At 42.1% G+C, this 142,481-nt stretch overlaps 2 protein-coding genes across 7 annotated transcripts; one reads left to right on the plus strand and one right to left on the minus strand.

Moving 5' to 3' along the window:
• The first annotated feature begins 2,666 nt into the window (after nt 1–2,666).
• pcgf6 (polycomb group ring finger 6) lies at nt 2,667–91,594 on the plus strand. 6 transcript variants are annotated; one of them, XR_009645867.1, is made up of 10 exons: nt 2,667–2,850; nt 16,516–16,615; nt 17,392–17,488; nt 17,953–18,008; nt 18,951–19,010; nt 21,833–21,965; nt 40,708–40,735; nt 46,689–46,787; nt 62,442–62,524; nt 90,809–91,594. XR_009645867.1 is itself a non-coding variant. In XM_060842152.1 (10 exons), exons 1-10 carry the CDS (start codon nt 2,674–2,676, stop codon nt 90,854–90,856), a joined length of 885 nt encoding a protein of 294 aa, XP_060698135.1. In that variant the 5' UTR covers nt 2,667–2,673; the 3' UTR covers nt 90,857–91,594. The 6 variants fall into 6 exon arrangements, 5 of the variants coding, with proteins under 5 accessions (XP_060698135.1, XP_060698137.1, XP_060698140.1 ...); XM_060842152.1 differs by having other exon boundaries at nt 62,438–62,524; XM_060842154.1 differs by having other exon boundaries at nt 16,519–16,615; nt 62,438–62,524.
• Nucleotides 91,595–116,173: 24,579 nt separating this feature from the next.
• Nucleotides 116,174–123,552, minus strand: inaa (internexin neuronal intermediate filament protein, alpha a). Its single transcript, XM_060842151.1, has 3 exons — nt 122,529–123,552; nt 119,310–119,434; nt 116,174–117,238 (listed from the first exon to the last, which is right to left on the minus strand). Exons 1-3 carry the CDS (start codon nt 123,549–123,551, stop codon nt 116,932–116,934), a joined length of 1,455 nt encoding a protein of 484 aa, XP_060698134.1. The 5' UTR covers nt 123,552; the 3' UTR covers nt 116,174–116,931.
• Nucleotides 123,553–142,481: the final 18,929 nt, after the last annotated feature.

The following is a 142,481-nucleotide window of genomic DNA, read 5'->3' on the forward strand; positions in this document are numbered from 1 at the left end:
TTGGACTGGGGCGTACAAAGTTAAAAATCACACACCACCAGGTTATAGTCCTACAGGTTTAATTGGAAGCACACTAGCTTTTGGAGCGTTGCTCCTTCATCAGGTGATTGTGGAGGGCACAATTGTAAGGCACAGAATTTACAGTAAAGGTTTACAGGGTGATGTAACTGAAATTATACATTGAAAAATACCTTGATTGTCTTGAGTCTTTCATCTGTTCAAATACCATGATCGTTTCACTCCTTTCGTGTGTAAATCACAAAACTTGTTTTTAGAAGTTGCATTTTCAGGTTAACTGTAACAATTGGTGTTAGCTAGACAATATGTTGAAGGTGTTATCCCCCTGTGTTCTCTGTCTGTGCCATGATGTCTAGATTGATTCTAATCTTAAAGTCAGATAAGAGTTTTACATGAATTCATGCAGTTTTTGAGCAAAGTACAATGTAACACTGCAAGTACAAATTCACTCCACAAACGTATATGTGTATGTGTGCATGTGGGTCTTTGTGTCTGTGTGTGTGTCTGTCTGGGATGGAGGTTGAGTGTAAGACAGTGTATGTGTGTGTGTGTGTGTGTGTGTGTGTGTGTGAGAGAGTGTAGAGTGTCTTAAGTCTGTGAGTGGCTGCATGTGAGAGTCTGGGAGTGTGACTGTCTGGGGTGGGGGATTGTGAGTGTCTGTGAGAGAGAGTGTATACGTGTGTGTGAGTGTAGAGTGATCTAAGTCTCTGAGAGGATGCGTGTGGGTGTGTGTGTGTCTGGAAGGATGTATGTGAGTGTCTGTGTATACGTGTGTCCATGTGAATGTGTGTATAGGAGTGCCTGTGTGTGTGTGTGTGTGTGTGTATATAGTGCAATGGCGGTCACCTGTAGTGTGACATGAACCCAAGGTCCCGGTTGAGGCCCTCCCTATGGGTATGGAACTTAGCCATCAGCCTCTGCTCAGCCACTTTTCGCTGCTGCCTGTCCTGAAGTTCGTCTTGGAGGATGGTCACCCGAAGGTCCGAGGTCGAATGTCCTGGACCGTTGAAGTGTTCCCCAACTGGAAGGGAACACTCCTGTCTGTTGATTGTTGTGCGGTGCCCATTCATCCGTTGTCGTAGTCTATGCTCGGTTTCCCCAATGTATCATGCCTCAGGGCATCCTTGCCTGCAACGTATAAGATGGACAACGTTGGCTAAGTCACATGAGTACTTGCCACGTACATGGTGGGAGGTGACCCCACGTGTAATGGTGGTATCCATGTCCACACCCTGACACGTCTTGCAGCACCTACCATGACAGGGTTGTATGGAGTTGTCCTGAAAGCCGGGCAGCTTGCTATGAATGATTATCTGTTTGAGGTTTGGTGGTTGTTTAAAGGCAAGCAGTGGAGCTGTGGGAAAGGTCTTGGCGAGGTGCTCATCCTCATTGATGATGCGTTGCAGATCACGAAGAAAATGGTGTAGTTTTTCTGCTCCTGGGAAGTCCTGAACAATGAAGGGTACCCTGTCGGTTGCAGCACGTGTCTGTCGCCTGAGGAGGTCATTACGGTTTCTTCCTCTGGCACGTCGGAACTGGCGGTCAGTGAATTGAGCATCGTACCATTGCACTACACACACATATATATACATAGACACGCACTCACACACACCCTTACACACACTCACACATGCAACCTTTCAAGAGACTTAGACCACTCTACACTCACGCACACGTTTACACTCTCTCTCTCAGACACTCACAACACCCTCACCCCAGACAGAGACACTCCCACACTCTCACATGCAGCCACTCAAAGACTTAAGACACTCTACACTCACATACACACTCTCTCACATTCCAGACAGACACTCACACACAGACACAAAGACCCACATGCATACATATACATATACGTTTTTGGGGTGAATTTGTACTTGCAGCATTTGTACTTTCCTCAAAAACTGCATAAATTCATGTAAAACTCCGTTATCTCACTTTTTAGATTAGAATCCATCTAAACATCCATGGCACAGACAGAGAACACAGGGGGATAACACCTCGAACATATTGTCTAGCTAACACCAATTGTTACAGTTAACCTGAAAATGCAACTTAAAAAAAAGTTTTGTGATTTACACATGAAAGAACTATCAAACAGATGAAAGACTCAACAGACAATCAAGGTATTTTTCAATGTATAATTTCAGGTACATCACCCTGTAAACTTTTACTATAAATTCTGTACTTACAATTGTATACTCCACAATCACCTGATGAAGGAGCGACTGTGCATCCAATTAAACCTGTTGGACTATGACCTGGTGTGTGATTTTTAACTTCGTCCAAATGAAATCACTTTGTACATGTTATATTTCCCCTTCAGTCATCTCTTCTTTAAGGAAAATTAACCCAAGCTATCTTGTCTCTCTGCAGAACATAAATGTTTGGGGTTATTTTGGGGAGCAATGTGTAAGGTAGCAGCAGGATGCACATCTGAACGTAATGACTATACTCATGTACAAACGTGCCAGCAGGTGGTGCTGTCGTCCTCAGGGATGCCGGGAATTGTAGTCTCTGGTCAGCAACACACACACGGACAGTACTATTCTACGTCGTAGGGTTTGCTGGGAGCTGTAGTCTGTCCGGCGCGATAGGACTACAACTCCAAGCAGGCAAGTGATTTGCGCAAGCGCACTTGCGGAGATCCTGCCCATGGTTGCCTATGCGGAGAAGGTAGCGCGCGGAGCGATGTCGAGATCTGATGAGGAGGAGAGGGATTTCCGGGGATTCTCTCGATTTGACAGTCCAAGTAGCTCAGCCGGAAACAGTGAGCTCGAGTCCTGGCAGGAGGAGGATGAACCATCTGAGGGAGAAGTGGCACAAGATGAGGTAAAGTGAGCTCAAAAGCGGATGTGAGAGGGAGCGTGGTCGGCTATGTCCCGGGAACCGAAGGAGCTGCCCGTGGACAGAATCAACAGGCGATTGAGCTCCGCTCAGCGTCTAGCGTTTCCCGCACTTTCCCACTATGGCTCTGTTTTGGTAAGAGCGCAGGGGCTGGCGGGACGCAGGAGGAGTTAGGGCAGTGCGCACGCGCAGGCCGCTCACGCATCCCTACACGAGTCCCCGCAAGCAGCAGGTGGGTGGGGCCATGGTGAAGGGGGTGGGGCATAGGGAGAGCAGTCTTTGCATTGGCCTTTGAAAGCTTGTGATTTCAAATGCGACTACAACCAGGTGTCATGTGACTTCTGACTTATACTACCTCAACTAAGGAGCGAAGTTTCTCTTTATCTACCCCGTCTGCACCCTAGAGAACTCTATACTTAAATTAAATCTCTGTCAGCTTTCTCTGCTTTATGGGAAATAACTCCAAGGAGAAAGTGAGGACTGTAGATCCTGGAGATCAGCCTGTCAACTCTCATCACAGCTCACTCAGCCCAGGCAGCAGTCCTGGTGATTCTCCTCTGTGCTTTGTCTAATGCAAACACATCCTTCTTATATTGTATTATCCATAACTGCAGACAGTGACCCTAAGGTTTTACACAGTTCCATAATAACCTCCTATTTCTTGTATTTAGTGTCCTAACTAATAAAAGCAAGTACCCAGATGCCTTTTAAATCATCTTGTCTACATGTCATTTTGACTGCAAGGATAATGGACACAAGGTCTGCCTGATCCTCTGTAGTTCTGATTAGAGTGGTGCTGGAAAAGCACAGCAGGTCAGGCAGCATCCGAAAAGCAGGAAAATCGATATATCGGGCAAAAGCCCTTCATCAGGAATGAGTCTGGGAGCCTTGAGGGTGGAGAGATAAATGGGTGGAGCGGATGGGGGGAAGAAAGGCTCCCAGCCTCATTCCTGATGAAGGGCTTTTGCCCGAAACATCAGTTTTCCTGCTCCTTGGATGCTGTCTGACCTGCTGTGCTTTTCCAGCACTACTTTAATCTTGATTCTAATCTCCAGGACCCACTTTTGCCGAATTGATTTTAACCTTACTGTGCATCCTCTTCCAAGGATGCCTACCTTGGAGAAGTTCTCCTCTTTCTACAAGGATCTCAGTGAATGTCTCTCTCACTGTAACCCCCAGGTCATCTCCTCTGCCCTGAAGCTCTTCAGCAGCACAGTTCTCATGACCTGTCTATCTTCCTTCCTACCTATCTGTTCCACCCTCCTCTCTGATCTATCACCTTTACTCCACCTCCATCCACCTATTGCACTCTCAGCTACCATCCCCCAGGCTCACCTCCTCCCATTTATCTCTCCACCCCGAAGGTCCCCAGCCCCATTCCTGATGAAGGGCAAAACGTTGATTTTCCTGCTCCTTGGATGCTACCTGACCTGCTGTGCTTTTCCAGCACCACTCCAATCTTAACTCTAATCTCCAGCATCTGAGGTACCCACTTTTGCCTTCCTAGCGTTCTGCCATTCAATATTACTAGTCCAGTCAAAATGAATCACCTGATACTTTTTAGGATTAAATTCAATTTGCCAAAAAAAAGTCTTTTTTGTTTTTATATTTCTGGTTTCAAGTCCTATGACTCTGTTTAGAATGGAAATTATGTGATTTTAATATATTCAAGGTTTGCATAAAGATTTATAGCTTGGGTGCCGGTTGTTGTAGTGTGGGTATGTTAGCCAAGCTGGGATGTTGATTTGCAGACATTTTCATCACTTGTCTAGGTGACATCTTCAGCACTTTGGAACATCCTGTGAAACACTCCTGTACTGTGTCTTCTAGAATTTACTTGGTTCCGTTTCTGCTGCTTCCGGTTGCCCGTCCCAGTTGTTTGTTGTAGTGCCCGGTATATTGGGTCAAGACCTATGTGTTTGTTGATGGAGTCTGTGGGTGAGTGCCATGCTTCTAGAAACTCTCTGGCTGACCACAGTTTGGCTTGTCCTATGATCATTGTGTTTTAGATTAGATTACTTACAGTGTGGAAACAGGCCCTTCGGCCCAACAAGTCCACACCGACCTGCCGAAGCGCAACCCACCCATACCCCTACATTTCCCCTAACCTAACACTATGGGCAATTTAGCATGGCCAATTCACCTGACCCGCACATCTTTGGACTGTGGGAGGAAACCGGAGCACCCGGAGGAAACCCACGCAGACACGGAGAGAACGTGCAAACTCCACACAGTCAGTCGCCTGAGTCGGGAATTGAACCCGGGTCTCAGGCGCTGTGAGGCAGCAGTGCTAACCACTGTGCCACCGTGCCGCCCACCACGTTGATTTTCCTGCTCCTTGGATGCTACCTGACCTGCTGTGTTGTCCCAGTTGAATGTGTGGTCCTTACCACCTGTGTGTGGCTACTTGGACAGTTGGTCATAGTGTTTAGTGACTAGTTGGTGTTCATGGTTGCGGATTGCATGTTTGAACTATGTAGTGTTGCATGCTTTGCATGGAATCTTGTAAATTACACTTATTGTCTGAGTGTAGCTGTCAGTTTATGGGCTCTCATGAACCCAAGTGGTCGGAGAAGTCTGACTGTCAGTTCCGAGATGTAAGGTAGCATGACTAGTGAGTTAGGTCATGGCATGTCTTCATCGCATTGTTTTTCAGTTAGGCATCTATGGATGAAGTTGCAGGGATATCCATTCGTAATGAATACTCTGTAGAGGTGTTCTTCTTCTTACGTTCATAGATCAGGAGTGCTGCAGTGTTTTGTAGCCTCTTTAAACAGGGTACTAATCCAGCTTCTCTTGTGTGTTTGGGCGGTTGCTGTTGTAGTTCAGGACCTGGTCAGTCCTGTATACTTTTGTGGTGCATTCACCATTCAGTGTTCTTTCTACCATCACATCCAGGAATAGAAATTGATTGTTGATTTCTTCCTCTCTTGTAAACCTGATACCCGTGAGCATGATGCTGATAATCTGGTGTGTGTGTTCACGATTTCTTTTCTCTTAATGATAATTAAAGTGTTGTCTAGACTTTGTGTTGGATTTGTGGGAGGGCTGTTTGTTCCAGTCTTTGGCATCACTGCTTCTGCTATGAACCCAGAAATGGGTGAGCCCATAGGTGTCCCATTGATCTGTTCATATATTTGATTGTTGAATGTGAGTGTGTTGACAAGCGCAGGTCTAGTAGTTTGAGTATGCAGTCCTTGTTCACAGGTTCCCCCTCATGTTGTCTGTTTTGTTTGTCCAGGAGGTGTCTTGCTGTCTGAAGTTCTATCAATTGAAGTGAACATGCCGTTACATCAAATGAGACTATTCCTTCGTCCTTGTCTGTGTTTATGTTCTTGATATTGTCTAGGAATTCCCATGATGATTGAATGGAGTGTTTGGATCCGCTGATGAGATGTTTTAGTTTTTGTTGAAAATCTTTTGCCTGTTACTGTAATGCTAAATATATGAACAGATCAATGGAACAGATGGGCTTACCCATCTGTGGGCTCATAGCAGAAGCAGTGATGCAAAGACTGAAACAAACAGCCCTTTCACAAATCCAACCCAAACTCAGGATCTGATACATGGATGACACTTTTGTTATCATTAAGAGAACAGAAATCATGAACACACACTGGATTATCAACACCATGCTCACGGGGATTAGGTTTACGAGACAGGAGGAAAGCAACAATCAATTTCCATTCCTAGATGTGATGGTAGAAAGAACACAGAATGGTGAATGCACCACAAAAGTGTACAGGAAAGCCACACATACTGACCAAGTCCTGAATCACAACAGCAACCGCTCAACACACCCAAGAGAAACTGTATTAGGACCCTGTTCAAAGATACTACAACACACTGCAGCACTCCCCACCTACAAAGGGAAGAAGATGAGTATTCACCAAGAAAGGATATCCCCGCAACTTCATCCGCAGATGCCGAACAGGCAAGCAATGCAACATGGACATGCCACAATCAATTCAGTAGCCACACTACCTTGCATAAAAAATGTCTCGGAAATTACACCCTGATTTCTCCGACCATTGGGATTCATGGCAGCCCATAAACCGACAACCATGCTCAGACAACAACTCACTAGAACAAAAGACCCTATACCCATCATGTGCAAGGCTAAGGTAATTTACAAGATTCCATGCAAAGACTGCATGCAACATTATATAGGATGAACAGGCAGAGAATTAGCAATCCACATCCACGAACACCAAGTAGCCACTAAATGCAATGACCAGCTGTCCCTAGTAGCCATACACACAGATGGTGAGGACCGTAAATTCGACTGGAACAACACAACAATCATAGGACAAGCCAAACAGAGGGCAGCCATGGAATTTCTAGAAGCATGGCACTCATCCATAGACTCCATCAACAAACACAGAGATCTAGGCCCAATATACCGGTCACTACCACGAACTACCAGAAAATGGCAACCAGAAACAGCAGGATTGGAACCAAATAAATTCCAGATGACACAGTACAGCAGCACTTCACAGGTGGCTCCAAAGCACTGAAGATGTCACCCAGCCAGGAGACGAAATGTCTGCAAATCAACTTCCTGGCTCAGCAAACGTACCCACAACCACAACATTTTAATATACTGATTACATCCTCCCTCCTAAAACAGTTCCTCAGCATCAATGACCACATGTTTCCAATCTGCTTGGATTGACTTTCTCACTCATGGTGAGATGCTGCTGTTGTGCCTTTGCTGATCACACCATAACAGTTTATATATGAATTCCTATTAACAATAATAATAGAAGTTATCAATGTGACTTGCTTTTTGGACACAAGACTTTAATAGGTGATAGTCACACTCTAAATATAATCATAGCTATTTCTAAAATTTAGTGCTCTGGAGAGTAATGAAGAGTCACTATCGCCAGGAAAGTACCATGAGTCTTAGAAAGAAGTACATTTACAGAGGTTACGCTCCTTGGAACTGATGATGTGGTTTTCACTCAGATTATAGTGTTAAAAGTTTAGATGAAGAGGAATTTGTTAAGTGCGTACAAGACAATTTTCTGATTCAGTATGTGGATGTCCCTACTAGAGAAGGTGCAAAACTTGATCTACTCTTGGGAAATAAGGCAGGGCAGGTGTCAGTGGGGGATCACTTTGGGGCCAGCAACCATAATTCTATTCGTTTTAAAATCGTGATGGAAAAGGATAGACCAGATCTAAAAGATGAAGTTCTAAATTGGAGAAAGACCAATTTTGATGCTATTAAACAAGAGCTTTCGAAAGCTGATTGGGGGCAGATGTTCACAAGTAAAGGGATGGCTGGAAAATGGGAAGCCTTCAGAAATGAGATAACAAGAATCCAGAGAAAGTATATTCCTGTCAGGGTGAAAGGAAAGGCTGTAGGTATAGGAATGCTGGATGACTAAAGAAATTGAGGGTTTGGTTAAGAAAAAGAAAGAAACATATATAAGGTATAGACAGGATGGATCGAATGAATCCTTATAAGAGTATAAAGGAAGTAGGAGTATACTTAAGAGGGAAATCAGGAAGGCAAAAGGGGACATGAGATAGCTTTGGCAAATACAATTAAGGAGAATCCATAGGGTTTTTACAAATACATTAAGGACAAAAGGGTAACTAGGGAGAGAATACGGCCTCTCAAAGATCAGCAAGGAGGCCTTTGTGTGGAGCCGCAGAAAATGGGGGAGATACTAAATGAGTATTTTGCAACAGTATTTACTGCGGAAAAGGATATGGAAGATATAGGGAGATAGATGGTGACAACTTGCAAAATGTCCAGATTACAGAGGAGGAAGTGCTGGATGTCTTGAAATGGGTAAAGGTGGATAAATCCCCAGGACCTAATCACGTGTACCCGAGAACTCTGTGGGAAGCTAGAGAACTGATTGCTGGGCCTCTTGCTGAGATATTTGTATCATCGATAGTCACAGGTGAGGTGCCGGAAGACTGGAGGTTGGCAAACATATTGCCATTGTATAAGAAGGGTGGTAAGGACAAGCCAGGGAACTATAGACCAGTGAGCCTGACCTCGGTGGTGGGCAAGTTGTTGGAGGGAATCCTGAGGGACAGGATGTATGTGTATTTGGAAAGGCAAGGACTGATTAGGATAGTCAACATGGCTTTGTGCGTGGGAAATCATGTCTCACAAACTTGATTGAGTGTTTTGAAGAAATAACAAAGAAGATTGATGAGGGTAGAGCAGTAGATGTGATCAATATGGACTTCAGTAAAGCGTTCGACAAGGTTCCCCATGGGAGACTGATTAGCAAGGTTAGATCTCATGGAATACAGGGAGAACGAGCCATTTGGATACAGAACTGGCTCAAAGGTAGAAGACAAAGGGTGGTGTGGAGGGTTGTTTTTCAGTCTGGAGGCCTGTGACCAGTGAAGTGCTGGGTCCTCTACTTTTTGTCATTTACACAAATGATTTGGATGCGAGCATAAGAGGCACAGTTAATAAGTTTGCAGATGACACCAAAATTGGAGGTGTAGTGGACAGCGAAGAGGGATACCTCAGATTACAACAGGATCTTGACCAGATGGGCCATTGGGCAGATGGAGTTTAATTCAGATAAATGCGAGGTGCTGCATTTTGGGAAAGCAACTCTTAGCAGGACTTATACACTTAATGGTAAGGTCCGAGGGAGTGTTGCTGAACAAAGAGACCTTGGAGTGCAGGTTCATAGCTCCTTGAAAGTGGAGTCGCAGGTAGATAGTATAGTGAAGAAGGCGTTTGATATGCTTTCCTTTATTGATAAGCGTATTGAGTACAGGAGTTGGGAGGTTATGTTACAGCTGTACAGGACATTGGTTAGGCTACTGTTGGAATATTGCGTACACTTCTGGTCTCCTTCCTATCGGAAAGGTGTTGTGAAACTTGAAAGGGTTCAGAAAAGATTTCCAAGGATGTTGTCAGGGTTGGAGGATTAGAGCTAGAGGGAGAGGCTGAACAGGCTGGGGCTGTTTTCCCTGGAGCGTTGGGGGCTGAGGGGTGACCTTATAGAGGTTTAGAAAATTATGAGGGAGATGGATAGGGTAAATAAGAAAAGTCTTTTTCCCTGGGTTGGGGGAGTCCAGAACTAGACGTTTAGGGTGAGAGGGGAAAGATATAAAAGAGACCTAAGGGCCAACTTTTTCACACAGAGGGTGTGCGTGTATGGAATGAGCTGCCAGAGGACGTGGTGGAGGCTGGTTCAATTGCAACATTTAAGAGGAATTTGGATGGGTATCTGAATAGGAAGGGTTTGGAGGAATATGGGCTAAGTGCTGACAGGTGGGACTAGATTGGGTTGGGATATCTGGTCAGCATGGACATGTTGAATCAAAGGGTCTGTTTCCATGCTGTACATCTTTATGACGCTATTGTGTTATGAAGTTGAAGAAAGGCATGTACTGTAGAGAGAGTGAATGCTGTTTTGTATAGAGAGCTTACGAGCACCATTCATATAACTAGCTAGCAGTCTCAGAGTATACTGGAAAATTTTAAACATAACATTTGGCTTTGAAATGGATACCTGAGTTTTGGTTGTTGTTTTGACAACAATTCAAATTTAGCTAATCAGTTTAAATTATACCCCAGGATATTAAAACCCAATTGAGTTTGAATGTATTGTTTTTGCCAATCTTGAACCCATGAGATGATCCGATGTTTGGGGTATAAAGAAGCAGGCATTTTGAAGGTTAGACAGAGACCAGCTGCCATCAACAGAGTAACTGCCAGCAAAACACTCTCTAACAAAAGTACCTTTTTCATATGTATCATATTCACGGTCAAAATAAAGAAGACAACCCAGGGAGATCTTCAGCCGAAAGAAGATGGACACTGACGACGACAACAGCCGCTGTGTGGTTGTGCAATTAAGTTGATGTAATTTTAATATGGGTTTTTATTGCAACAGTGTATCGGTTTTTTTTGGAGGCAGATAACTAGCTGTTATGAGAAAGGGGAGCTTAGAGTTGTGAATAGTTAGAGTCATAGTCATAGAGATGTACAGCATGGAAACAGATCCTTTGGTCCAACCCATCCATGCCAACCAGATATCCCAACCCAATCTAGTCTCACCGGCCAGCACCCGGCCCATATCCCTCCAAACCCTTCCTATTCATTTAACTATCCATATGCCTTTAAATGTTGCAATTGTACCAGCCTCCACCACTTCCTCTGGCAGCTCATTCCATACATGTTCCAACCACTGTGTGAAAAAGTTGGCCCTTAGGTCTCTTTTATATTTTTCCCCTCTCACCCTAAACCTATGCCCTCTAGTTCTGGACTCCCTCAACCCAGAGAAAAGACTTTGTCTATTTATCCTATCCATGCTCTTCATACTTTTGTAAACCTCTATAAGGTCACCCCTCGGCCTCCAACACTCCAGGGAAAACAGTCCGAGCCTGTCCCTATAGCTCGAATCATCCAACCCTGGCAACATCCTTGTAAATCCTTTCTGAGCCCTCTCAAGTATCACAACATCTTTCCGATAGGAAGGAGACCAGAATTTCATGCAATATTCCAACAGTGGCCTAACCAATGTCCTGTACAGCTGCAACATGACCTCCCAACTCCTGTACTCAATACTCTGACCAATAAAGGAAAACATACCAAACGCTGTTCTTCACTATCCTATCTACCTGCGACTCCACTTTCAAGGAGCCATGAATCTGCATTCCAAGTTCTCTTTGTTCAATGGAAAAAATTCTGGTCATGAGAGCTGCTTCTTTTTTGAGGTGTTGGGGGTGATTTCCTCGAATTCCAGGAGCAGCAATTACTGTTTTATATGCTGTTGCATTGTTTTGGAACTTTGGAAAAAAAAAGTCAAAACAACAGCAATTTTAAAAGGAAGGAGAACAGACAAAGGAAGCACATGGTGAGGCAGTGCAGGGGAAAGAGAAAGAAACAGACACCACTGGAACCTGCACAGTTACTGCCTTTGCTGTTTGAATTCATGTGTCGCTGGACATGGGAGTGTGTCCATGTGACATAGGAAAATTAACAAACAGTGAAATTCACAACTGATTTTGGAGGAACTGTTTGGACGAAGTTATAGGACAGGAACAGATAAGTGAATTGTTTTAAGTGTGGCCTACAGAAAGTCTGCAGTAGTGAGTAGAATGGGTTCTTTCTTGATTATATGTTTTTTGAAATATGTTTCTAGATTAAACTTAAAATATAAGCCATAATTATTAATTTAACCTGGGGCAGTGTTTTGTGGAGGAATAAGACGGTGTTATTTTCTGGGTCTGTAGATTGTGAAGGAGCAAAAATGGCCTTTAGTACAGTGATATGCGCTTCTTGTCAGATGTGGGAGTTTAAGGAGAGTTTACGGGTTACTGCTGAGTATATCTGCAATAAATGCTATTGGTTGTGAATCCTATCAGATCGAATGGATCGGTTGGAGAGTCAGAGGCAATGAGGAATTTGCAACAGCAACGGTATGTGATGGATGGCAGTTATAGGAAGGGGGAAAGTCTCAGATACAGTCACATGGATGGGTAAACTCCAAGAAAGATAAGAGAGGTAGGCAGCTGTTGCAGGAGTCTTCTGTGGCTACCCCATTTCAAACAAGTATGCTGTTTTGGAAAATGATTGATTCACAGGTGAGCATAGCACAGACAGCCAAGTTTCTGGTATTGAGACTGGCTCTAATGCAATGAGGGGTATGTCACGTTCCAAGAGATCAATTGTGTTAGGGTATTCTCTACTTCGAGGTACAGACAGACGTTTCTGTGGCTAGCAGCAAAAAAACAGAATGGTGTGTTGCTTCCCTGGTGCCAGGATCAAGGATGTCTCAGAGAGGGTACAGAATGTTCTCACGGGAGAGAGGGGCCAGCAAGAGGTCATTGTCCACATTGGAACCAATGACATAGGAAGGCAAAAGGTTGAGATTCTGAAAGGAGATTACAGAGAGTTAGGCAGGAATTTAAAAAGGAGGTCCTCGAGAGTAGTAATATCTGGATTACTCACAGTGCTACGAGCTAGTCAGGGCAGGAATAGGAGGATAGAGCAGATGAATGCATGGCTGAGGAGCTGGTGTATGGGAGAAGGATTCACATTTTTGGATCATTGGAATCTCTCTTCTGGGGAAGAAGTGACCTGTACAAGAAGGACAGATTGCACCTAAATTGGAAGGGGACTAATACACTAGCAGCGAGATTTGCTAGAGCTGCTGGGGAGGATTTAAACTAGTAAGGTGGGGGGGCGGGGGAGGGAGGGGGGTGGTTGGTAGTTGGTAGGACCCAGGGAGATAGTAAGGAAAAAGATCAATCTGAGACTGGTACATTTGAGAACCAAAGTGAGTTAAACAGTCAGGGCAGGCAGGGACAAGGTAGGACTAATAAGTTAAACTGCATTTATTTCTGCAAGGGAACTAACAGGGAAGGCAGATGAACTCAGGGCATGGTTCGGAACATGGGACTAGGATATCATAGCAATTACAGAAACATGGATCAGGGATGGGCAGGACTGGCAGCTTAATGTTTCAGGATACAAATGCTATAGAAAGGATAGATATGGAGGCAAGAGAGGAGGGGGAGTGGCGTTTTTGATAAGGGATAGCATTACAGCTGTACTGAGGGAGGTGTTGTTTAATGTTCACTTTTAGAGTTAAAGAATAAATTGATATTATTTTCTTTAAATAGTGAAGTGTGGGAGTTCTCTGTTGCTCATATTTTAACAGATTACAAGGAGAGGTAAGCTTTTCTAGGTGTTTGGTTTAATTAGCAGAAGATTTTATTGCTATGTCATAATAATTGCATCAATGTAGTTTTCTGCCATTCACATTTAGAATTCCAAAGTGACTGCACTGCATGTTTAATAATGGCAGGAAGATAAAGAAAAGTGAACATTCTTGAAATAAATCTTTATATAATTGGATGCTTCATCTAAGTACAGAGAAACCTCAATTATCCGAATAAGATGGGCAGGCACTATTTCATTCAGATAATTGATTATTGGAGATTTATGTGAAGTCTGCTCCCTGTTCAGACTAGACAAAAGCTCAATGTGTGCGAGAACCCTCCCAGGGCAGCCGGACTGTACACCAACAATAAACAAGCGCGCGTGCGCGCACACACACACACACACACACACACACATACACACACACACACACAAAAGGACTGTAGGGAAAGAGTGTGGACAGAGAGGGGAGCGTGGAGATCAGTCATTTAGAGACAGTGCCTGGACTGTCCAAGAGTGTTCTTGGCAGCATTTCAGTGAGCCGAATTCATTTTTAATCATTGTACCTGTAAATAAAAGACATGATCAGGATTGAAACAGCTCTTTGATGTAATGTTTCTATTGGGACCTTGAGATCCCCTTCAGATAATTGAGACTCAGATAATCGTGGTTCCTCTGTATTACTAAATGACATATTTTGGAGAATCTGATGCAGCTACGCATCTGTGATAACATCAGCAAGATTTCCTAGCAACTTGAACAGCTGGAAGTGAGAGCAGGTTTACTAGAAAAATTCAGGTGGTCTGCCTAAATAAGGGGTAGATGTCTCAGTTCATGTTGCAATTTCAGTGTTCTCAAGGCTTCTAGTGCTGAGAATAGGTGCAGTCATATAGCACTCTTAATGTAATAAACTGCCTAACAGTGGAATACTGAGGTATCTGATTTGCATTTTAAACGTGGAGACCAAAAATAATATTTTCAAATTTCCTGTTGGCACAAAACCAAGTGGGAATGTGAGTTTTAAGGAGGATACAAAGAAGCTTTGAGGGGATTTAAGCAAGCTCAGAAAATGGTTAAGAACATGGCCATGAAATATAATGTGGAAGATGTAAATATATAATAGATTAGATTACACTGTATGTAATAGGAGCAGAATTAGGCCATTTGGCTGAGCAAGTCTGCTCTGCCATTTGATCATAACTAATATGTTTCTGAACTCTATTTTCCTGTCTTCTCCTTACAACCCTTGAGCACCTCAAGAACCTATCTATCTCCATCTTAACTATGCTCAAAGACTTAGCCTCCACAACCTTTTGCAGCAATGAGTTCCACAATGTCACCGTCCTCTGACTGAAGAAATTCCTCCTCATCTCAGTTCTAAAGGGTTGCCCTTTCACTCTGAGGCTGCTGTGCCCCCAGGTACTAATCTGTCATCCTAGTGGAAACATCTTCCTCACATCCACTATGTCAAGTCCTCTCAGTATCCTGTAAGTTTCAATTATATTCCCCTTCATCCTTCTAAATTCTATTGTTTGCAGACCCAGAGTCCTCAACCTCTCCTCATGGGACAAGACTTTCATTCCTAGTGTCGTTCTTGTAAACCTCCTCTGGACACCGTCCAATACCAGCACATCTTTCCTTAGATCCAGGAACTAAAACTGCTCACAATATTCCAAATGCAGACTGACCAGAGCATTATACAGCCTCAGCAGTACATCTGTGCTGTTGTTTTCCAGCCCTCTTGAAATGAATGAGGAGAAAGTGAGGTCTACAGATGCTGGAGATCAGAGCTGAAAATGTGTTGCTGGAAAAGCGCAGCAGGTCAGGCAGCATCCAAGGAACAGGAAATTCGACGTTTCGGGCATAAGCCATTCCTGAAGAAGGGCTTATGCCTGAAACGTCGATTCTCCTGCTCCTTGGATGCTGCCTGACCTGCTGCGCTTTTCCAGCAACACATTTTCAGCTCTTGAAATGAATGCCAACATTGCATTTGCCTTCCTAACCACCTACTGAACTGGTGCATTAACTTTAAGAGAATCCTCAACCAGGTCTCCTAAGTCCCTTTGTGCTTCAGATTTCCAATACCTTTCCCCATTGAGAAAATAATCTATGCCCATTTTCTTCCTACCAAAATGTATAACCTCATACTTTGCCAAAATTCACACGATGCCAGGTTATAGTCCAACGGGTTTATTTGAATACACTAGCTTTTGGGGCACTGCTGCTTCATCAGATGCTAGTGAGAAAGACCTTAGACACAGAATTTATAAGGAAAGGACCAAAGATGCATAAAAAGTTCCTTCTCACATTTCTTCTGCATCTCTTGCCCAAAATCATAAATCTGTAGTCACTAGTCATTCTATGATCAGCTATGAGAAGAGATTTTAGTATTTATTTTGTGCCTATCGTATCCATATGCATCTATCAAAATTTCCTTCATCTTCTTCCAAGGAGATTATCTCCAACCTTTCTAACTTAACCTTTTAACTAAACCACCTGGAATCATCCTTCCTGAAGTGTCACGCCCAGAACTGGACACAAGCTGGGTCCTGAGGAGAACTCTAACAAGATTCAGCATGACACAAGGCAAAGGTAGATAGATTTTCAGCCTCTCAAGGACTCCATGGGTATGGACATTTATATACATTTTAAAAATTAACAAGTTTATGTAAAGCAGCTTACACTACAATAAATGACTACCTCATGTAGCCTTACTGTGTCACCTCTCGTTTTCTGTTTACTTTTCTTCTGATTAAACTGGTGAGCTTGGTAAGAATTAAAGTGATGCATTTCTAGATTTTAAAGACAGCGCTGGGGGTAGAAGATCAATCATAAACTTCTTGAATGGTGGAGTGGGCATGACAGGCTGAATAGACTACTGCTGTTCCTATTTCCTATGTCAAGTAACAGATGTTCTGGGCAGATGAATTATAATGACAGATCCCTTTACCAGTGAAACGTACTGAAAGGACCTGATCTCTTTCCAGCAGAGTATTTGTCTAGCTGATGTGAATCCATATATTTTGTGTCCTGTCTGTGGAGGCTACTTTATTGATGCAACCACCATCACAGAATGTCTGCACACATGTAAGTATAATTGCATGAGACAAATGTCACTTAACAATCACTGATTGGTTTACCTGTTTTTGTGCTTCCAATAATGTGCAACATAAAACTGCTTTGTTGGATAGTATCATTGTTCAAATACATATTAAAACACTTTCCTAGAGTGATTATATTGTGCAGTTACTATAGGTAGTGCAGCAATGAATTACCAAAACACTGCAAGATCACAGATAGGAACAGGAAGAGGCCTTTTAGTCTCACAAGCCTATTCTGTTATTCAGTTCAATCATAATTGATCTGTACCTCAATTCATTTCCTCACTGTTACTCCACATACCTTGACCTTTACCCAACAACAATCTATCTCAAACAAGCAAACAACAAAAAAAACAAAGATCTTCAGATGCTGGAAATCATAAACAAAAGCAGAAATTGCTGGGAAAACTGGAGAGAAAGCAAAGTTAATGTTTCAGGTTCAGCCAACTTTCTTCAGAAACAATTGGTCTCCATTTAAATGGTCCAACTGATCCTCAGAATCCACACCTTTTGGAGGAGGGAGATCCAAATTTCTTCGGAATGATTCATCTCTGTAATGATTCCCCTTCTATGGTAATAGTTTCTGTTATCTCGCCTGTAGAATTCAGGGTTACTGACAAGAACAGTTTTCACAATTTAGAAACTGCAATGGAAGTGCTCAATGTTTCTGACAGTATCTGTCACTGACTTGATTGTTTGACTATCAGAATCTTTTCAGTGCATCCTGTTTCATTGTGAAATTTCTTCCTTCTGTTTCTGCAGTCTGTAAGAGCTGTATTGTGAAACATTTTGAGCACAGCAACCGCTGTCCGAAATGCAACATTGTTGTCCATCAGACACAACCGTTGTATAACATAAGGTGAGCAGGGGAGAGGCAGGGAGCAGGAAAAGGAATGTAAACTTAACCAATGTAATCCAAACTAATCATGTAACCCTTTCAGCCTCAGTATTGATTGAGTGATTTTACCTATATAATGACCAGTCTGATTTTCGTTATGCTGTGATTGAGGCTGTTGATATGTAAAGCATTCATTCCTCTCCTTTCTATTCCAGCTGCTTTAAATAAAGGCCAACATTTTATTTTGTTTTCAAATAAATTTTTATAACTATGTACCAGCTTTTAGCAATTCAGCACTTGATCATTCAAAGCCTTTAAAGATTCTCATAGCTCCTAGATTCTCGCCAATAAGAAAGTAATGCAATTTAACTTTGAAATTTAGAGTGAACTCACACATTCTAGCATTAAACAAACTGTTACAGTTTTATCCACTTAATCCTTTTTGATTAATGTGTGATTCTTTTTATTTTCTTTAATTTCTTCAGACTGGACAGAAAACTACAAGATATCGTTTATAAGCTCGTGCCCAACTTAGAAAGCAGTAAGTGATGGTAATCACACTAAATAAGTTTTCAAGCACATTAGCATGTTATTCCCTGAAAGTCAGCAGATTGAATGTTACCAGCCACTTTACTGAGTTCATAGGGATGCAACAGTTTCCCAGTTCAGCAAGTTTGCTGCATATTCAAAACGGAAATATCCTGACTCAACAGTAAAGATGCTTGCTAATATCTAGTGAGGTTCACAGGTGCCTGACCAGAACAAAGAAACAGGAAAACTCTACATTGCTCCCACACAATGTCACATCAGGCTTGGATGTAATTATCACTGGGTTTTAATCCTCACTACGCCCATCTAGATGAAATGGAGAAAAAAGGCAATAATGATATAAGAAATAGGGGCAGACGGAGGCCATCTGGCTCCTCTAAACCACACCACCTTTTAATAAATCTGATTGTGATCTTATTTCTCATTCCTGCTTGTCTAACCCCAATAACTTTGCAGTCCCTTGCAGATAAAAAAAAAATGTCGAATGTATTCAGTGAGTGTGACTCCACAGTTTGCTGGGGGGAAAAAAAGAGTTCCAAATTTCAACTCTGTGAGAGAAAAATTTCTCTTCACATCAGTCTTAAATGGGAGATCCCTTATTTTTAAACTGTGCCGCCTTAACTGTGTATTCCATTACGAGGGGAAACATACTCTTGGCATCCACCCTGTCAGGCTGCCTCAGAATCTTATATATTTCAGTAGGATGATGATCTGTCATTCTTCTAAATTTAGTTATATGTTCCTGTTGGTGTGATAAACATTGTGAGTTAACCCTCTATTTTCTAGTCAGAGCTTTTAACCTATAATCTTCACTCTTATAATTTGAATCGGGTTGCTCACCTTACCAGTCACTGGAAGGGTTTAGTTATTTAAAAGTTAAATTCTCTCATTCCTATATTTTGTTGCTGAGTAATGTGAACTTCTTTGTACTCAGGTGAAAATAAGCGACTTCATGATTTCTACCGAGAAAGAGGACTTGCGGTTCCCAGGCCAGGTGAGTTCTCAAGATTATGAGTCAGGTGCTAAGTTCTTATTCTATGGCTACTGGAGTGGAACTTTTGTACTGTGTTCTGTGTGTGGCATCTGCTGAATCAGGGTCATTGTTGAGTGAAATGACAACTCCAGAACTGAACCACTAAATATGGAGTGCGACCTGTTTGCTGATGGATACATATCTCATGTTGAAGTGATTCATTATTTCAGAGCCCGGGTAACTTTCACCTAATCCTATTTCTCTGTCTTTCATCTGCATAGGCACTGAGTACATCAAAAAGAAACCTGAAGCTTTCACTGTCTGTGTTTTATGAGCGTTGCAGGCCATGAATATGCAAGGCAAGAGAGTTGCACCTGACAATATAGTAAATCTCCTACAACTGCGTTTGTGCCTCCTGACCTATAATCCAAACTGAGAACTCTCATCTGACTTTGCTTTGCACTGAAATTTGTTCTTGTTATTTTCATAGGCCTTAATTAACCACATTAGGAGGCATTGGCCTCATGGTATTATCGCTGGATTGTTAATCTAGAGACCCAGATAATGTTCTGAGGACCCATGTTTGAATTCTGCCCTGGCCGATTGTGGAATTTGAATTCAATATAAAAAATTAGGAAATCTAGAATTAAGAGACTAATGATGACCTGGAATCCCCTGTCAATTGCCAGAAAATTCCATCTGGATCACTGATGTCCTTTAGGGAAGAAAACTGCCATCCTAACCTGGTCTGACCTGCATGTGACTCCAGATCATAACAATGTGGTTGACTGTTAACTGTCCTCTGGGCAATTATGGATGGGCAATAAATGCTGCCTAGCCAGCGACGCCCTCATCCTGTGAATGAATATAAAAGAAAATAGCTGTTGCTGTGAGCAGGAACAGTCTTTCTCTTGATTCCTGAAATGTTAACTAATTTGTCTTTTTGTGAATAATAATTCTCCAAAGGATAACAACCCACAATGGAATTATCACAGGATGGAATATGTGCAGTTTTCAGAGGCCACTTGGACTGATTGAAAATTAAGAGTTGTGTTATCACAGGGAATGCTATGAACAGGGTTTCATTCCTCCAGAACAGGTGCAACTGCACATGTGCAGATGGACCTCGATGGCCACTTTTGCATTGGCAATAAACACTTTATTTTTGACTTTCAAATTTCTCAGCTGTTTGGGCTGGGGTTGGTACTATGAAGGGTGTAGCCCCTGCACCCTGCTGTGTAATAGAGTTTCTAGAGCCCTCAAAGACTGAGCTCCTTTGGGACTCCAATTTGTTGTCTTTTCTAAATGGTGATAGTGATGAAATCTATTCAGAAATTAGTGGTTGCATCTGATTTTCATTAGTAACTGATATTTGTAAATCTCCTGTGCTTCAAACAATGTCTTAAGTAACAGTTCATACATCAACCCCATGCAGAAATATAATGTATTGCTTTTGTGATCATCGGTAAGATTTGGTGTTCAGCATAAATTTGAACACAACAGTGTGTGTTTGCTTGGCAGTGGGGTACAGCTCTGTGCTGTGTCACCATGTTGACACTAATTAGTAAACAGACAAACTCAATTGATTTATGGGTGTTGATGCTATGAAAATGCCAGAATAACCATTGTGTGGTGAAAGGGTGAACCTGACCTCTCTGAATTTGAATGTTTACTGCAACAGGGAGGAAGATTTCCATGCTTGAATTAAAAAAAAGACAACCTTAAATTCTAGTTTATATTTCTTCTCCCAAGTCTGTATTTGATTTCACATGTTCCTCCTTCAGCCAGATGCTTGGAAGAATACTGTATAATTTAAATGAAGTAATGAAATCTCACCCAGTAATACATGGCTTTTGTTCCTCTCCTAAATTCTGTAACTGATGCTTTGGCCACATTTGGAGTAGGGAGTGTGGACAGGGGACCAGTATTGACCGAGTCACGTCTTCTCCATAACTTAGGACATTTTGCTCATGGTTGCCAACAAATACAAGTTTCTTTAATCACACTGACAATATTTCATTGGAGGATAAGCATCCACTTGATGTCCCCATTTAATTCCGTTAATTTCAGTGTGACTGTGTCTTGCTGGATCGAGAATGCCTTTATCTAATTTCATTCTTATCTAACCAAACCTAACCAGAAGTTCTCTTGCATCAGCCTGTTTTCTTGCTTCTGCATTGGTACATTATTGTTCCCCAAAGATCTATCTTGGCCTCGACCTTAATGGTGCTCCACTGCAACATCATTGAAAAACAAATATGTATGTTGAAGAGTCTCAGTTCCATCCTTACACCATCTATTTCAACGTTTTTGTCTCATCTGCTGTCAACATGTGATCCTTGCCTTTGTTACCGCGAGACTTGACTTTTCCTATGTTCTCATGCTGATCTCTGCACCAGATCCTGTTCATTCATCACATTTTTGCTCACTGACATATGTTGGCCCCAGCCCAGCAGTGCCTCAATTTTATCATTCCCATCCAGGTTTTCAAATCTCTCCATTTTCTCACTCCTCCCTATCTCTGTAATTTCTTCCAGCTCCACAACTCTCTGGGATATCTGCGCTTCTCTAATTCTGGTCTTTTGAACAGTTTTAATTGTTCTGTCATTGACAGCCATCAGCTGCCTTGGCCCTAACCTCTTGATTTCCTCCTCTAAACCTAGTGATTATTTAGACATACCTCTTTGACGAAGCCTTTGGTCATCTGCTTAAATATGTCCTTTTGCAGTTCAGTATTAAATTGTGTTTGAAAATCCTTCCTTTGGCTATACTTAAGGCAGGTTGTTTCTGCATATGCGCTACCTTTAACCATTGATGGTTTCTGTCATTCTGTGGCTGTACAGTTGTCCAGGTGCCCAGCAATGGTAAAGTGAGCCGTATCCAATCGTTGGATAAGAAGCTGGCATTACCCATGGTTCCCCTGGACAGTCCATCATCGCCTCAAATCGAGATCTCATTGGTGCTCGAATTTATCGGGTAAGTAACATTAACTTGACTTACAGACAGTAACCAGAGCTTCAAGTGACTCACATGTGAAAATCCTTGTGACATTTTAAACCAAATATATAATTCAGGTCATTCAGTTCAGTGGCTAACATGTGGATACTAAGAGACAGCTGTACTGTCAGAGGATTAACACTGTTGATGGATGCAGTACTGATGGCATACTGTGCTGTTAGAGTGACTGTGTTTCAGTTGACGTGCTAATTTTGGTCTTGTCTAACCTCTCAGGTGAACATAAGCGAGCTGTGATACTAGATATATTTGAAGGACAGGATTATGCAGTATGTTGGCCAAAATTGAGCTCTCTTTCAGTAGCAACAATATGAATGTCCCTGACATTATCACATGTTGTTTTGGGACATTTTTGCATACAAATTAACTGGCACATTTCCACCAATGACTACATTTTGAAAATATCTCATTGACTGTGAAGTACTTTGGAATATCCTGAAAACTTGAAAAGTTTTAGAAGTTTCTTTTGTGGGATGTGGGTATTGATAGCATAACATCTCTGTTCTTGAACTGAGTGCTTGTTAGGCCATTTTGGTGAGTATTTAAGAGTCAGCCACAGTGTTTAGGTCTGGAGTCACATAATGGCAGACTGGGTTAAGGGATTTCTTTCACGAAAGGACGTAAGTGAACCAAATGGTTTTTTTATGGCAGTTGAAGACAGTCTCCTAGTCACCATTGTTGATACATGCTGTGAATCTTTTATTATGGAGTCTAGTTTCAGCATTTGCATGTGGAACCGATCATCATTTGAACTCAGGGGTGATTCAGCTTCTCTCATGTGATGGACTGTTCGCAGTTCATTACACACGCACACATGTGTAGCTGGTGAATCTTATGGCAAGGGTGGGCAAAAAGTCCTCCCAGGTTTTGATATCGTCTGAGGTCAAAAATCTTCACACCATAACCAAAGGGCACCCAGCCAACCATAGAGTCATGCAGCCTGGAAACAGACCCTTCAGTCCAAGTAGGCCATCCTGACCATGTTCCCAAATTAAACTTGGAGAAAGTGAGGACAGCAGATGCTGGAGATCAGAGTCGAGAGTGTGGCGCTGGAAAAGCCTGACCTGCTGTGCTTTTCCAGCACCACACTCTCGACTCCCAAATTAAACTTGCCTGCATATGGCCCAACTCTCTCCAAACATTTCCTATTCATGTATTTATCCAAATGTGCTTTAAATGTTGCAACGGAACCTGCATTCACCACTTCCTCTGGCAGTTCATTCCACGCACAAACTACTCTATGTGTGAAAAAAGTTGCCCCTCATGACCTTTTTAAAACTTGCTCCTCTCACTTTAAAAATAATATTGAACTTCCCCACTCTAATGCTGGTCGCATTATGTATGTCCATAATGATTTTTTAAATGTCTATAAGGTCACACCTCAAACTCCTACTCTGCTGAAAAGAAAGTCCCAGCCTTTCCTGCCAATCTTTTTAACTCAAACCCTCCATTCCCGGCAACATCCTGGCAAATCTCTTTCGAACTCTCCCAAGTTTAATAATATCCTTCCAATAGTAGGGCAACCAGAACTGCATAAATACTCCAGAAGAGGCCTCACCAACATCTTGTACAACCTTCCTCCAGGGCAGGGGCATCACTGATTTCTTTAATTATACATTCTATATTCGAAATTCAGTCCACCCTTTCCCTGTAAGTCTGTCTCTCTTCTCAGGTCAGCTGCCTTCCTTGATCTGAACTCTAGGCCTGTGCACCTTCTACCCCTGCCTTCCTCCATCAGTCATCCTCCATGTGCCATGCAGTTTAGACTACTGACACCTGAAATCATTCATAAAATGGCATTGACTGTATTCTGTAAAGAGGGTGATGGTTCCTGATGAAGGGCTTATGCTCGAAACGTCGAATTCTCTATTCCTGAGATGCTGCCTGGCCTGCTGTGCTTTGACCAGCAACACATTTGCAGCTGTGATCTCCAGCATCTGCAGACCTCATTTTTTACTCGATGGTGACATCATGTTAACCTCACTCAATTAGTAATTCAGAGGTTCAGGTTAATACTTTGTAGACAGGTTAAAATACGACTGTGGCAATTGGAGAAACTTGAATTCATTTAACTACATCAGTATTGGTGTCTGTGACAACTATCTTTGATTGTCATAAAGGACCCATCTGGGTCAATAAAGTCTTTTCGGAAGGAAATCTGCTATCCTTACCTGGTGAGACCTCGACATCCACAACAATGTTGTTGACTGTCAGTTGCCTTTTGAAATGGCCCAGCAAGCCAATTAGTTTAAGGGCTGGTAGGAATGGGCAAAAATTCTGGCTTTGCCAGTGATACCTACATCCCATGAAAGAATAAAAGAAAGCAGTGGCTACTCATTCCCAAGTACAATAAGTCAACTGCGGTGTGCCTTTTCAATGCAGTTGAATGTCAGAAGGTACATTTTGCTCACTTGCATTCAACTTATGAGGGCAACTTTTCTGATATTTAGTTACCCCATCAGTGAATTTTACAGGGGATTTCAGGGGTAATTTCACCTGCTCCTGCCTTGTGCTTTACAGTATTGTATGATGCTGTGAAGTAAAACTCTCAGTACAACCTTCTTTAGCATCTCCAGTAATTAATACCTAGAAACCAGGTAGGGCATTCAAAACAGTAGATAAATGAAACCCATAATATTCCTGTTTGAATTGTAGTAACAGACAACATTCTAGTTAGATTTAATTTCAAATTGATATTAGGGAGAGTTTATTTTATCCTGGGGCAAGGAACATTGAGAAGGGCTAGTAATCTAGGTTGTTCAGAATGCAGTTTGATGCTACATTGTGATAATGCAACAATCTGGAAGGGTTATGTGTACTAGGTCAAAATGGTCTTTCCTCCAACCTGGCACTGTCTAACATCTGATTTTAGACTTCCTATACTTCCTTTAAAATTATATATTAATGTCAGAATTTTATATTACATTGAGAAATTAGACAGCAATATTGTAGATATTTTCAAATGAACATGTGAGATATTATTATACACCTCTGAGCCCAGGCCTCCTGGGTTCAAAGGTAGGGACACTACTACACCATAAGAGTCCTTTAACAGCAAGATTGTACATTCTAAATTCTTATTTGGCCCAAAGCTTGTCCTTTGAATGATTTTGAGAGAAGTATTGGGATTGGTTCAAGAGGGAGTGGAGTCTAATCAGGACTCATGTTACCAGACTCCCTGATGCCTCAGCTTGCTCTTCTCAGGATAATTAGTGTTCCTGATGAACCATATTGAGTGGCACTATTCATGTTACATTGTTGCATGTGGATCTCCTGCTCCAAGACAAATAAATATCAGAAATTAGAAGCACGTTAAATGTTCCATAAAATCATAAGTGTCTTTTTTTATTCATTATAGCTCAAGATCATAGTTCTTTCATCTGGATGTGCTAACTTATCATGTCTTGATTATTTTGATTTTTTTTTCATGCCTTGTTCAGATTTTGGGGTGCTGTTATACTTGGTGCCCACTGGGTGGCTGCAGAGACCACAGGCTTTGAGAGTTAGATATTTTTCTGGAAAACAGAAATGTGTTTGAATCCTAAAGGTGATGTTAATTACAGGATCATTATATGATTTTTTTTGCATGGTTGGCCTTTTCATTGCAGGTTTGTATCAGGATCCTGGTGCAAGTCTTGTCTGAATGTCCTGACCTTATGCTAGTCACTACAGATGTTAGTTACACAATGTGTAGCCACAATACTGACTAAACTCTAGAATGATGCAAAATTATGAGCTACTATCTATGTTGGAGTAATTGCTCCATTGTCACCATCAAGTTCTCATATCAGGTGATTTGAGACTGTATTATTGTGTGCAAGAATTGTAGCCAGGATTGAGGGTGAGAATTTAGTTATACCTGGATGTAGAGGGGGGAGATGTTAGGGGCAGGTGGTGAGGGTTTAGTTGTTTTACTTCGGCAGTGAAGACGTGAGAGTTGTTTTGTCTTGAACTCAATTTAACCAGCACTAACTATAGGTTTTGAGTGTTTGTCTATTGATAATTGCCTTGCTACAATACTTTCAGATTTGACAAAAAAGAATCACCTTTAATCATGTTGAATATTTCCATCCTTGATATAGACATGTCTGTACTGTTCGCTGGCCAGCTCTTAAGTGCCTGAGGTGCACATGCTGCATGTTGTTCCATTGCACTGCCTGTACAGATCAATCAGTTTGCTCAGTGGTTCATGAACTGAATGTAGCAGCCAACTCCAAGGATGTTCTACAGCAAGCCATCTGAGGCCAAGATTAATAGAATGTTAGATTCAGACTCCAATCAGACTACATAGGGTAAGAGGAGAAGAAAGGAGAGCATGAAAGCTACTTATTCTCTGGATGTACACGTTGCTAGCAAGCTCAACATTTATTGTCTGTCCCTAATTGACGTGCGGCAGTCCGTCTGATGTTCGTAAATTGATGGCGCTATTAGGGAGATGGTTCCAGGAGTTGGTACAGTGGTGGAGAGATACATGATTTAGGAGCAGGAGTAGGCCGTTCAGCCCTTTGGACCCGCTCCACCATTCCACAAGATTGTGGTTAGTCTGGTTGTGGTCTCAACTTCACTTTTTTTTTAAATTAACTTGTGGGATGTGCTTGCTGCTGGCTGGCCAGCATTTATTGCTCATCTAGTTGCCCTTGAGAAGGAAGTGGTGAGCTAACTTCTTGAACCGTTGCCATCCATGTGCTGTAGGTAGACCCCAATGCAGGAGTTTGACCAAGCGACACTGTTGGAGGCCAGAACAGACAACCTACACCAAAATATAGTAAGGAGATAGTTTATACCCTAACTTTTATATCTATTTAAAGGCAAGTGTGAGATACTGTGTTCCAGATGTGATTGGATTGATCCACCACTAGGCTTGAAGCAAAACAAAATTTTTATTCTTACAGCACAATTAAAATATAGAAAAAAGAAGAATTGACATAACCTTAATTCTAAGGAAATACTTAACAAGATAATATATGATATAACTACTAATTATCATCTATTCCAACATAGGAAGCATCCCACAAACACACCCTTAGCAAGGCAATTTAGCAAGTTATTTTTATTCTCACCTGTGCGAGCCTAAACCGTTTCTGGAAACTTGTTGGTGATTAGCAGGTAACTTTTGAGAAATTGTTATTGGAGCAGAGAGCATCAGAAGCTTTATCTTAATAGTAAAAGGATTTAACATTGTAAGTTTTTTTTAGATTAGATTAGTTTCCCTACAGTATGGAAACAGACCCTTCAGCCTAACAAGTCCACACTGACTCTCCGAAGAGTAACCCACCTAGACCCATTCCCCTACCCTATATTTATCCCTAACTAACACACCTAACACTATGGGTAATTTAGCATGGCTAGTTCACCTGACTGCACATTTTGGATTGTGGGAGGAATCTGGAGCACTTAGAGGAAACACATACAGACAAGGGGAGAATGTGCAAACTCCACACAGACAGTCACTTGAGTTGAGAATCGAACCCGGGTCCTTGGCGCTGTGAGGCAGCAGTGCTAGCCACTGAGTCACCATGGGGGTAAGTCATGGCAGGAGAGCTCCAAATCATAGTCTGCTCGATCTGAAAAGCTGAGCACATTTCCAGTGCCTCGGACCTTCACGTGTGCAAGAAATACCTCCAGCTGTAACTTCTGGAAGCCCGAATTTCAGAATTGGAGAGCATCTGAGGATACTGTGGAACACTTGCGAGGCGGAGAATGTCATGGATAGCATGTATAGAGAGGTGGTCACATTGCAGACTCAGGCTCCACAGGCAGGAATGGAATGGGTGACCACCAAGCAGAGCAGGGGGGGCTATGCAACGGTGCAAGAAACTTACGTGGTTATTCCCCTGCAAAACAGAGATACCATTTTGGATACTGTTGAGGGTAATTGCCTCTGAGGGGATAACTGTAGCAGCCAAATTCATGGCACCATTATTGGTTCTGTTGTAGAGGGAGGGAGAAATAGGCATAGAAATGCTGTAGTGGGATTCAGTGGTCAGGGGAATAGATAGGCGTTTCTGTGCCAGCAAACGAGAGTCCAGGATGATGTGTTACCTTCCTGGTGAGAGGATCATGGATATCCACATATACAGTGTATTCAAAAAGAATGACTACCCAATGAGCACAAGCAGACAAAACGCGTCCAGAAACCCTAGCCACTCTCCCCTACATCATAGACATCTCAGAAATGACTGCCAGACTACTCAGACTCCTTGGCATCATGGTGGCCCACAAACCCACCAACGCACTAAAACAGCAGCTAATGAACTTGAAAGAACCTATACAGACAACAGGCAAAACTAATGTAATTTACAAAATACCGTGCAAGGACTGTAACAAACAGTACATTGGACAAATAGGCAGAAAACTAGCCACCAGGATACATGAACATCAACTAGCCACAAAACGACATGATCCTCTCTCACTAGTATCCTGACATACAGATAAGGATGGACACCACTTCAACTGGGACAACGCATCCATCCTAGGACAGAGACAGGCACAAGAATTGCTAGGCACATGCATTCCAACTGGAGCTCTATCAACAAACACATTGAAGTGGACCCCATTTACCACCCCCTGAGAAAAAGAGCAGGAAATGACGTCACTGCCGGAAATGACATCACAACAGGAAATGGCATCACCAGCCCTAGGAAACCCAAACATATAAATAGAAATCAGGAAGTACCAGCAGTGCTTCGTCTGGAGGCTCATTGAAGATGTTACCTAGTGTGGTGATGAAACGTCTGAAAATGAACCTTCCAGCTCAGCGAGCAAGCCTACATCTATTAGGTCTCTTTTATATCTTTCCCCTCTCACCCTAAATCTATGCCCTCTAGTTCTGGACCCCCCACCTCAGAAAAAAGACCTTGTATCCTATCCTATCCTATTTATCCTATCCACGCCCCTCATGATTTTCTAAACCTCTATAGGTCTCTCCTCAGCCTCTGATGCTCCAGGGAAAATAGCCCCAGCCTATTCTATCTTTCCCAGCTCAAATCCTCCGACCCTGGCAATATCCTTGTGAATTGTTTCTGAGCCCTTTCAAATTCACGACATCCTGCTGATAGGAAGGAAACCAGAAGTGCACACAGTATTCCAAAAGTGGCCCAACCAATGTCCTGTACAGCTGCAACATGACCTCCCAACTCCTATACTCAAGGCTCTGACCAATAAAGGAAAGCATACCAAACACCTTCACTATCCTATCTACCTGCGACTCTAGTTTCAAGGAACTGTGAACCTGCACTCCAAGGTCTCTTTGTTCAGCAACACTCCCCAGGACTTTACCATTAAGTATGTAAGTTCTACTCTGATTTGCTTTTCCAAAGTGCAGCAGCTCACATTTATCTAAATTAGACTCCATCTGCCACTTCTCAGCCCATTGGCCCATCTGCTCAAGGTCCCTTCTTCGTTGTCCACTTCATCTCCAATTTTGGTGTCACCTGCAAACTTACTAACTATACCTCCTACGTTTGCATCCAAACCATTTATATAATTGACAAAAAGCAGTGCCTTGCAGCACACCACTGGTCTCAGGCCTCCAGTCTGAAGAGCAACCCTCAAACACCACCCTTTGCCTTCTACCTTTAAGCCAGTTCTGTTTCCAAATGGCAAACCAGAAACTTGTGAAACGCCTCGCTGAAGTCCATATAGATCACGTCTCCCGCTCTGCCCTCATCAATGCTCTTTGTTACTTCTTCAAAAAACAGTTAGTGAGACATGATTTCCCACACACAAAGTCATGCTGACTATCCCTAATCAGTCCTTGCCTTTCCAAATACATGTACATCCTGTCCCTCAGGGTTCCGTCCAACAACTTGCCCACCACTGATGTCAGGCTTGCTGGTCTATAGTTCCCTGGCTTTTCCATACCACCTTTATTAAATAGTGGCACCATGTTATCCAACCTCCAGTCTTGAGGCACCTCACTTGTGACTACTGGCAATATAAATATCTCAGCAGGGTTCCAGCAATCACTTCCCTAGCTCCCCACAGAGTTCTAGGGTACACCTGATCAGTCTTGGGGATGTATCCACTTTTATAAATTTAAAAACATCCAGCATCACCTCCTGTGTAATGTGGACTTTTTTCAAGCTGTGACCATGTATTTCCCCACATTCTATATCTTCCATGTCCTTTTCCACAGTAAACCTGATGCAAAATATTCATTTAGTATCTGCCCCATTTCCTATGGCTCCACACATGGGTTGCCTTGCTGGTATTTGAGGGGCCCTATTCTCTCTTTAGTTACTCTTTTTTCCTTAATGTATTTATAAAATCCCTTTGGATTCTCCTTAACTGTCAAAGCTATCTCATGTCTCTTTTTTGCCCTCCTGATTACCCTCTTATGTATATTCCTACTACCATTATACTCTTCAAAGGATTCATTTGATCCCTCTTGTCTATACCTGACATATGCTTCCTTCTTTTTCTTAACCAAAACCTCAATTTGTCCAGTCATCCAGCTTTCCCTCCAACTACCAGCCTTTCCTTTTACCCTAACAGGAAAATGCTGTCTCAGGACTCTAGTTGTCTCATTTTTGAAAGCTTCCCATTTTCCAGCCATCCCTTTACCTGTGAAAATCAGCTTTTGAAAGTTCTTGCCTAATAGCGTTAAAATTAGGCTTCCACAAGTATGGAACTTCGTCTTTTAGATCCAGTCTATCCTTTTCTGTCACTATTTTAAATCTAATAGATTTATGGTTGTTGGCTCCAAAGTGCTCCCCCACTGACATCTCAGTCATCTAACCTGCCTTATTTCCCAAGAGTAGGTCAAGTTTTGCACCTTCTCTAGTAGGTACATCCACATGCTGAATCAGAAAATTTTCTTGTACACACTTAACAAATTCCTCTCCATCTAAACCCTCAACACTATGGTAGTCCCAGTCTATGTTTGGAAAATTAAAATCCCCTACCATAACCACCTTGTTATTCTTACAGATAAATGAAATCTCCTTACAAATTGTTTCTCAATTTCCTGTTGAATATTAGGAGTCTATAATACAATCCCAATAAGGTGATCATCCTTTTCTTATTTCTCAGTTCCACCCAGATAACTTCCCTGAATGTATTCCCTGGAATATCCTCCCTAAGTACAGCAGTAATGCTATCCCTTATCAAAAACGCCTCCCCCCCCCACTTCTATCCTTCCTCTTGCATTTGTATCCTCAAACATTAAGCTGCCAGGCCTGTCCATCCCTGAGCCACATTTCTGTGATTGCTATATTATCCCAGTCCCATGTTGCAAACCATGCCCTGAGTTCATTTGCCTTCCCTGTAAGGCCTCTTGCATTGAAGTAAATGCAGTTTAATTTATCAGTCCTACCTTGTTCTCTGTTTTGTTCCTGTCTGCCCTGACTGTTTGACTCACTTATTTTCCCAACTGTACCAGTCTCAGATTGATCTCTGTCTTCACTATCTCCCTGAGTTCCACCATCTCACCTTACTAGTTTAAATCCTCCCGACCACCTCTAGTAAATCTCCCTGCCAAAATATTAGTCCCCTTCCAATTCAGGTGCAATCCATCCTTCTTATACAGTTCACTTCTACCCCAAAAGAGATTCCAATAAACCAAAAATGTGAACCCTTCTTCCCTGCACCAGTTCTTCAGCCATGCATTCATCTGCTTTATCCTCCTATTCCTACCCTCACTAGCTCGTAGCACTGGGAGTAATCAAAATACTACTATTCTGGAGGACCTCCTTTTTAAATTCCTGCCTAACTTTCTATATTCTCCCTTTAGAATCTCATCCTTTTCCCTTCTTGTGTCGTTAGTTCCAATATGTACAATGACCTCCTGCTGGGCCTTCTCCGCTTTGAGAGCATTCTGCACCCTCCCTGAGATATCTTAATCTTGATAAGAGGGAGGCAACACACCATTCTGATTTTTCTGCTGGCTGTAGAAACGTATGCCTGTGCCTCTGACTAGAGAGTCCTCTAACACAATCGATCGCTTGGAACCTGACGTAACCTTCATTACAGGAAGAAAGTAAGGACTGCAGATGCTGGAGGTCAGAGTTGAGAGTGTGGTGTAGGAAAAGCACAGCAGGTCAGGCAGTATCCAAGGAGCAGGAGAATCGATGTTTTGGGCATAAGGCCTTCATCAGGAATGAGGCTTGTGAGCCAAGGGGGTAAAGAGATATGCCATGTCAGACAGCAGTGTAGGTTTCTTTCTGGTTTGAATCACTTCCCATGTGGTCTCTGCCATTGTCTCCCTTCCTCCTTTTTAAAGTGCCATGGTTTTGATTTTTTTACCAAAGTTCCAAAACAATGCAACAGGTTATGAAATAGTAACTACTGTTCCTAGAATTCAAGTAAATCAGCTGCAACACTGAAAATACCGCAAAAAAAGGAGCAGCTTTACAGTCACAAAGTATAAGGATAGACAAGTTATGCTGCAGCTTTATAGAACTTCAGTTAGGCCACACTTGGAATATTGAATACGGTTCTGGTCACCACACTTCCAGAAGGATGTGGATACTTTGGTCAGGGTACAGAAAAGGTTTACCAGGATGTTGCCTGGTATGAGGGATTTTAGCTATGAAGAAAGGTTGGTTAGACTGGGTTTGTTTTCACTGGAACACAGGAGGTTGAGGGACGACTGAATAGAAACTTTTAAGATTGTGAATGTACTGCTCCTGAGACTGGTCGGCAATGGCAATAAAAACTATAGGGGAGTCAGAATTGACGTTCTTGGATGCAAGGTTTTTAGGAAATATAGGGAAGGAAATAAATAGAATGGGGGTAATAGTTTTGATTCAGGAATTTTTACGTACTAGGAAGAGAGAGTATCCTTGAAGGTTTAAAGACAGTTTGGTTTGAGTTAATAAAAAATGAAGGAACCTTTTAAAGCTGAGATAAAATAAACACAGTGGGTATTGCTTATATGGTCTGATATATTCCAGTGGGACGATTGAGAAGTGATAACATAAACCAAATGGGTGGCATGGTGGCTCAGTGGTTAGCACTGCTGCCTCACAGTGCAAGTGACCCAGGTTTGATTCCACTCTCAGGCAACTGTTGGTGACGAATTTTCACGTTCTCACTGTGTCTGCATGGGTTTCCTCTGGGTGCTCCAGTTTCCTTTCACAGTCAGTAGTTTGCACATTCTCCCCATGTCTGCATGGGTTTCCTCTGGGTGCTCCAGTTACCTCCCACAGTCCAAAGATGTGCAAATTAGGTGGAGTGGCAATGCTAAATTGCCCATGGTGTCTAAGAATATGTAGGTTAGGTGGATGAGCCACAGATATGCAAGGTTACAGAGATAGGGTAGGGGGTTGCATCTGGGTGGGATGCTTTTCAGAGGGTCAGTATTGACTCAATGGGCTGAATGACCTGCTTTCACATTGTAGGGATTCTATGATTATCAATTTAACAGTTTCAAAAGGAATGCAAAAAGAGACCTGGAACATTTTGTGTATTACTGTTTGAAGGTTGCAGGACTGCTTAACAAAGCAGTTAATAACCAGACAGGCCTTTTTGTTGAGGAAAAGGGTAAATAATTCAGGAAATTATGCTGAAGCTTTGTGATTCTGAAGTAATTTTGTCCAATTCCTGACACCGCATTTTAGGAAGGATGCGCAGGGTCCCATTGGGGTCACTCAGCTCCAGACCTCATTAAATCTTTTGTTTAATCAATGTACATTCAGTCTATCCACTCTGCACCAGCTCTTTCAAAGAGCAAGCCAGCCAATCCCACTACCCTGTGCTTTCCCATATCTCCATAACCATTTTTACATCTTCATATATTCGTTCAATTTTTGAAAATTTCCAACCAGCCAAACAGTGAACTCCAAACCCTATTTAATTGGTTAAGAAAATGTTCTCATGTTGCCACTGATGCTTTTGCCAATTGCTTTAAATCTATGTTCACCGACCATCAAATAGTCAATGGAAAGTTTCTTTTAACTTAATCCTATCTAAATCCTTCACAACTTTGAACCAGTTTTCAAATCTCCTTTGTATTTTTTGCTCTCTAGAATTACTTGAGCTTTATCAGCCTATTTTTATAGCTGCAATCCCCTTCCAGTAAACATAGAAGATAGGAGTAAGGATACCCATTCGACCCATAAGCCTGCTCCGCCATTCAATAAGGTCATGGCCGATCATTGAGCCCTGTTCCCACCCTCCCCCCATATCCATTGATCCCTTTAGCCACAAGAGTTATATTTACTTCCTACTTGAAAACACATAATGTTTTGGCCTTAACCACTTTCTGTGATATGAGTTCACAGGCCCACAACACTCTGGGTGAAAAAAATTCTCTTCATGTCAGACCTAAAAGGTTTACCCTTTATGCTTGAACTATGATCCTGGTTTTAGATTCCCCCACCATGGGGAACATCTTTCTAACCTGTTACAATGTTGCAGATTTCTATGAAATTCTCTTCTCATTCTTCTAAGCTCCAGTCAATACAATCCTGAATGACTTAATCTCTCATCATACATCAGTTCTGCAATTCCAGGAATCAATTTTGTACACCTTAACTGCACTCCCTCAGGAACTGTGTAGTTGGGACCATGATTGTTCTGGAACATATGATGGTTGTGCTATGTTGGGATATTGTTGGAGCCCAGAAATGTGACTGTAACTAGCATGCCCATTTGTTCCTTAATGTCATGTGGAGTGAAACAGGTTGGCTGAAGACTGTCATCTGTGATAGTAGAGATATCAGAAGTAAAGATATTTTTTCAATGTTTTTGGTGAGGAGGTGAGAAAGAGAGAAAGGAGATTTGTGCTGTTGGTCAATTGGTCAGTATATAGTGTGGTGGTGAGAGAGGGTTTTGTGCTGAAGTTAGTGATCTCTGCAGTTTGTAAGCCTAAAATGATGATTCTGCAGTACAGGTAGAATCACTAAGGAGATGGTGATGTGATGGTAATATCACTGAACTAGTAATCCAGAGGCCCAGGCAAATGTCCTGGGAGACTTGGATTCTATCCACCATGGCAACTGGTGGAATTTAAATTCAATTAAGAAAAAAGATTTGAAAGCTGGTTTCAGTAATGTTGAACATGGGCATCAATTGTCAGTGAATAAGCCAGGCTCACTAACGTCCTTCAGAGAAGGAAATCTAATGTCGTTACCTGGTTTGGCCTACATACAATTCCAGGCCACAAAGCAATAGTTGACTCTTAACTGCTTTCTGAAATAAACTAGCAAGCCACTTGGTTTGAGGACAATTAGGGATGGCAACAGAGAATAAAAATAAATATGATCAGGTGTAGGCCATTTAACTCATCAAGCCTTCTCTGCCACTCTAGGTCATATACTTCATTAATATTTTCCTGCGTTTTCCACATATCCTTTCTTGTCATTAATACCTATAAATCCATCTATCTTCCACTATCCTAAACACACTCAAATCACTGAGCTTCCAAAGCCCTCTGCTGTAGAAAATTCCAAAGATTGAAGAAATTCCTTCTCATCTGAATCCTAAATGGCTTGCTTCTCGTATTGAGACTGTTTTAGACCACACTATCCCCCAGCCAGCTGAAATACCCCTTCTGCATCGACCTTTTCAATCCCTTTAAGAATTTTGAAGGTTTCACTGCAGTTACATCTCATTCTTCTAAATGTCAAAGAATACAGGCCCACTCTCCTCAATCTCTCTTCATAAGACAATCCTGCCATCCCAGGATTCAGCCCTAGTGAATCTCTGTTCCATTCCCTCTAAGGAAAGCATAAGGATAAGGGACCAAAACTGTAAACAGTATTCTATACCTGCTGTCTGACCAAGGCTGTTAGAGCAAGACATCTTTATTTCTGTACTGAAATTATCTTTCATAGAAGACTAGGCCAATCAAACCTCTGAGCCTCCTCTGCCATTCAAAATGATCATGGATCTATGACTCTTTGGCTGATAAAAGCAAATACATCATTTGCCTTCCTAATTGCTTGTGGCCCCTGCATGCTAGCATTCAGGTACAGGGGAACCTAGATCCTTTTGGACAACAACACTTCCCTGTCTCCCTGTCTACCTTTTTTTAGTGTGATGATCTCACACTTTTCTCCATAATATTCTTTCTACAATTTTGTAGCTTACCCATTCAGTCTGTTCAAATCTCCCCAAAAACTCTTTGCATTATTCCTTACATCAGACATTCTCTTATAACTTTCAGTAATCAGAAATTTGGAAATATTACATTTGGTCCCCATGTCCCAAGTAACAACATGGATTTTCTTAAATACAAATAATGTCGTTCTGCAAGTCACAACTTTTCATTGCCTGCAGTTTTTGTCAGGAGATGTGAAGCTCTTCAAGTACAGAATCCTTGCTGACACTGGATGAAGCTGCAGGTTTAATGATTAAAGTTGATTTGTGATTTAAGTGACTCAGTCCTACACAGCCTTCTGGGCGCAGCTGAGTCTAGTCTAATGTGCCACGGTTTGATACTGGTTCCTGTTTTTAAGTATGTTTAACTCAGCCCTCAGGCTGTAACTATTTATATTCTCTTCTGTTGAGAATTTTGAAGCTGTTAGTCTCGTGTTCTTTTTGTATTTGGAATGTCACTAGTTAAGAACAGTATTCCAGATCGTTAGTGAATTTTTTTTCACTCCTAACTTCTTTTTCCCACCACCCATGAAAGTGGTAATTCTTCTGTGGATTCCAGCTCAATGTTATGTCTCCCATCTGTCAGCATATCCTGTTATTCCTTCCTCCCACATATGTTTATCCATGTTCTTGTTAAATGTATCTATATGTTCATCTTAACTACTTCTTAAAGTAGTGATTTTCACCTTCTCACCACCCTCTGATAAATATGTTTCTCCTGAATTTCCTATCAGATTAAATAATGAGAATTTTGCCTTTACGGTTTCTCTAGTTCTTACCTTGCCTGCAAGTAAAGCATCTTTTGTGCACATACTCTTTAAAAACCCTTTTGTAATTAAAAAAAAACACTTCAGGTATCCTTCTGTCTTAAAAGAGCAAAATACTGAGGATGCTGGAAAAATTAAATGTTCAGTACGCCAGATCTCATCTGTGGAGTTCGAAACAGCGTTCATGTTTCAGTTCAGTGACCTTTCACCTGTCAATTCTATCATTTTCCACTGATGATTTCCAGTCGTTTCAGCATTATCTGCCTTCTTCTTCCACTCTAGAATGTCAACAAATTTTGAAATTATACTTTGATTCCAAATCATTTGTGTAAACCATGAACAATAGTAGTCCCAGTGCCAATCCTAAATGAACTACCGGTCTCCTTATTGAAGAAAGGATATAAATGTGTTAGAAGTATGTTAGAAACTAGGGAGAGTTTACTAGACTATTACCTGGAATGAGCAGATTGTCTTGATGAGGAAAGATTGGATAGGCTAGGTTGTATCTGCTGGAGTTTAGAAGAATAAGAGGCAACATGACTGAAACATATCAATTCTGAGGGATCTTGGCAGGATAGATGTGGGAAAGTTATTTCCTCTTCATGGGAGAACTTAGAACTGGGGGGGGTCACCATTTAATTATATGTTGCTTCCCATTTAAGACGAAAATAAGGAGAAATCTTTCTCAAAGAGCATCATGAGTCTCTAGAAGTCTCCCTCAAAAGATGATGAAAGCAGATTCTTTGAATATTTTAATGCAGAGGTAGGTAAATTTTTGATAAGTACGGAGGTAAAAGGTGATCAGGATAATCAAGAATGTGGAGTGATCAAACCAGCTAAGGTCTTATTGAAGCTGAAAATGTGTTGCTGGAAAAGCGCAGCAGGTCAGGCAGCATCCAAACAGCAGGAGAATCGGCGTTTCGGGCATGAGCCCTTCTTCGATTCCTGAAGAAGGGCTCATGCCCGAAATGTCGATTCTCCTGCTCTTTGGATGCTGCCTGACCTGCTGTGCTTTTCCAGCAACACATTTTCAGCTCTGATCTCCAGCATTTGCAGTCCTCATTTTCTCCTCGAAGGTCTTATTGAAGTCTGAAGTAGGCTGAAGGGACTTAGTGGAGAGTGGAGAACTGGAAAAGCACAGCAGGCCAGGAAGCGTCCAAGGAGCAGGAGAATCGACGTTTCAGGCATAAGCCCTTCATCCTGATAAAGGACTTATGCCCGAAACATCGACTCTCCTGCTCCTCAGATGCTGCCTGACCTGCTGTGCTTTTCCAGCACTACACTCTCGACTCTGATCTCCAGCATCTGCAGTCCTCACTGTGGCCTCAAGGGGCTGAGTGGCCTACTTCTGCTTCTAATTTGTAGGTTTGTATGGTGGCACACCACTTTCCACCAGTTGATAAATCTGAGTTTAACTCCTTACTATCTGTTTTGTAACCACCTTGTTACCCATTTTTCTACCTGTCTCTTCATTTCACATGTTATATGACCATTATCCTGATTCTACATTGCAGTAGCCATTTATGTAAATCTTGTTTTCTGAATTGAGAAGCTAATAAAGGAATCTGTTGCTGGGACCAAATGGTAACTTAAATATTGAAAGAATCTTGAAAAAGATTGATTGATAAAACCATAAGGCATCAGAGTGGAAGTAAGGCCATTCAGCCCATCGAGTCCACTCCGCCATTCAATCATGGCTGATGGGCATTTCAACTCCACTTACCAGAATTCTCCCCGTAGCCCTTAATTCCTTGTGACATCAAGAATTTATTAATCTCTGCCATGAAGACATTTAGCGTCCCGGCCTCCACTGCACTCTGCGGCAATGAATTCCACAGGCCCCCACTCTCTGGCTGAAGAAATGTCTCCACATTTCTGTTCTGAATTTACCCCCTCTAATTCTAAGGCTGTGTCCACGGGTCCTAGTCTCCTCGCGTAACAGTAACAATTTCCTAGCGTCCACCCTTTCGAAGCCATGTATTATCTTGTAAGTTTCTATTAGATCTCCTCTTAATCTTCTAAACTCCAATGAATACAATCCCAGGATCCTCAGCCGTTCCTCGTATTTTAGACCTCCCATTCCAGGGATCATCCGTGTGAATCTCTGCTGGACACGCCCCAGTGCCAGTGTGTCCTTCCTGAGGTGTGCGGACCAAAACTGGACACAGTACTCCAAATGGGGCCTAACCAGAGCTTTATAAAGTCTCAGTAGCACAACGGTGCTTTTACATTCCAACCCTCTTGAGATAAATGCCAACATTGCATTCGCTTTCTTAATCACGGACTCATCCTGCATGTTTACCTTTAGAGAATCCTCTACTAGCACTCCCAGATCCCTCTCCAAGAGGGTTGTATTGGGGTGGGGGTGTGTGTGCCAGGGGTGTGGTTGACACCTTTCAATGTGACAAGTACAAAATCATTTCAGAAGCAATACAGTTGGTTCTGCTATAACGCATGTTTCATCACTGCGAATTGGCTTTAATGTGATTGAAGCATTTAGACCATTATTTGTAGAATATGAACTTTCCTTACCTGTATTGCGTATAAGACAATTCCGGCCCCATTAGTTTAAAAGGTGTGGCTATTGCATGATTATCTTATAACGTGATGTCACATGAGAACGGACCTATCATATTATATCAGAACCAACTGTACAAGGAATGGAAAAGTGCTTTAAGCAGTGAGATGGAGTAGTGGAGCAAATTGGTGTGCACATACTCAGACAATAAAGGGACAGCGTAAATACATAGGGATAAAGTGTCAAACTGAATCAATGGTATTATAACTAAAGGAGTGGGCTGTAAATACTCAACAGTTCTATAGAGGAAGAAACTGAGTTAATGGGCAGACTTTTACAGAGGTGGCCTTGAGAGCATAACATCTCTAACCCCTCCATGGAGAGAAAGTCAGCGGCTAGCAAACTGACTCAGAAGACGCCTGCCCTGCAGCCATTGCACTGAGGAGAAAGTACCACCTTTTGGAGCTGCTGACCAATTAGTTGGTGGTAAAGGATGGGAAGGGATTCGCTACTTTAGTGAGGTCAGTGCAAGGGTATGTTACTCAGTCTACTCAGACAAAGGAGAAGAAATTGGTGGACCTCATCTCTGCAGGGTAGGTGAGAAGCTGGTGGTGAGTTTGAGGGGTCTGGCCATGATATGCAAGGATCACCTTTGAAAATAGTATCTTCCCCCAATTCCTACTATCATTCTTTTTAAAAAAGGCAGGCTCATTCCATGCAACCCGCTGTCAATACTAATCAAATTATGGCATGGGCAGGATATTACTGAGGTCAATTAAATTTTTAACAAGCTCTGTTGACACTTAGTTATTTATTCATACATGCTGGGTAGGCTACTGACTTGCCCATGTTGTATGGAGAAGTGAATAGATGAGTGTGATTAGACTGTGTGGCACCATTACTAATCTGATGCGACGGATGGTTTCTTCCTATTTTGTAACATTCAGTGGTTCTGTAACCTCAGCTGCTAAAATAGGCAGCAATACTCTCAGCTTTAATGTCTTAGAGAAGATGCTGAACCTGCGATCAAAAGTATAAATAAGTCGTCATTAATTAATTCAAAAGGAAAATCCATTTGTCCTCCTATAATATCTGAGCCCTAAAAATTACAAAAAAATGGAAAGAAAATGCCACTGTAATTAATTTGTTTACCAGTGATTCCTGCTTTGTCTCATCTGCTCTTTCACCCATTGCAGCTTTAGTGTTGAATGTTCAATTTGGTTTCTCAAAAAAAAAACAGTCTGTAACTAATGAAAAGTCCCACCTGAAACCTGAGGCTGCTGTAAGTTTCTGGAATGTTTAGATTGAGCTGAGGTGAAGATACTGGTCTCATTTCTAGACCAACACAAGTTAATGATGCTGTTCTGTTTTGCAGAGCTGATCTTGGAGTTGGTGACTACAAGGTAAGTGTGTGGTAAACAAAACTACTCATTCAGAACTAAAGGGAAGGAGACGAAAAAAACAGTCAACTATAAGTCAGACCTTAACATCTGTCATTGGGAAAATGTTCAATTCTGTTATAAACAATACAATAATAGAGTATTTAGAAATATATAATACACTCAAACAGAGTCAACCTGGCTTCCTAAAGGGGAAATCATTCCTAACAAATTTACTAGAGTTCTTTCAGGAGATAACAAGAGGAGATAACTCCTCTTGGCCCACTCCAATTTGCCTTTCAGACCAACCAATCCATGTCAGATACCATATCACTTGCCCTTCACTTGTTCCGAGAACATCTTGACACCAATAACAGCTATGTAAGAATCTTACTCATTGACCACAGTTCAGCCTTCAACACTACTATCCCCTCGAATCTGATTACTAAACTTAGTGATCTCAGACTGAGCCCCACTCTCTGCAACTGGATCCTCGGTTTCCTGACCACAGGCCACAATCAGTGAAGATTGGGGACAATATTTCATTCTCACTAACACTCAACACTGAAGCCCCCAAGGGTGCATACTCAGCCCCCTACTGTACTCACTGTATTCTCACAACTGCATCGCCAAATACCAACTAATGCCATTTACACGTTTACTGATGACACCACCATAGTTGGTCGAATCTCAGATGGCTTGATAAAGGGGAACTAGGTGTGATATATTTGCATTTCCAAAAAGCCTTCCTGCATAAAACTGCTCAATAAGATAAGAGCCTATAGTGTTTGGATAGTATATTAGCATGGATGGTAGATGAACTAAATGATGGAAATCAGAGGTGGAATGAAGGGGCAGTTTCAGGATAGCATCCTGTTACTAGTGGAGTGCCACAGGGATCAGTACTGGGACCACAGTTATTTACAATATATATTGATGACTTGGATAACAGAAGTGAATGTACTACTGGATGAGTGAACTCGTTTTTTCTAACATTATCCTTTCTTCTCTTGCAAATCACTTCAAATCTATGCCCTCTAATTCTTGTTTTCTGCATGTTAATTCTGGGTGTTAGAATAAAGTGATACTTATATTATCTTCTAGTTCTTGTTCCTTTGATGAATGGGAACACATTCTCCCTGCCTACACGATTCATCCCAAACATGCTTTTGAAAACCTCTAACAAATCTCCTCTTAGCCTTCTTTTCTCGAAGGAGAACAACTCTGCTGCCTCACAGCGCCAGGGACCCAGGTTTAATTCCTGCCTCGGGCAACTTTCTGTGTGGAGTTTGCACGTTCTTCCTATGTCTGCATGGGTTTCCTCCGGGTGCTCTGGTTTCCTCCCACAGTCCAAAGATGTGCAGATTGGGTGAATTGGCCATGCTAAATTGCCCGTAGTGTTAGGTGCATTCGTCAGGGGTGAATGTAGGAGAATGCATCTGGATGGGTTGCTCTTCAGAGGGTCATTGTGGACTTGTTGGGCCGATGGACCTGTTTCCACTCTGTAGGGAATCTAATCTACTCTAACTTCTTCAATGTATCCTCATAGCTGAAGTTTCTTATACTTAGAACCATTCTTATACATTGCCTCTGCACTCCCTCTAATGCACTCACATCTTTTCTATGGTGTGCCCACAACTGTACAGAAGACAATATAGGTATAACTTCTATTCTAATACCCAGAATTAACATGAAGAAAACAAGGGTAACAGACTGTGTTCAAAGACTGCCACAGAGCAGATCAACTAGCAAATACACTCAAGACAAATTCCATGATTTGTCTTAGCAACTCCACCACTGCACCCCGCCCCCCCCAATCCCCTCAATCCCCAGCCCCGGCTTTAGTGATACGGTAGCTCATGAAATCTCATTAAACGTGTGAACACAAGGGATTACAATTCCTCACTTTGGTGATCTGGTTTTAAACTGCCTCATAGGTGCTCCATCAAGAATTGCCTTAATGATTGCTTACATTCTGGTCAATCACCTTCCTTTCCTGGGACTGTGCTTGCCTGGAATCTGGAAACTGCTCTCCAGTGCATACCTATATGTATAATTCAACTTTTTACCAACAAGTCAATTTATCAATGTGCTCTAATCTTGCCCAGTGACCACAGCAGCTCCTGGTGCTCTTTCCTGAGTTCCTTAGGTGCCTAAGGAGGCTCATGCAGCATGTCTCAATGACTGCTGCCCAGTGACCCTAACTTCAGTGGTCATGAAGTGCTTTGAAAGACTGGTCATGGCAATAACCAACTCCAGCCTCCCCACTCCTCTTGGCCCACTCCAATTTGCCTTTCAGACCAACCAATCCATGTCAGATACCATATCACTTGCCCTTCACTTGTCCCGAGAACATCTTGACACCAATAACAGCTGTGTAAGAATCTTACTCATTGACCACAGTTCAGCCTTCAACACTACTATCCCCTCGAATCTAATTACTAAACTTAGTGATCTCAGACTGAGCCCCATTCTCTGCAACTGGATCCTCAGTTTCCTGACCACAGGCCACAATCAGCGAAGATTGGGGACAATATTTCATCCTCACAAACACTCAATACTGAAGCCCCCAAGGGTGCATACTCAGCCCCCTACTGTACTCACTGTATACTCACAACTGCATCGCCAAATACCAACTAATGCCATTTACAAGTTTACTGATGACACCACCATAGTTGGTCGAATCTCAGATGGCGACGAAACATACTACAGATGGGAGGTAGAAGGCCTGGAGAAATGGTGCACTCTGAACATCTGAGCGCTCACTGCCAGCAAAACTAAGGAACTCAGTATTGACATTCGGGGGATGTTACTCATGCCCCCCTACACATTAACAGCACAGAGGTGGAACAAGTGGAGAGTGTCAAACTCCTGGGAGTGGTCACTCCCAACAAGCTTTCTTGGACTCTTCATGCGAATGCACTGCTTACAAAGGCCCAACAATGTCTCTTCTTCCTCAGGCAGCTGAGGAAATTTGGCATGATGACAAATACCCTTGCCAAGGTATAGCCTTTATAGGTATGCCATTGAGAGCATTCTGTCTGGATGTATCACTACCTGGTATGGCAACTGTACCATTCAAGATTGGAGACAGTTACAGATAGTCACAAAGGCTAACCTCCCATTTATAGAATCCACCTATCTATTATTTACTTATCTATGCTACTTAACTCTGTGATCTGCCTGTATTGCTCGCAAGAAAAGCTTTTCACTGTGCCTCCGTACACATGACAATAAATTCAATTCAATTAATGGCACGAACTGTCCACCTTTTGTTGGGACTTCTTCCTGAATCCCAACAGACAGAACTACCTCGGTTTAATTCCCTACTCGGCAGTACATCTATATAGCAGTGCAACTTAGTATGGAGGAGAAAGTGAGGACTGCAGATGCTAGAGATCAGAATTGAGAGTGGGGTGCTGGAAGAGCACAGCAGGTCAGGCTGTATCCGAGGAGCAGGAGAATCAACGTTTTGGGCCTAAGACCTTCAGGGCTTCCTGATGAAGTGTTTATGCCTGAAATGTCGATTCTCCTGCTCCTGGGATGCTGCCTGACCTGTGCTTTTCAAGCACCCCACTCTCAACTTTATATGTTTCTGTCTCACACCATGTCTGCAATGTTTACCCCAACTGCTGATATACTGTTTGGATGCTCCTCAGTGATCCTTAAACTGTTTTGTGTATTCATGTTGAAAATTTTGCAACAAAGCCCATCCCAGTGTTCTTAAATAGGTTTGATGTACTGAGCAAACAACCATTGAAACACTCAGTTCTCTGAATTTTTTAATTCACAGATTGCTGGAGCTTACACAGATCAAATACAGACAACAAAAAGAGAATTTGTCACATAATGCAATTTGAAGTTCATATCACAGGGAGGGGTTTATGTCATAAAGATTGGGTTTTTGTCATAAGATGAGAGTTTATACCTCGAATTAGGATTTACATTGCAAGGCATAGGATTTATTTTGTGATTTGGTGTTTATATAATAAATCAAATGTGAAAAGGGCATACAGTCTACATACAGCCACATGGTTAAATCTCCATTGTATAATTTTAGAACTGTCAGTATTATTAATTCAACAAAAATGATAGAATGTCAATTTAATCAGCATCACAATGGGGGAACACACTGCTCTTTGCAATCTGTCTGTAAGGTTTGATGTGGTGTCGCACATCTGTACTTGCAGTCATGCCTGAAACAACCATTAGGTTATTAAAATCTGTCCTTGCAGCTCCTCCTTGCTATAATCCAGCTGCTATCCTGTGAATCCCAAGAATTTCTGGGAGAGATAAAATATGCAAGCAGATCATGTGCTGATGACATCGCCCCTAAATCATGGACAAACTGGCGCATGTAGGCTCACTATCTCTCTCCCCCATTCTAGACTGACTCCTTACCCTACTGTAACATCCTCAAAGCTGGTGATTTTGCAATGACATTTTATTTTTATTCTTCTACTGTACTTGAGAGCAGGCGGGGAATAGAAAGATTTGATGTTGAAGTAGGTTCTCACTGTGCTGAAGTCTGTTTGAATTGAGAAATTATGTTCAATAATCATTAAAAAAACTGACCAGAAAAATTCATCAGTAACAAATTGAATCAGCGGCAAATCTGAACCCTGCAGAACTGCCTGCACCAATGTTAAAATGACACAAATATACCGATATGCAAAACAACTATATTATTTTCACTATTTAGTTGTTTGCACTCTGTCTACTATCTAGGAATGAGGCTGAAAATCTGGCTGTGGGATTGAAATAGCTATAAAAAAGTATCAGCAATTTACAGAGATACTTTGGACTGTGAGGTTGGGGTGGATGAAGGAGTTTTCTTTAACTTTTCCTCTCATTATTCACTGATTTCTACCTCCCTCTTCCTTGCTGCTCACTGCTACTCCTATATATAGTGACAAAGACACCAATTCTGCAATACTTCACAGAAGTGCTTTGCTAAAAACTGTTAAATTTTCAAACGTGCCCAAGGCTATGCATTTGTGCATTTATTTCCACTTGTGTTTAATTTTGTAACTTCTTTTTAGATTTATTCTAAAACTGCAGCAGATTAGGGTGTGTACTCTCATGGTTTCATGACTTGATTATTTATTCTTGTACGTGGGATGCATCTGGGGTTCACCAATCATTCTATAATACCAAAAAAAATGAACTTACGAATCCTTCAGCATGCTGACTAGTTATTATCCAGATGCTTTTCCTCAATGTAGGAACAGTGTGAAGGGGAGTGCTGATCACTGAGAATTCTGTCCTCCCCAGCTCCTGACATAAAATGAAAGTATGGGGGAATGAAAGGCCTTGACAACACCACTCAATTCTGATGCTGAAATCCACATCCTGGTTCCTGTGTTAGATTTAACCCTTGAAGTTCATTCCCCATGGACTAATGGAATCTGTTCATTGAGGATATTGAAAGCTGAGTTAGACAAATTTTTATCCAGGAGGGAGTCAAGGCTTTTGGAGAATGGGTGGGGGCAGGGCAGGACAGGACAGTAAAATTTGAGTCCACGATTATATTTTTATGACAGATTGGGCTGGAGGGACAGAAAGGCCTACTTCTCCTATTTCTTATATTCTATAATTCAATGTCTTTGTTATGTTTTGTAAGTATAATCAGATGCAAAATTTAACAATATACTAGGGACATTTAATGGTAACACTATACATGAAGCATGTTGGATTTATGTGTTACACAAATCTAAAAGTAAGGGGTATATTGGGTGACTTTTGACTTAGCACTGTCCAAGACGAAGATATATTAATGTGCCTCAAGTGTACAGCAGGCTCTGCATGAAAGCTACTGCATTTCTAGAGGGGATACATAATCCTGGTGATGAACAGTATGTTAAGTATAAAATGAGGGCTTCTGGCATCTATTTATATACCAACAGAAGGTGGCTATTTTACCTTTTAAATCTGTGCCTCCTTTAACTTCTAAGCTGATTATCTGTTTTTCATTCAGCCACTGCAAAAGAAATACATTCGTGTGTCAGAGGAGGCAACTATTCGACATGTTGAAAAGTTCATTAGAAAGAAGCTGGAATTGGACCCAATCTGTCAGGTAGGTGTTGTGACCAACTTGGGAAAGTGCACTGATCCTCAAGCCCCACTACTCCTAGGTCACCACAAAAGCAAATCCCCAATGTACCTGTCTGATGGAATAAAGTTAACAGAAAACACTGATCCGTTTCTTGTACTTCATAAGAATTATGGTAATAGATACAATTAAAAATCACACAACACCAGGTTACAGTCCAACAGATTTATTTGGAAGCTTTAGCTTTCGGAGCACCGCATCTTCATCAGGTAGTTGTGGAGCAGGACCATAAGACACAGAATTTATAGCAAAAGATTACAGTATCATGCAACTGAAATGATATATTGAATAAACCTAGATTGTTGTTAAGTCTTTAATCTTTAGAATGGGTTGTAGGTTTCGATTCATTAATATGTAAATCCCAGAACTTCTTTTCAGCCACATTCTCAATTTAACTTAAGGTTTATAAAAAAAAGACATCTCAGCTCAGACAATGCATTAAGGTGTGAGTTTAGAGTCTATGTGTATCCCAATCTTGAATCCGACTGGTTCTATATCCAAAGTGGAATTTGCAAAATATTACATGGATTGTCTGCAGAGATTATGCCTTTTTGAGCAAAATAGAATGCATCTGCAAATATGATTCTGCAAATTCAAATTCACCCCACAGACTTATACATGTGTGCTCATGCATGAGAGAGTGAGTGAGTGTGAGTGCACGTGAGAGAGTGTGTGTTTGCGTGTGTGCAATCTTGATAAAGTGTGTTTGTGTGTGACTGTGCTGGAGTATAAGCCTGTGAGAAGGTATGTGCATGAATGTGAGTGTGGGGGGGATATATGTGTGTGTGTGTGTGTGTGTGTATGTGTGTGTACGAGAGCGTGTGTATGAGTGTGTGTATCAGTATGTCAGTAGTCCGACGAGGGAAGAGGCCATATTGGACCTGTTGTTGGGAAATGAGCTAGGCCAGGTGGTAGAAGTTGCAGTGGGGGATTTGTTTCGGAATAGTGACCACAATTCTGTAAGTTTTAGAATACTCATAGACAAAGGTGAGAGTGGTCCTAAGGGAAGAGTACTAAACCGGACCAAGGCTAATTATATCAAAATTCGGCAAGAGCTGGGAAATGTGGATTGGACATAGCTATTTGAAGGGAAGACCACAATTAATATGTGGGAGGCATTCAAAGATAGTGCAGGATAGGCATGTTCCTTTGAAAACAAGGGATAGGAAAGGCAAGATTCGTGAACTGTGGATGGCAGGAGAAATCGTGCGACTAGCCAAGGGAAATGTACATAAAGTCCAGGCAGCTAAGAACAAAACGGACCTTGGGGGAATGTCGGGAGAGTAGGACCAATCTTAAACGAGGAATCAAGCGGGCTAAAAGGAGTCTTGAAATAACTTTAGCGAACAGAATTAAATAGAATCCCAAGGCCTTTTATTCATATATAAATGAATACAATATATGTTAATGATATAGAAGATGGTATCAGCAATAACATTAACAAATTTGCTGATGATACAAAGCTGGGTGGCAGGGTGAAATGTGATGAGGATGTTAGGAGATTACAGGGTGACCTGGACAAGTTAGGTGAGTGGGCAGATGCATGGCAGATGCAGTTTAATGTGGATAAATGTATGGTTATCCACTTTGGTGGCAAGAACAGGAAGGCAGATTACTACCTAAATGGAATTAATTTAGGTAAAGGGGCAGTACAGAGAGATCTGGGTGTTCTTGTACACCAGTCAATGAAGGTAAGCATACAGGTACAGCAGGTAGTGAAGAAGGCTAATATCATGCTGGCCTTCATAACAAGAGGGATTGAGTATAGAAGCAAAGAGGTGCTTCTGCGGCTGTACAGGGCCCTGGTGAGACCACACCTGGAGTACTGTGTGCAGTTCTGGTCTCCAAATTTGAGGAAAGACATTCTGGCTATTGAGGGAGTGCAGCATAGGTTCACGAGGTCAATTCCTGGAATGGAGGGATTACCTTACACTGAAAGACTGAAGCGACTGGGCTTGTATACCCTTGAGTTTAGAAGACTGAGAGGGGATATGATTGAGACGTATAAGATTATGAAAGGATTGGACACTCTGGCAGCAGGAAACATGTTTCCACTGATGGGTGAGTGCCGAACCAGAGGACACAGCTTAAAAATACGGGGTAGACCATTTAGGACAGAGATGAGGAGAAACTTCTTCACCCAGAGAGTGGTGGCTGTGTGGAATGCTCTACCCCAGAGGACAGTGGAGGCCCAGTCTCTGGATTCATTTAAGAAAGAGTTGGATAGAGCTCTCAAAGATAGTGGAATCAAGGGTTATGGAGTTAAGGCAGGGAGCACATACTGATTAGGAATGATCAGCCATGATCATATTGAATGGCGGTGCAGGCTCGAAGGGCTGAATGGCCTACTCCTGCACCTATTGTCTATTGTCTAAAAAGCAAGAGGGTAACTAGAGAAAGGGTTGGTCCACTAAAGGATAAGGATGAAAGGCTGTGTGTCAAACCTGAGAAAATGGGTGAGACTCTTAATGATTACTTTGCATCAGTGTTCACTGAGGAGAGGGACATGATGAATGTCGAGATTAGAGATAGAAGTTTGTTTATTCTAGATCACATTGAAATAAGGAGGGATGAAGTTGTGTTGGGTAGGCTAAAGGATATTAAGGTGGACAAATCCCCAGGACTGGATGGGATCTATCCCGGGTTGCTGAGGGAGGCGAGAGAGGAAATAGCTGAGGCCCTGACAGATATCTTTGTAGCATGCTTAGGTTGAGGTGCCGGAGGACTGGAGGGTTGTTCATGTTGTAGGGATATTCCAGGTAACTACAGAGCAGTGAGCCTGACATCAGTGATGGGAAAGTTGCTGGAGAAGGTACTGAGGGAGAAAATCTATTTATATTTGGAAAACAATGGGCTTATTAGTGATAGGCAACATGGTTTTGTGCAGGGGAGATAGTGCCTTACCAACTTAATGGAGGTCTTTCAGGAAGCAAACAAGTTGTTGGATGAAGGAAGGGCTGTAGATGTAATATACATGGACTTTAGCAAGGTGTTTGATCAGGTTCCCCATGGTAAACTAATGGAGAAAGTGAAGTCACATGGTGTGCAGGGTGTTCTAGCTAGGTGGATAAAGAACTGATTGAGCAACAGGAGTCAGAGAGTAGTAGTTGAAGGGAATTTCTCGAAATGGAGAAAGGTGACCAGTGTTGTTCCACAGGGATCAGTGCTGGGACCACTGATTTTTGTAATATACATAAATGATCTGGAAGAGGGCACTGTTGGTATGATCAGCAAGTTTGCAGATGACATGAAGATTGATGGAATAGCAAAAGCATAGGGGACTGTCAAAGAATACAGGGCAGTATAGATAGACTGGAGAGTTGGGTGGAGAAGCGGCAGATGGAGTTCAGTCCAGACAAATGTGAGGTGATGCATTTGATAAGTTTAATTCTAGAGCAAATTATACAGTAAATGGAAGAGCCATGAAAAAGGTTGATGAGCATAGAGATCTGGGAGTTCTGGTCCACTGTACTCTGAAGTTGCTGCACAGGTGGATAGAGTGATCAAGAAGGCATATGGTATGCTTGCCTTCATCAGACGGGGTATTGAATATAAGAGCTGGCAGGTCATGTTAAAATTGTACACGACATTGGTTCGACCATATTTAGAACACTACGTACAATTTTGGTTGCCACATTATCAAAGGGATGTGGATGCTTTGGAGAGGGTGCAGACAAGGTTTACAAGGCTGCTGCCTGGTATGGAAGGTGCTAGCTATGAAGAGAGGTTGAGTAGGTTAGAATTGTTTTCATTAGAAAAAAAGGAGATTGAGGGGGCACCTGATTGAGGTCTACAAAATCATGAAGGGTATAGGCAAGGTAGATAGAGATAAGCTTTTTCCCAGGGTGAAGGATTCAGTAATGAGAGGTCACGCTTTCAAAGTTAGAAGTGAAAAGTTTTAGGGGGATACACGCTGCAAGTACTTTACACAGAGGGTGGTAGGTGTCTGGAATGCGTTGCCAGCAGAGGTAGTAGAGGCAGGCATAGTAGATTCATTTAAGATGCATCTGTATAGATGTATGAGTAGGTTGGGAGCAGAGGAATACAGATTGGATTAGATTAGATTACTTACAGTGTGGAAACAGGCAGGTTTACACGGTGGATTTGGATCAGCTCAGGTTTGGAGGGCCGAATGGCCTGTTCCTGGATGTAAATTTTCTTTGTTCTTTGATCTTTATATGGCTGAGGAGCTGGTGCAGGGGCGAAGGATTCACATTTTTGGGTCATTGGAATTTCTTCTGGGATAGAAGTGAACTGTATAAGAAGGAGGTGCTGGTGTTGGACTGTGGTGGACAAAGTTAAAAATCACACAACACCAGGTTATAGTCCAGGTTTATTTGGAAGTACGTCTTTCGGAGCACTGCTGCTTCGTCAGGTAGCTAGTGGGGCAGGATCATAGGACACAGAATTTATAGTAAAAGATCAAAGTGTCATACAACTGATGTGATATATTGAACAAACTTAGAAGGCTGTTTAGTCTTTAAGTTGAATGCATTTGCAGATACATTCTATTTTGTTTAGAACCATACAATTTGTAGGCAGTCAGTCCGTGTGACATTTTATGAATTCCTACTTTGGAAATAGAATCAATCTGACTCAAGGTTTGGATGCAGATAGATTCAAACCTCACACCTTTAATGCAGTCTGAGCTGAGATCTGAGATGTCACTTTGTTTTTATAAAGCTTCAAGTTATCACGGGACTGTGACTTGAAAAAAGTTCAGGGATATACATATTAATCACTCGAAAACTGCATTCCCATGCTAAATGATTGAAGACTTAACAGCAATCTAGGTTTATTCAACACATTGCATCAGTTGTAAGACACTTTGATCTTTTACTATAAATTATGTATCTTATGATCCTACCTCACTAGCTACCTGACAAAGGGGCAGTGCTCCAAAGGCTTGTACTTCCAAATAAACCTGTTGGAATGTATTTCTCGTGTCTGTGTGGGTTTCTTCTGGGTGCTCCAGTTGCCTCCCACTGTCCAAAGATGTGCGGGTTAGGTGAATTGGGCATGCTAAATTGCCAATGATATCCAGAGGGTGTGTCGGTTAGGTGATATAACCATGAGAAATGAAGGGTTATGAGGATGGTCAGGGGGTGAGTCTGCGTGGGTGCTGTTTGGAGGGACGGTGTGGACTTGATGGGCTGAATCGCCCTGTTCACCCAGTAGGGATTCTATGATTCTATAATTCTATGTTTTTCGTCCAACTAGAAAGAAGATACTGCTGTGTCTAGGACTGGGGAATGATGTGAGCTGAGGGTCTGTGAAGAGCACCAGGCAAAAGTGATCATACCAAACGGATTAGATTAGTAATGAGTACGAGCAAGGACAATCTAAAGTAGAACTTCTAAACTGGAAATGAGCTAACTTGAATTTGATGAAGAAGGATTTAGGCAAAGACTGATAGGGAAAAAACTTAATGGAACATTGGATGATATGTACATAGAAGATATTTCAGATTTTTTTAGGTACACTCCATCAAGTGCAAAAAAGGTAGGAGAACTAAAACCAAGACTCCTTGTTTCATGATAGAGTTGGGTAATATGATGAAACAAAAAGGGGGGGTTCATGTTACATGTTCATTTGATTTTGTCACTGAGGGGATAGATGCTGTATAATGCCCCAGTGCTGTTGTTCTGTTACTGTATGTTACAGAGAGGAATCAGATGGTGTGTTTAGCCCCAGTGCCATTTTTCTTAGTTATATTAAACCAAAGACAGAGGAGCAGCTCTGGAAAGCAAGTGCATATAAAACCAAGCTATTCCAGTTTGCATTATTTCTTCTGTCACTAAATACAAGACAAGTGGGAGAAGGTCTGAGAGGAAGAGAAGGCTGCCCAGGAGTTTGAATTTATTCAGGGTCCATGAGCTTCAGACAAAGAGACTACTTTTAAAAAGATCAATACAGAGAGTACACACTCCAGGAGATACTTGGCTTTGTTGTGATAGATCAACTAGGAGAAAGTGAGGACTGCAGATGCTGGAGATCAGAGTCAAAAAAGTGTGGCACTGGAAAATCACAGCCAGTCAGGCAGCATCTGAGGAGCAGGAGAGGGATTCCTGATGAAGAGCTTATGCTCGAAACGTCGACTGTGCTGCTCCTCGGATGCTGCTGACCGGCTATGCTTCTCCAGTGCCACACCTTTTGACTTTGTTGTGATAGAGGCAATATTTATTTTAGATGTTTCTCTTTCTCTATTCTCTCACATTTTCTTCCATCTCTTTCAGTTTATTTCAAACATTTTTACATTAACTTTTTTTGATATTTTTCCATTCTCTTTCTCTAATTTCTTTTTTCTCTTCTTTTTAATACATCTCCATCTTTCTCCCATTATCTTTCTCTCTCTTCATGCCCTTTTTCTTTTCTTTTTTCTTTCTTGTTCTGTCTCATTCTCTTTCTTCTCCTTTTCTGTATATTTCTTGGCATTCTTGTCATTTTTTCCTCTGCCATTATTTTTCTGTTTATTTCTCCTTTTTTCTTTCTCTCTCCTTTATCTTCTCTCTCTCTCATTTATTTTAATGTCTATTTCCTCTCTCTCTCCCTCTATTATTTATAGACAAATTCTGTCCAATTCAGGAAGGTAGCCTCCCTCTCCTTGTTTCACATAATTCAGGAGCCACATCTATTCAGTAGCTCTCCACCTAATCTCTAGGTGCCATTTGCAGCCTCTCCAGTAAACATGTACTGGTTTACATAATTAGCTTTCGATCTTCCTCAGTGATTAAGTGCTGCCTCATCTGCAGGCTTCTGCTGCTTTGCAATTATTTACATAAATCACACATCTGAAGGTTACTCAAATGCCCAAGGGACTCCCGCATCTGCCAGTGTGGTGAAGATTTTTAAAAATGATAATTTAAAACATAAAAAGATGCAAATTAACAGCATGTCAGAATGAGTCCTGAAGTATCCAGGTACTGAATGACAGTCCCTGCAGTGAAGGCATGAAGGTAGATCATCCACAAAATGAACTGCAGTAACTCATTAAGATTTCTTCAACAGTATCTTCCAAACCTAAATTTGAAAATTGGCAGAAGGAGCAGGCTTCGTTCAGGTCAATAGAGATACCTGTTCTGCCAATCAGTATCTGTTCTAATTATTTCACATGACCACCTACCCAGATAATATTACACTCCCTTGCTTACAAATATGAAACTGTGCCTCAAAAATAACTGCTCTGACTGCCTTTTAAGGAAGAGAGTTCCAAAGACTCAGGACCCTGAGAAACAAAAGCTCCTTATTTTAGTTTAGGAATGGTTTCCTGATTAGTACCTTTGTGATTTAACTTTATTTGTATTTCATTACTCTGTGAAGTACTGTTTGCTGACCATAATGTTCCAGACAATGGTGAGCACAGAAATGTTGCAGGGAGTTGCTGAATGTCAGATCAATGCATCTCTTTAAATTGCAAGACCCTGTCTCAGTGACCGATCTTTGAAGAGGCCATCTTCGATTGACAGTATTGAATGAGAGAACCCCACTGACAGACTTTGAGACTGTTAGTCTGAGTACACCCACTGCCCTTCATCGGGAGTTGGATGCTAAACAGGGCACAATGGAGTACCTTAAAATAATAAAAACAGAGATGCCACAATAAACCAAGCTCTGTAAAGTTTAACTTCGTTATCTAAACATCTAGAGCAAGCAAATGAAGCAGATAGTGGAAATCTGAACCAAAAACAGAAATTGATGGAGAACCTCAGCAGGTTTGGGAATATCTGTGGTGAGAAAGTAGAGTCAATGCTTTTTCAGAACTGCCTTAAAGCTACCAAAAGCTTCCTTAAAAATAAATTTGTTTTGAAATTAAGCCCAATAATTGAGTGAGGATAGACAGTGCTGGAAAATGGTCTGAAAGTTGTACAAAATAATTCACTATAATAGAATCATAGAGGTGCGCAGCACAGAAACAGTCCATGCTGACCAAGTTTCTGAAACTTAACTACTCCCATTTGCCTGCATTTGGTCCATATCCCTCTAAACCTTTCCTATCCATGTACCTGACCAAATGTCTTTTAAATGTTGTAATGATTTAATTGTGTCCACCTCTACCACTTCCTCTGACAATTCATTCCATATATGCACCACCCTCAGGTCCCTTTTAAATCATGCCCCTGTCACTTTAAACCTCTGCCTTCTGGTTTTGGACTCTTACCCTGAGGAAAAGACCTTCGTTAACCACCTTATCTTTGTCCCTCATAATTTTGTAAATCTCTATAAGATCACCCCTTAGACTCCTACACTCGAGGGAAAAAAGTCCCAGCCTATCCAGCCTTTCCTCATGATTCAAATCTTCCAGTCTCGGTAACATCCTTGTAAATCTTTTTTGGACCTTTCCCAGTTTAATAACATCCTTCCTATGGCATGATGACCATTTGACCCAACCCAAGTAACACTCACAATCCCTGCTGATAACCTGAATAGTTCTGATATTCCATTGAAGTTTCCGGTCCACAAGTTTCTTTGTTGTGTAAAATGACATCAGTGTTAAGTTGCCTTTTCCTTTTTGAACTGTTTCCACATTCCTCTACTATTTAATTTTGAAATGCCCCAGGTATATCTTCCCAATTATTCTTCCAAATGTTACCTAATATGCAACCAGTTTATTTCTTCAAGATTGGAAAGCCCAAGGTTTGCTGCAGCCCAGTCCTTCAAATGAGGATCAGCCTTCTGTTTCCTCTTTGCAGCATTTCCATACTGCTGTAATGATCGTAAAGAGCCAAAATGTCCACAATAAGTACTCACCTTCTCACCATGCGGCTTAGCGAAATGTGTATGTTAACTGACTTCTACAGTGCTGTGTGATGGCTGCTGTAGGTTATCTGTGCACCTTTAGAAAATTCTCCAAACCTGGGATAGAAAGGTGGTCATGGCAGAGCTCTCTCCAAAGCCAAAAATGCTTAACGTAATGATGCTAAATCACTAGGGTCAGGATAGTGTGCCAAGTGCGTCTCCCTTTTTTGTCTGTTGTCTATTAACCCTCCCCTTTAATTATGTGTGCTACTTATTCCCCATTATGATTCATCAATTGATTTGCCAAAGCTTCAAAATGATTGCAGAATCTCATTGTTTATTCAATCAGATTTTCCACCAGAGTATTCTACTGAGAATTGCTGCCAGCTACAAATAGAGCGGCTTCTACTGAACTTTGCAACTTTGTGGCTTTTTGGTGGGATTTTACCAAAAAATTGGAAACACAATGTTGACTGAAGATTGGGAGCAGCAACACAACAACTGTCACTGAAAGTGACCTGACAGATTGTCTTTCAAGCTGACAATTCTGGGTTGCTTTTCTAAAGCCAGTATTTGCACAATATCTTGTCCTCTCCCGGGCCATGTCAATTGTACAGCTCCACCAGGCAGGGACATGTGTTTTATTGTTCTTACATCAGGAGGATAGAGGAAACATCTCAGTGATGTCCTCAAAGCACCCCTCAAGGGGTCAGAAATCTCTGCTTACTGTGGGCCTGTGGCTCACCAAAATGTAGAAGGTCCATTTGAGAAAGCATTTCACATGTTGAGAGAACATTGGGAACATGTGGGGACAAATTGAGGTGTCGATTGGAGTGCATAAGCTTCCAAATATTACATTCACTCAAAACGTGACAGAATCTGCAGATTGTGTATCCATCTCCATTAATGATGACCGACTTGACACTGACATTTTTTACAAACCCACCGACTCCACCACAGCTACCTGGATTACACCTCTTCCCACTCTATCTCTTGCAAAAATGCCATCCTGTATTCCCAATTCCTCCGCCTCCGCTGTATCTGCTCCAAGGAGGACCAGTTCCACCATAGAACACACCAGATGGCCTCCTTCTTTAGAGACCGCAATTTCCCTTCCCACGTGGTTAAAGATGCCCTCCAACGCATCTCGTCCACATCCTGCGCCTCCGCCCTCAGACCACACCCTTCCAACCGTAACAAGGACAGAACGCCCCTGGTGCTCACCTTCCGCCCTACCAACCTTCGCATAAACCAAATCATCCGCCGACATTTCCGCCACCTCCAAAAAGACCCCACCACCACAGATATATTTCCCTCCCCACCCCTTTCCGCCTTCCGCAAAGACCGTTCCCTCCGTGACTACCTGGTCAGGTCCACGCCCCCCTACGACCCACCCTCCCATCCTGGCACTTTCCCCTGCCACCGCAGGAACTGTAAAACCTGTGCCCATACCTCCTCCCTCACCTCTATCCAAGGCTCTAAAGGAGCCTTCCACATCCATCAAAGTTTTACCTGCACATCCACTAATATCATTTATTGTATCCATTGCTCCCGATGTGGTCTCCTCTACATTGGGGAGACTGGGCGCCTCCTAGCAGAGTACTTTAGGGAACATCTCCGAGATACCCGCACCAATCAACCACACCGCCCCGTGGCCCAACATTTCAACTCCCCCTCCCACTCTGCCGAGGACATGGAGGTCCTGGGACTCCTTCACCGCCGCTCCCTCACCACCAGACGCCTGGAGGAAGAATGCCTCATCTTCTGCCTGGAACACTTCAACCCCAGGGCATCAATGTGGACTTCAACAGCTTCCTCATTTCCCCTTCCCCCACCTCATCCTAGTTTCAAACTTCCAGCTCAGCACTGTCACCATGACTTGTCCGGACTGGTCCAACCTGCCTATCTTCTTTTCCACCTATCCACTCCACCCTCTCCTCCCTGACCTATTACCTTCCTCTCCTCCCCCACTCACCCATTGTACTCTATGCTACTCTCTCCCCACCCCACCCCCCTCTAGCTTATCTCTCCATGCTTCCAGCTCACTGCCTTTATTCCTGATGAAGGGCTTTTGCCCGAAACGTCGATTTCACTGCTCGTTGGATGCTGCCTGAACTGCTGTGCTCTTCCAGCACCACTGATCCAGAAAGAAGATTGTGTATAAGACTTATCAGCCATGTCAGAGGTCATGGAATTGAATTGCAAATAAGTCAACCCCATTTGTGAGGGACTGCCCTGGTAGATATGACTGAACATGCAGTTTCAAATTGTGCAGTGAAGTGATGTCCTCGGAAAAAGCAGAATTCAGGGCTGCAATCTGTGAATGCATTTTCCCAGTGGAATTCAGAACCGGGATAGAGTAATCGTGATGTACAGCATGGAAACAAGCACTTCAGTCCAACTATCTATGCTGACCAGATACCCTCACCTAATCTAGTCCCATTTACCAACACTTTGGCCATTTCCCTCTAAACCCCTTCTATTCATATACCTATCTAGATGCCTTTTAAATTTGTAATTGTACCAGCCTCCACCATTTCCTCTGGCAGCTCATTCCATACACCACCACCCTTTGTCCCTTGGGTCCCTTTTAAATCTTTCTCCTCTCACCCAAAACCTATGCCCTCGAGTTCTTACTAACCAGTCTACTATGAGGAACCTTGTCAAAGTCCATGTAATTCACGGTCACCATTCTGACTTCATCAATCCCCTTTTTACTTCTTCAAAAAACTCAATCAAGTTTGTGAGACATGATTTCCCATGCACAAAGCTATATTGTCTATCCCTAATCAATCTTTGCCTTTCCAAATGCATGTAAATCCTGTTCCTCAGGATTCCCTCCAACAACTTGCCCACCACCGATGTCAGGCTCACTGGTCTATACTTCCCTGGCTTTTTCTTACCACCTTTCTTAAATAGTGGCACCATGTTGAGAGTTATAGGTTAGCCAGAAAAGGGCTAAGAAGAGCCAGGATGGGACATGAGAAGTTGTTGGCGGATAGGATCAAGGAAAACCCTAAGGCCTTCTATAGGTACATCAGGAATAAAGTAATGACTAGAGTAAGATTAGGGCCAATCAAAGAAAGTAGTGGAAAGTTGTGTGTGGAATCTGGGGACATGGGGAAGCGCTTAATGAATACTTTTCGTCAGTATTCACATTGGAAAAGGGCAATGTTAGTGAGAATACAGAGATAAAGCCTACAAGATTATTAGATTAGATTAGATTACTTACAGTGTGGAAACAGGCCTTTCGGCCCAACCATTCCACACCGACCCGCCGAAGCGCAACCCACCCATACCCCTACATTTACCCCTTACCTAACACTATGGGCAATTTAGCATGGCCAATTCACCTGACCCGCACATTTTTGGACTGTGGGAGGAAATCGGAGCACCCGGAGGAAACACATGCGGACACGGGGAGAACATGCAAACTCCACGCAGTCAGTCGCCTGAGTCGGGATTGAAGTTGACAAAGAGGAGGTTTTAGCAATTTTGGAAGATCTAAAAATAGATAAGACCTCGGGGCTGAATGGGATTTATCCTCAGATTCTCTGGGAAACTACGGAGGAGATTGCAGAGGCTTTGACTTCATTCTTTATGTCATCGTTGTCTACATGTATAGTGCCAGAAGACTGGAAGATAGCAAATGTTGTTCCCTAGTTTAAGAAGGGGAGTCAAGACAACCCTGGTAATCATAGGCCAGTGAACCTTACTTCGGTTGTGGGTAAGGTGTTGGAAAAGGTTATAAGAGATAGATTTTATAATTATCTGGAAAGGAATAATTTGATTAGGGATAGTCAACATGATTTTGTGAACGGTAGGCCGTGTCTCACTAACATTATTGAGTTCTTCGAGAAGTTGACAAAACAGGTGGGTGAAGGTAAAGCGGATGTGGTGTTTCTGGACTTCAGTCAGGCGTGTGATAAGGTTCCACACAGTAAGCTATTGCACAAGTTAAGGAGTTTCAGGATTGAAGCTGGTTTAATGGTTTGGATGAGAAATTGGCTCGCTGAAAGAAGACAGAGGGTGGTGGTTGATGGGAAATGTTCATCCTGGAACTCACTTACCAGTGGTGTGCCACAAGCATCTGTTTTGGGGCCACTGCTGTTTGTCATTTTTATAAATGATCTGGATGTGGCGTAGAAGAATGGTTAGTACATTTGTAGATGACACTAAGAGTTGTAGGTAGTGCCAAAGGATGTTTTGGTTACAGAGGGACATAGATAAGATGCAGAGCTGGGCTGAGAAGTGGCAAATGGAGTTTAATGCAGCAAAATGTGAGGTAGTTCACTTCGGAAGAAGTAACAGGAATGCAGAGTAGTGGGCTAATGGTAAAATTCTTGGCAGTGTAGATGAATAGAGAGATCTCGGTGTCCAGGTGCACAAATCCCTGAAATTTGCCACCCAGATTGATGGGTTGTTAAGAAAGTATATGGAGTGTTGGTGTTTATTGATAGGTGGATTAAGTTTCGGAGCCACGATGTCATGCTTCAGCTGTACAAGACACTGGTAAGGCCACATTTGGAATGTTGCCTGCAGTCCTGCATTATAGAGAGGATGTGGAAGCATTGGAAAGGGTTCAGAGAAGACTTACTACGATGGAAGGAAGGTGTTACAAGGAAAGGCTGAGGGAACTGAGGTTGTTTTCATTGGAGAGAAGGTGGTTGAGAGGTGACTTAATCGAAACGTATAAGATAATCAGAAGGTTAGATAGAGTGGACAGTAAGAGCTCTTTTCCTCGGATAGTAAAGGCTAAAATGAGGGGCCATAGCTTTAAATTGAGGGGTGATAGATTTAAGACAGATATCGGGGTAGTTTCTTTACTCAATAGTAGGGGCGTGGAACGGCCGTGAACCATTGTAGACTTGCTGACGTTAAGAGCATTTCAATGGGCATTGGACATAAAATTGGATAATAATGGAACGGTTAAGTTTAGATGGGCATCAGATTAATTTCACAGGTCGATGCTGTGGGCTAAAGGGCCTGTACTGCTGTGTAATGTTCTAATTCTATATTCTATGTTAGCCAACCTCCAGTCTTCCAGTATCTCACCTGTGACTATTGATGATACAAATATCTCAGCAAGTGGCCCAGCAATCACTTCACTGGCTTCCCACAGAGTTCTAGGGTACACCTGATCAGATCCTGACGAGTTACCCACTTTTATGCGTTTTAAAATATCCAGTATCTCCTTCTCTGTAATGTGGATATTTTTCAAGATGTTACAATCTATTTCCACACATTCTGTATCTTCCATATTCTTCACAGTAAACACTGATGCAAAATGCTCATTTAGTATCTCCCCCCCATCTCCTGTGGTTCCACACATAGGCTGCCTTGCTGATATTTGAGGGGCAGGATTCTCTCCCTAGTTACCCTTTTGTTCTTAATAAATTTATAAAATCCTTTTGGATTTTCCTTAACCCTGTTTGCCAAAGCTAACTCATGTCACCTTTTCCCCCTCCTGACTTTCCTCTTAAGTATTCTCCTACTGCCTTTATACTCTTCTAAAGATTCACTCGATCTCTCTGTCTATGCCTGACGTATGCTTCGTTCATTTTCTTCGTCAATTTTTCCAACCATCCAGCATTTCCTACATCTACCAGCTTTTCCTTTCACCCAAACAGGAACATACTGTCTCCAGACTCTTGTTATCTCATATTTGAAGGCTTCCCATTTTTCAGCCAATCCTTTACCTGCAAACCCCCAATCAACCTTTGAAAGCTTTTGCCTTATACCGTTAAAATTGACCTTCGTCCAATTTAAACTTTAACTTTTAGATCCAGTCTATCCTTTTCCATCACTATTTTAAAATTAATAGAGTTATGGTCACTGGCCACAAAGTGCTCCCCCACTGACACCTCAGTCACCTGCCCTGCCTTATTTCCCAAGAGTAGGTCAAGTTTTGCCCCTTCTCCAGTAGGTACATCTACATACTGAATCACACACAAGAAAATTTTCTTGGACACACTTAACAAATTCCTCTCCATCTAAACCCTTCACACTATGGCAGTCCCAGTCTACGTTTGGCAAGTTAAAATCTCCTACCATAACCACCCTCTTATTCTTACAGATAACTGAGATCTCCTTACAAATTTGTTTCTCAATTTCCTGCTGACTATTGGGGAGTCTATAATACAATCCCAGTAAGGTTATCATTCCTTTCCTATTTCACAGTTCCACCCAAATAACTTCCCTGGATGTATTCCCAGGAATGTCTTCCCTCAGTGCACAATGTTTTCCCTTACCAAATATTACCCTGAATGAGCCTTTCAAGACATTTGAAGAGGAATACACATGCGATGTTTATAGAGAAGAAAAGATCAGCATCTGATTTGAGTTCCAAAAGCCATTACAAGATCTGGTCACAGTGTATATAGGTAGTAATGGGTAGTCTGCAATTCTGTAGACGAGCTAGTAGAGAACTGCTGATTTTCAGGAGGATCGGAGAGTATCTAGTTCCCAGGGCATTACAGAGAATCAGTTGGGAGGAGAAGGGGGCTGAACAGGAAGAACTTATATTCTGTGGGAAAATTTATATTAACTCTTCTGGGAGTGTTCTTTGCGCAGTGGGTTACACCAATGGGTTTTGGTGCAGGTGAAAAGTCCAATTGTTTTGCTGAACTGATACAAAGGGTCAGTGGGTTGGAGGCACATGGTCACTGATTTTACTCGTGCAGTAATGGTGAGGTGACTTGTTTTGGTGGGCAGCTGCTGATTTGGGATGTTTATTCCTCTCATTTCCTCACTGTTGTTAAACTTTACTTCTGTGTAAAATGCACCATTCCCTTGAATAGAAAGACACTACACCTCTCCAGGTTTACGTTGAGTTAGTAAATGTTTAACCACAAGTCATCTTTTGTGTGATTTGACAGGTAGATATCATCTGCGGAAACAAGATCTTAGAACATCACCAGACCTTGAGGCACATTCGAAGCACTGTAACCCACAGCAGCATACGGGTTAGTGTTTGGCTCCTCTCTTCGCAGAATATCAAATGAAAGTCTGTGCAGTTAGGAGAAAATGTGAAAACGTATCACCAGAAACAAATATGTATAAATCAATCAGAAGGGATTTGGGATTTAACATTATTGGGGCCACAAGAAAAAATTGTATTAGGATTCACTGCAAAAAGAAAACAATGGAGAGGTTTTATTGTATTATAACAGGAAATAGAAAGTGGTTAGTTGTGAGTTAGTTCAATTAGTGTGAATGAGAAGAATATTGTACCCAATAAGGAAAGCAGACCGAGATGGAATTATAGTTGGTAGTGAGTGTACACAGGACCGAGAATTATATAATTGGGTACACGGTGTGTATATGAGATGAGAACTGGCTTGAATTTGAGGTTCAACACAAAACAATAAATATTGTGTACGATTACTTCCTCAGAGTACACACGATGTAACTCAAAGATAATTCCAACTTTGATTTTACTGTAGATAGATGGAAATGTTAGATAAATGGTAATAGTAAATAGTAAGTTTAAGAGAAAAATAATAAGTTTTTTAAGTGAGGGTCAGTGAATTGCAAGAAGAGGTAGAGGAATAAAACCTTATAAAATGCCAGCAATCAATGTGAGATGTCACAAAAAGACAAAACTAAAGGCAGCGTGGTTGAATACACTCAGCATTCAGAACAAAGTAAATGAATTGAAGCACACATTGTAAATATGATCTGATAGCCAATATGGCTGCAGGATGAAAATGACACAAGAACTAGGAGCAGGTGTGGGCAATTCAGCCCCTTGAGCTGCTCTGCTCTGCCATTCAATACAATCATGGGTATCTCACCTTGGCCTCAATGTACCTAAAAGATATTTCCACATTTGACTTTGCTGTACATGAGATGGAAATGTTAAATAGATGGTAATAGTAAACATTAACAGTCCTGCCTGCTGCCAATAACCCTTCAACTCATTACTAATTAAAAATCTGTCTATCTCCTCCTTAAATGTATTCACTATCCCGGCATCCACTGCACTCTGGGATAGTGAATTCCACAGATTCATGACCCTTCAAGGGAAGCTTCCTCATCTTAAATTTTAACTTGTAGTCACAGTGTGAAAGATTTGAGGAAACTGAATTTTTAAAATACATCTAGGGCAGTTTTTTAAGCCAATATGTAGAAGGCCCTACTAGAAAGGGGACAGTCCTGGCCTAGCTTTAGGTAGTGAAGTTGAGCAGTAGAGGAGCAATTTTTCAAACAACGATCATAACTCCATTAGATTCAAGATTATTATGATAAGGGACAGGATGGACCTGAAATCAAAGTTGTCAACTGGGGGAGTTTTGATTTTAGTAAGAGCAGATATGATTTAGCTGGGGTTGGGGGGGAGTTGGGAGCAGATATTTCAGGCAAATCTGTGTCAGAATAGTGGAATGAATTCAAGACCAACATAATAAAGAAAAGGCCTGGGGCCATCAAATGTTGTGAGCATTGGATATCGAGGGACACACAACGTTGGATTAACAGGGCAGGTTCATCGCAGATACCGGGGGCTCAAAACAGTCCTCTGTACAGGAGTATAAAATGTACTAGAAGAAACTTAAAAAGATTAGGAGCTTAAAGAAGATATGAAAGCATCTGGTAGGCAAAATAAAATAATTTTTTTCCAGGTACATTAAAAGTAAAAGGATGACAAGGGAAAGAGTAGGGCCATTAAGGACTACAATAGTGATTTGTGCATGGAGCCAGAGGATGTAGATAGGGTTCCGGATAAATATCTTGGTCAGTTTTCACTACTGAGGGCATTGGTAATACCACAATTCCAAGACTGTGTGTAGTTTTAGTCTCCTTATTTAAGGAAGGATGGAAATGTGTTGGAGGCAATTCAAAGGCGGCCAGCTAGATTGATGACTGGAGTGAGTTTGTTCTTGAGAATATGGCTGTACTTGTTTTCATTGGCATTTAGAAGATTGAGAAGTGAGTCAGTTGAGAAATCTTGACAACGTGGATGTGGAAAAGTTGTTTTCCCTAGTGGGTCAGTCCAAAATTAGAGTTCACTGTCTTAAAATTAGGGATTGCCCTTTTCGAACCTAGATGAGGAGCATTTATTTTCTGTCACAGTTGGGCAACTTTGGAATTTTGCTTTAGAAGGTAGTGCAGGCAAGGTCATTTAATACTTTTAATGAAAGTTAGATTCTAGTTAGGCAAGGGAGTCACAGACAGTAGACTCAATATCGAGTTCAATAACTTCAGGGCTTGAGCTCTCCCATGTCCTTACTCCAATCCTCACACACCAGGCTTTGTCATTATATAGTCTGCTATTACACACCACATGTTGTTAGCCGTTAACAGTTCCCATTAACAACTATTCACCATCCTACCTGATTGTTACCCATTCTTTTATCTGTCCAAAAGTTCTTCTCTCTCTTTGGGCTCTATCTTTGACATATAAACTGTTATTTTCCTAGCTGCAGTCAGTTCTAAGGAAATGTCACTCAACCCGAAACATTAACTCTAATTTCTGTCCACAGATGCTGCCAGATCTGCTGAGATTTTCCAGAAATTTCTGTTTTTATTTCTGATTTTACAGCATCTGCAGTTCTTTTGGGTTTTCTTGTCTTGATCATAGTGTCCAGCACTGGTCAGAATGGGCAGAGGAGCATTGAACTTGGGAGCAGGAGTCAACTTACTTTCTATCTGTTTTGTCCATCCATGCAGCTTTGTATTTCTCGCTCATTCTTTCCCTGAAACTACAAGATCCTGCGTGGGGCTGAGCGGGTGCCTTGTCTCTGGCAGTTGTTTGAGTGCTAGCAGCCTAGGCCAGTTCTTCCTCAGACAACTTTGAGTTGTCACAGTGAAGTGCTCATGAAATTGTGTTCCCACACTCTCTCAGCCTAGCATCAGTATTTGAACTAGTGAGTGAGGTGCAGGAGGCAGCCTTGATAATGTCTCCTCTGAGGACTCCGCACTGTGGTCCTTGAGGTTGAAAAGATAGGGAACTGGATGTTTCACTGCAGCGGTGGTGGACATGCTGCCCAAATCTGCTGTACAAAAGGAGAAAGGACATCACAGTCTCCCAGTCCTTAAGGAGAATCATGTGCCATCTTGCACTTCCCCGGCATGTTCACAATCTGCCCTCGACAGAGTAGAGCAGCTTTGGAATGCCAGTGCTTGATCAGCTGCACTGCAGTCTTTCAAAGATGACGTGGCCATAGGGGGTTCCAGTCCTTTGGCCACAATCCACTGAGTGGTGAGTTCTTCGGGGAATAGCACGTGGTAATTTGGAGCTGGAATCTGATGTGACAGGCAGTTAATGTGGTAAGTTTATTAAGGTACAGCAAGAAAGTTTGCTAGGCCATATGGTAGAAGTCCCACCAAAAAAAACTCAACACTAGTCTCACTTGGCCAAATAAGGTAAGATTCAACCCAAAGTAATAATATCCAAATCATTTGATATTGTGATGTTGATCGAGGCACAAGTATTGACTGGAGCACTGGGGTGAACTTCCTTGTTCTTCAAAATAATGCCAGTAGATTTTAACTCAGCCAAAGAGGGTAGACTGGACATTAATGTTTCATCGACAAGATGTTATGTTTGATAGTGTAAGACTCGTTTAATGCTGTAATGAAACATCAGCCTCGGATTTTAATGCTCAGGCCTCTGGAGTGGAATTTGGATCATAATCTCCTGATTCACAGTTGAGAGTGCTATCCACTAAGCTGACATCCCATTCAATGGTCAATAACTGACTGTAGTCAGGTCACCTTGTATTGTCAGATAATTAATTTACTCATTGTAACTAAAAGGCCCCTTTAGTGCCCTGCTAAAAATGTCTACAGCGCAATTTTATAAGGAAGGCCCAAGCTTGGAGCCACATTGGTATCTATTTCTCATTGGATAGCTATTGCACAACCAACTTTGAGATTTCAACTAGTTGCTGCCAAGGAGAATTTCACTTGCTATAATTTGCTGCTCCTTTCTCCTCAATGGATATTGTAAGTTTGATGGATATACTCTGAGTAGGCAGTGAATGTCATGCTGTAACTAAGTGAATGCTCCTGCTGTGTGACCTGTGACTGATCTCACCAAAGCTCAGCTGCACATGTGCAGTAACCAAGGAAACAGCCTCTAGGGGTATCAGGTTCTAATAAATTTAAAATGTATTTAATGTATTTTCCACTGATTAGTGAGCGGTCAGTGCTTTGCTGTGCCTGCATGATGGGTAGAGGCAATAGTCAGTTTACAGAATTAGCTTTATGTTTATGTGTGGCTGTGACCTCTCGGTTTAAACTGAGAAATCATATATGCTGCTTATTTACACTGGAGCTATATTCTTATCAACATTATTCTTTAGACTATACCATAGAATTGTGTGCAGTTTTGTAAAGTCAGAATTCATCTTGATTGGAATTACAGAATAATAACAAGATTTTAAGGCATAGAAGTATAAGTCAGTCATTCAGTCCATTGAGTCTGTACCACTATTTAATGAGTTTGTGGTTGATCTGATAATCATCAACTTCACTTCTCTGCCTTTTCTGCACAACCCTTGATTCCCTTACTGATTTTTAAAAAATCAATCTCAGCCTTGAATAAACTACTTCATGACCCAGCTTTGATCGCGCTCTGTGGTTAAGAATTCCATAGATTCACTACCCTCTGAGAGAAGAAATTCCTTTTCATCTCTGTCTTAAATGGGCCACTCTTTGCTCTGAGATTATAGAAACTAGACGCTACGAGGAGGAGGAGGCTCTTCCACCCCTCGAGTCTGCTCCTCCATTTAATATAATCATGGCTGATTATTGAGCTCAGTACTCTCATCCCACCCTTACCACCCCCCCCCCCCCCAATATCCCTTGATCCCTTTATCTTTAAGAGCTATATTTACCTCCTTCTTGAATCTAACCATCAGTCCCATTAGAATTTTATAGGTTCTATGAAATCCCCCTTTATTCTTCTAATCTACAGTGAATACAATTCTAACCAACACAATCTGTCCTGTTATGTCAGTCCTGCCATCCTAGGAATCAATTTGTTAAACCTTTGTTGCACCATCTCTGCCTAAAGAACACTCTTCCTCAGATAAGGGGATCAAAACTGCACACAGTATTTCCTGATGTAGCCTCACCAATGCCATGTATAATTGCAGCAAAACATATTTATTCCTTTTCTTGAATCTTCTTAATATTAAGGCCAGCATACTTTTCGACTTCTTTACTGTCTACTGCACCTGTATGCTTACTTTCAGCAACTGGTGCACAAGGACACCAGGTGTCATTGAACGTTCCTCTTTCTCAATGCCCACTGCTCCCAGCCTCGACAATGAGGGGAAACAATCTTTCCACGTCTGCTCGCCAAGTCCACTAAGAACCTCATTCTCTCTGTAATCCAATGAGTACTGGCCCAACCTTTTTAACCTTACCGCATGACGCTCCCTTCCTACCCTGGATCAGCCTGTTGAACCTTCTCTTGACTCCCTCTAAAGCCAATATATTTTTGCTTAGATAACACTCCTGCCATAAGCTATTTTGGACATTGTGCCTGTGCCACTGTTTGAAAGGGCTATCTAATTTATGTATATTGCCCTGTCCTTTCCCTACAGCCCTGTGCATTTTTCCTCTTTTTAGTATTTATAAAATTATATCCAATTCTCATTTGAATGGTAGTGTTAATTCTCCTTCCACTTCCAAGCAGCACAGTCCAAAACAGAAGAAGTTGCTATAGAAAAAGAAAATTCCTTAATGTCACCCTCATTGTGAATATCCTCCTGCCAGGAAGAACAGTTTTCCTTATTTAGTCTATCAAAATAATTAATTATTCCAACTTCTTCAGCCTTTTCAGAGTTTGTAGCCCCTTATCCCTGGTATCATCCATCAATGACTAGATCCTAGAGAAAATCTATCTTCTCTTAAAATTCAATGACTTTACCATTGTTGAATCCCCTACTATCAACAACCTGGGTGTGACCAGAAATTGAACTGGACCAGCTGTATAAATAATGTAGCTAGCTACAAAAACAAGTCAGTGGCTGGGAATTCCGTGACAACTGATACACCTCCTACCTCCCTAAAGCTTGTCCACCAATTATACAAGTCAGGAGTGAGATAGAATACTCTCCACATCCCTGGGAGAGTGCAGGACAAAGCAGCCAGTTTGAGAGGTACCCTATCTATCATTCTAAACATTCTGTTCCTTCACACTGGTGCACAGTGGCAACAGTTTGTACGATCTGTAAGATCCGCTGTGACAACTCGTAAATGTTTCTTTAACAGCACCTTCTAAACATGTGATTTCTACAAAGGCAGGGGCAGCAGATTGCATGGAAACTGTGAGTTCCATTCCAAATCATATATCTTCCTGACATGGAACTACACCACTGTGCCTTCTTTATCGTTGGTTCAGAAACCTGGAACTCCTTATCTATACAGCACTGTGTCTGTTCCTACACCAAGCAAATTGCATCGCTTCAATAATGCTGCTCACAACGACCTTCTCAAGGATAATTAGGGTTGTGCAATTAATGCTAACCCAGCCAATGAAGCCCGTGTCCCTAAAAAATAAAATTTAAAACCCCTTGAAGCATCTTGGATCATTCTGTTGCTTTCAAGGTGTTTTATAAATGCATGTCATTGGTGTTGTTGTAGTTCATACTAAGAGAAGGGTGACACTTAAAGGTAGCAACCTCTCCTTCAGATAATCAAAAGATGTTCCTTTTGCTCCTGTAGTAGCACTGGTGCAATGATTATTTGAATGCGTCTGAAAAATCTGAAAGCTGTGTCAGCATTTCCCTGGAGTGCTAGTGCAATGATAAAATTTGTAAAATACTGCATACTCAGAGACAGGTGGGGTTGGTTGCAGGGGGAGGTGGGAGATAAATGAAGGGGGGAAAAGACCGACTGCTCCCTGGAGGACACTGCTTTTGCAGCATTGCGGTAAGGTCAGAGGGTACTTAACTCATTTCATCACAGAAGAAAGGTGGGAGGAGCCTGTGTTTTGTACAGCTTCTCATCTTATGTGATTAAAGCTCTTTCAGACAATGTTTGAATATATTTATACACAGGATATTATTTAGAAGCTTATTGTTGCAAACATAAAGCCTGAAACCTGTCAGCAATCCCATCCTCACAATAAAATAATTATTGCAGGATATACTGGGGAAAGATCCTGTGTTCTAGATCACTATTATAGGCAAAAAAACTGTTTCACTCCACCATCTCAAAAGAACACTGGCTAATAACAATTCTGACCTTTTTCAAATCTCCATTTTATATCATTCATTAATTGGAGGCCAGACCTTCAGCCATCTGAACCCCAAATTGTGGAATTCTCTCCCGAAAGTGCTCGACTTTTCCCTTCATTTTGTAAGGCCTACCTCTTTAAATAAGCTCCTAATCACCTGTCCTAATATCTCCTTAAATGGTTTAAGTGTTGGACTTTGTCTGATTTATGTGCCTGTGAAGCACCTTGCAGCTTTACTAGAAATGCAGGTTGTTATTATATAGTTGTTAACCTGAATGCCTGTTGAGGAGAGGCATCCAGGAGCATTGAATATAAAAAAAAACAGACAGCGAGAGCTTCATTTTAAAATGGAACGATACTTTCCATTTACAAGTTTGTCACAAGCATTTCTTATTCTGATGTTGAAACATTACCATGATTCATTTAGCCTGTAGTTTTCACCTGTTTCTCACACTTATATTAACATTGTCGGCAAGGGGCTCCTTTAGAATCTCAAGGTAGGATGGCTGTGGGAGAAAAGGAGGAAATAAGAAGGCACATTTACATCATCATCACTTCCCCTCAAAGCTACATATAGTTAAAGTCAATTTTCAAATGTTTGCTGCCTATTAGTAGAGTTTAGACAATGCCACTTACCACTAACTATTCTCTGGTACAGACAGAACATTGTATATGGTCCGGTGAAGATCACCTCCACCCCTGTTTTTTTTCTATCAGGATTCTTCCTACAAGAGACATCATGTGTCTATAACATGCAAGCCATGGCAACATACCAATATGTAAATAATAATCTGCCCTCTGCGGTGGCCAAACTTAGCCGATTTACTTCCATTTACTCCTTTCACTCCCTGGCCAGTGTCAAATTGTTCATGGTTATGATATGTTACTTGATTGCAAGCTAAGCAACTGATCCCTTCTCCATCACAAAGGCCACCTACATTTAGTATTGTAATAAATCATTTCAACTGTACTTCAGCCCTTGGCAGACTCATTTATTTGTGTGATTTCCTGACCAACCTCACTTTATACAAAACTCTGCTCCCCATATCCTATGTGCAACCAAGTTTCATCACTCATTGCACTGAGTTTGTTGACTTAGATAGATATATGCTCCCCAGTGCCTCCAATTTAAATACTCTTCCTCATTTAAACCTTTCATTGCTCTGTCCTTTCTTACCTTTATGATTTTTAACAGCTTTGTAACCCTCATCTCTACATTCCTTCAATTCTGGCTTCTTTTACAACCTCAAATCATTAGCTCAAAATTGGCACCCATGCCTTCAGCCATCTAAGCTCGAAACTTGTTTCCCTAAACTTTTCCGACTCTCTATCTTCCTATTCAGCTTGGAGATTCCCCTCAAAAGCCATCTATCTTTACAAAGTGTTTGGTCATCATTTCTAATACTCTCACCCTTTACTTGGATCCATTGATGTTAATCAAGTCTTTGCTTAAGATAATTATGCCACAATTATATAAATGGATGTTGACTTTCTGTGTGCTGTTCTGTGCCAGTATGCTAACGAAATTGAATTCATGTTCTCGTTTGCCCCTAGATGCTTCTGACAGTCACTTTCTGTCTCACTTACATCTATGAGTCTCTCATGCATGCTTTCATACTAATACATACTCAGCTCCTGTCTTTTCATATGCCCACACACAAGTTTCCGAGAAAGGGAATTTATGTTAGCGAATATTTGGATATAGGATTTTATAACAGCTTTATATATAGTATTCAGATAGTGGAATTACATTGGCTGTACAGAAATGAGAATCGAACCTTCCATAAATTGCACCAGCCCTGGAGACAGAAGAAGATTAGTCTCAACACATGACTGATTTCTTTTATGGCTTGTGGATTTATGTGTAGTTACACAGACAGAGCTATTTTCATCAATATTTAATTTTCCACCTTAGAAAATACTGCAAGTATTTTGCTCAAATGAGTCATGACTGGAGCAGGAAAACTGAGATCTTGTCAGACTCCTTGTCTGACCAAGGGCAGCATCTCCAGACCTCATAACAAACTTTGTCCATTTTACATTGCTGTTACCCCTGTCCCTGGCAACTGTTTCATGTTAAACCAGACTTAAAGAAATGAATTGTCAGCTTGAATAGAAATACATAACCTGATGTTCATTTCAGAGACATGTTTGCAAGGTTATCAAGATTGGGAGCCTGAATATTCGTAAATATTGTATTCTGTAAGGACAAGAAACTAGTGTTGGAATGGCTCTGTTAATGAAGGGTGATATTAGTTCAGAAGAGCAAGATGTAAGATCAGTTGGGGTAAAGATAGCAAATATCAAAAATAAGAAATCAGTTGTGGGAGTAGCTTACAGGCCTCAAAACAGTAGCTACATTCAGTGAGAGTACACTGGTAGAAATGATGCAGAGATCTTCCAGTTTACACTTGGAGAATTGATGAACTCCCAAAGATGAACAGCAGAACCACTTGGAAGTTCCTGCAGGAATTGCTCATAGTTGCCCAGAAGTTTAAGCATCTGATAGGCAAATCCCTGATTTTGTGCTAATGTCTCACAATGATTTACAATAATTTGTTTTTAAAAGTCCAGGACTTGTTCCACAGTACTTGGTTGAAAACAATCCTTTTCCTATTTTAGTCCACAGATCAAAATAAAGTAAAGTAACAAAATATGATCTTTGCAGTATTGGATTCATATCTCAATGAATGTCACTCTGTGTGTAACCTAGACCCCAGTTTAACTCATTGTCTGAGTTAGGACCCTTACACTGGAAAGATTCAGTGTATGTGTTTGAGACCATCGCTACAGTATGTTTACGTGTGACCTATACCTTACTGGGGTACCCTGTCTGTGGTGGAACTGTACCCAACTGAGAATCAGTGTGTATGGACCTGTATCCTAGTGAGAGTCAGTATGTAAAAACTGAAAGAATGGCAGATGCTGTAAATCAGAAACAAAAACAGAAGTTGCTGGAAAAGCTCAGCAGGTCTGGCAAGATATGTGAAGAGAAATCAGAGTTAATGTTTCGTGTCTGGTGACCCTTCCTCAGAACTCAGTCAGTATGTGTACGACCTGTACCCTCAGTGTGAATCAGTGTGTGTGGGACCAATACTCCAGTGAGAGTCAGTGTGTGTGTGAAACCTGTACCCCAGTGACAGTGAGTGCCCAAGATTTCTGTATTCCAGGATAATGTTGATCTTCAGAAACTAACTTTGCTGATAAATGTATTTCCATGGAACAAAAAATGCCAAAAAGCATGTGTTTGGTTTTGAAGTGGCAAGTTCTCAATATGGGCTTGCATTAGGAGAAAATTGATCAGTGATTAAAGTACTCAACTGTCGTGGAGTCCACGGCTGAGTTCAGACGAACCTGACAATCTGAAATAAAAGCCAGCCGCTCATTGAGTGCTTTACTGCCAACTCCTGCTGTTAGCAACATCCAGCTGGATTCAAAACCTTTCTAATCTTGTCACAAAGCCAAGGTGGATGTGGTATTTTACATGGCTATACTTATGCCAGGCGCATGTGGTGTATCTGTATCATTGAAGCTATTGAACTATAAAGGAAATATTGTTGGTTTTTGCAATGGAAGTAAACGCAGCTTAACCTAATATTGGCCATGTTTTTATCTGAGGCAAACATGCACACTTGGTTAGTATGTTATACCCTGACAAAACATACTGGAACCTAGATTTTCATTTGCTATGGAAACTTCCAATCAAGTGATACATTTACTCAATTTTGTTCTTTTGGCCCTTAGTCTGCTCCCTGCTTAAACCTTGCACTGTCTCTGGAAGTTTTCACTGTAATCAGTGACAACACAAGCCCTCCCCATTTTCTGATTTCATGCTATATATTATCCCCATATTCACAGTCACCTTATTGATCAATTCAGTGTCAGGGCACAATTACATGAATCAATAATAAGTTCTGTTTTCCATCTGAGGCTTTATTTTGTTAAGACCTCATTAAGGAAAGATTCCTTCTGGAGAAAAATTGTACCCTAGAGAAAAAACAGACGGGGAACTGGCAGCAGCAGAAGAGTCACTCAGCGCCAGTAGTGACAGTTCATTGTAGATCACACCATAATCGCTGCTGACTTGCATCAGGAAAGGCTGATAGACCAGGCAGCTACTAAACAATGCTGAGCTTTGCGTTATTTTTCTCTCATATTGTCACTCCTAACGTCTGTCTCCTTTTTCAAAATTTCCTAAATACTGGAGATTCCCATTAGATTGAAAAATATATTCAAGAAAGGAGGGAGGAAGAAAGCAGAAGAATATAGGTCAGTTTGGTTTAATATCAGTCTGAGGGAAATTGTTGGAATCTGGTATTAAAGAGACTATCATGAGGCATTTAAGAAATCAGTAGCGTCAACAAAGTTTTGTGAAGGGAACTCGTGCTTGACTAATTTATTTGAGGAAGTAACAAACCATACGGACAAAGTGGAACCTGGGGACATGATGTAATTAGATTTCCTGAAGCTCTTTGATAATATGCCACATAAAAGGTTACTGCACAGCATAGAAGTTTGTGGCATATGTTTTGGTATGGATTTGATAGCTTGCAGTAAACAGAAATTTAAGAAGAATTCATCATTTAGGTTTGCAAGATACAATGAGGAGGGTGCCACGGGGATCAATACTGAGCCCGCATCTATTTACAATTTATATCAATGGCTTGGATGAAGGGATCAAATATGCAGTTGCTAAATTTGCTGATGGCATAAAGATAGGTAGGAAGATAGAATGTTAAGAAGACATAAGGAAGCCGAAAAGAGATAGAGATTTGGCAATTGGAATATAATGTGGGAAAATGTGAAATTCTCCATTTTGGCAGGAAGAACAGGAAAGCAGTATCTTATTTAAGTGGAGAGAGATTGAAGAACTCTGACTAATCTGATTGTCTCGATAGATGTATCACAAAAGGTTAATATGCAGGTAAAACAAGTGATTAGGTGAGTGAAAGGCAGCCTCATTGAAACATATAAGATTATTAGTAGACATGAGAAGTTGATGCTGAAAGGCTACTTCCCCTTGTTAGAAAGTCTAGAACCAGAGAGCATAATCTCAAAGTAAAACGTCATTTGTTTAATACAGAGATGAAAAGAATTGTTTTCTTTGAGGAGAGGGAATCCGTGGAATTCATTAGAGCAGAGGGCTGTAGAGGCTAAGTAGTTAAATATATTCAGGGCTGAGGTATACAGTTTTTTTTAATGTGTGGGAATCGAGAATTGGGGAAAAGCAGAAAAGCAAAGTTGAGGATTAGCCATGATTTCATTGAACGGTGGAACAGACTCAATGGGCCGAATGACCTATTTCTGCTCCAAATCTTACCTTCTTTCTTCTACTTCTATTCCTCACTTTATGTGTGTGTCTCTCTCTCTCTCTCTCTCTCTCTCTCTCTGACTGATTATTTTTCTTGATCTCTGGCTATTTAAATGTGCAAACTGGGTATTCCACTGAACATTTGTTGGTGTTGTGACATGGAATTAAAACAGCTTTAAGGAAATGTTCAGATTCTTTCCCCATTCCTGTAATCCATTCACTTCTCAAGACAGTAACTGAGTGATCATTTTCAGGCTCTGAATACACAACTCACAGAGAGAAAAATCAGAGACCCCAGGGGTTAACAATGCAAGCTCTGTAGCAATGTAAACTTATTTTCTTATTTAGCCAGGAGATTCGGTAAACTAATGTCACGATCTGATTTGTAAAACTTTACTGAATACTTTTAGATCATATTTGATATTTGCAATCCTGCAAAAGCTACATCTTGCAGTACGGTGTTGATCTGCTAAAACACGTATCTGACAGATACACAAACACATTTCATATGAACAAAACAATGAGAAAACCTCACAGGAGCTTCGTATTGTGTAGAATGGAGTGCCCGCCTCATAGAGACACAACTCATTTGAGACAAGTTGGGCGTTATTTAGCAAGGACAAAGCTTAGGAATGTCCATGCAAATGTACAAAAACAGAAGTTTAACCCTCCGAAAATATACAGCTTAGAAACAGTTTGCTGATGAACACACCAAAGTGGTCTGGCTATAATTCCCAACCCACCTCCCCCAACCATCCTTGTAGTGTTTTGCTTACAGGCTCCATAATGTTTCAAAAATCCAATGTCTTCATGCTTTTCTTGATATCATATGGGGTGAATGGGATTGACTGAAGAATGACTTTTGTTGGGAACCATCAGAGGAAGCTGAGATGGGGATCATCCATTCAAAACTGGTCAGCCTTGTCTTTTGGATTAACATGCTGGTCTCCTCAAACATGTTACTAGTGCCACCTCCTCCTCTTTTAGTTAGTCATTTAATTATCCACCACCAATTCACAACTGGATGTGGAAGGACAGTTCACTGTGGAATCGTTTCTGCTGCTTCTCATGCTTGGCATGCAAATAGTCCTGTATTGTAGCTTCAGCAAGTTCACACATCAGCCTTTGCGATGTTTGGTGATTCTACTAACATGCTGACACCTAAACTGCTTGTTAAACCAGATTGGTCCCTAGTTTGAGGATAAGGGAAGAGTGAAATATTTGTAAAGGAATGCAATTCTTTTTACTTGTTAATCGGATGTGGGCATTGCTGGCTAGGTCAATGTTTATTACCCATCTTTAATTACCATGGAAATGTTGGTGGTGAGCCACCTTTTTGAGCAGTTGCAGTCCTTGAGGGCTAGGTACACCCAAATGCTGTTAGGAAGGAAGTTACAGGGTTTTGATCCAGCTTCAGTGAAAGAACAGGAGTACATTTCCAAGTCGGGATGATCTGTGACTTGGAGGGTGTAGGAGTATGAAACTCCACGACCAGAGACAAAGAATCAGGAGGTAGGCAGGATTCAGGCACGTAGCAAACTTTATTCCCATTCACCTATTCATACAGGAGAGGAGCAAAGATCTTCCCTGAATCTGGGCTTGAGGTGAGAAAGCAGTTGTTCCCTGAATCTTCGGCTCAGATCAGAATAGAGAGCAATGATCCTCTGACTTGTACAGAGTATTACAGTATTTTTATATGTTTTGTGTTATAGTAATCACATACAACATGGTCACTATGTCCATCCCTTATTCTATACATCCAATCCTGTCAAACACCTAATCAATGATGGGCACTACTATGGAGAGCCCCAGGTTCCCATGATCTCATGGTGTTTTACAGACATTGTACTCTCCAGGCCTTGGAATCTTTCTATGCATCCTATTAATTCACGTTCCAAAGTTACTGGTGATATTTCGTCAGACATGTCCCAGACTTGCTTATCTCTAAAGACTGCTTGAATTCTGTTGCCCCTTGTACTCCTTTGCTATCTCTATCAAATTCTGTTACACCTGTTATATTTTCTCTAATTATATGTAAAAGATACAAAAGATAGTTGGTTCGACCTGCTAGAAGATTAAAGTTTTACTGCTACTTCTGCTGTTAGCACTCTTTCACTAATGGGGAAGCTGGGACCTGTACAAGAAGGATGGGTTGCACCTGAACTGGAGGGGCACCCATATCCTGAGTTTTGCTAGAGCTCTTCGGGAGGGATTAAACTAGATTGGCAGCGTGGTGGGAACCTGAGCAACAGGTCAGAGGATGGAGTAGGTAGTGAACAGCAAGATACAGCATGCAGAGAGTCTGTGAAGAGGAATAGGCATTTGATAGGGCAAAGGTGCAGTTAGTGTGATGGGTTGAAGTGTTTTTTTTAATGCAAGGAGTATTAGGAATAACAGAGCAGACAAACTCAGAGCATGGATCAGTACTTGGAATTATGATGTTGTGGCCATTATGGAGACTTGGATATCACAGGGGCAGGAATTGTTGCTGGATGTTCCAGGGTTTAGATGTTTCAACAGGAGTAGGGGAGAAGGTAAAAGAGATGGAAGACTGGCATTGCTAATCAGGGATAATCTCACAGCTGCACAAAGGGAGGTCATCGAGGAGGGTTTGTCAGCAGAGTCAGTCTGGGTGGAAGTCAGAAACAGGAAAGGAGCTGTCACTTTATTGGGAGTTTTCTACACAATCCCCCTCTAATAGCAACAAAGACATGGAGGAGCAGATTTGGAGGCAGATTTTGAAAAGGTGCACAAGGAACAGGATTGTTGTCATGGGTGACTTTAACTTCCCTAACATTGATTGGAACCTCCTTACTTCAAATAGTTTAGATAGAGCAGTTTTTATCCTGTGTGTCCAGGAAGGATTCCTGACTCAATATGCAGATAGGCCGACTAAAGGTGAGGCCATATTGGATTTGGTGCTTGGCAGCGAATCATGTCAGGTGTCAGAGCTCAGTGGGAGAACATTTCAGTGATAGTGAAACTATAACTATAACTTCTTGGAATTATGGAGAGGGATAGGAGCAGAAAGTATGGAAAAGTATTTAATTGGGGGAGGTGAAATTACAATGCTATTAAGCAGGAACTGTGGTGCCTAAAGTAGGAGCAGATGTTCTCAGAGAATTGAATGACAGAAATGTGGAGGTTATTAGGAAGCATTTGCTGATAGTGCTGGACAGGTTGTCCCACTGAGGCAAGGAAGCGATGGTAGGTTGAAGAGGGATGTGGAACATCTAGTCAAGAGGAAGAAGGAAGTTTACTTAAGGTTGAGGAGGTAAGGGTGAGACAGAGCTTTAGAGGGTTAGAAGGTAGCCAGGAAAGAGCTGAAGAATGGACTTAAGAGAGCTGGAAGGGGCCTTAAAAAGCTTAAGCGGGTAGGATTAAGGAAAATCCTAAGGCATTCTACACTTACGTGTGGAACAAGAGGATGGCCAGAGTGAGAGTAGGGCCAATCAGAGATAGTAGAGAGAACTTGCTCCTGGAGTCAGAAGAAGTAGGGGATAAATAAATATCCTCTATAAATATTTTGCTTCAGTATTCACTACTGAGATGGGCCTTGACATTTCTGAGGATAGCATGAAACAGACTGCTATGCTAGAATAGGTTGATGTTAGGAAGGAGGATGTGCTGAAAGGTTTGAAAGTCATGAGGATAGATAAATCCCCTGGGCCAGACAGGATATACCCTAGGTTACTACAGAAAGCGAGGGAAGAGATTGCTGCGCCTTTTGATTTGTAAATATATTTATTAGCAAATTATTTTAATTTTACAAACATATAAAATTATTGAAAAATACAATCAATAACAAATATCAGTATAATAAAAAGAAAAAAAAACACAAATTACAATACAACTACTGTCTACTAACTACTAACCTACCCTATAGTACAAAACAAACCCCAACACTGTGCAAAGTGACACCAAAAAAAAGCAAAAAAAAACACAAAATATAGAACAGCTATGCTTGGCGCAAAACTCCCAAACAAAGGAACTGGAGCATTGTATATATACTTGTATTAACTCAGGAGACCTCCTCCAGGGCCCAAGAGCTTGACAAATCTAATCATCCTGGTTAAACAAACGCCCTGGTTAAGATAACTGACAAATCTATATCCAAATAACTCAATAGGGCTGCCATGTCTTATAAAAATGGTCTGTTGTGTGGTGCACCATGTTTGTAAAAAGGTCCAAGGGAATGTGCTCCATAATTAATTACTGCCATCCCAGCAAGCCTGGTGGGTTCTCAGACACCCAGTTCATCAGAATATTCTTCTGTGCACAGTATGCAAGAATATTAAATAGTTTCTTCCCATGCCCGTCTAAAGATGATAAGTTTGGTAGACCTGAGAGGAGAGATATCGGGTCTACTTTGACTTCAGTCCTCAATACCCTCCCTATCTCTCCCGCCACAGCATTCCAATAAACACGAAGCCTGTGGTATGTCCAGAAGCAATGGGTAAGAGCACCTTCTCTTAGTTTACATTTGGGGCACACTGAAGATGCCCCTTTTTTAAACTTCATCAGATGATCTGGTGCCAGATGAGCCCTATGCAGAAATTTAACTGCGTAGCGCATGTCATATTGCAGATTAAGATCTTTCAAGTATTCTCCCATATGTTCTCCCATGCTTCAGAAGAGATCTCCGCTCCTAGCTCTTGCTCCCAGATCTCACATAACCGGTTAATATCACATTTATGTGGGTTTGAAAAAAAATGAAGTCCCTGCTGGTAGGGTGAAGATATCTCCAAATATCCACCAGCCCCAACTCCTCGCGTAAGTCAACCACCTGCTTGGCCTGTGAAGAAATATTTGGGGCCCATAAGGCAAGTTGTCCACTGTCAGATCCAAAAGACAATTAAAATCCCCCTCTCTAATAATGTGCCGTGTTCCAAAAGCACTCAACTTAGAGAAAGCACTGATGAGAAAGTTGAGGGGATGCGCCAGAGGACAGTAGACATTTAAAATGCCATATTCCTCCCCATGTATCAGGGCTTTGAGTATCACAAACCGTCCCTGCTCATTTTTCACCTGCTCTAATAATGTGAACGGAAGATTTTTCTGGATAAGTACCACCACTCCCCTACTTTTAGTAGTAAAGGATGAAAAGAATACCTGGTCAAAAACCCCCCTGTTGTAATTTCATTAAGATGGGTTTCCTGCAACAAAGTGACATCAACTCTTTCCCTCTTAAGAATAGAAAGCCTTTTTTCCTTTTAACAGGTGAATGGCTTCCCTTAATGTTCCAGGTGCACCATTTAATAAGACACTTAGGAGACCCTTGAACTCCTCGGACGGAGAACCCTGCTTACAAAGCACCAAACACAAGTAAATAAAGACTCATAGAGTCGAAGAACTATATATACAAAAACTACTCTATCATAATTATAAACAAATATTACTACCAAAAAACTATGAAGAAAACCAACTATAAAACCTTGAATGGAAGCCTCTTCCCCCTGCCCATAGGGGGCATTCACCGTACCCATCCCCTCCTTCACAGCTCTTTCAACCCAGACTGTGCCCCAGCCTTAGGCCAGAAAAAAAACAAGGAGATGATCCTTCAATCAATAGAAAAAAGACAAAGTCAGGATGAGCACTCCACCCATCCCTGGCTTCATGTCACCCCTACTTGTGACTAAAAGAGAAACAGAACAAACAAAAAAAAGGGGAAAGACAACAAAGAAATCCACAAAATTTCCCATCAGAAAATCCAGTTATTAAAAAAAAGGAACAAGTTATTCCAAGGTCTTTTCCCCCCTTTCCAAAAAGGAAATTATTAGGGAGAAAGAAAGCAATAGAAAAAAGGAAGGGAAAACATGGGGAAAGGTAGAAAAGAGAACGAGCATTAACCGTATTCTTCAGGCCAAGCCATCTATTTTAAAGTGTGTACAAAGTTTTTATCTTTATCCACTGAGTCAAATGTATAAACTGAGTCCTCGTGGCTGAAATGGAGCACTGCGGGGTATCTCATGGAGTAATGGACGCCCAGGTTCCTCAACCTCTTTGATTACAGCTGCAGAGAAATCCTGGAAAAACATGATTTCTGACCCCTTGTGCAGCAGTGCCTGTGGATCTTTTCCCAGGGATCTGGAAGCTTTGATGACTTTTTGCGTGTCCATATATGAATGGAAGTGCACTAGGACCGAGCGGGAGTGCTGCACCGGCCCTGACCTGTGCACTGTAACCCGATAAGCACTTTCAATCTGCAGCTTGCTGGACTCAATGTGAAGGCCCAAAAACGTTGGCAGCCAGCTTTCAAAGAAGCTGACTAGCTGCTCACCTTCCTCACCTTCAGGGAGCCCGACAATTCAGAGATTTATCCTCCGACCTCCATTTTGAGATTATCGATATGGTCTCGCAAGGCCCGCGCCTCTCGCTCCAGCAGCTGGATCCGACTGGATGAGGACTCCATCACAGCTTCCGAGGCCTTAGTTCAACCCTCCACCTCCTCCAGCCTCTCCCCGAGGCCCTGGATCTCCTGCTCATGCTTTTGCAGTGTGGATGCAATAGGTTGGACCTGGGCCTGAATCACCCCACGGATCTCCTCAATTGCAGCCCCAACTTTCAAAGTAAGTCTCTCAATCGCTGCAGCCAATTCCTGTGAGTCTGTCAGGTCCCCAGGAGGTTCAGGAGAGGTTGCTGCTGCTGCAATCTCTGGTGTGGTAGGTCTATAGGGGAGTGTACTCCCTGCTGTTGCTTGCTCTCTCTTTTTCCCTTTGGCATCCTTACCCCCCTCAAATATTAATAAGTATGTGTTCTGTAAGGTTTTAAACTAATAATTCCACCACATAGGTTGGCTAGGGATGGCAAAAAAACACCAGTATGCCTTGGCTGTTCGACAGAGCTGTCCACAGCAGTTCTACAGAATCGCCGCCATCTTGCCGAGTCCGATTGCTGCGCCTTTAGCAATGATCTTTGCGTCCACACTGTCTACTGGAGTAGTACTAGATGATTGGAAGATGACAAATGTTATTCCATTGTTCAGGAAAGGGAATGGGGCTAATCCTGGGAATTACAGACCAGTCAGTCTTATGTCAGTGTGGGCAAAGTATTGGAGAGAATTCTGAGAGGCAGGATTTATGATTACGTAAAAAACCATACTTTGATGAGAGATAGTCAGCATTGCTTTGTGAGGAGGAGGTCATGCTTCATAAACCTTATTTAATTCTTTTGAGGATGTGACAAAATACATTGATGAAGGTAGAGCAGTGGATATGGTGTACATGGATTTTGGCAAGGTATTTGATAAGGTTTCCCATGGTAGGCTCATTCAGAAAGTAAGCAGGCATGGGATACAGGGAAATCTGGCTGTCTAGATAGAAGACAGAGGGTGGTGGTAGATGGAAAGTATTCAGCCTGAAGCTCGGTGACTACTGATATTCTGCAGGGATCAATTTTGGGACCTCTGCTCTTTGTGATTTTTATAAATGACTTGGATGAGGAAGTGGAAGGGTGGGTTAGTAAGTTTGCTGATGCAATGAAGGTTGGTGGAGTTGTGGATAGTATGGAGGTTGTAAATTGCAATGGGACATTGACAGGATGCAGAACTGGACTGATAAAGTGGAAGGTGGAGTTCAATCTGGAAAAGTATGAAGTGATTCACTTTGCAAGGTCAAATTTGAATGCAGAATACAGGGTTAAAGACAGGATTCTTGGCAGTGTGGAGGAACAGAGGGATCTTATGGTCTATGTCCACACATCCCTCAAAGTTGTCACCCAAGTTGATAGGCTTGTTAAGAAGGTATATTGTGCGTTGGCTTTCTTTAGCAGGGGGATTGAGTTTACGAGCTGCGAGGTTATGCTGCAACTCTGTAGAGCCCTGGTTAGACCACACTTGGAATATTGTGTTCAGTTCTAGTCACATCATTATAGGAAAGATGCATAAGCTTTAGAAAGGGTGCAGAGGAGTCATATCAGGATGCTATCTGGACTGAAGGGCATGACTCATGAAGAAAGGTTGAAGGAGTGAGGGCACTTCTCATTGGAGTAAAGAAGGATGAGAGATGACTTGATTGAGGTGTACAAGATGTTGAGAGGCATAAATAGAGTGGATAGCCAGAGACTTTTTCTAAGAGCAGAATGTCTATCACGAGGGGGCATAATTTTAAGGTAATTGGAGCAAGGTTTAAGGGAGATGTCAGAGATAGGTTCTTTACGCAGAGAGTGGTGGGTGCGTGGAATGCACTGCCAGTGGTGATAGTAGAGTCAGGTACTTTAGGGACATTTAAGCGAATCTTGGATAGATTCATGGATGATAGTAAAATGAAGATTATGCAGGTTAGTCTGATCTTAGGGTAGGATAAAAGGCTGGCACAACATCAGGGGCCAAAGGGCCTGTACTGTGCTGTACTGTTCTATCTTCTATGAATTGTGAACACTTTTTATTGTGAATAATTTCAAAGTCACAACTGCTTGCTACAAAACAACTTTAGCCGTTATTTTCACAGCTGCACGATGAGTTAAGCTGATTGTTTTATGGACTGAGATTTACACCTCTTGTTCTCACTGACGCTGTTCACCCAGTGGGACAACATCCTTTCATTAATAAGGCTTGAATCAATTACTTGTTGTAGTTTAATGAACTTGTTTGATCCTTCAAATTTTTACAAGCCACAATCTCATTAATGCATTTGTGTTTGTCACTGCAAAAATGTTATCATCTTCAATGTTTGTTACAAATTTTCAAACTGTCTGCCCTTGAATATGCCCTGTTCAAAGGTACCATTGTGTTTCACTAAAATGCATTAGCAGGCATTTAATTCTGTTTTAGTTACTTCTCTGCTATTTTGGGACTTTCAAATATAAGCAGTCCTTACAGAGGGGAACTTGTAAGTGGTGGTGTTCCCATGCATCTGCTGCCCTTGTCCTCCTAAATCCAAGAACTCGTGGGGTTTTCAAGTCTGCGACTGCTGATGGTCTACTGTGCCTAATGGATGCTTGGATTGAGCTGCTAGATCAGTTCTGAATCTATCCAATTTAGCAAAATGAACAGTATTGTCAGTGTGAAGCTGGGAGTTTATCTCTACCAGGGCTATCCCGTGTTATTGTCTATTAATACTCTCATGGACAGATGCATCTGCCACTAGTAGATTGGCAAAGGCGAGGTCACGTCCGTTTTCTCTTTATGTTGGTTTGCTCACCACCTGACACAGACCTGGTGTAACAGACACATGCTTCAGGGTTTGAGCAAATGGAATGGGAATATTTGACTCTCAAAGATCTTGCTCTTCATATCTGAACTGGTTTCTCAACTCATTATTACCTGTACCTGTATTTCCCTTTTTAATGAAATACACAGCTCTTGCTGCAATTATACAGGGCCTTGGTGAGACTACACCTAGAGTATTGTGAATAGTTATTGTCTCCTTATCTGAGAAAGAATATTCTTGCTATTGAGGGAGTACAGCCAAGGATTCCTGAGTTGGCAGAACTGATATGTGAGGAGAGGCTGATTCAGTTAGGATTATACTCTGAACTGAAGTTCAGAAGGTTGGGGGAAGATCTTACAGAAATGCACTAAATGCAAGAAGGATATTCCTAAAGGCAGGAGAGTGCAGACGCAGGGGTCACAGCCTAATGACACGAGATAAACCATTTAGGACTGAGATGAGGAGAAATTTCTTCACCCAGAGGGTGGTCAGCCTGCAGAATTCGATACCATAGAAAGCAGTCAAGGCCAAAACAGTGTATGATTTCAAAAGGAATTGGATATAGCACTTGGTGTTGAAGGGATTAAAGGATGTGGGGAAAAAAGCTGGAACAGACTATCAAGTTGGAACATCAGCCATGATCATAATGAGTGATGGAGCAGCCTCGAAGAGCTCAATGATCTACTCCTGCTCCTATTTTCTATTTTTGCAGACATTTTTCTTAAATTATCCTGTACAATTCTGAGTAGAGAACTGCTTGATGAAGGAATTAGAGTCATAGTCATAGAGATGTACAGCATGGAAACAGACCCTTCGGTCCAATCTGTCCATGCCGACCAGATATCCCAACCCAATCTAGTCCCACCTGCCAGCAACCGGCCCATATCCCTCTAAACCCTTCCTTTTCACATACCATCCAAATGCCTTTTAAATGTTGCAATTGTACCAGCCTCCACCACTTCCTCTGGCAGCTCGTTCCATACACGTACAACCCTCTGCGTGAAAAAGTTGCCCCTTAGGTCTCTTTTACATCCTTCCCCTCTCACCCTAAACCTATGCCCACTAGTTCTGGACTCCCTGACCTCAGGGAAAAGACTTTGCCTATTTACCCTATCCATGTCCCTCATAATTTTGTAAACCTCTCTAAGGTCACCCCTCAGTCCCCGACGCTCCAGGGAAAACAGCTCCAGCCTGTTCAGCCTCTCCCTATAGCTCAAATCCTCCAACCCTGGCAACATCCTTGTAAATCTTTTCTGAACCCTTTCAAGTTTCACAACATCTTTCCCATAGGAAGGAGACCAGAATCGCACGCAATATTCCAATAGTGGCTTAACCAATGTCCTGTACAGCTGCAACATGACCTCCCAACTCCTGTACTCAATACTCTGACCAATAAAGGAAAGCATATCAAACGCCTTCTTCACTATCCTATCTACCCACAACTCCACTTTCGAGGAGCTATGAACCTGCACTCCAAGATCTCTTTGTTCAGCAACACTCCCTTGGATCTTACCATTAAGTGTATAAGTCCTGCTAAGATTTGCTTTCTCAAAACGCAGCACCTCACATTTATCTGAATTAAATCTGCCACTTCTCAGCCCTTTGACCCATCTGATCAAGATCCAAATCTAAGGTAACCTTCTTCGCTGTCCACTACCCCTCCAATTTTGGTGTCATCTGCAAACTTACTAACTGTACCTCTTATGCTCGCATTTAATTGTGTAGATATCACACCATCTCAACCCTTTTCCTGTATTAACTCCATCTCTGTTGTAATCAATAAGTAGATCATTCAAATATATTTTGTTACTGCTGCCATTTCTCTAATATGACTGTTAAAGACTTCCTTTTCTATTTCAGTCCCATAATTTGCCAATTTTCAGACTAATTTCCCTGACTAACGTAGCTTTGGAGTGCCAGTCGTACTAACATTATCTGTTCCTTTCTTTGTCTATGGTAAACTTCCCTGCATAATATGCTCCCTGTTTAATTACTGTAACTCCTTCCTTCTCTCTTAAAATATATATTATCCCAATGTTTCTTTTTCAAACCTGTCTTAATTGAAGATTTTCTGTTAATGCCATTAAGTGGAAAATTTGTTGTAAATTCTAGTCAATGTCTGAACCCTGCGTAGTTTTACTGGATTTTAACCTTTTATTTTTGGCTATTTAACAGTTTCCCTTTACTATATTTTAATACCTTTGCTTTATTATTTTTACTATGTATAATCCATGTCATCTTATTTTACCATATCCTGTTTCATGTTAACTGGTCTTCTGTATAAATATTATCCCCATTTATAACTTCCGTGTCTATTAGTTGATTCTGCTGCTTTTATTTTCCCAGACCTCACATCCCCTCTTATTTTTAATTATTTTCCCATATATCAGTTATATGTCAGATGTCTGGGGATTAGTTAGCTCAGTTGGCTGATTTGCGATGCAGTGTGATGCCAACAACATGGGTTCAGTTGAGGTTACCATGATGGAGTCTCCTTCTCAACGTCTCTCCTTGCCTATGGCATGGTGACTATCAGGTTAAGCCACCACCACTTGTCTCTCTCTAAAGAGAGAATAGCTCTATTTTAGATTGGAAGGATGTTGTGAAACTGAAAAAAGGTTCAGAAAAGACTTACAAGGATGTTGCTAGGGTTAGAGGGTTTGAGCCATGGAGAGAGGCTGAATTGGCTGGGGCTGTTTTCCCTGGAGCATCAGAGGCTGAGGGGTAACCTTATAGAGATTTATGAAACCACAAGGGGCATGGATAGGGTAAATAGACAAGGTCTTTTCCCTGGATGGGGCAGTCCAGAACTAGAGGGAATAGGTTTAAGGTGCGAGGGGAAAGATTTAAAAGGGACCTAAGGGGCAACTTTTTCATGCAGAGGGTGGTGCATGTATGGAATGAGCTTCCTGAGGAAATGGTGGAGGTTGATATAATTACAACATTTAAAAGGCATCTGAATGGCTTTATGAATAGAGGGAAATAGACTACGTCCTGGCAAATGGAACTAAGATTAATTTAGGATATTTGGTCAGCATGAACAAGTTGGACTGAAGGGTGTGTCTCTGAGCTTACACCTCATTGACTGTATGATTATGGATGTAGGTTTGCTCACTGAGCTGGAAGGTTCATTTCTAGATGTTTTGTTACCCTACTAAGTAACATCCTCAGTGGGCCTCAGGCGAAGCACTGCTGAAAATTCCTGCTTTCTATTTCAGCATTGCTTCGCCTGAGGCCCACTGATGATGTTACCTAGTAGGGTAACGAAATGTCTGGAAATGAACCTTCCAGCTCAGCGAGCAAACCTACATCCAAAGCCTCAACCTAAGCTACAAATCTTCTCAAAACTCACTAACTGTATGACTATGTAATTTATCTTTGCAGAACTGGTGTCAGCCTCAACAAAATACAATCATTATTCTTGAAAGCACTCTTTTAGTCAATGGTTGGTATCTCAAAGCCTATGTCTTTCCCTACTCTAGCACATGTGGAAGTAATCCTAAAGTTCCAGCATTACAATTCTGGTGTAGAAACCTTTTTAAATCTCTTATACTTATCATGTAAGATTTCAGCCCTTTCTGTCCCCCATTTTATTTATTCTTTCATAGATTGTGAGTCTCACAGGCAAGGCCAATATTTGTTGTTCATACTTAATTATTCATTAATTAATGGTGATGAGAAGCCTTCTTAAACCATTGCTGTCTCTGTGATATATGTATACCCACAATGCTGTTAGACAGGGAGTTTCAGGATTTGGACCCAGTGTCAATGAAGGAATGTCAATATAGTTACAAGACAGGATCATTTACGGCTTGGATAGTATTCCGTTCAAGAGGAAGTGAGGACTGGAGATCAGAGTCGAGAGTGCGGTGCTGGAAAAGCACAGCAGGTCAGGCAGCATCCAAGGAGTAGGAAAATTGACTTTTTGGGCATTAGCCTTTCATTAGGAATGGGATCCCATTCATCAGTTATCCTTGTACTTCTGGGTGGTGTCGTAGTTTTGGAATGTGCTGTTGAAGGATAATTTACCAGTTGCTGTAGGGCATCTTGTCAAAGGTACACACTACTGCCACTGTGCATTAAGGGGAAGGAGGTGAATGTGGTGCCAACTAAACAGTCTTCGGTGTCTTGGATGGTGTCACCCTTCCTGAATGCTGTTGGAATTGCAGTCATACTACACTCCTGACTTTTGCCCTGGAGTTAATGGAAAAGGATTGGAGAGTTATTTACTACAGAATTCCCAATTTATGACCTGCTTGTGTAGCCACAATAGTTTCATGACTATCAAGTTCTTGATCAATGGTAACCCTAAGAAGATTGATAGTGGGGGGGAGTGTTTAGTGATGGTAATGCCATTGAATGTCAGGAGGCAATGATTACATTCTTCTTGTTGGAGATGGCCATTGCTTAACACTAGGATGATATGAATGTTACTTGCCACTTGTCATCCCAAGCTTGAATATCGTGCAAGTCTGGCTGCAATTGGAATTGGACTGCTTCAGTATTTGAGGAGTTGCATATTATGCTGAATGTTAAACTGAATATTATGCAAATAAGAACCACAATCACTGGTTGCATTTCTTCCCCTTGCACAATGTTTATTTGATTTTGTCCTGGGATGTAACAAAGCCTTTGGGATTTTTGGTCTGGGCTGTAATAGTATTACCCTCACTAATTACTGAATCCTCTCTCCTTGCTGCATTTCTGTCTGTCTCTGTCTCTATTGTGTCTCCTTTCAAACCATTTTTTTATTGGTTGAGGCCATTATTAATTGCCTCTGCTCAGAGTCCCAGTACTCCCCACAGGAATCTGGTGTTTGAGAGTGTCAGTTTCTCTCATTGTCCTGTTCTAAATTTCATCACCTTTGGATTGCCACCAATCCTTTCATTTCTTGCTTTCACTCTTCAGTGTGACTTCCACTTAAGATCACTACAGAATCTTCTCTAATGTTTAGTTAGATTGTTTCAATCGACCTCTTGTCTTCTCAGACTTTGAGCATGAGCTTGTGTAAAATAGTGTCATATTTACTTGATTTAACGCCTGATATTGCAAACTTCTACATTTTGCAGTGGATTAATAATTATCCTTTCTTGTGCTAAGTTTTGGGAAGATGCAAATTCTGTTTTCTCTGTTCTCTCACCACTAAAAACAACCTTTTCCTGGCAATTGTTGGAGGCTGAACCAGACTGTTTGCACTCTCTGTGTATGTCATAGAATCATAGAGATGTCCAACACGGAATGGATTTAACCACAAGGTGAACTTCCAGCTCCATATCTGGGACATCATTGAAATTGCCATTTTTCCACATCTCTAGCTTCACTCTGCCTCAGTCCATCTGTCAACACTGAAACTCCCAATCATTATTACTAGACTTGATGACGCTAGTGCCCTTTGCTGGTTTCCTGTATTCTGTGGCCATAACTTTTGAGGTTTTCCGGACTTGTGCTGCCCATGTCCCAACGTGCGCATCTCCTCTGTGTTCCTGACCTGCACTGAACATAGTTAAGCAACAACTCCAATTTTAAAATGTTCATCCTTCTTCTCAAATCTTTCCCTAGCTTTAAGCCTCCTACCTGTGAACCCTGCACCCACAATCTTCTGAAATCTCTGCAGTTCTCTGATCCTGAGAATCCCTGAATCTTTTTTTCAACATCGATAGTGATGCCTTCAACTGCCATTTCCTTTGGCTCTGGAATTCTGTTCTCTCAACCTCACTTTCCTTCTTTAATGCGTTCCTTACAACCTACCTCTTTTACCATTGGTCCTAATGTGGCACCATGTCAGAAATTGGTCATTGTTCTTGTGAAGTGTATTGAATGCATTTATTAAGGTGAAGGCAATCCATAAATGCAAGTTGTTATCCAAGATATAGTTAACTTCTTTGTTCTAATTTATAGTTTATAGTAATCATTTGGAGACTCAACACATTCTTGCCCCTTTGCATCTTATTCTTCAATGTAAAGAGATATTAGGGCCAATGCCAAAAAAAACTTGATCAAGAAAGCAGGTTTTAAGGCATTCGTGTTGCTCCAGTTGTTCTCTGCTCATCCTAATGTGCTCTCGGAATTGAGTAAAACAGGTCTCTGTGGTGTAGAAAATTAAGATATGAGGAAAGAGTCGAGAATGTGGTGCTGGAAAAGCACAGCAGGTCAGGCAGCAACCGAGGAGCAGGAGAATCGATGTTTTGGGCATAAGCCCTGATGAAGAGCATATGCCCAAAACATCGATTTTCCTGCTCCTCAGATGCTGCCTGACCTGCTGTGCTTTTCCAACACCATGCTTTTGGACTCTGATCTCCAACATCTGCAGTCCTGCCTTTCTCCTAGACTCTGTATTGTATATTGAGTGATGGCAATGCACAAACATAAATGATAGGCACTAATTGAGAATTTGTTTTAACTTTGTCTTTTACCAGTAGCACAGATAATATTTGCTCTGTTGATTGTAGATTTCTGTGAGGGGATTGTTTCTGGCTAGGGGCCACAAGCTGATAGGATAAGCATCGTTTATAATATTGCTCATTGGCATTGCTATGGGGGAGGGGAAATCGGGACAAAGCCTTTTAATGATAACCCTTTTGTCTTTACTATGTTTCAGGATGGTTTACTCATTCTACACTATGGACTCGTGCGATCTCAGAAATGATGGTGGATTCTCTCCCATTATCAAACTGTGTTGATTTGGCATCAAACATAATAGAATGGAACACATGTTCTGTGGTCTACTTGGAATTTGCACTGATCAGCTCCAGAGTCACTGGGGTTAGAGTCTGCAGGGCCAGCTTTGAAAGGATGGCCTCTTGGGGATCACTACTGTAATTTGGCAAAACATTACATCCTGTTGGTTACCTTAATCTTATTCACTGAGCCTTGTATTCCTGTTCATACTCTGCAGCTGTTTATGTGCCTGTAGTTTTGCATCCTGCTGAGCTTGTACTACTGTAGGTTACTTAAAATATTTGTATGTGACACCAATATTATCAGACAGCTTTTAACTGCACACAATGTTCATTGAAATGAGCTGTGATATTAGATCCTGGCACTGACCACTACTAACTTAGAACCATAGTAATGTCACCTCTTGACCAACTGTGACACACGACTGCTGACCATTATAATGTCACATGTTATCACTGACTGCTGGGATGTTCTAGTATTGACCACTGTGATGTCATATCTTTTAACTGCCTGCTGTGATGTCACATCTGATACAGATTGGTGATAGTGAGACTGCAGTAACACAAATTATTTGCAGTGACTGGAGCTGATATCAACACTAGGGCCTTTTGCCTTTGTTTAGAGAACTTTGTGCATTTTTTGAACAGTTCAGAAGAGTTTTTAGATATTTTTCACCAGTTTGTTAAATCTTTTGCTGAATAATAAAGTTGGAATGAAGTTGTTTACTATAAGAAAAATGAAAAAAATATATTTTTAAATGAAAGCTTTGATGTGTTCTGTTGTAATTAAGAATTTCAGATATTGTTCCAGTTCTTAATGACCTGAACATTTCTTTTATGAAATGAACGCACCAAGGTGCTTCACAGGAATATCACAAAGCGAAATTAGGGCAGATGACCAAAAGCTACATCAAAGTGGGAGCAATGTCTTAAAAGAGGAAATTGATGAGGAAGGCAGAGTGTTGAGGGAGGGAATTTCAGATCTCAGCTTGTCAGTTGAAGGCATGAACAATGCCAAAAAGCAGTTAAAATCTGGTTCAGTGTTACCAAAGATTCCATCAAATACTGCTAGGGCAGTTGCAGGACTATGTTGGAAACAGAGTAAATTACTGTCTACATTGTCTGTATCTGTACACCAAGCTTTGTCACGGCCAGTGTTTAGCAGGTGAACAGAGGAAACACTTCAAGGATGTCTTCAAAGCCTCCGTAAGACAGTGCTACATCCCCACTTACTCGAGGGAATCTTTAGCCCAAGACTGTCCTAATTTGGAGGTGACACATCCATAAAGGAGATGACCATCTCCAACAAATCCAGATGAAAAGCAGAAGGAGCATGTTGAAACCATTCCTGCTGTGATAGAGGGTGTGGTTCCAGCGTTGGACTATTTTGTCACCTCACACCCACAATACCAGAGTGGAAACGAGTCATCCTTGATACTTGTGCACAAAAAAAACAGAAAGCCAGCACAAAGGTGCAACAATAATCAGAAAGGCTAATGCAATGTTGACCTTCATTTTAAAGGTATTGGAGTATAAGAGTAGGGAAGTCTTCCTGAAACTGTATAAGGTGGTGCTGAGACCACATCTAGAGTAGTCTATACAGTTTTGGTCCCTTTATTTAAGGAAAGTTATTAATTAATTGGAGGCTGTTCAGAGACATTCATTAGGATGATCCTTGTGTGAAGGGATTGTCTTAGGAGCAAAGACTAAACAGGCAGGGACTTTACTCAGTGGAGTTTTGAAGATTGAGAGGTGAAACATATAGGATCCTTAAGAAGCTTGGCAGGTAAATGATGACGGGATGTTTCCCCTCATGGTAGAGTCTAGGACCAGAGAGCATGGTCTCAGAATAAAGGGGCACTAAGTTAAGACTGAGATGATGTGGAATTTCTTCTCTCTGAGAGTTGACAGCCTTTGGAACTTTACCACAGAAATCTGGGGAGTAAGAATCCTTGTGTATGTTTAAGGCTGAGGTAGATAGATTTTTGATCAAGGATTATGTGGAAAGGGGATGTGAGGAATGTCAATCCCCATGATCCTATTGAATGGCGGAGCAGGCTCGAGTAGCTGAATGGCCTGTTCATATTTCTTACAGGGTCTTGATCCCAAGAGATTGCCCGAGACGACAAGTAAGCAACATGATGGTTAAATCTCCCACTTATCTGCATTGGTGCATCTGTACAAATGCACCAATTGTGATGAATAAGTTTGGTGAACTGCAAACACAAATAGCTGTGCAGGAATATAACCTGATGGAAATGGTGATTTAAAATGATGGATGATCAGATGCTTAATGTTCATGGGCACAAAGTGCTGTGGTGAGGCAAAAGGAAGCTGGGCTGAAATTTGTGATTTGTGAAGACATTGCAATGTCATAAGAAGATGGCTTTTAGGAGGCAAAAACAGAATCCATTTAATTCTAGTTGAACAGCAAGAAGGATAATACTATGCTACTAGGGTATTCATTAGGCATTCAAATAATGAAAGAGAAAGACAAATCTATGGGGAAGTCACAGAGGTTTGCAAGAACTATGGAATGGAGAAATTGGGAGACCCCAATTGGAACAACTTCCTGAGAAAAATTGACCTAAATAGGCATCCTTTGAATCAAAGAATGGGAGTCATGGTCATTCACTCAAGTATTTTTTTTTGTGACAAGCTTTATTTGTTGAATGGCAATTACTACATTGAGGGTGCACCCAACTAAAGAGGTTCAAGGTAGGCCAGGACCCTTGCACAGCCAAAGCCAACCCCTGGAACCTCAGCATGAATTTTTTACGCACTTGTGAACAAACACAAATAATACTGTACGTTACTGAGCAGTGTCCCCTTTTGCAGACCAGGTGACAAACTAGTCACCTTAAACTTAGCAAATGAGGAAGCTATTGGATGGTTCAGGAGTTTGTATGTGCTAAATAAAAATTGGAGGACTTTACACAATTATCAATATTTGAACCATGTTAGAATAAAGAGTAAGGATGGGGAGGATTTTTGAGAATAGACTTATCAAAAGACCAGATCATTCAACAATTTCTTGACTCAAAGATGAAAGATTCATTGCTGGATCTGATGATATTGATGTGGAGGTGCTGGTGCTGGATTGGAGTGGACAAAGTTAAAAATCACACAACACCAGGTTATAGTCCCAATAGGTTTATTTAAAAGTATAAGCTTTTTGAGCACTGCTTCTTCATCAGGCAGCTATTATCTGGTATTATGTGATTTTTAATTGATGATATTGGAAGTTGACCAAGTGTCTTGAGAGAATCACCTAGCTAAGAATGATCGTTGTTTCACAAAGTTTAGATAAATAATGGAGAAGAGTAATGGAAAACTTAAGTTTGAAGTGATAAGTTGGAAGAGGACCAATTTCACTGGGATAAAACAGCACATACCCAGGGTAAAATGACAGATGAAATACAGATTAAACTGCAACAGCTGATTTATAACGAGGAGCTACCAGCCACGTACAGAGAATACAAGAATAGAAAGACTGTAAACTAAATGGAGCACAAAATCCACCAGCGGTTAAATAGAAACTGGAAAGTAGGACATAGTATGAGTTTTATTAGGAACAAAGAGGTTCATATAGCTGGATGTAGGTTTGCCTGCTGAGTTGGAAGGTTTGTTTTCAGATGCTTTATCACCATACTAGGTAACATCATCGGTGAGCCTCCAGATGAAGCGCTGATGGCATGGATCTTGTTCTATTTATGTGTTTAGGTTTCCTTGCATCGGTAATGTTATTTCCTGTGGTTATGTCTTTTCCTGTTTTTTCCTCAGGGGGTGGTAAATGGGATTGAAGTCAATGTGTTTGTTGATAGAGTTCCAGTTGGAATGCCATGCTTTTAGGAATTCTTGTGCGCGTTTCTGTTTGGCTTGTCTTAAGATGGATGCATTGTCCCAGTCGAAGTGGTGTTCTTCCTCATCTATATGTAAGGATACTGATGAGAGTGGGTCATGTCTTTTTGTGGCTAATTTTCTGCCTGTTTGTCCAGTGTGGTATTTGTTATAGTTCTTGCAAAGTATTTTGTAAATGACATTAGTTTTGCTTGTTGTCTGTATAGGGTCTTTCAAGTTCATTAGCTGCTGTTTTAGTGCGTTGGTGGGTTTGTGGGCTACCATGATGCCAAGAGGACTGAGTAGTCTGGCAGTCATTTCTGAGATGTCTGTGATGTAGGGGAGAGTGGCTAGGGTTTCTGGACGTGTTTTGTCTACTTGTTTGGGTTTGTTGCTGAGAAATTGGCGGACTGTGTTCATTGGGTACCCGTTCTTTTTGAATACACTGTTTAGATGATTTTCCACTGCTCTGTGTGGTTTGTCTGTGCTGCAGTGTGTGGTGGCTTGTTGAAATAATGTTCTAATGCAGCTTTGTTTGTGGGTATTGGGATAATTGCTTCTGTAGTTCAGTATTTGGTTAGTATGTGTTGCTTTCCTGTAGACACAGTTTGAACTTTGCAGTAATGCAGAGACTTGAACAAACAGCTCTGCCAACCATTCAATCCAAACTTTGGGTCCGCTACGCGGTTGACACCTTTGTTATCAATAAACAAAACAAGTTAGAGGAAACCTTCAAGACCATCAATAATACCCTTACTGGCATAAAATTCACTAAAGAGGAGGAAAACAACAAGAAACTCCCATTCCTAGGTATCGCAGTAGAGTGAACAGCCAATGGGGAACTTCAAACCAGTGTCTACAGGAAAACAACACATACTGACCAAATACTGAACTACACAGGCAATCATCCCAATACCCACAAACAAAAATGCATTAGAACATTATTTCAATGAGCCACCACACACTGCAGCACAAAAGAACTACGCAGAGCAGAGGAAAATCACCTATGCAGTGTATTCAGAAAGAACGGGCACCCAATGAACACAATCCGCTGATTTCTCAGCAACAAACCCCAACAAGCAGACATGTCCAGAAACCCTAGCCACTCTTCCCTACATCAAAGACATCTCGGAGACTGCTGGGAGGAGCACCCAGCGGAAACCCTCGCAGACACAGGGAGAACATGCAAACTCCACATAGACAGTCACCTAAGACTGAAAAAGAACTCGAGTCCCTGGAGACATCTACCCAACAATGCGGAAAATTGCTGAGGTATGTCCTGTATGCAAAAAGCAGGACAAATCCTACCTGGTCAATTACTACTCCATCAATCTAATCTCGATCATCAGTCGAGGTGTGATCATCAGTGCTCTTGGGCAATACCTGATTAGCTGTAACCTGCTCACTGATGCTCAGTTTGGGTTCTGCCTGGACCAATCAGCTCCTGATCTCATTACAGCTTTGGCTCAAACATGGATAAAAGAGCGGGAATACCCTCTAGTAATACGCTCCCTAATGGCAGTTTCAGTCTACCTACAGTAGTGGCACACAAGAGGTAGCTAACCACCACCTACTCATGGGGTGCTACGGAGGGGCAATAAATACAGGCCCAGCCAGCAATGCATATGTCCAAAAAGTGAATATAAAATAAAATGAATGGCCTATCCTGACTGTGGATTGTAACTACAACTGTTGTATCATAAAGTTCAGATTAATTATGGAGAAAAGGAGTGAGAAACCTAAATTTGAAGTCACAAGTTGGAAGTTGGTTAACTTCACAAACAAAACCAGCTGTTTGATGACAGCCCATCATTACATTAAATAACCAACTTTAGAGCATTGAACATAGAAAAGTACAGCACAGGATAGACCCTTTGACCCACAATGTTGTCCTGAAATTTAATCCTAATGTCAAATATAGTAACTTAACCTACACACCCCTCAACTCGCTGCTATCCATGTGCATGTCCAGTAGTCGCTTAAATATCCCCAATGACTCTGCTTCCACCACCACAGCTGGCAACACATTCTATGCATTCACAACTCTCTGCGTAAAAAACCTACCTCTGACATCTCTTTTATACCTTCCTCCTAATATCTTCCTCCTAATATGACTTCTCGTACCAGTCAATCCTGCCCTGGGGAAATGTCACTGGCTATTGATTCTATCTATTCCTCTCAATATTTGGTACACCTCGATCAGGTCTCCTCTCTTCCTCCCCTCCAGAGAGAAAAGTCCGAGCTTATTCAACCTTTCTTCATAAGGCAAGCCCTCCAGTCCAGGCAGCATCCTGGTAAACCTACTTTGCACCCTCTCCAAAGCCTCTGTATCTTTCCTATAGTAGGGCGACCAGAACTGGACACAATATTCCAAGTGTGGTCTCACCAGGGACTTGTAGAGCTGCAGCAAAACTTCGCGGCTCTTAAACTTGATCCCCCTGGTAACGAAAGCCAAAACACCATATGCTTTCTTAACAACCTTATCCACTTGGGTGGCAACTTTGAGGAACCTATGTACTTGCACACCCAGATCCCTCTGTTCCTCCACACTGCCAAGAATCCTGTCTTTAATCCTATATTCAGCATTCGAGTTCAACCTTCCAAAATGCATCACTTCGCATTTATCCAGGTTGAACTCCATCTGCCATTTCTCAGCCCAGCTCTGCGTCCTGTCTATGTGGCGCTGCAGCCTGCAGTAGCCCTCTATACTATCGACAACACCTCCAACATTAGTGTCATCTGCAAATTTACTAACCCACCCCTCAACCTCCTCATCCAAGTCATTTATAAAATCTACAAAGAGCAGAGACCCAAGAACAGAGCCCTACAGGATCCCACTCAACACTGACCTCCAGGCAGAATGCATCCCATCTACAACCACTCTCTGCCTTCTGTCAGTCAGCCAATTCTGAATCCAGATAGCCAAGTCTCCCTGTATCCCATACTTCCTGACTTTATGAATGAGCCTACCATGGAAAACCCTACCAAATGCCTTGCTGAAGCCCATATACACCACATCTACTGCTCGACCTTCATCAGCCTGTCTTGACACCTCCTCAAAGAACTCAATCAGATTTGTGAGACATGACCTGCCCCTCACAAAGCCATGCAGACCGTCTTTAATCACACTGTGCTTTGCCAAATAGTCATAAATCCTATCCCTAAGAATTCTTTCCAAATCTTTGCTGACTACAGATGTAAGACTGGTCTGTAATTGCCAGGGATTTCCCTATTACCCTTCTTGAAAAGAGGAACAACATTCGCCTCCTTCCAATCCTCCGGTATGACTCCTGTGAGAGTGAGGAGGCAAATATCCTCGCCAGTGGCTTAGCAATCTCCTTTCTCGCTTCCCGGAGCAGCCTAGGATAAATCTGGTCTGGCCAAGGGAACTTATCAATCTTAATGTTTTCCAAAATTTCTATCACATCAACTTCATCAATCTTGATCTGGTCAAGACTGTATCCCAGCTCCTCTAAGTTTTCGTTTACAACAAGTTCCCTTTCTTTAGTGAAAACTGAAGCAAAATACTAATTTAGGGCTTCCCCTATCTGCTCAGACTCCATGCACAAGTTCTCTCTGCTATCCCTGATCGGCCCTACCTTCTCCCTGATCATTCTCTTATTCCTCACGTATGAGTAAAATGCCTTTGGGTTCTCCCTAATCCTTATTGCCAAGCCTTTTTCGTGCCCCCTCCTGGCTCCCCTCAGTCCAATTCTGAGCTCCTTTCTAGCAAGCCTGTAATCCTCTAAAGCTGTGCTAGATCCTTGCTTCCTCCACCTTACGTAAGCTGCCTCCTTCCTTTTGACGAGAAGTTCCTCTGTTCTCGTCATCCAAGGTTCCTTAATCTTACCCCTTCTCACCTGTCACAGAGGAACAAATTTGTGCATCACTTGCAACAACTGGTCCTTAAATAGTCTCTACATGTCTGCTGTGCCCTTTCTGTGAAACAATTGCTCCCTGACGGTACTTCACAACTCCTGTCTGATAGCGTCATAATTTCCTTTTCCCCAATTTAATATCTTCCCTCGGTAACTGCTCCTTGCACTCTCCAAGGCTATGTTAAATGTTAGGCAGTTGTGATCACTGTCACCAAAGTGTTCTCCCACCACGAGATTTGACACCTGTCCTGGCTCGTTGCAGAGCACCAAATCCAAAATGGCCTCTCCCCTCGTCGGTCTGTCTACATACTGAGTAAGGAAACCCTCCTGAACACACCTGACAAAAATGGCTCCATCCAAACCATCTGCACTTAGGACGTTCCAGTCGATATTGGGAAATTTGAAATCACCCATAACAACCCTGCTACTTTTGCATTTTTCCAGAATCTGCTCACCGATGAGATCTTCAATCTCTCCACTACTATTAGGTGGTCTTTAGAATACCCCCAATGCAGTGGCTGTTCCCTTGCTGTTCCTAACTTCCATCCATACTGACTCAGTAGACAAACCTTCCTCAACAACCTTTGTTTCTATAGCTGTGATGCACTCTCTTTGTTGAGTTGCAGTGTGTGCCATAGACAAGACATACTTCTTTCACTCATCGAGGCTTCTCTGACAGCACCTTCTAACCTATGTCTTCTACCACCTAGAAAAGCAAGGGCATGGGAAAACCACCAGCTGCAAGTTCCCCTCCAAGACATGCACCATCCTGATTTGGAACTGAAGTGCCATTGTTACAGTGTTAACTGCGTCAAGAGTCTGGACTCTACCTAACATCATTGTGAGTGTCCCTACACCACAAAAACTGCAACAGTTCAAAAAGGTTGCTGACTACTACCTTCCTAAGAAAAATTAAGGATGACCAATAATCTAGCCAGTGAATCTCATCCCCTGAAGGATGAAGAACAGCACAGGTTAGATACCATGTAAAGCACCATCTACAATGTCGGCAGTGAATGTCAGTCCACAGTACCAATTGCTCAGTAATCGATGATCTGTCAGAGAATTCACAGGGTGATTAATGTGCGTGGAACAGCAAACAATGGCAAAATAAAGAGCATTTGTCAGAGCAGGGTTTGAGTGTTTTGGTTAGCTCAGGCCTGGATGTACTATCAGTGTATTGCAGAGGCTGCCAGTTACTTTATCTGAATTCTGTCTGGCAATTTTTATATAGCTATTGCACTTCACAATCTCTGAAACAGAATTGTTTTGACTGAGAACCTGAGGGACAAATGGAATCCATTTAAAAACTATATTTAGCAAGAAGTTGTGTTGAAATGTACAAAGGCTGCTGAAGATTACAAGATACTCCAGAGCAGTTTCTTATAAACAACAGACATATTTGTAGATCTGTTTTATTTGTCAGCCTGATCTTCCCTTTATGGAGACCCTTAGAGTCATAGAAACATTCATTGCACAAACGCGACCATCTGTGCTGCATGTAACTGGTTTGTGCTTCTGTGAGTATCCTGAGACTGAACTAAAAGTGTGAAGTCCAGACTTCAGTATTTCACATCACTACTTTGTGTCTCCTTTGTTCCCTGGTCACTTAGTTTCTGAGCATGGAAAATAAAATTAATTTAGATATTCCAGAGATAAGGTGGAAAGTATAGTCATTAGCAGAACTCAGAAGGTTCCGACTTTGTTGATTTGTAAGTTGTTAGTCGGAAAGTTGGAATTACTCCAAGTCAGATCTTTTAATGGTAATGTTAGCTCTGAACTGGATATTCCTATTGAGAATATTTGCACTGAACTTTGATCAGTCATGACTGTTGGAGTGAGGGTTTGAATCTTACCTATTCATGTGGGATTCAGTCCCTCTGTCAAACTGAGAAACAGTAAATAAGGGTTAAACTGTACTTGGTTCAGTGATATTCACTAATGTGTTTTGTATAGATTGACCAAAGATTTAGCCAATGTACGTGTCCCACCTTGGGCAACTGTCTGTGTGGAGTTTGCACATTCTCTCCGTGTCTGTGTGGATTTCCTCTGGGTGCTCCGGTTTCCTCCCACAATCCAAAGATGTGCTAGTCAGGTGAATTGGCCATGCTAAATTGCCCATAGTGATAGGTGCCTTAGTCAGAGATAAATGTAGGGGTCTGGGTTACTCTTCGGAGGGTCAGTGTGGACTTGTTGGGCCGAAGGGCCTGCTTCTAATCTAATCCGTGTGACTCTGACTCTAACCAAGTAATGGAAATGATTCTCACAGTTTATCCTTTCAAGCCATTGTTTTTCTATAATACCATGGCTCATGACAGTCATTCACCACCACTTTTTGGAGGGCAATTAGGAATGGGTAATAAATGCTGACCATAAATAGGTTAACAAATATAGTGTGATCTGGGGTCCATAGGTAGCACACTCTCTTAAATCAGAATATTGGGCATTTTTGCTAACTTGAAGGCTTTAAAACAATATCCTGGTCAATCCTTACTATGAGGGTATTGAGGAAATGCAGTTTGGAATTTGAGAACAAACTGAGGCCCCATGAACCCATCAGTTAAGTGTAAGGAATCCTCTAGCATTATTTTCAAATAGAGCTATTTCAAAATGGAACTCAGAGCCAAAGTGTATCCATTAACCAGCATCAATAAAAGAACAGCTTCCCTGATCTTTAATATCATTGCTATTTGTGGCACTTCATTTTGACTTGTCTCTTCTCCCCCCTGGGGAGGGATGATCTGCTAGAGAAAGCATCAAATGAAGCCAAGTGGGTTGAACTGAGGAACCAAAAAGAGACAATTACGTTGCTGGGATCATACCTTACACCTTCAAAGTCAGAGGGAGGTAGAAAAGCAGATTACTGACCCATGCAGAAATAAAAGGGTTGAGGCACAGAGTTCTTAAAACAAATTCCAGGAAACCTTGTTTTAAAAATATACTTTTATTGAAAAATTGTTTTTTTTTTAATATTGCAACAAATATAAAACAATGCAATTCAAAACAATACAAAGAAAGAACACAAAAAAATTAAAAATCTAAATTGCCCTCATACAAATGTATAAATATATGTAAAAATATATTTTAAAAACCTAACTAACTAGTTAACTAAACAAATAATAACTAACAACAACCTAATAAATAACAATAATAATATAGCTCAGCAAAACAAAACACTAACTCTTGAATATAGACAGCATTAGTTTTCACATATTCATACATTCGCAGCTCCCCCACCCCCACCCCCGGATATTGGACTTGTAAAGCACAATTATTACAGCTATATAAAAACCATTATTAGTGTGGCAGACAAATTTGTGTACAGATAGTACAAAAAGGTGCGCCATGTATTCCAGAAATTCTCAATTTTGTGGTGTGCCATACTTGTAAGAAAATCCAAGGGGATATGCTCCATAACAATATTACGCCAATCAGACAGGCCCAGGGAGTTTTTCAGACACCCAACCTTACAAGTTATTATTTTTTATGCAGAAAGTGAGGATGTTGGAAAATGTTTTCTTATGTGCATCTACAGGGAATACACTGGGCAGGCCAAGAAGAAGAGAACCCAGGTCCTTCTCCACACTTACACTCAAAATCCCCTCCATTGCACCTGCCACAGTGCTCCTGTATGTTTGAAGCCTACCACTGGACCAATGGGTAAGAGTGTACTAACTCTACACTTGGGGCATGTTGCAGATACAACTGGTTTAAATTTTGAAAAATGATCCAGAGCCAAGTGGACCCTGTGGAGAATCTTCAACTGTAAAGCATGGGTCCCATTGCAAATTGATATCTTTCTTGTGTTTTCCCAAATATCTTCCCATGCCTCTGAGGAGACTTCAACACCTAGCTCTCTCGCCCACACCCTGCAAAGTCAATCAAACTCATCTGAGGGGCCACACCCCGATGATATAAAGTGCTGACAGAAAGTGTACTCATAGCACTAAGCACCCTCCTCTCTATGTTGGATTTGTGGGGATCTGTCAAAAGTGTAGACTTTTTTTGAATAAAATCCCTAACTTGAAAAGCAATGAAAGAGGTCCTTGCTAGATAGCTCGTATTTCCGCACTAACTGATCAAAAGGCATCATTGTGTCTCCCTCAAATAAATCACCCATGCAAGACACACCCCTAGCTGCCCAATGTTTGAATCCTGAATCCATCATCCCCGGTTGAAAATCCAGCATTCCCACTATAAGTAGAAGAAAAGATGTTTTGCCATTATTGCCTTCCCTCTATCGAATTGCCCTCCATGCTTTAACAGTATTGATGCTTAACTGTAAGGTGCTGAGGAGTGTTGCTGAATAAAGAAACCTTGGAATACAGGCTCATACCTCCTTTAAAGTGGAGTCGCAGGTAGATAGGATAGTGAAGACAACGTTTGTTATGCTTTCCTTTATTGGTCAGAGTATTGAGTGCAGGAGTTGGGAGGTCATGTTGCAGCTGTACAGGACCTTGGTTAGGTCACTGCTGGAATATTACGTGAAATTCTAGCCTCCTTCCTATTGGAAAGATGGTGTGAAACTTGAAAGGGTTCAGAAAAGATTTAAAAGGATGTTGCCAGGGTTGGAGGATTTGAGTTATTGGGAGAGGTTAAATAGGCTAGAGCTTGTTTTCCCTGAAGCATCGGAGGCTGAGGGGTGACCTTGTAGAGGTTTATAAAATCATGAGGGACATGGATAGGATAAATAGACAAGGTATTTTTCCTGGGGTGGGGGAGTCCTGAACTATAGGGCATAGGTTTAGAGTGAGAGGAGAAAGATATAAAAGAGACCTAAGGGGCACCTTTTTTACACAGAGGGTGGTGTGTGTGTGGAATGGGCTGCCAGAGGAAGTGGTGGAGGCTGGTACAAATGCAACATTTAAAAGGCACCTGGATGGGTATATGAATAGGAAGGGTTTGGAGGGATATGGGCCGGATGGGACTAGATTGGGTTGGAATACCTGGTCGGCATGGACAAGTTGGACTGAACGGTCTGTTTTTGTGCTGGAGGATCTGCGGCCCTTTATGAAGCCTTCTGGTTCTCTTTAACAATAGAAGGTAACAGTTTCCAGCCTAACACAAGAGTCTTAGAGAGGATTTTAAAGTCAATATTTAAGAGTGAAATGGGCCTGTAAGAAGCACAGTTCTCTGGGACCTTCCCTTTGTTAAGAATAAGTGAAATATTGGCCTCTCTTAGAGATGACAGGAGATGATCATGACATATGAGTCATTTAACATGTTGAGCATCGGACCTGACAAATGCTTTTAAATTCCTTATAGAATTCATTGGGACGTCCAACAGTATTGGGCACCTTTCCACTCGAAAGCTGCTTCACAGCCTCCTGCACCTTTTGCTCTGACAAGGGGGCACTGACAAAAGACTCTTGTTCAGGGGTCAAGTCCAGGAGCTCCAGATCCTTGAAAAAGGACTCCATGTTGGCCCGTCCCTCCTCACAACCCTCAGATGGGTTTTTTTCAGAGTAAAATCTCTGGAATACCGCATTAATCTTTTTAGAATCACATGTTAAGTTCCCCGACCCTTCCCTAATTGACATGATGGCTTGAGGGGCACTCTTTTTCCTGGCGAGATATGCTAGGTACTTGCCCAGTTTGTCACCATGCTCATTCAAGTTTTGTTTTGCGAAGGTAAGCTCCTTTGCTGTCTGCATGAGCCGGAATTGAATGTAGACTGCAGCATTGTAATTCTCTAAAGCTTGGCCAATGAGGGCCTGTGAAAATATGCCTTCTCAGCTGCCTTCAACCGTGCTTCAAGGAGACGTTGCTGCTTGTCTTTCTGCCATTTCCTACTGGCAGAGTAGGAGGTAACTAACCCTCTGGCATAGACTTTGGCAATTTCCCAAAGGATGGATGGGCTACAAACTGAGCCTGACATAATGTCTAGGAATGCCTGAAATTTTTCGGAGAAGTACTTCACAAAATTATTAACCTTAAGGATAAAGGGATCCATTCACCAGTGCTTCAGGCCCACTATAGCATCCTTAATCTTAACCAACAGGTACACTGGAGCATGATCAGAGTTGGTAATATTACCAATTGTTCAAGATGCCACCAAGTTCAGGGTTGCTACAGGAGTCAGAAAACAAAAATCAATCCTGGTGTAACATCTGTATGGATTGGGATAAAACGTAAAATCCCTTTCTATAGGGTGGAGACGCCTCCAGACATCCACCAACCCTAACTCCACACACAGATCCACTAACTATTTAGTTTGTACAGAGGGTATCAGGGTGCCTTTGGGCAACCTGTCTACATGGGGTCCATTAGACAAGTAAAATCTCCCCCTATAATGCCACCACTTGAGACTGATCAATTTAGAGAACGCATCTACCAGAAATTTGAGGGGATGGGCTGGAGGGCAATCAATACTTAAAACACCATATTCCTCCCTGTTTATCAGGGCTTTGAGAATTACAAACCTCCCTGTGTGTCTTTAACACACTCTCATAACTTAAATGGGAGATTCCTCCTAACCAACATAGCCACTCCCCTACTTGATTAGATTAGATTAGATTACTTACAGTGTGGAAACAGGTCCTTTGGCCCAACAAGTCCACACCGATCGGCCGAAGCGCACCCACCCAGACCCATTCCCTTACACCTAACACTACGGGCAATTTAGCGTGGCTAATTCACCTGCACATTTTTGGACTGTATTAAAAGATGAAAATTAAATCCGATCATAGCCATTCTGCTGTAGTTCCAATTGCTCCTTATCATCCAAGTGTGTCTCCTGTAATAAAGCAATGTCCACCTTTTCCTTTCTAAGACTCGAGAGTACCTTTTTCCTCTTAATTGGTGAGTGACTCCCCTTGATGTTCCAGGTACACCATTTAATCAAGTCATTAGCCATAACCTTCTGCAGAGTCCAAAGAGGAGGAACTCGAATTACAAATTGCCAAGCCTTAGTGTCGCAAGAGCCATCGAATACAAAAACTATATAAACTAAGACCACTCCAGTTAACAAACCTACAAAACTATCAAAGACTATATACAACAAAAAACAAAAAACAAATCAACATATAAAGCGCCTGTGGTGCTGAATAGGGGAACTCACCCCCTGCCCAAAGGGGGCATCTACAATCACAAACTCCAACTTCCCAGCCCACTGCCAATACAGCAGCCTGGGCTTTTAAATACCTGAACTGGACATGAACTGCCCGTAAGTAGGCATCTAGCCATCCCAACCATTTTCCCTCCTCCTAGCTAGATCTGCAACACAAACACAAGCAGCAAAGAAAGAAAATACACCATGGAATAACAATGTGAACAAAGAAATTTTGAAAAAAAAGTTAAGTACCCCACCCATCCTTTGGTATAACTTAGAAATTGAAAACACACATCCCAACCGTCGATGAGCATAATTTAGACCAGATCATTACCAATAATAAAACAGGAAAAGAAAACCCCGACTAGACTTCCTCTTTTTTAAAAAGAAAAGTAATGATACACCCAAACAACACTATTATTTGTACAACTAAATTGATAGCAGAATTTAATTTGTCCACAAAGTCTCTCGCCTTCTCTGACATGTCAAAAAGATGTACAGATCCATCTAAGGTGATCCAAAGCACCGCCTGATACCTCAGAGAGCACTGGATCCCGAGCTCCCTCAGTCTTTTCTTGATGCCATCATAGGATTTTCTTTTCCGGATCACTGCCGCTGAAAAGTCCTAGAAGGACATGACCTTAGACCCCTCGTAAACTAGGCTCTTTGGATCCTTTCCCTGGATTCCAGAAGCTTTCACGATTCTCTCCTTGTCTCTATAGTGATGAAACCTTGCCAAGATAGGACGAGAACATTGGTCCAGACCTGATGTCCATGCCATAACATGGTGAGCCGTCTTAATCTTCAAGCTTCTCATTCCAACCTCAAAGTTAAGGAATTTCAGCAACCGGTCCTCAATAAATTCCACTGATCGCTCACCTTCCTTACCTCCGGCAGACTGATGATCCGAATATATTTTTTCCTGCCCCTGTCCTCGAGGTCATATCCTGATCATGTAAATTACGGACCTGCATGCCCAGGGCCCGGATCCTATCCTTGGAGGAATTGGTGTCAGATTCCACCGCTGTGACTCTGTCTACCTCATCTGTCCTTCTTTCGAGGTCTCCAAGCTGCTGTTCATGCTTCTGCAGCATGATAGAGATCAGGGCCACCTTCTCATCTATCTGCTTCCCCAACATCTCGCGAAATTTCACGAGCTTCTTTACCAGGACCTAGTAGGAAATTGAGTCCGAGGATCCTGCAGACTCGGCTGCAGGCCTGGCCTTGGATGTAGCTCCTCCCTTCCTTGGCATCCCTGGATGGTGAAAATCGAGGTAAATTGCTCTCTAACAAATTCCTGGGACTCCACGACCTTTCCAGAGTCCTAGGATATCACGGTGTTCTGGGTAGGTTGGGTTAGAATTCTGTGACGCTTGCCATGCAATGCAGAGCTCTGCAATGCGATCTTTCTCACTGGCTCTGGATCTTTCTAGATTCATCTTGGATCGCCCCAGGAAACCTTTTTAGAGAGTTCATCACAGACTCTCATGGCTGTTCCAGATTTAGTATTAGAAACTTAAGCTCTGCAGTTTGTATGGATATCATTGGAGGAACATGTTTGTGGTAGCTATCATAATTCTATTAAATTTAGAATAATTATTGAAAATGATAAAGGTAGACTAAACATAATGGCCCTCAGTTGATCTCTGAATCATCTGGACTGTTTTCTTGATTAAGATTGACCTGATGAGAGCCACATTTAACCATTTGGAGGAAACTAGGCCTCTTCAATATTGCTTTATTGCTTAATAACTTCAGTCCAGTTCCTTTTAAGTTCAGCAGCTAGTGTAAGGAGTCCCAAACCCTGAATTCTGGGTATGTCTGGGGTCCAGATATACCCAGAATTCAGGGTCTGTTTCCAAGCCCTTCTGCTTCATTCCCAAGAGAACTGCATGTCCAAAAGGAAAAATCAATTTCATTTTCATTGTCAATATGCCCACTGACTCATGGTACCATCCTGGTGTGGGTCAGTGTAAGGAGACATGGAAATAGGGGATAATGTGGATGCGAAACTTTATGATGACTGTTTACAACCTGATACAGTATCTCAACATGCACTGATTGACACCTCTTGTTTAATAAACTGCCTAATTTCTTTGTACTATTATCACGCATATTAACCAGGCTGATGCACCTTTTTTTGTAGACAGATTGCAGGGAGCTCCAACAGCAACAGCCAGGAATCCCTGAGAGGATGAATTGGAACATTCAGAGTCCCAAGGCTGAGCAATGAAGTGTTTACTACAGCTGTGATCAGCAGAGCCAGTCATCAGAAGACAGCAGCAAGGGACAGCCTGAGGCAGCTCTGGCGTCTCATTTAGCAATTTGCTATTGCTTCTGTCTGACTCCAGAATAAAACCATAGAAAGTTTCTGCTCAGAGACAGGTAGTTTCTAGATATTCCACACTCCTCAAACACTTGTTCTCATTGCTGGCTGAAATCCTAATCATTTTGCACCAGTGCACATAAACCATCCAATCTAAACCCACTCCTGTTCACACCACACCCCTAATATCTCGCCCAATCAATCCTTCTCTCCCCCCCCCCGCTCCTCACATTTTAAAATATCCCACTCAGTCTAATCCCACTCTACCCCTCACTTCCCACATCCTTTAATATCTCACCCAATATAATCAAGCTGTCCTCTTCAACACTGCACCTTTTCATGTGCAACCCAGTTTAATTCTGCACTCCAATTCACTACCCTATGCCTTTTAAACAAAGACCAATAGTATTTTCCCATAACATAACAAGTGATGGATATATGAAATAGAGACAGAAATTGCTGGAGAAAGGCAGCAGGTCTGGCAGCATATTTGGAAAGAAACAGAGATAATGTTTCAAGTTTAGTGACCCTTCTTCTGTCATCTTTTAAGTTTACAGGGTTTTTGACAAGACCATATGTGCAGCACAGTACCTGTACAATTTGATCTTCATATCTAAGAAAGGATTTGAGGTGGTGCAACAAAAGTTCACTCGATTTCTCCCTGGGGGGAAAGAGTCTATCTCCTTGACATTCAACACACCTTGAACAACTGTCCTAACCCCAGTCTGAGATCCAAACACAATATCATGTGCTTCCACATAAACTCTCTCAACAATAGCAATATCATTAGCTCAAAGTCGACCTGCTCTTCAGTTTCACCTTTGCTTTAGTTTCATTTGAAACTTTAATTAAAAACTTTTTCTCTTCCACAAACCTGATAAGGATCACAAACAATAACTGCCTCTCTCGACTCTCTTCTGATTCACTTCCCTCTGACCCAATCCCTTCTTTCAATCTAAGTCCTTGTCATGTATTCATGTTACCCTCCGATTTTTCCCTAACTGACATCAAATGATCTGTCCTTCATTCTCCCCGCACAAGAGATTCTATTATCTATCTCGTGTTCTTTCCCCCGACTTGGTGCCTTCCCTCCAGCTTCTTACTCTATGTTGATCCTTTTGATTTGAATTGCTGGTGCAGGATCGAATATCTCAACTTCTCTGCTCCTCTCACTCTAAACTTTCTCTATCTGAACTTGTTTCACTCCCTTCTCTGAGCTGCAATCATAAAATTGTTCTCAAATGTACTGACAATAGGAAGTTGTCTCATATACCAACCTCTATCTAACAGAGGCCAGCCCACCAATAATCCAATGGACCACAAGACAACCACTGAACGTTATACCATTGTTTCTGGGACTTCTACTGACCTCATCTGCTCTGGAAATTGTGCTTTAGGTCCTCCAACCTCATAATTCCTCAACCCTAACTCCATAGAACTATAAGATGTAGAGGCAGACGTAGGCCATTCAACTGATTAAAATGTTCAGGGCATTCAGTGAGATCATGGCTGATTTGATAATCCTCAATTGAAAATGCGTTGCTGGTTAAAGCACAGCAGGTCAGGCAGCATCCAAGGAATAGGAAATTCGACGTTTCGGGCATAAGCCCTTCATCAGGAATGATGAAGGTCATTCCTGATGAAGGGCTTATGCCCAAAACGTCGAATTTCCTATTCCTTGGATGCTGCCTGACTTGCTGTGCTTTAACCAGCAACGCATTTTCAACTGTGATCTCCAGCATCTGCAGACCTCATTTTTTACTTGATAATCCTCAACTCCACTTATCTGCCTTATCCCCATTATCCTTGATTCTCTTGTTGATTAAAAATCTGCCTCAGCCTTACTGACTCAACCTCAATAACATTCTGTGGAAAAGAATTCCACAAATTTACCACACTCTGAGAGAAATAAAGTTTCCTCTGTCTTAAATAGATCACTCTTTACTCTGAGATAATGCCCTCTGGTCCTAGACTTTCCTAAAAAGGGAAACAACCTCTCTGCATCTATCCTGTCAAATCCTCTAAGAATCGATACAATTGGCTTCAATATACTTTTGATCTTGGTAAACTTACATCTGTTACTGCCATCTACCACTTTGTAACAGTTTGCAATTTACTGGTCTGTCTCCACTATTTCTTCACTGTCCAAAGCCTCAAGCGCACCTTCCAGGCAAAGGAGGGATTTGCATGTAAATCTTTCAATCTAATTCACTGTATTGGCTCATCACTATGTTGTCTGTTCTACACTGGAGAGACCCAATACAGACTGGTTCATGACTTTGTGAAATACTTGCCCTGAGACTATAGTATTACCCAGAGCCCCCAGTGGCTTCTGATTTTAGTTCTCTACTTTGCTCTCACGTTGACGTTTCTGTCCTTGACCTGTTACAGTGTTCCAGAGTATCTCAAGTCAAACTCAGGGAACAGCACATCATCTTGCAAGTGGCCCCTAACAACCTCTGGACTCAATGCTGAGCTCAACAATTTAAAAACATGCTTTCTGACCCCACATCCCATTAACTTTCAACTGCACCCCAACCCCAAGTTTTGTATCCTTAGCATACTTCAGTCTTCATTTTGTTTTTCTTTGGTTTGATATTGGATGCAGTTGTTCATTCTGTACCCATCTTTAATCTCTTTACTTATTACTTACCCTTTGGCTCTGCACATCGATTCTTTGGCTATCTAATATGTCCTGTCTCCTGCCTTATTACAGGCAATCCCTTTTGATTATTTTTCTACCCTTTAAAATATATTACATTATGAACTATTCCCAGTTCTGTTGAATAGCTGTGACCTAAAGGTTTATTCTGTTTCCCTCTTTAGAGAGGCTGCCTGACCAGATGAGTAATTTCAGTATTCTGTTTTTCAGATTTTCAGCTTGTCGTATTTTGATTTTTAAGAAATGAATGGCCTGTTGTTGAGTATGAAGTACTGTAAATATTTTGAAAGTAAGAATAGAAAAAAGAAATAATAATCTTAGTAACCTGTAGTAACTATGTAACCACTATTGATTGCCATTAAAAATTCATCTGATTCCCTTAAGTCTTTTGAGGAAGGAAATATACCATCCTTACCTGATCTGGCCTCCATGTGATTCCAGACCTGCTTCAATGTGGTTGACTCTCAGTTGCCTTCTGAATAGTAGCTCAGTCAGAGGCACCCACATCCCATGAATGCATAAAAAAAGTTTGAATCGTGAGATTATAAGTTAGTAGAGGAACCTGTTGTATGTGTAAATGACCTTAAACAAGAATGCACAATGAGGTAAAACCTAACCTTTGGATTTGTATCTGTAAACTCAGAATTTAAAAGGCACCAAATATGAATGTTCACATGATATTACTGAGACTGCAGTTGGGAGAATATTGTAGATTCAGGCGCCGCCAAGTTGGAAGAGTACAAAACAACGTGAATTAGATTCACTTAGATGTTACTGTGGATAAGTGACCCTAGTTATGAAGTGAGACTTGAAGAGTTAGGTCTGTTCTTGAAAGAGCTCAGAAGGTTAATACTGGGTAGGAGGGTGGTTAAAGATTAGAATGGGTTTAGACTAGTTACACAAAGGATTGACGTGAATGGTTCATGGGATGAGATTAGATTAGATTCCCTACAGTGCAGAAACAGGCCCTTCAGCCCAACACCGACCCTCCGAAGAGTAACCCACCCAGACCTATTCCCCTACTCATGCACCTAACGCTATGGGCAATTTAGCATGACCTGCACATCTTTGGAGTGTGGGAGGAAACCGGAGCAAACCCACGCAGATATGGGGAGAATGTGCAAACTCCACACAGACAGTCGCCCGAGGCTGGAATTGAACCTGGGTTTCTGGCGCTGCGAGGCAGCAGTGCTAACCACTGAGCCACCGTGCTGCCCCTGGATGAGGAATTTCATTTATGTGGACTGACCAAGAGTATGGTGAAGGGTGGATTGAATCATGCCTTAAAAAAGAGAATTTGCAAGGTTGCCAAAGAGGAAAATCATGGGAGAGGGTGGGTGAATGTGACAAGCAGAATTGTTGTTGCAGAAAAGCATAAGGGCTTTATGAACCAAGTTGCCTCCTTATGCTGTTCTATACCACTGGTTCCATGATTCTTTTCTATTAGATGAAGACTGTCTTCATCCAGAACTTATTATTTTCAGTAGCTGTATGTCACACACACTGAATGTCTATTAACTTCATTAGAATCTTAGTCCAAAAATGGACAAATGAGCTGAACTCCAGAGATGAAGTGTAGGTGACTGCTCGTGACATCAAGGCCGCATTTGACTGATTGTGACATCAAGATGCCTTCCCAAACTGGAGTTAATGGGAATCAAAGATAAAACATTCTGCTGGTTTAAGTCATAAAGGAAAATGTGGTTTTTAGGGATCAACCATCTCAGCTCCAGGCCTTATCCGCAGGAGTTCCTTGGGGTAGTAGTCTCTGCCCATCCAACTTCAGACAGTTTATCAATTACCTTCCTTCCATCATCAGATCATAAGTGGAATGCTCTTTGATGATTGTAGTATTTTCAACACCATTTTCAACTCCTCAAATACAAAAGTAGTCTATGTCCAAATGCAGCAAGACCTGGCAATATGCAGGGTTTGGGCTGGCAAGTACCAATTAACATTCACACCATGCAAAGGCCAGGCAGCGACCATCTTCAACAAGAGAGAATCCAACCATTGCACCTTAACATTCAATAACATTACTATTGTTCAATTCACACTACAACATCCTGGGAATTACAATTGATCACAAATAATACTGCAGCTAGCTGGAGTCTGGTAATTCTGTAGTCTGTCACTTACCAAATGGCTCTGCAAAGTACAAGTCAGCAGCGTAGTAAAATACCCTCCACTTGCTTGGATAAGTACAGTCCAACAACACTAATGAAGCTCAATACCATCCAGGATAAACCAACCCATTTGATTGGCACTTCATGTACAATGGAATACTCCCTTCACCACCAATGCACCAGGTATCAGCTACAAGATGCATGGCAATAAGTAACCCAGGTTTATTTGACAACACCTTCCAAGCCTGCACCCTTTACCTTTAAAAGGAGGACAGCATTACTTACGAAGAGACCTATATGAGAAGGACAGCAGAGGCAGGAGATAAAAACCAATTGCAGAAAAAAACCCCTTCAACCTGCTTCTGCCTGTCAGAGCTAAATGTGACATCACAGGAAAGCAGGTGGTTGGAGGGTATGTCTTCTGTGTCTCTTTTAATTTGTCAAATACTTTAAAGCAGAAGATGTTATTACAGAAGAATACAGTTAAGAAATTCTATTTTAAAATATTTAACATCCAAATTAATGAATTCAAAGAAATATAGATAACTAAGCAGGTGATGTGTCACAGCTATAGTATGTGGGCACTGGGTGATGTCAGTGTGACCCTCAGTGACCATGCCTGCAGCAAGTATTGGCTACTCGAAGAACTAAAGCTCAGCTCAGAGTTGATGAACTGGAGTCCAAGTTATAGATACTGAGGCACATCAGGGAGGAGGAGAGTTATTGGGCAGTGTCTTTCCAGAATCAGTCAAATGCCTGAAATTAATTCACTGAAGAAATAGAAGCTATCTGGTCCCTCAAGCCTGCTAAACCATTCAATCTGATTATGGCTGATCTTTTTCATGGACTCAGATCCACTTACCCGCTCACTCACCATAACCCTTAATTCCTTTACTGTTCAAAAATGTCTCTATCTCTGCCCTAAAAACATTCAACAAGGTAGCCTCATCTGCTTCCAGGGCAGGGAATTCGACGGACTCACAATCCTTTGGGAAAAGTTCCTCCTCAGTTCAGTCCTAAATCTGCTCCTCTTTACTTTGAGGCTATGCCCCCTAATTCTGGTTTCACCTGCCAGTGAAAACATCCTCCATACTCCCAGCTACATCAAATTTAGTCCAGGTCAGGAACTGATGGGTATGAGTGCTGGTAAGGCAGTTTTAGGATCCAGAATTTAGCCTTGGAAGAACCTACACCACTGCCCCATGTATTTGCCCAATAAAAGTATCTTTTTGCTCCTGATTTGGACAAGGACACAGGCAGAATGAGCAAGCTGACCAAAGTACCATGCAGTAATAATAGGATCTTTGTACACCCCAGTCCAACATCGGCATCTCCAAATCATGAGTAATATTAGGAAGCAGCATTGTAGGGGGTATATATATAGTTCTCTGCAGGGAAGTCAGAGTCCAAGGCCATGTTGCTTCTCTGGGGCCTTGGCTTAGGGCCTCTCTTCTGAGCTAAAGAGGAACTTGTTGTGGGAGATAATGGATTTAGTTGTTATTGTCCACATAGGCATTCAATGAAAAGGAGGAAGTACGATTAGAGAGGTAAAGATGTGGTAAAGATTGGTTTGGGAGAAATTACTTCCAATTTCTGGCACAGTACTGGGAGAAACAAGAGTTGTCTGTTGTGACAGGCTTCATTTGAACCATGCTGGGACCAATGTCCTGGCAAATTGAATAACTAGGGTTATAAAAAGGCTTTAAACTAATTAGTGCGGCAAGGGTACAATTGAAGGGAATTTTAAAAAAGTAAAAAAGCAATGGTGCTGGGTAGTGAAGGCATAAGCAATAATCATAACGTGACATGAAGAGGCAAAAAATATAAGCAGCAAAATGCAGCAGAAATTAAAACCAGTGTTAGCAATAATAGCAAAAATCAATGTTTACAGCTCTTTACCTAAATGCATCTAGTTTTTCTTAATGAGATAAATGAGTTGACAGTGGAAATAGCAACAAATGAATATGATTTGATAGCCATTGCTTAGTCAACAATGCTGCATGATGACCCGGGCAAAATATTTCATACATTTTTGGGATGGAGGGCAAACAAATTGCCAAGACCTGATGGACTGCATCCAGGGGTTTTAAAGAAAGTGGCTGCAAGGATATGGGAAGCATTGGTGGAAATATTCCAGACTCTCTGTATTCTGGGAGGGTTCCAGCAGTTCAGAAAACTTCTAATGTGACATCCCTATTCAAGAAAGAAGGGAGACAGAAAACAGTGAACTATAGACCAGTTAGCCTAACACCTGTAATTGGAAAAATGATAGTGTGCATTATTAAGGAAGAAATAATAGGACATTTAGAAAATCTTAACACACTCAATCAGAGTCAACATGGTTTTGTGAAAGAAAAATCATGTTGACAAATTTGCCAGAGTTCTTTGCGATTATAACAAGCAGAGTTGATAGAGGAGAATCAGTAGATGTTGTATATTCGAATTTCCAGAAGGCACTCAATTTGGTGCTACATTGAAAGTTATTGCACAAGATAACAGCTTATGATATTAGGGGGCATTGTATTAGCACAAATTGAGGATTGGTTAACACAATTTACAGAGTTGAATTGATGAGTCTTTTTCGGCTTATAAATGTATAACTAGTGGAAGATCACAAAAGGATCTGACCTAGGGTCTCAATTATTTACCATTTTAATGTCTTGAAGGAGGATTCAGAGTGTAATATAGCCAAATTTGTTCACAAGAATAGGTGAGTGGGCATTAGGAATCTGTAAGGGAATATTGATATGTTGAATGAGTGGGCAAAAGCTTGGCATCTGGAAGTTAATGTAGCAGTATCAGGTCATACACTTCAGCAGGATGAATCTAAAAGCAAACTATTATTAAAATTGAGAAAGACTTCAATAAAGTGTAGCACTGAGGGGTTTGTGTGTTCTTCTGCATGAATCACAAAAAGGCAGATAAAGCACATAATTAAACCAAATGGAAAGCCACATTTTGGCATTTATTGCTTGGGAGTGTTTTAAAAATTGGGAAGTTTTGTCACAACTATACAGAGTAATGGTGAGACCACATCTGGAGTCTTGTTTAAGGAATGATGTATTGACCACCATTCCATGGAGCACCTCTGGTTTTGTGCCAGACAAATGCAAGTTCTATCAACATACAATAAATTTATTTTGTGTATAATTGTAGCTCCCTTTACCCCTCTTTGGAATGGAGTAAAATAAGAGGAATAGAAATGAAATGAGAATGAAGAGACCTTTCTGGAGGAGCCCACCCTCAGTGCTTCTTCATCCACCTGCTGACTGCTTATTTACTGGCTCCATGCTGATGACCCAGGGACCTCACTGATACAGTGACCACAAACCCAGCCCTATCGAATACAGAAATTTTCAAAGCTTTTGGGGATAAAAACAGACAAATAGGTTATTAGGTTCAGTTCTTGGTTTATTTACACAAATCTAGACATCAGAATATAAGTGAAACAATTTACTGATAGTGAGATCCAGTAACATGAAAGGTGTCACCCTCCACCCTTTAACTTTCACATTTACACAAACACATTCTAACATTTAATTCTACTTCCTGAACAGTATCTCAAATTCCACTGACACTCCATCTGGATGACTGCTGGGCTCATTAAGGCAGTACATTTGTGTGAACAACATCCCAGTGGAAAGTGAGAATCTGTTGTGATGAGCAGAGTGAAGAACATGCAGACATTGAGACACATGCAGTGAATTCCTAGACAACATGAACAGAATGAACTACACTCAGGACAGGCCAATCTGATGGCAGTAATTCTGTGCTTATATTAATTGGAGAGAGACAAGCCAGCACTGGGATCCCTTGCTTGGAGTTAGTTACTTATACCCTCTTCCTTTTGATGTACAGAAGTAAGTGGCATTCCTTCTGTCCAGAAAGTATAGGACAGGAAAGAATCCGATGCTTCCTGTATTTCAGTGAAATATTGGACAAATAAATGTAGTCACTCACGAAATGTGTGGTTTGGATACTAGGTGTCAAGGGAGTGGTAGGACTAGATTGGATTCTATAAATTGGGGCTTCAGACAGAAATCCACCCGTTCTTGGTGGTCATTTCTGAGGCTCTGTTAAGGAATTCTACCATCAACGTAATTGGTGTCCATCTATCTCAGGTGGAGGGAAGGGCAGAAACACTTAAGAGTGTTCAGTGATTTATTTTGGAGGGTTGGTGACTTCAGTTTTCTGGCTACTTGCATTCTGATCCTCTCGCTCGACCTTCTTGGTGGACACAATGGTTTCTTCAATTATCTCCTCGTAAGCCTCTGCTTTTTGCTTAGAGGGTTTTGTTGACATTTTGGGTCCCTCTTCCTTCAGCTCTTTCTTGGAGGAGACAATGCTGGTGGTGGTTGTAGTGGAGAATCGTGGTTGAGTTGGAACCATTAGCGCTGGGTTTGTGTTGGTAGGTAGCAGGTTGGTAATACTGGTGCTCAGCCTGGTTTCTTCACCTTCCAGCAACTTCCTGTCAGACAAAAAAGAAATGGCCAATTGCATTAAACAGAGGATTCACGGAGCTCCCATTATCTGTGCTGCTCTGTACTGGAAACTCAACTGTGGTAACTACTGATGGCAAGTGAATAGGATGAACTCTTGGATTAGCATCCTCTTCCTCCAGTAATTAGTACCCAATATTTCTCCTTTCATTTTACAATGTAATTTCCTCTTGATTTGCAATGTCATATTATCCTTTTCAAAATAAACCTAACATCCATTCAACAGATGTTGCTTTAATGAGTTCAGGTAACTAAATACAAATCACCTGCTGTGTCTGCAGTTGCCATTTCATTATTCCAATTCCTGCTGCCCCACGTTCACTGGTAGGGTCCAATCTGATGCTGACTGGAACCTGGGCAACACAGTCTCAACAGGCAACTACATCCACAAGTGGACAATTGGAAAAGAAATTGTCCTAAATCTGTCTGTTGCTGCCAGATGTCCTTCCTCCACTAATTAATATGGGACTCCTTGTAGATCACACCTTTATACAAATTCATTTTAAATGAACTTTGGCTCTATCTGATGGTCTCAGGAAAACGTTTTCTGCAAATCAAACATAGCTATTCCCATTGATTTGGGTGTCTAGGACTAGGAACATAGATTAAAGAATAGAGTCAAACTATTGAAATCTAAAATTAGGAAATACTTCCACAGACAAAAAGGTAGTATCAGCTTGGAATTTGCTTCCATAAATAGCAATTGTGCAAGATTGATTGATTAAGTTTTAGGTGTAAAGGAGACAGGGCCAAGGTAGGTATATGCAGTTAAGTTCAGGTCAGCCATGATTGGGCTGGGTGGCCACTTTCTGGACCTAAAGACATAATTCGTACATGTTTTAAGCTAATGTTCATGGCCATGTCTGATACCTGTGCCCCAAAAATAATGCAGGTAGTTTGCCTCACCTATATCAGTCAATGCAGTAAGTTGTGTTAACCCTGCTCCAACACAGACTGCTTTCAGATGTTCTGGAAAGATGAAGTGTGCATGCTTTGGTGACATCTGATGTCCTGCTCTGCCTTATCATCAGTAACTAAGGGCCACTAATCTACTAACTGACAATAACTCTGGTACTCTGTCCCATATCTGTCTCAAGGGTGAAGAAGAGCTGGGGCAATTTTGTGCCAACATCAGCCAAGGGAACAGTCTTACCTTCATAGTCTCCTCAGTGAGATGTGGCTACTTGGTGAGATAGTGAACACCCCACACACCCTGTTATAATGGCACACCCAACCCCCAAGCTAAGACCAGGGCAAAGGAATTATTTAGTTGTATACCTTCTATGTTCTGTAGTTGAACAAATTCAGTTTTTGAAGTTGTGCTCTGCTGAGCTGTGGAGTTAATCATTTTGAGGTCAACTCAGTAGTTTCAACTTAAAACACCAGAATGTGAGAAGCACAGTTGTGCTCATTGTTGGCCTCATATTCAGACAAACACACTTTCAAAATGGAAGTGTTTTATGAATAGCCAAATCCAGAAGCAGAAAAGGAAAGAGGAAACAGTTAAACAATTAGAACGATTACAGAACATCAACAATTAATAATTTCTGTGCACTCCAGACAATCACAGGTACAAATAAATTTGCATGGTGCACATCATTTCAGCAAGACTATTGAAGTTTCAGTGTATTTGTTCCTTTATAACTTCTCCCTGAAATATCTCCAGACCAAGTAGCAACCCAGAGTACTTTAACATAAAACTTCTGGTTAAATTTATTCTGGCATAAAACCTAAGTGTCAAAAAGCTATGATCTCAGGGGCGATAAATGTTTAACTTGCCGCGTTTGAAGAACTAAAGCTCTGCATATCCTACTCCATGAGTGTTTGTTTGTGCTCATAGCAAGCAAGCTGACCATAAGCTGCATTATCCTCTTCAGTCTGGGTACTGTGCTGAGACAAATGCCAATTATGTTTCGCTAACTCCTCAGAAAGGGATTGGTCATTCCTAGTGATTCAATTCGAAAATCTTACACCTCCCTTGGCCCAAGTGTAAGAGATTTACAGATCAGGTTATTAACTCAGACACTGTCAAATTCTTACCGGTAAGCAGCAATCTCAATGTCCAAAGCCATCTTCACATTCAGAAGATCTTGATATTCCCTCAGGTGTCGAGCCATCTCAGTCTTGGTGTTCCTTAGCTCATCCTCCAAATGCCCAATTGTGTCCTGATAGGATAGCATTAAAGTAAGTGGGTTTTTAAAATCAGTATTCATTAAATGTGTTTCCTCACTAAAAAATGACTTTTTTTTTCAATCATTTCCTGAGGCACACTGTCCATTTTAGATGAGACTTCAGAGAGACTGTTTGCTCTAGTCTTCACCTAATTTAAGCAAAGGGCACTGATCAACAGCCAACCACCTGAGTGACTGCCTCTTCAAATAATACGTGGATATCAACAGGAATGATCCAACTGGCCAGCTGCTGAGACCAAGGATCAAAGCACGGCCTCAATCACTATGGTTTTTAGCAACAGGTTTTTAATCAAGTTCAATAGATTGATGTGCCTCAGTTTTCATAAGGTCACTGACTGAAGTGTTCCTCTTAAGACCTTGATGAATAGGAATTGTTTTGAAGTTTGTGTATGATGGAAAACTAGGAAGTATTATGAATAAAAGAATAATGTAGAATTTTAAAAGGACATACAGACAAGTTGATAGGGTGTATGGACAAGTGAGAGATGAAGCTCAATGCAGAGAAATGTAAAATTATTCATTTTAGCATGAAGAACATGTAGATACAGTATAAAGACATAACTCCAAAAGGGTGTGCAAAAGCAGGGGAACCTGGGTGAATTAGTGAAAAAGTCACTTAAAACAGCAGGACAGGTTGAAACAGCAGTAAATAACAGTATCTTAGACTTTATTAATGGGGTCATAGAGTGCAGCGACAAGGAGATTATGTTGATCTTGTATAAGACAAGTTTGACCTCAGCTAGATTATTGCATCTGGTTCTGAATACCATACTTTAGGAAGGATGTGAAGACAAAGTGAAGAAAAGATTTGTCGGATTGATTCCAGGAATGAAGACCTTCAATTATGCAAATAGATTGGAGAAGCTGAGTCTGTATTTTTGCAGCAGAGAAAGTCAAGAGGAGATTTGACAGGGGTATTCAAAATCATAAGGAATCAGGACATTAATTGGAGAGAAACTATTTCCACAATAAATCAAGAGCAGTGGTTGCAAATTAAAAGCAATTCATAAATGAGGCAAGAATTGATAAGAGAGGGGGGAGGAGAGAGTGAGAGAGAGAGTGAGAGAGAGGGCAGCAAGTGATTAGGATCTGGAATGCTCTGCCTGGGTGTGTGTTCAAGGCATTCAGACAAGAATTAGATGTTATCTAAAAGGAAAAATGCCTAGGAATATGGAGAGAGGATGGGAATGACAATGAGTCAGATGATTAGCTTGACTGCTCGGACAATGGGCCAAGATGTGATTTTGACGATTCTGGTTCCAGGAAACCCAACTACACAAAAGCACAAATAAAACTTGCATGAAACTTGTCATTTGTAAATCTTCTACAATTCATGCCCCACCTCAACCCCCAACTTCTCCAAGCAGACTTTTTAGTCAGTCATTCAAGGAATAAAAGTCGACTTATTTATTGCCTGTCCGAAACTGACTTGGAGAAGGTGCTCTGTTGCCTTCTTGAACTCACTGCAGTCCATTTGGTACAGGTACAATACGGTTCAGATGAGTATTCCAGGATTCTGATCCAATGACAGTGAAAGAACAGCTATATACAATATTTGCAAGACAGGATGGTGGCAATTTAAAACTGAAAGTCCAGCTTCTGTTCATGACTGAAGCCTTTCTGCTCATTACTGTTTATAATGAAGGGAGTTGGGTGAAAAGAAGAAACTCAACTGTACAAATTTGGTGTATTCAAAGAAAAACACTAGTCTTTTAAAATCATTATTATAAAGACACGAAAGACTTTCTATTTGTATTCTGTATTTGTATTACTCTAACCCCGTGTTATACCTGTCCAGGGAGAGAGAGAGTGGGAGGGGGAGGAGAGAGTGAGAGAGAGAGTGAGAGAGAGAGAGGGCGGAGGAGTGGGAAGGAGAGGGGGGGTGGAAGAGAGAGAGAGAGGAAGGGGGGAGGAGAGAGTGAGAGTGAGAGAGAGAGGGCGGAGGAGTGGGAAGGAGAGGGTGGAAGAGAGAGAGAGAGAGAGAGAGGAAGGGAGAGGAGAGAGAGAGTGAGAGAGAGGGCGGAGGAATGAGAAGGAGAGGGTGGAAGAGAGAGAGAGAGGAAGGGGGAGGAGAGAGTGAGAGAGAGGGTGGAGGAGTGGGAAGGAGAGGGGGGTGGAAGAGAGAGTGTGAGAGAGAGGGCGGAGGAGTGGGAAGGGGGGTGGAAGAGAGAGAGTGAGAGAGAGAGGGCGGAGGAGTGGGAAAGAGGGGGGTGGAAGAGAGAGAGAGAGAGGAAGGGGGAGGAGATAGTGAGAGAGAGGGCGGAGGAGTGGGAAAGAGGGGGGTGGGAGAGAGAGAGGAAGGGGAGGAGATAGTGAGAGAGAGAGGGCGGAGGAGTGGGAAGGAGAGGGGTGGGGAAGAGAGAGAGAGAGAGAGAGAGGAAGGCGAGGAGAGAGTGAGAGAGAGAGGGCGGTGGAGTGGGAAGGAGAGGGGTGGGGAAGAGAGAGTGAGAGAGACGGCGGAGGAGTGGGAAAGGGGGGGTGGAAGAGAGAGAGAGAGAGAGAGAGAGGAAGGGGGAGGAGATAGTGAGAGAGGGAGGGCGGAGGAGTGGGAAGGAGAGGGGTGGGGAAGAGAGAGTGAGAGAGAGGGTGGAGGAGTGGGAAGGGGGGGTGGAAGAGAGAGAGAGAGGAAGGGGAGGAGAGAGTGAGAGAGAGAGGGCGGAGGAGTGGGAAGGAGAGGGGTGGGGAAGAGAGAGTGAGAGAGAGAGGGCGGTGGAGTGGGAAGGAGGGGGTGGGGAAGAGAGAGTGAGAGAGAGGGTGGAGGAGTGGGAAGGGGGGGTGGAAGAGAGAGAGAGAGGAAGGGGAGGAGAGAGTGAGAGAGAGAGGGCGGAGGAGTGGGAAGGAGAGGGGTGGGGAAGAGAGAGTGAGAGAGAGAGGGCGGTGGAGTGGGAAGGAGAGGGGTGGGGAAGAGAGAGTGAGAGAGAGAGGGCGGTGGAGTGGGAAGGAGAGGGGTGGGGAAGAGAGAGTGAGAGAGAGAGGGCGGAGGAGTGGGAAGGAGGGGGTGGGGAAGAGAGAGAGCGCTCTCTGCCGCTGGCCATGGTGCTGAAAGTGGCCGCTGCCTCCCGTGTACCTGGTAGCCCGCCACCTCGGCGCTGTGCTGCTCCTCCATCTCCCGGAGCTGTCTCTCCAGGCTCTGGTTGGTGCCTCTGACCGCCTCCACCTCGATGGTGCGGGACTGGAGCTGGCGGCGGTACTCGCTGAGCTCCTCGCGGTTGGCCCGCAGCGCCTCGTTGTTCTTGGCCGCGGCCTCGCTCATGTCGGCGAACTTGCTGCGGTACCAGTCCTCGGCCGACTGCGTGTTGCGGGCCGCCAGGCTCTCGTACTCGGCGCGGATGTCCCGCAGGGCGGCGGTCAGGTCGGGCTTGGCGGTGTCGAGCTCCACCTCGGCCTGCAGCTGGGCGGCGTGCAGCAGGCCCCGCAGCTCCTCCAGCTCCTGGTCGTGCAGCTTCCGCACGAAGCCCAGCTCGTCGGCGAGCGCCTGCAGCTTCTTCTCCAGCTCCAGGCGGGCCAGCGTCGCCCCGTCCACGTCCTTGCGGTAGGCCCGGGCGGTGGCCTCGGCCTCCTCGCGGCCCCGCTGCTCCTCCTCCAGCCGCTGGCGGAGCTGCTGCAGCTCCTGCTCCAGGCTGTCCCGGTCCAGCAGCGCCTGGCAGCGGCCGGAGCTCAGCTCGTCCACCTGGGCCCTCAGCTCCCTCATCTCCTGCTCGTAGAGCTCGGCCAGGCGGCTGGGCTCGGCCTGGCGCTGCCGGAGCACGCCCAGCTCGGCCTCCAGCGCTCGGTTCTGCTGCTCCAGGCCGCGCACCTTGTCGATGTAGACGGCGAAGCGGTCGTTGAGGCCCTGCAGCTGCTCCTTCTCGTTGGTGCGGGTGATGCGGAACTCGTTGCCCAGGCCCGAGCCCTGCAGCAGCTCCAGGTCGGCGGAGCGCCGGTACACGGCCGGGGACGGCACCGACAGCAGGCCGCCCCGGGGCACCGACTGGGACCTGAAGCCGCCGCCGCTGCGGCTGGAGGTGACCGAGTAGCGGGCGGTGGCCCGGGGGGCCTCCCCGTACAGGCGGCGGTAGGAGGACGGATACAGCTCCGGTGTCAGACTCATGGTCGGCGGCGGCAACTAGGGCGGGACCTGCCGGGCCGCCGCTTTTATACCCGCCCGGACCAGCCCCACCTCCGGTAGACCCAGAGGGGTGGGAGGGTGGGGGGGGGGGGGGGAGAATAAGGCGTCTCCCAGCTACCCCGGTCACCCGCATCTCCCCCCGCCCGGCCCCGGGTCACTGCTTCCCCTCCTCACCCAAAGGTGTGACCCACCAACTGCAGCCGCGACACACCGTTTCCACCGCCCGGGAGACAAGACCTGCCAAGGCTTGGAACCCCCCTCCCGATCCCGAGCACATGGATCCTCCCGAGCCCCCCCACCCCCATTGAAATTAATATTAATAAACTTCATTTACATAAGTTAATACCTCTGTCCCACCCCACCCCTCCCCGGGACGGGAACAGAACCGCGCCCTCCGTCTGAGTCTCCTCGATCCTCAATGACTAGCTCTGCACAGCGCCCAGTCTGACTGCATTGTGGGCTGAACTAGCTGCCCGCTTTCGGGAAACACCCAGGAGAAGCCTCGTCCTCCCCGGACTTTTACAGACAGCAGGGGCCTGTGAGGTTAGCGCAGGATCAGGAGGAACATTGCATTGGATTTACTTCAGCACTGGACAGTGACCGTGTTGATCTCAGACACACCAACAGAGACCCAGTGCTACCAGCAGAGATGACAGACAGGATTGAAACACTGTTGAGTTGCATCAGGTTATAGACAGAGTTGTGTTTCAATAGGACAATACACGGAATCGGGGCATTTCCAGCATTTTCTGTATTTATCTCTGATATCTGGCAGCCCCCAGTATGTTTTCGTGCTAGGGCCATTTCATTATTTCAACAACTAGACAGCGGTAGATGACAGCCGACTGCGCACGTCTAAACTCCCGCTAATTCATAGATCGCACACAGATCACATACAATATTCTGAACATTCTATGTCCAGTCAGAATATATGCATAAAATATAGCCTTAAAGGTCTTTCAGTATTGTTCAGCATGTGTATCATGTTAGGGTGTATACGCAAGATTTGGACACAAATGCAGAACAATAGAGTGCTTGTGGGGCGGGGCAGGTGACAGGAAAGCAAAACATTAACTGAGATTAAAGATTGGGCTAGTACAGTGCTGTTTTAAATCATATATATATGCTTCACGAGAGTTTAAAGTCAGGACCAGGAAATATTTCTATTTTATTCGTGTTGTATTGGAATTTTTATTAGATTTTGTATTATATTGGAAGCAGTGTAAATGTATAGGCAGCAGTGTGGAGTAATAGAAATTAAATCTAGGTTAATGTTATACCGAACGAGGACGCGAGTTGCATGAAATGGTGTCTTTGTAACTTCCTCTAGCCTCGCAAGGTCTCTCTGAGACCTGATTTCCTGAACTCTGGCCTCTTGACCATTCCTTACCTTCTATGTCTGACTATAAATAGCTATTCCAAGTTCTAAACCTTAGAACACCCTCTCTCTATCTCTCCACCTTTCCCTGCCCCCTCCCAACTCTTTTCACCTCTTTACATCTCCCCATCTCTCTTTCTTATTCCATCTTTGTATCTCACCCCATATTTTTATCTCTCACATCTCTCTACCTTTCCCCTCATCTCCAAAACCGTCTACCTCTAGGGTGTAGGTTTGCTCGCTGAGCTGTAGGTTTGATATCCAGACGCTAGCCAGGTAACGAAATGTCTGGATATCAAACTTACAGCTCAGCAAGCAAACCTACACCCTAACTCTCAACCTGAGCTACAAACCTTCACAAACCTTGCAACCGTCTACCTCTTTCCTGCCTCTCCATCTTTCCCTGCCTCCCAACCTCTCCCCACCTCTCTACCTCTTGTTACTTCTCTGCCACTCTCTGCCTGCCTTTCTAACTCTCCCTCATTTCTCTACATCTCTCTCTACCAGATTCCCTCTCCCTGCCTTTCTATGTTTCCTTGCCTCTCTATCTCCCCAGCCCATCTCTCTATCTGTCTACCTCTCCCTCCCTGCCCCTTTACCTCTCCTTGTTTCTCTGCCTTTCTCCATCTCTCCAACTTACTCTCCACTTCTCTACCTCACTCCACTTGTCAGCTATTATCATCTCCTTTAAGATGCCACTTACATTTTACTCCTCGGAGGTCAGCTTTTAGAATGTATCTTTGTCTTTGTATTTTTCTTTCTTTCTGGCACTGCTCCTTAAAAGCCTTAGGATATTTTACTACATTAAATAGAATAAAAATATGCCGTATGTTGTTGTAAAATTCTTCTTGAACCTTGTGTTTACCATGTATTTACTGGCGCCATCACTCTAGTGATTAATTATATAATTCATTCCAATCTTTCCGACACCTGATGCCTCAGATCCCAGGGACCCAGACTCTTCCGATCTTAATTTCTGTTGTCTCTTGATAATTAAACTGATTCTTTTTGTGTCTCAAAACAAAAAATACACAAAACTGCTGTGGGTTATTCAGTCTACAAAACAAAACCCAGACAGATTTGTGTAAGACTTGAGCCCTTCCATCACAATTGGGAAGATGTGAGTACCATTAGGGGTCTCATAATGAAGGTGGGTGCTATTACCCATTCCATAAAGGGCCTGAATACCAGCGATAACAGAGACAGGTTCCTGCTTGAGGCATACGCATGAGATGCGAGGTCCTTCAGGGGAGCAGTGGTGACTGGTACATTTGATCATGGCACAGTGGATAGCCTTAGTCACACTTACATCGGTGCACCCCCATCCCTTACTACTGTAGCAATTTGGATAGGCTACCCTGGATTTATTGGAGGAAGTCCATAAGCAACTGGCAGATATTGTGCCCTGATCAGCCGAAGGGTTACAAATGGGTCATTTTTGTTTACAAGGGATGAGACAACTATTTTAATCTCCTAAAAAATATAATTTAAATTTTCAGGAAAAAGGTGAAAAACTGCTTCACTTTGTGCAAAAATCATTCGTGCTGGGTTATGAAAAGGCACTGGAAAGGTAAAAGGTAAGTAGAACACAACTCAGAAAGGTCAAGAAACACAGTCAAACGGCAATAGACAATCAGAATGAGTTAGGGCGAATTAGAGAAAAAATGTGGGGACATGAACCAATGCTGCCATGGAGCATAGAAACACAGAATGGTTTATAATTACCCACTGTCTGTGCCAATTTTCTGCAAGAGTAATTCTCTTACATTTTGACCACAGTTGTGAAAAAAAACTTCCTCTTTAGGAAATTATCCAGTTAACTTTTCAAAGACTCCTTGAAATCTATTTCCACCTTACTTTCAAGCAGTGCATTCCAGTTTCCAGCCATTACCGCGTGTAAAAGCAAAATGCCTCACATCAAATTGCTTTTTTATTTTGTCAGTAATCTTAAATTTGTGTCCTCTACTGGATCCTTCTGCCAATGGGAAGAGTTTTTTCCTTTTTACTTTGTTCAGACCTCTCATGATTTTGAACAACTTGATCAAATCTTCTTCAAATCTTACCCCCAAAGAGAAAATCCTAATTTATCTAATCTATCCCCCTTTCGGCATCCTCTCTCGTGCCTTCACTTACTTTCTATAGTGTGGTGCCCAGAACAGAACACAGATTGAAATGAAGTTTTAAGCACATTTAACATAACTTCCTTGCTTTCGCACTCCATTCCTCTATTAATAAAACCTAGGATTCTGGTTTCTTTATCAACTGTTTGTTCAGCCTGCCCTACCACCTCCCCGACTTGTGCAAGTATATTCCTGGTATCTCTCTTCCTGCATCCCATTACAGTTATATCCTTTGTTTCATTTTTTTCTCTTTTCATTCTTCCTACCAGCATTAATCTCATCTTGCTTCTCCTTTATTACATTTTATCCCCTACTTATCCACCTATTTCACCAACTGTCTATGTTTTTGAAGTTGAATGCTAAACTCCTAACAGTTCACAATACAATCGAGTCTTGTGCCATCTGCGAACGACGAGTTTTACCCTGTACATCCGGGTGGAAATCACCAAGAAAAGCAAAGGTTCTGGTAATGATGTCTGGTCAATCCTGATGTAAACCGTCCTTCACACTAAAAACTAACCATTCACCATTAATCTCAGTTTCCTGTCATTCAGCTAATTCTGTATCTATTTTGCCACTGTATCTACTTTATGAGTTCTAACTATGTCTGTAATGTGCTGTTTTTTGTAAGTGTAAGCTTGGTAAGCGAGGAACATTTCCAGGACCTGGTTGATTGTCTGTTGTGTCTATGAAACATCTGGTATATGGCAAGCTTGAACTATTCAATGAGAAAGAGATACTGAGGCACTCTCCCGTTATTTACCTTATGGGTTTTGGGAAACCAACTACATCCAATGCTCTCAAATAATAATTCTTCTTCCCCTCAAATACCTCCCCACTATTCACATTTTCTGTTCAGCCTCCACTTGCTAGAGCTGGAACTTATCACGTTCTGGATGGGAAGCACAGACTCCCTTGACTCAAGGGCTCAATTCCGCTGTTTAATTGAATTTTAATGTATACAGTATAAAGATTCGGAAGTGTTATTGAACACAACGGAATCACTGTGACTTTTTCTTTGGTTTCTAACCAAAGTTTATGAATCAAATTGAATCATTCAGAATGTCCTATTGATGAATGTTAGGCGACTGTGTGTGAGTGTAACTGTCTCCCTCCGTCTCGTTGTGTTCACTGCATTTTCAATTCCCATCGGGATCAGAAACAGCAACTAACGAAAATTAGCTCCATTAGCCAACGTGGCAATTCCAATCACTCCATTCGGCTTCCAGGTCATTTTATTTTGAGGCGGTGGGATCTGGGAGTTGACACGGTTATCTCCAACACATATCTGGTTTGAAGACCCTGAGATGAAGGAGGCTGACCGAAATTGACCGCCCTGGAGAATGTCACAATCGTTCACTGTTCCTCTTAAGTTAAAATTGGAATCCAGAAGCAGAGAAAAAAATACAGTCTGGTCCACTTGTCTCTTTCTCTCTCTGAATGTCTTTGTTTTTCCCTTTCTCTCTTTCCTTGAAATCCTCACCCAATCCCCGTTCAGCCCATCCTCCACCTACTGTCCCTCACTCTGTCTCCGTTTCTTTCTCTCTCTCTCGCTTTCGTTGTCTTTTTAAAAAATGTGTTCTTAAGAGGGAAATAAAATTTAATAATGCAGTTTATTTAAGAAACGTTGGCAGATTGCCATCCAAACCAGTGTCTGGTTCTTTAGAAAATCAATCGTCGTTATACAATGTCCACCAGAGGGTACCAGAGATCAAAAGATACTACCATCACTCAGTTGAGTGCAGTCCAGTTTATCTGTCATCAGTACTGGGAACATTTTAGAAATACACAGAAAAATAGGCCATTGTTCTTCTGCGAATTAAACTAGGGCAATCCACTATAATCCCACTTTCCTTCCTAAATACATAGTCCTGTTTGTTATTTCGCTTTAAATGTTTTTTGGATGATCCATGTATTTTAAGAAGCCTACATTCAATTTTGTGAAAAGTCCCTTTCAGAACATGTGCTGGGGAAATATTTTGAAAGTACATTAATTTATTTCCTAATTATGCTGTCATTAAAGAATCACAGGATTGTTACTGTGCAGAAGGAGTCCACTCTTCAAATGAGAAACATTATCTTGTGCCAATATCCTGCATTTTCTTCAAGCCCTGCACATAATTTCCATCCAAATTATCACCCAATGCTCTTTTGAATGTCTCAGTTACATTTAACTTCACTGCACCTCCAGGTGATTCATTCCATACCCTGAATTATTTGCTGAATGATACTATTTTTCCTCACATCACCCTTTCTTCTTTTGCACATCACTTTATATCTGTGACCTCATATTCTTGTTCCTTTTCTGAGCAGGTTCAGTTTCTCCCTATCTAGTCTATCCAGCCCACTCATGATTTTGAAAACTTGTGTCAAATCTGTTCTCAGGCTTTTTCTTAGAATAGAGTCCCTAAAGTGTGTGAACAGACCCTTTGGCCCAACAAGTCCACACTGACCGCTCATAAAGTAATCCACCCAGACCCATTCCCCATGTTTACCTCTGACTAATGCACCTAACCTACACATCCCTGAACACTATGAGCAATTTAGCACAGCTGAGATTTACCTAACTTACACATCTCTGGACTATGGTAGGAAACCAGAGCACCTGAACAAAACCCACACAGACACAGGGAGAATGTACAAACCCCACATGGGCAGTCGCCTGAGGCTAGGATTGAACCTGGATCCCTGGCACTGTGAGGTAGCAGTGCTAGCCATTGAGCCACTATGCTGCTAGGAAGAACAGTCTGAAATTCATCAATCTATCATTATAACTGAAGTTTGTCATCCCTGGAACGAATTTTGTAAATCACTTCTGCACACTTTCCAATGCACCACCCACAAGTACTCACAATACTCCAGATTAAGTCTACAAGTGTCTTGTACAAGTACAAATTCACCTTTTATTCTATGCCCCCATGAATAAAGTTGAGGAAACTATACTTTATTAACAGCTCTCTCCAAATGCCCTGCTACCTTGATTTGTGCACATATATACTCTGGATCCTTTGCTTCTGCACCTCTTTTAGAATTGTATTTCCTATTTTATTTTGTTTTATGATATCCTTCCTACTACAGTGTATCATCTCACACTTCTCTACATTGAGCCTCATCTGCTACCCATTCACCACTCCACCACTTTGACAATGTTCTTTTAGAGTTCTGCATTGTCATCCTCACAGTTTACAATTTTTCCAAGTTTCATGTTATCTGCAAATTTTGAAATTGTCCCTACACACCAAGATCCAAACCATTAATATACATCAGGAAGAGCAAGTATGCCGATATCAACCACTGCAAACCTTCCTCCAACCCAAAAAATATCCATTGAGCATTACTCTATGTTTCGAACCCCCAGCCAATTTTGTATCGACTTGGCTACTATCCCTTTTATACCAGACCTTATAATTTATTCACAAGTCTGGTGTGTGGCACTGAATTAAATATCTTCTGGAAATTCATGTATACCACATCAACAGCATTACCCTGATTGAACCTTTGTGCAGCTTCTTCAAACTAAAACCTCCAGCAAGTTAGTTAAACACAATTTTCCCTTTATAAATTAATGCTGATTCTTCTCAATTCACTTACCTTTTTCCATATGATTCTATCCCAAATAATTGTTTTAAAAGCTTTTCCACCACCAAAACTAAACTAGCTGGTCTATAATTGCTAATAATCTATTCCTTATAACCTTTCTTGAACAAGGCTGTAATATTTGATATTCTCCAGGGTTCTAGCACCTCCCCAACATCAGGTCAATGTGCCAACAATTTCTACCCTCACCTGCTTCAGAATCATTGGATGCATGCGTCTTGTCAACTTTAAATAACAACAATCTATCAAGACCTTTTCCTTACCATATTGAACCTGTCCAATGACATAGTTTCCTCCTTTGTCACCATGGCCAGGCAGCATCCTCCTCTGTTGTAAAGATAAATGCAAAATACTTTTTCCATGCCCCTGCCTTCATGTGTAAATTGCCTTTTAGGACTCTAATTGGCCCTATTCCTCATCTAACCATGCTTCTACTATTTATGTGCCACAGAAGACTTGGGAAGGGCCCTTCATGTTAGCTGTTAGTCTTTTCATACTCTTTTAAATCCCAGTGGATACAAGACTAGCTTATTCAAAAAGACAGAAAGTGCTGGAGTAATTCAGCTGTCCAGCAGCACCTGTAGAGAGAAAAGCAGAGTTCGTGTTTCAAATCCATTGGCCCTTTGTCAGAACCATTCTGCAAACAATTGATATCCCAGCATTGATTCCTGTGGCAGACCACGCATAGCATCTAGCCAATCTGAAAATGAACCACTCTCACTTGCTCTCTATTTTCCGTTTGCTATTCATGTCGATTCATTATCCTCTGAACAATGATCCACAATAATCTTTGAATTTCCAAAATTGCCTTCTGGAAATCTACGTACAGTACAACCACTAGTTCCTCTTTATCCACAGTACATGTTACCTCCTCAAAGAACTCCAATGGATTTGTTTAGTATGATCTCCCTTTCACAGAACTATGTTGACCCAGAATGATTACCTCAAACCTATCCAAATGCTCTGTTATAACTTCTTTAATCATAGCTTCTAACATTAAAGAAACTTTTAAAAAAGATAAAGCAACATGGATAGAAACTTGTTTGAGGAGAGTCTTGATAAATGGATATTGCTGCATTCAAAGGAGGATTTAGAATGACTTGCTATGCCACACATAGGTCCTACGTGTAGAATTCCCTATTAAACAACTGACCTCAGTTTTACTTCAGACAGGAAACCCCTCACACTTTGTAGATCTTGCAACCCCATTTCTCTTAATGACTAGTGCCTGACAGGATTGAGAGTGAAATTTATCAAATCCAGACCTCCAGGTCTTTTAATTGTTGATAACCTTGTTTCTGCTGGTAAATTAGTGTTAAAGTCTTACCTTCCCAGCCCCCTCAAGAACCAAACAAACAGTAAAATGGTAGATGTGACTGATGTCAAGCACAGTAACTCTCACCTCATCTCTGAAATTCAGCTCTCTTGTCCATGTTGCACAATGACAGTAATGAAGTCAGGAGCTGAGCAGCCCTGGTGGACCCCAAACTGATCTTCAGAGAGCTCGTATGCTATTTGATAGCACTGTTAGTGATATCTGCCATCATTTTGTTCATAAAGAGCAGGGCTCATTCACTTGTTTGGTGCTGCTATATTCACTTGGATGATGCTCAATGACAAAATGGAAGCTTGGACAATCAGAGGGGGCTCAACAAATACTTGGTGAGAAAATCAATACAGTGATTGTATTTATGATTTGAGATTCCTGTGCTTAGATTTTGAGGTCAGGCAGGCAGAATATGTCTGTACTTCTCAGGCTCTTACCAAGTTTTCCTCTGTAAAAGGCATTTTAAAAAATATTATCACTTATGGGATGAGGACATCGCTGAATAGGCCAGCATTTATTGCCCATTCCTAATTGATGTAGTAACTCAGCAGGGTCTGGCAGCATCTGTGGAGAGAAAGCAGAGTTAACATTTCGGGGCCAGTGACGTTGGAGTAGCGTTGGAGTTTTATGTCTTCCCACCATTCAGACAATGAATTCCAGACCTTCATCATCCTTAAGCTGAAAAATGTAATGCTCCCTGTTTAATTCTTTGCTACCAGAAACTGGTCCTTGCTATCCACATAGAAATTCCTCAGAATTTTGTCCACCTCAATTAAATCTCCCCCACCCTCCTCTGTTCCAAAGAAAACATTGCAGCCTAGTCAATCTTCCTTCTTTCTCAAAATTCTTCTCACTGGTGACACAATGGTAATATCGCTGGATTAGTAATCCAGAACAACATGAGTTTGCATCCCTCCATTACAGATAGTCAAATCCAACTAGTACAATCTAGGAATTAATAGTGCACCTAATGGTGACCATGTAATGATTGTCGTAAAATCTTATCTAATGCCCTTTAAGAAAGAAAATCTGCCTCCTAACTTGGTCTGATTCTACATGTAACTCCAGTCCTGAGCAATATGATTGACTCATTTCTGCTCCCTGGGCAATTGAGGATAATCAATAAATGCTGACCCGACCAGTGCTTCCCACATTTCAGAAGCAAATGAACTTTCAAAAAAATCCTAATATCCTCTCAGGTATAATCAGCTCCTTTCCGTGATATAAGAATCAGAGTTGTAGACAGCACGCTTTATGTATTTTAATTTAGATGTCAGGCAGTTTTACCACAATCTCCAAGCTCTTGTACACTAAACCTCACCAAACTGTCGTGGTCACCAGGCCATGATGTCAGTGAACTGACAATTGATATAGCTCATGCAGCCCCCTTTTAATTTATTGTGGTTCAAGTTACAGCAGAGTAGCAGTTAAACGTTTCATTTTGTGGATTTGATGTTTTCACACAGCCTGGCTTTACTCCAATTACAGTAATTGGCTTCTGTATACATTCTCACTTTATCCCTCCTTGGAGTTCTCCAAACTGGCTGTTCTTAGCCAGGCTGTTTTATACAGCTCAACACTCAAATATGGTGGTACATTAATTCTGAAAAATCGAAGGTTGCACAAAACAAAGACTTATGCTGAACACCTTTGAAATTCTTCTTACAAAACACTGCAGTTTCTCCCTATAGCTTGAATTCTCCACCTCCATATTTTGTTTGCAAACTCATAGTTTCAGGATTCTTACATGTTTGAATATACCTTTCTATAATCCACTTAGAGCCTAGAGCTGTACAGTCAGGTGATTTGTTCAAGCCATGGTTTTTCAACTTTTATGTGAAAGTTATAATTCCATTGTTCAAGAAGCACAGCAATATGGTTAACTCTCAACTGCCCTCTGGAACAACTAGGGATAGCTGATAAATCTTAACCCAGCCAGTGACTCCAACAACTCATGAATGAATAAAAAAAATCTTTGTCCACTATCCATTCTGCTTCCTTCCAGGATCTCTGGTCGTGCACTACATGGTCCCTTTGTTCCTCTACGCTTCACAAAAACCTATCATTTATTGACTATGTCATGTCCTAGTTTGTCCTCCCCTTATCAAGGAAAAGTAGCTCTGCTCCTGCAGCAATGGAAAATGGTCCTTTCTGTTAAAAATCTTTAGCAACAAAATCTCTGTAAAACTAAGAAAGTGGAAAGCAGGCAAATCTCTTCAAATTTTTTTGGAAAGGAAAATTGGAGCTGTCTTTTTAAATCTTTTAACTGGGGAATAGGTGACTCTCTTTAATTTTTAAAATATTCATTAACGGAATGTGCATCGCTGGCTGGGCCAACATTTAGCCAACCGCATTGCTGTGTGTCTGGATTCACATGTAGACCGGTCCAGGTGAGGTTGGCAGATTTCTTTCCTTTATGGGTCTTCATGGGTCCAGAAGGGTCTCTTTTTTTAACGACAATTACAATCTTTTTATTCCAGATTATTATTGAATTCAAATTTCACCCTTGTTTTGGTGAAAAAAAAGGGAAGAAATATTTGCAGAAGAGACAGCAGGAAGGTTGTAGCCACAGACAGGATGTGAATATTGTGAAGGAGCCACACAAACAAGAAGGAAATGTGTTGAACGTGGAGAAACCAATATTCTAAGTGTAAGAAGCAGAATCGTTTTGCAATCAAGTGTTTAGCTACAAAGATGAAAAAGAAGCCAATCAAGATGGCTGCTGGAGAGATGTCGAGTAAAAAATGAGGTCTGCAGATGCTGGAGATCACAGCTGCAAATGTGTTGCTGGTCAAAGCACAGCAGGTTAGGCAGCATCTCAGGAATAGAGAATTCGACGTTTCGAGCATAAGCCCGCTCTTATTCCTGATGAAGGGCTTATGCTCGAAACGTCGAATTCTCTATTCCTGAGATGCTGGAGAGATGTCACCCAATGAGTCTGACAAGCTGAGTTTCTGATGATTCTAACTTTATGCTATATGACAGGCTGACATTGTCAGGTCTAAAGATGATAAATGGTTTGTGACTTTAGAATGAAGGCTGCAGAAAGACAGCATCAAGCAAATGTGAAGTGTTGGATAGACGCTGGTGCAACATCATGGGTTTCACAGACTGTGTGAAGTTGCTGACCGATAATGAATACTTCAGAGGATGGATTCAGGATTTATGATGGGTTGATACTCACCCCAAGAGGACAAGTAAAGCTCTGAGCCCAATCCAATGGGAAGAACGAAGATCTGGAGTTCCAGTTAGAAAGCATTTTACAAAATCTACTCATGTGGCCAAACCAGGTTAGGATGACAGTTTTCCTTCACTAAAGAATGCCAGTGAACCAGAAGGGTTGATGAAGCAGATCAAAAGATTTGGCTGATAATCCCACACATACCAGAAGAGATTTTCAACATTTCACAGGCCACTGAACCAATGACTGTTAAAAAGATCCTAAAAGATTCCAAAGATGTCTTTACAGGTCTTTCTGGTGAACATCTTCTCAAAGTAGATGAGAGTATGAGGACAACTCCACATCTACCAGGTAAAGTTCCAGCAGCCTCATCTACAGCCTGTTGGACAAGATAGAGGAACCAATGGCCTAGGCAGCCCTAGAAAGAGGGAAAGAAGATAAACAGGATGAGATATCAGTTTTTAAAAAGCTAGTGATAACAAGCGAAAGTAGAAGACATAGGCATCACTGAAAATCAGAGGAAAAATAGAATAGAGCAAGAAACAAAAGATGCAGTTGAAGATACCCAAAGTCAGGGACATAGGTCATATACTCACAATGATAGGATTTTGCAAGGATCTTGCCAAGGTGAGAGCTGTAGCAGAGGTTTAGCAACCAACAGATGAGAAAGCATGCAACATCTCTGACAAAATTCTTGCCTATTTTGTCATCAGTGTGGCAACATTGCTGCTGGTTCATTGCTTCAAAGGATATACAGGAGCATTGGGCACAGAACAAGCAGCAGCTTACACTTGAATCAAAAAGTGGCAGCAACAGCTTAGCATGCTCTGGAGGTTGTCAGGCTTCACTGGATTAGCACACTGGAAATGGCAATGGTCTAGTGGTATTACAAATGGGCTATTAATCCAGAAACCCAAGTAATGCTCTGGGGACCCAGATTCAAATCCCTCCAGAGCAGATTGGGGAATTTGAATTCAATAAAAAATCTGGAATTAAGAGTCTAACAATGACCATGAATCAACTGGTTCACTATTGTCCTTTAGAGAAGAAAACTCCATCCTTACCTGGTCTGGACTACATGTGACTCCAGGTGGAAGTGGGTACTGCAGATGCTGGAGATTAGAGTTAAGATTAGAATGCTGCTGGAAAAGCACAGCAGGTCAGACAGCATCTGAGGAGCAGGACAATCGATGTTTCGGGCAAAAGCCCTCCCCCTCACTGAGGATGAATGATCAATCCTCAGTAAAGGCCTTACCTTCATCCCCCTCCATCCATGCATCAACAAATTCAATACACATTGTGACATCGAACACATATTTTGCCACCTCTGCCTCTGAGCATATTTTTTAAATCAAGACTCCTGCCCACCTTCCGAGGACCCCTTCACCCATTTTCAACACACCCCATTCACCTGGACAACCGGTCTATTACTTGTCCTCGACCTCTTTATTTCCAACTACCACCGAGACATTAACTGCCTCAACCTTTCTACCCCCCTCCCCCACTCCAACCTCTCACCCTCCACTCCCTCTGCTCCAACCCCAACCTCAACCTCAAACCAGTGGACAAGGGGGATTCAGTGGTAGTTTGGCACACTGACCCCTACACCACTGAAGTCAGGCGTCAACTCAAAGACACCTCCTCCTTTTGCTCCCTTGCCCATGATCTCACCCTCCATCACCAAACTATCATCTCCCAGACCACACACTACCTCATCACCTCAGGGGAACTCCCACCCACAGCTTTCAACCTCATAGTTCAGGAACCCCGCACTGCCTGATTCTACCTCCTACTCAAGATCCACAAGCCTGACTACCCCAGTCGAACTATCATCTCTGCCTGCTCCTGCCCCACCGAACTCATCTCCACCTGCCTCAAAACTGTTCTATCCCCTGGTCCAGGAACTCCTCACATATGTTTAGGACACCACCCATGTCCTCCACCTCCTCCAAGACTTCTGTTTCCTTGGCCCCCCAATGCTTCATCTTCACCATGAACATCCAGTCCCTCTACACCTCCATCCACCATGACCAGGACCTCCAAGCCCTCCGTTTCTTCCTCGTTCCCACTAGTGTCCTTCCACTGACACTCTTGTTCGTTTGGTCCTCATCCTCAACAATTTCTCCTTCAAATCCTTCCACTTCTTCCAGACAAAAGGGGTAGTCATGGACACCCGCATGGGCCCAGCTATGCCTCTGTCTCTTTTATCAGCTACCTAGAACAGTCCCTCTTCTGGAGTTACACCGGCACCACTCCCCACCTTTTCCTCTGCTACATTGAAAACTGCACTGATGCCACCTCATGCTCCCATGAGGAGGTTGAACAGTTCATTAACCAACACATTCCTGACCTTAAATTTACCTGGAGCATCTCTGACACCTCCCTCCCCTTCCTGGATCTCTCCATGTCCAACAACAATGATCAACTCAACACTGACATTTTTCACAAACCACCAACTCCCACTGCTACCTGGATTATACCTCTTCCCACCCTGCCTCCTGTAAAAGTGCTATCCCTTATTCCCAATTCCTCCGCCTCTGCCACATTTGCTCCCAGGAGGACAAGTTCCACCACAGAACACACCAGATGGCCTCCTTCTTTATGTACCGCAATTTCCCCTCTCACGTGATTGAAGATGCCCTCCAACGCATCTCATCCACATCCCTCACCTCCCCACTCGAACCCTACCCCTCCAACCGCAACAAGGACAGAACTCACCTGGTCCTCAACTTCCACCTGACCAACTTCTGCATAAATCACATCATCTGTCGACATTTCCACTACCTACAAACAGACCCCACCGCCAGGGAGATATTTCCCTATCCACCCCTTTCTGCTTTCTGCAAAGAATGTTCCCTCTGTGAGTACCTGGTCATGTCCACGTTCCCTAACAACCCACCCTCCCCTTCTGGCAACTTCCCCTGCCACTGCAGGACTTGCAAAAACCTGTGCCCCCCCCACCCCCACCCCCTGTCATCTCCGTCCAAGGTCCCAAAGGAGCCTTCCACATCCACCAAAATTTCACCTACAGTTCCACACATGTTATTTATTGTACCCGTTGCTCCCAATGTGGTCTCCTCTACATTGGGGAGATAGGCTGCCTTCTCACAGAGTGCTTCAGAGAACAACTCCTGGGCATCCGCACCAATCAATTCCACTGCCCCGTGGGTGAACATTTCAACTCCCCCTCTCACTCTGCCAGGGATATGCAGGTCCTGGCCTCCTCCATCACCACTCCCTCACCACCAGACACCTGGAGGACGAACGCCTTCGGACCCTTCAACCCCAGGGCATCAATGTGGACTTCACCAGTTTCCTAATTTCTCCCTCCCCCTCCTTACTCCAGTTCTAACCTTCCAGCTCAGCACCGTCCTCATGATCTGTCCCAACCGTCAATCTTCCTTCCCACCTATCTGCTCCACCCTCCTCTCTGATCTATCACCTTTACCCCCACCTCCATCCACCTATTGCACTCTCAGCTACCTTGTCCCTAGCCCCACCCTCTTCCATTCATATCTCTACATGTGTCTCCAGACCCACAGCAATGTGGTTGACTGTGAACTATCTTCTGGTATGGCCAATAAACGCTGGCCTAGCCAGCAATTACCTTTTCCCTTGATTGAATAAAGAAAAGCCCTGCCATTCCCAGAGTCATCACTAAAGTTGAACATTTTATCAAAGTATGCAGAGTCCCCATTTACCTATATTTGTAGGCCAAGGTTAATAGAAAACATGGGCCAGCTTTCGGTACTAAACAAGAATGACTATTTACTGAAAATAAATAGATTCCAGCAACAGGTAAGCAACTATGAACTGTCAATATATAACTACTAATTAAAAGTCTACTCCCTTTATAAAACCACACCTATACATACAGAGACAAACAAAAAAATTGGTGTTATGCATGGAGGGAAAACTAGGAAGGCTGTTCAATGTCATCTGGCCAGAGGGTTTGCTGAGATGATCCATCTGCTTACCAGGACTTGCTGTTCTTCAATCTGTCTTCTTCAGATATTTTCACTTTCTTGCATGAGACACAGAATGACTTGTTCACAAATTATTAAATTTCTGAATTATTAGTTAAAAACAATAGCTTACAGCAACTGAAGGGAGAGAATAACTGACGTTCTTCAGACTTCATTCACACTCTACAAAGTGTGCGACAAGTCAGGAGCTAACTACATAGTTGTTGACAGACAGATAACCTTTGTTATCCACAGCTGGTCACAATTCCATAAAGCAATCGATCAATCAGCCAAATCTCACTTTGTACATGCCCACTGGTGCCATCCATTTGCCATCTCCCACTAGTTCAACAAGGCAGCAGTGCAAAGGGGTGGCATGATGGCCCAGCGGTTGGCACTGCTGCCTCACAGCACCAGGGTCTCAGGTTCAATTCGAGCCTCAGGTGACTGTGTGGAGTTTGCACTTTCTCCCTGTGTCTGCGTGGGTTTCCTCCGGGTACTCCGGTTTCCTCCCACAGTCCAAAGATGTGCAGGTTAGTTGAATTGGCCATGCCATATTGCCCACACTGTTAGGTACATTAGTCAGAGGGAAATGGGTTTGGGTGGGTGACTCTTTGGAGGGTCGGTGTGGACTGGTTGGGCCAAAGGGCCTGTTTCCGCAGGGAATCTAATCTAAAAAAACCCATTTACAATAAGTTTTGGTAACTTGCTTTTAAAATGTGCAGCAAATCCTTTCGCAATCTTTGGTTTTCCTATTTCAGCCCAAAACCAAATATAGATAAAAATGAAAAGATACATTTTTTGCAGAATCATCAAACCAGCAGAGACACTGAATCTGCAAAATAAGTGCCTTGCTCTGATCAAGCATTCACCATGGGAATGACACTCCCTGGGGAAGGATCATCATCCCAGGAATGAACAAGTACTAAACAAACTGATAATAACAAGTTGAACATATAAAATAACACTTCAGAGATAATGCATGGAATAAGGGTCCAGAGACTGATGAAAATGGGATAGCCTAAAATCATCATAGTTTTCTTGATGTGTGATAATGTTTCTATGTGTACCATAATACTGTAATACTAAACATATTGGGTAATTTGGGCAATTCGTGATTGCAAATATTAGCTTGTGCAACTTATTTTATGAAAAGGGGATGTTTGGAGAATTACATTTTCACATAGAGTCCTGGCTGGCTTGCTGAAGTCATGTCATCGGGAAATAGTAGTGGAATGATGTCACTGAACCAGTAACCCACAAGTAACCTAGGTGACCTGTCCCTTTAAGTCTTTCACAAAAGGTGGATCTGTCCTTTTAGTTCCTTCAATGGGAAATAGAGGGTTGTTTCTTTAAATCTTCACTATCTAAGGACCGTGTCTTTTTAAAATTATTTATATCTTTAAAAACTGTGGCCTGCACTTAGAAATAACCCCTTTCATAAACTGGGATTTACCAGGATGGCTGCATAAGTTCACAGCAGAGAATTTGATTTCTGTTGTGAACACTTTTTCTGTCTGTGGGTTCCTACAATGTACAGACGATCAGAAGCCAAGGAGTTGTTTACAAGGGATACTGTTTGGTTCTCAGCTAAATAAGCAGGTTGGAATTGGAAACAATTTAAAGCAACAGACAAAGAAAGATAGAAAGACACAAAATGTGTGTAATTGTTTTCTTAGGCAGAAACACTCATTTTAAACTTGAAGAAAACCAGTTATCTTTCCTGCAGCAGTTGCTGTGAACCAGTAGCTCTGTGCTTCTCATTAACCAGTGGAATGTTGCAGGGAAAGGCAACTGAACACCATGGGTTTGGATGGCTGAAGAAGGACCACTTCAACAACTGAATTGGGAAGAAGAGACCACTGAACTGACCTTTTAAGTTTTTTCCAACGTTGCCAATAATCTATTTTGCCCACTTCTTTTTCTGCGTACAATGTGCGTGTGTAAGGGGAGGGGGAGGCAGTTATAAGGAGATTAGGGTTTCAGTTAGTAGCGTTACATTTCTGCAGTTTATGTGTGTTTATCTGTAGCCATAGTCTAACTATTTATAATAAATAACAATTCTTGTTTAATACAGGAACATAGTCCGTGTCTTCTATTAACCTTAATCTGGAACGCAGGTAAATTGGGGTACTGTGTGTTCTTCAAAATAAACTATAACATTTGGTATGACTCTGGGAATAGCAAGTCTCAATTTATAATATATTACCCAGTGGGTTGTAACAACGGAAATAAGCGGATCCACCTATTTAAATACTTCATTGGGAAAAAGGGAGGGGTGACAGTCTCCTTAAATTCTTCACTGGGAAATGAAGACCTATCTCATTAAAAGTTACACACGGAAAGAAGTCCTTCCCAAATAATGAGGGCCTTTCTCTCAAAATCCTTCACTGGAAAGAGTGGGTTTTTTCTCTTTAAATATTTCACTAGGAAAGAGAACCTGTCTAATTAAATCCTTCACTGGGAAATTGGGGCCTGTCTCTTTGAATCTTTCACAGGGCATGGGACCTATCTTTTTGAGCCCTTCACAGGGAAGGATGGGTCCTTTCTCTTTCAATCTTCCTTGGAAAAGAATTAGGGCCTGTATATTTAAATCCTTCTCAGGAAATGGTGAGCCCTGTGCCTTTCAATCCTTCACTTCCTCTCTCTTTAAATCTTTCACTGGGAAGAGGGTCTGTGTCTTTAAATCCTTCACTGGCAATGGTGGACTGTGTATTTAAATACTGCAGTGGCAATGGGGCCCTGTGTCTTCAAATGTTTCACTGGGAATGGGGCCCTGTATCTTTAAATCTTTCACTGGGAATGGGGGCATGTATCTTTAATTTCTTAGGTGGGAATGGGTGTGTGTACCTTTAAGTCCTGTACTGGGAATGGGGGCCTGTGCCTTCAATTCCTTCACTGGGAATGGGAGCCTGTATCTTTAAATCCTTCACAGGGAATAGTAGCCTGTATCTTTAAACCCTTTATTGGGAATAGAAGACCGTATCTTTAAATCCTTCACTGGGATTGGAGGCCTGTGTCTTTAAATCCTTCACTGGGAATGGTGGCCTATATTGTTAAATCCTTCATTGGGAAATGAGAGGCTGAATCTTTCACTGGGAATGGGGCCTATCTCTTTAAATCCTTCACTGAGAATGAGAACCAGTATCTTTAAATCAATCACGGGAAATGGGGCCTGTATCTTTAAACCCTTTATCGGGAACAGAAGAATGTCTCTTTAAATCCTTCACTGGGATTGGGTGCCTGTGTCTTTAAATCCTTCACTGGGATTGGGGGCCTGTGTATTTAAATCCTTCACTGGTAATGGAGGCCTGTGTCTTTAAATCTTACACTGGATAAGGGGC

This window comes from Hemiscyllium ocellatum, chromosome 22, assembly GCF_020745735.1.
Source record: "Hemiscyllium ocellatum isolate sHemOce1 chromosome 22, sHemOce1.pat.X.cur, whole genome shotgun sequence".
NCBI lineage: Eukaryota > Metazoa > Chordata > Chondrichthyes > Orectolobiformes > Hemiscylliidae > Hemiscyllium > Hemiscyllium ocellatum.

What these genes read in the sequence shown, in the direction of transcription:
- pcgf6 (XM_060842152.1), top strand. Translation starts at nt 2,674, where the DNA reads ATGGTTGCCTATGCGGAGAAGGTAGCGCGCGGAGCGATGTCGAGATCT. An exon ending in GAGAAGTGGCACAAGATGAG is followed by an intron (nt 2,851 to 16,515) that starts GTAAAGTGAGCT and finishes ATCTCTTTCCAG; the next exon opens with CAGAGTATTTGTCTAGCTGA. An exon ending in CAACCGTTGTATAACATAAG is followed by an intron (nt 17,489 to 17,952) that starts GTGAGCAGGGGA and finishes TAATTTCTTCAG; the next exon opens with ACTGGACAGAAAACTACAAG.
- inaa (XM_060842151.1), bottom strand. Translation starts at nt 123,551, where the DNA reads ATGAGTCTGACACCGGAGCTGTATCCGTCCTCCTACCGCCGCCTGTAC. An exon ending in CCGAGGTGGCGGGCTACCAG is followed by an intron (nt 119,435 to 122,528) that starts GTACACGGGAGG and finishes CTATCCTATCAG; the next exon opens with GACACAATTGGGCATTTGGA. An exon ending in ATTGAGATTGCTGCTTACCG is followed by an intron (nt 117,239 to 119,309) that starts GTAAGAATTTGA and finishes TTTGTCTGACAG; the next exon opens with GAAGTTGCTGGAAGGTGAAG.